General features: G+C 40.0%; 4 protein-coding genes across 5 annotated transcripts; 2 read left to right on the forward strand and 2 right to left on the reverse strand.

Annotated features, from left to right (window-relative positions):
* Nucleotides 1-25,654: 25,654 nt before the first annotated feature.
* Nucleotides 25,655-39,381, forward strand: LOC102776148 (glutathione hydrolase 5 proenzyme-like). Its single transcript, XM_006803198.3, has 12 exons — nucleotides 25,655-25,909; nucleotides 26,242-26,369; nucleotides 26,459-26,554; nucleotides 27,298-27,484; nucleotides 27,567-27,727; nucleotides 27,956-28,102; nucleotides 28,336-28,466; nucleotides 30,025-30,209; nucleotides 30,409-30,500; nucleotides 32,390-32,496; nucleotides 36,528-36,638; nucleotides 36,731-39,381. Exons 1-12 carry the CDS (start codon nucleotides 25,743-25,745, stop codon nucleotides 36,875-36,877), a joined length of 1,659 nt encoding a protein of 552 aa, XP_006803261.1. The 5' UTR covers nucleotides 25,655-25,742; the 3' UTR covers nucleotides 36,878-39,381.
* A 342-nt stretch (nucleotides 39,382-39,723) lies between these two features.
* Nucleotides 39,724-53,973, reverse strand: lrrc75ba (leucine rich repeat containing 75Ba). Its single transcript, XM_006803197.2, has 4 exons — nucleotides 53,301-53,973; nucleotides 50,398-50,526; nucleotides 49,371-49,483; nucleotides 39,724-42,056 (listed from the first exon to the last, which is right to left on the reverse strand). Exons 1-4 carry the CDS (start codon nucleotides 53,580-53,582, stop codon nucleotides 41,453-41,455), a joined length of 1,128 nt encoding a protein of 375 aa, XP_006803260.1. The 5' UTR covers nucleotides 53,583-53,973; the 3' UTR covers nucleotides 39,724-41,452.
* ggt1a (gamma-glutamyltransferase 1a) lies at nucleotides 40,884-67,412 on the forward strand. The gene is made up of 13 exons (XM_006803196.3): nucleotides 40,884-41,204; nucleotides 58,636-58,812; nucleotides 58,887-59,017; nucleotides 59,103-59,192; nucleotides 59,530-59,722; nucleotides 60,495-60,655; nucleotides 60,751-60,900; nucleotides 61,312-61,448; nucleotides 61,611-61,798; nucleotides 61,930-62,057; nucleotides 62,415-62,527; nucleotides 62,621-62,734; nucleotides 66,901-67,412. The coding sequence occupies exons 2-13, from the start codon at nucleotides 58,640-58,642 to the stop codon at nucleotides 67,045-67,047; spliced, it is 1,725 nt and encodes a 574-aa protein (XP_006803259.1). The 5' UTR covers nucleotides 40,884-41,204; nucleotides 58,636-58,639; the 3' UTR covers nucleotides 67,048-67,412.
* A 1,170-nt stretch (nucleotides 67,413-68,582) lies between these two features.
* anapc5 (anaphase promoting complex subunit 5) lies at nucleotides 68,583-80,717 on the reverse strand. 2 transcript variants are annotated; one of them, XM_087849001.1, is made up of 17 exons: nucleotides 80,173-80,717; nucleotides 79,997-80,076; nucleotides 79,101-79,210; nucleotides 78,751-78,988; nucleotides 78,591-78,657; nucleotides 77,681-77,782; nucleotides 77,390-77,580; nucleotides 77,208-77,289; nucleotides 77,021-77,113; nucleotides 76,614-76,795; nucleotides 76,222-76,357; nucleotides 76,001-76,075; nucleotides 73,838-73,959; nucleotides 73,636-73,743; nucleotides 73,252-73,399; nucleotides 72,975-73,137; nucleotides 68,583-72,867 (listed from the first exon to the last, which is right to left on the reverse strand). In XM_087849001.1, exons 1-17 carry the CDS (start codon nucleotides 80,368-80,370, stop codon nucleotides 72,644-72,646), a joined length of 2,319 nt encoding a protein of 772 aa, XP_087705127.1. In that variant the 5' UTR covers nucleotides 80,371-80,717; the 3' UTR covers nucleotides 68,583-72,643. The 2 variants fall into 2 exon arrangements, with proteins under 2 accessions (XP_087705127.1, XP_087705128.1); XM_087849002.1 differs by having other exon boundaries at nucleotides 68,584-72,864.
* Between the last annotated feature and the right edge of the window lie 28,747 nt (nucleotides 80,718-109,464).

Here is a 109,464-nt window from a genome sequence, read left to right on the forward strand (position 1 = left end):
GCAAAAAAAAAAAAAAAGTATTTCACTCCATTCATTAAAACTATGTGATGGATGTCAGTAAAACTCGGCAGCTGTGAGATCCCTCTATATTTTTACCTGTGACCTGTTTTGCATACGGCACCGGTTTTGCCAATACAAAGAAAGAAAGAAAAATAAATTGAGGCTGTTTTTTTTAAGCTTCAGTTGATGGGCAAGAGCTTGTGGTACGCTTTCTGGGGATCAAATAGGGATCTAACAGGTGGATTTAGTTGTAAATGTTTTAAATGTAATGTTACTCATCCAGGAACTTTCAAGCGCTGATTATGGATTATTTGCTTTTCCTTTTGCAGGGCATGCTGCATGCATGTAGTGTTTGAACCATAGAGAAATTCAAGTGAGACTTTAACGTGAACATACTGAAACCCAAATATACTGAAGTATTTTGTTATTATTACTTTGTTATTATTACTAATATAACATTTCCTTTAATATAACATTTCCTTTGTTTTGTAGCATTTTGTAATATTTAATCTTGATTTTTATTTGTTTATTTTGTGCTTAATTAATGATTTATTATTCCTTCTGCTGTCACAAATCAATTCTGCTGTCATAAATTTCAGGTAATTTCAGTTCATTCTGCTGATGTGTGCTCACAACAACAACAACAATAATAATAATACTAATAATAATATTATCATGTGTTTTGGGACTACGTGTAATAACGTGTCTTGTCAGATGGGATTCATCCTGCTCTCTTTTCTGACAGTTTTCTATGTCTGCCAGGCACAATGATCTAATTAAAAATAAACACATCAGTTGGCTCTTTAAAGCCCTGCCATGATCCTACATTGTCCACTGTCTGAATCAATTTAAAGTCTAGATTATGAAATATGTTGCTCTGCAGAACTATGTTTCGATCTATTTCAGATAGAACACTCACACCTGAGGATTTGGCATCTATAAAGTTACAGTGGCTGATGTGTGGGATGTTCCTTTGGGTGAGTAAAAGATGTACTTCCCTCCACCCCTCCATTCAACATCATGAAAGGTTCCTGTTAGACATGGACTGCAGTGCGTCTACTCTTTGAAATCACAAAATGATGCTTGTTAGATAATTTTGTTTTGAGCTGAGCTGTTCACATTAATGCAGCTATTGATTGTTGAATACAATGAATAAAATGTCTATTACTTGGAAAAAATGATCCTTCCCAAAATTTTACAAATTTTTTAAAGACTGAAAGCCATGACACATAGAGCACACTGTCACAAAATTAAAATTTCTTTGGATCTAAACTTATATAATCTATATACACACTAAAGGGATTGCATTTTTGCAGAAAATGTATTTTCAAAAAACATTGTGGAAAAATTTAAAATGACATCAAGTGATGATCAGCTCATCCTGATGTTTTTAAACAGAAAAAGGAATAAATAGTTTACCTAGTCCTCACAAGAAGGCAACAGAAGGGAGAATTTTATGATGTGATCCAGGATGCTGGATGTATTGCGATCACCTTTGTACATGTTTCAGGATTTAAGTAGGAGCACATCTGAGGAGGCAGACAAATAATATTAATCAGAATCAGAATACTTTATTAATCCCGAAGGAAATTAGGGTTCGAGCATCGAAGGCGTTTGGAAAGGGAAGGGGGATCAGTGTGTGCATATCAGTGTATGTGTGTGTGTGTCCAGAGTTCAGCTGAGACAGTGTCCTTCGCCCCACCAGGCTAAGTAAACAGTCTTCCAGCCAACCCAGGTGGCCTTGCATGGAATGGGGGGAACAGTCTAAACACAGTCGTTATCAGGGTGTTTTGTTCAACTCCAGCCTTGAGGCCGCAGCTGGCACCGAAGGGGTCTCCACATGAAGTGATGATGGTTTTTACTTTAGTGCGAACAACTCATATGAATTTCAAAGCTGTTCTAACAGTCCAACACTGGTCTCTCAATCTCCCGTTGGAGAGCCGTGAGCTTTCTATGATGTTATCCAAACTTACGTTCTGTGATGTTGTCATTCTTTTTGCTCAAAGAGCAGGTTCTGAGAACTCACGACCACAGTGCACTTCCCCAAGATGTGATCGAATTTGCGCTCAAAGGTCTTGTTCTGAGTATTCACGGCAGCCGTGCGTTCTCCAAGATCTTCTCCGTGCTGCACTCAATGAGCCCATTTTGAGAAACTCACGCCTCGTCCCATCATTTCAATCCCAGCGGGCAGCCTTGTGGAGGTTTAAACAGCCGGTTCCGCTTCCTTAATTCTTCGATAAGCCAGGGCCAAGCCAGCTCCAATCAGCAAGAACCCTGTTATCATGGTTCCGAATAGGTAGATATCCTCAGCAGTCAGGCTCACCCGAGCCCAGACTTCTCGTTGAGAAGAGGTGTCAATTGCATTCAGAGACCAGTTGATCAAATCCATAATTCCTCTTTTAGGTTTTAGAGAACAGACTGTGAGAGAGTGTTCCAGGGAAAAGTAAGTAAAAACACAAGACAAGGACATAAGAAGCTAAGCAGGGAAGATAAGGGCAGGAGAGGAGAAAAGTGCGACCGCCTTCGCTGAGAGCCAAAAGAGAAAAAAAAAATTAGACAAGCGACTTAGCCAGAGAAGCATCCAGCTGTGTGCCTGAGATAAAATGGTTTTATTTTACTCTTTCCATATTGTTGTATTTTCAGTACCAGTGTCTGTTTTGAGTCAAGAGCTCAACTGTTGCCAAATGCAGTGTTCTGACTGGTCGGATCAGTTTATTTAGATGAAGAAAATCAAGCTTGGTTCAAAAAATAAATGATGCCAGAGAAATAATGCGGTCGGTGTAAACATGTGAACAATTGCAAAAGTTAAAAAATAGCTCAGTCCGAAAAATATTTTGAATGCACAAAATATTGTTATGAATTTTGCATGTGTGATGTGTAAAGGCCTTGAGAATAGAATTTTTAAAAATAAAGTTGTTTAAAAGAAAGTGAAGAGCCTAACACAATTGATGAAAAATAATTATTTTATCATCGTTATGATCAATCTTTTACATTTGCCAGTAGATTAAAGAAATAAATCCTTGATCAGAGTAAATGTAGCAATACCAGAAATACCACAAAACACCAAATATAGATGGTATAAAATATTTAAAAAGTGAAGGTCCCTTCTTCAAAGAAGAATGTTATTATCTTTTTTTCTGAAAAGCTTTAGTCTGTCTGTCAGAACGTTCTGCTTTCTGAGTTCAGTGAGTCTTAGTGTATCCTCCTCATTCTTTTAAGACTAACATATATGTATCAAATTTAGATACAGTCACCTGAAGTAGGGGAAGGTATCTGTCTTTATCTCTTTTTCAGCTTTAGAGGACAGAGGATTGGACTGAACCAGTTTCAGCTGGGAGATGTGGAAGGGATGTCTTTTAGCTGGCAGCGCATCTGACAGGGTTCATGAGAGACTCTGTTTCAAATAGACCAGTAGAGCGGGGATCCAGTTTCTTAGATTATGTTCTTAATTGAGTATTTTTGGAAGACAACCAAACTTTCTGACATAGTTGGGGGCCAGGGGTCAAATGATGATCAGTTCTGTTCTGCTGTTCTGAGGAAGGTTGCCTTGGTGATCCTGTATAGCCAGCAGCAATGACGAAGGTGGCACTGGACAAACCCCCCCCCCCCCAAAAAAACAGACAGCATATTTCTGTGGACTCGGAAGCAGTGGTGGGTGATATCCTAGAGAGGCCTTGTGGTGCTGCCTAGGGGAAGCATGTGGTCCATGTGGGGCTGAAGGGAGCTCAGGAAGAGCTTTGGAAAAATAGTCAGCCATAGTGAGTATGGTGTATTACCTGCCAATGGAGGTAGGCAGGTAGACAAAATCCATTATGATGTGGAACCATGAATGCCCTGGGACGGGCTACAAAAGACCCACAGGTGGTGAATTAGAACACTTGTTCCAGAAACAACACCGTGGAAGAAGAAACGTAGGGAAGGTCTGAGAAACACTGGTATACATGGTATACAAGGACACTATGAAACAAATTCAGGTGTTATAATGCTGAATCACTGAGTTGTGTGAATGTTTCACAGAATTTCATTTTGTTCTTTTTTTTTCTAATAGTGACAAGTCTCAATTTTAGCTTGGTCCAGTCATTCAAGGGTTTTATTGTATTTCTCAGGGGAGCAGTCTCCCTCCAATATGGCCCCAGCTGTGCAGAAGACCCAGTCAAGGATGCTGGTGATTGGATTGTTTGGTGGGAGTTGGTTTACAACTGGAATGGCCTCAGTACGCTCCATGGTCATCACATAAAGTGTCATTAAGATAAATTGATGCAGACTAGTGCCCTTCTCTGTCCTCATAGCAATAATCATAGTCTTAAGTGTCTTCACCCTAATTCATCCTGCGAGCATTCCCTTGCCATTTGGAAGATTAATATGTATTCTTGCTTTTCTCTGCAAGGCACTCGTGAATCACCTTTGGTTTGGAAAGAGCCTTAAGGATGCAATTAATACTCGAGTTGTTTTTGTCAACTCTCAAAGTGACGTAAAGCTTGAACCCAAGGCTGAAAAGGTAACATTCAGTGTATTTATATGATAAAATAAGAAATACTGCTGCTTTTGTCTGAGTCTCTCTCGTCTTTGCCCTGCAGGGTGTAGTGGATGGTCTTGAAGCTCTGGGACATAAAATATCAAAATTCTACAATACAGTTAATGCTGTGGGGAAGGGGGATTGTGGCTGCACCTCTGCATGGTCTGATGAAAGGAAAAAGGGCAAAGCAGCTGGCTACTGAGTGCAAGAGTAATGTTAGTTAAAAAGCATGCCCTTTTGTTATAGAGTTCAAGGTGGGATTTAGAGTCCCCTTGTCCCAGTTCTTGGACATATGAGAGAGGGTAAAGACATCCGGCCTTTTATATTTAAAATGATGCAGAGCACTATAACAGATCTTATCTATATTTGCTTATAGTTAATCATCTTTAGTCTTAAAAATATAATTAAAATCTAAGTTTGATCAGTATGTTGAATGAGAAATGCAGTTTGAGAAAATTATTTTAATGTCCAGATTTTGTATGCATAGACATGATCCAGCTTTGACCTTTGACAGATTAGTGTCTGTGTGTGGCTGCAGGAATGTGAAAGATGAAAAAGGTGTTGCCAACTCAACATTAGACATGATTCTGATTAAAAGAAAGAGGTATTAACTGTTGAACACAGAACCATAATTCATATGTGATTTTAATGATAGTTAATTATACTTAATTGCTTATTGCAGATCAGGGTATAATCAGGTGTAAGTTTAACCAATATAATCAATAAGAAACGGCCTTTGAAGATGTGAGTGTGTGTATGTTTGAGGAAGTAAAGGAAAGGGCAGTGAGTGAGCGACACCAAGAAGCCACTAATCTGAAAGAATGTCTCACTTTTAAAAAACGAAATTGTATTGGGTTTACTGTGATCAACAAGTAGAGTTTTAAAGAGAAAACATATTTATATGTATTTGAATCAAAAGAGCATGAAAGAGGCTGCCTAAGAACATTTGGGGTGTTTTTTCTTAGTCCTTGCAATGAGTAGAAGACATGAGCTGTATCCACATGGAAGAGATAAGTGCTTCTTCAGGCCTGGATGTGCCTGTTCTTCTGTCCAATCTCTCTCCAGCCAAAGATGAAAATCACAAAATCAGCATTAGCTCAACGTAAGTTAATTAGGTGCACCACTTACAAACACAGCACAAGAAATAACAATTTAGAAACGTTTAATATACATCATAATAAACATAGACTGTTGTGTTGCATTAACCCAGCAAACTCCACAATGCAAGCTGCTGCTCAGAACATTAAATTAATTTAAACTAACAGTTTAGATCTCTATATCCTCTTCCAGAAGGGAACAGTGCATATTGTGAATACATGATATGAGTTGCGTCACACAATATGCCCCCAGCTTGTTGTATCACTCACTTTTCACAAATAGCCTATGATGAACTTTCTAGACTGGGTTCATGACTATCTTCATCACTTTAAGAAACCTCAGTTTCATTGACACTGAGATTTCCATTCCACTTTACTTGTAATCATGCAGTTGAAGGTCTGTTGTTTAGGGAGCAAAAAAAAGTTGAGTTGTACGTGTTCCTAGATCCAGGAAGCACTGGAACCTTCTGTACAAATGCACCGATGAGATATTTCAGGGCAAAAGGCCTGGTGTTCTGCTCTGCACCATGGGAAATGACGGAACAGTCAGCGTGAGAGCTTTGGATTAAGGAAGGAAGTGCCCTCAGAAACTGTCTATGTATAATGCCAAGAAATCCATGCTACACCCCTTCTTGGCCTGCCTAAATAGAAATGAAGTTAATTATCTGATATCCTGAAAACACTGTTGGTCCTGAAAAAGAGTTAACATAATTTAACATAATATAAAGTGCAAAGGTAGGTAAAACATGCAAACTGTTAACTCTAACATAATTAGTTATAAATAGACCCCCACCCCACCCCCACTATTTTCCTCTGAAATGTAGATGATTAGAATTTAGTTGTTGTTAGTTGGTGCTATATCATTAAAATTCAATGTCATCTCAGGGCATTGAATATCGATCTCTTACAGCATCCCTGAAACATGAGCAAAGGTTATTATTGTAAAGCTCAGCACAGATCATTGTCCATGTACAGTGGTGTGAAAAAGTGTCCCTTCCTATTTTTTGTGTTTGTCACACTTACATGTTTTAGTTTATCAAACAAATGTAAATATTACACAAATATAACACACGTTCAATTCAACTTGCTCGTCAGGGCCTCCACCAGAGTTTCGCTCTGCTCAGGCATAGTTCACCATCTTTCAGGTCCTACCGTCCTATATAGAAACTGTATTTCTGTATGTCCTGTTTACTTTTCAGAAAATCCAGTTTCTAAATGAAGGCGTTTATTATCAAGGGGAAAACATCCAAACCTACATGGCCCTGTGTGAAAAAGTGATTGCCCCATTAACCACACTCAACTTCTAATATACAGTATATCTGTAACACACAATCACAGCTAATTTCCCTGAGTCCAAAAACGCTGGTGCAGTTATTGTTACGGGCATGTCAGTTTTAGCAAAGCTACATCTTATAAACACTGGAGATTTATTTATAATATTATATTAAATATCAAACCCACCTCTAGGGAATCGCAAGCGAGTTTACTCTTATTGTGGGTCCCAAGCAGGATAAATTGGAGGGTTGTGTCAGACAGAACATATAATGTAAAATCTGTGCCAAATCAAACATCCATTGTGATTTCTACTTCGAGCATGAAGAAGCAGCAAAAAGTACATCTGTGTTAAATGGAGGAATCTACTGTCCATATGATCATCAAGTTGTAGGACATCATCCGTGAAGTAAGCAAATTTAAAATTTATATTTTGCATATATTAAAAAAAATAATAAAACAAGTTTCAGCATCTGATATGTTGCCCTCGTGCTTTTAATGTCCTTATACTTTTTTATAAATTAACCTTTTGTTAAAGTTTATTGTATATACATATATTCAATTAAATATGAATATTCATACAAAAAATGTCCCTTTTGTTCAGATGCTTTATATAATGAAAACATGAAAACAAGGAGCTTTTAAGCAGCGAAATTCTCTGCAGTCAAATTTTTCAGGTTTCTTTCTTTATACTTCGATATTTTACATGATTCCTGCACAGTTTTGAATTCATGACTAGTTGTTCATAACATTCATGATCGTGGCCAGTGTAGGAGGGACCGTTCCGCATGATTGCACTGCAATTACCAGGCCTCTGGATAACTTCAAGACATGTTGAGGAGGTAATTTAGCCATTAAAACCAGCTGCGTTAGATCAAGGACACATCCAACACCTGCAGGACACCAGCCCTTGAGGCCTGGCGTACCCCCACCTGTGCTAGATTATGTCGCTTCCGTGACTATTCCTTCATTTGCTGCTATATTTGCTGTAAATAAAATAAACAACAACAAAAAATTAATCAATAAATTTAAATATATATATATATATATATATATATATACTATTTTGACACAACACAGAAGACGTCCAGATATCCCAGTTTTCCAGTAGCACTTGAACGCAGCTTACCTTTGTGGATCCGTGGGGAGCTGACGGCATGAAGAATCTAGAAAATCCAAAAAGCCAAAATGTAACGTGATCAGTTCCTGTCAGGGGAAATCGTGCCTTTTAGGGACATAACGATGTGTAAGTGACCGGAAAGGAAACCACAGATATTTTAAATATGTGTATGCACAGGGAACATTTTGAATGTGATGCTAGATTTGTGAAGCTGAAATTTAAAAATTAAGCGTTTTTATTTGTTCAGGCATTGAGATACGCCTTTGTGAAATTGGCACGCTTGTGAATCTCTGCTTTGAATCTTAGAGAAGAAAGAGCCATTGCGAAGCTTAAGTACATGATACCGATCATCACATTGCTCTGCGTGCTTGTTATAATTTTGTGTGTTGTACTTTTATGGCCCGAGTGCCTGAAAGCTGCAGTGGTCGCAGACTCAAATGTTCAGAGATTGGACGGTGAGTATTTTATTTACGATTTCTTCTATTCAGTACTAACAAAGAATTCACATGACGCAGTTTTGCCCTTAACCCGCGTCTTTTTAAAAAGTTTTTATTTTTCCTCCACATCACAATATAACTACTCATACTTAACAGATATTATCGAGTATAATGTACTGTACACATGCCCATATTGTTTTATAAAGGAGAAAACTCAAAAGTGTTTTCTACAGGGTGACACAGACCTTTTTACGTGGATGTAAAGCACACCCTGCACGATTACAGCCAAAATACCAATCACGGTCATTTCTAGTCAATACTGAGATCATGATTAGAAAATATTTGTCACGTTATTCACTGATTTATTTATTTTTTAGTAGCAAAACAGTTTTTTTTCCCACTTGGATGAAAATACAAACTGCTTTTACGTCCATGCTGTGCTATTTCTGGTAATGTACAAAACTTTGCATCAAATTGATGTTGTTTGCCTCGTTTACCTACCTGCATCTCTTGGAAGAAAAATATACATACTACTACCCAGGGCTGCACAATTTTGCATAAAATGAGAATCACGATTTTTTTGCTTAGAATTGAGATCATGATTCTCTCACGATTTTCTTTTCCAATATAAATATTTATTGCACTTATTAACTGCACATCAACTTCGTAACAGTTGAGACTGAACATAAAAACAATAAATAAACATAAAAACAATAAATGTCTCACATTTTGTCGTTGCCGCAAAATGTTGTACTGCTTGTAATTCCGTCTCCACCGTTGCTCGACACTGAGTATATAGAGCAGGTAGTGCAACATTTTTAAAATAGTTGCGGGACGGCACTGTGTAGCGTTTGTCTAGGATGTTGATCATTCTCCTAAATCCCTCGTTTTGCACAGTGTTGATGGGAGCCATATCTTTGGTCAGGTGATAAGTGATAGCCTCCGTAATTTCTTTGTGCCTGCGGGAGGTCGACGGGTATAGGGAAGCGCTGTATAAGGTTCCCGTTATTAATGTTTGGGTGGTTGATGGGGACGGATTTTCTCCTGTCACTTTCTTGGCCTTTACAGCTTCGTCATATTGCACTTTATGGTAACGTTTGAGGTGGTTATACAGATTTGTAGTGTTACCTTGCGGTGCTGCTACTATGGCAAAACACAGCTTGCAAATGATATTGTTTTGACTCTCATCGCCTTCTTTGAAGGCAAAAAACTTCCACACGGAGGAATGAGAACCTTTTCTTGGAAGTAATTTTACAGTGGGCTTGTCATTCTCACCGCCATCAGGAAACGTTTTCTCCCCTCGGGCAGTTTCACGTGCTCTCCGTTGTTTTTTCCCTGCCAGATGGCTTCTGTATCACGTGGTATAAGGCTCCGCCCTTGTCATTTGTTGAGCAGGAAGCGTGAGCGCTTGTTTTCATGCAGATTATGTCCCGGATCAAAATGCGGTACAATCGTCATCTTTTTTTTCTTTCTTTTTAAATCGTTGTCATTTGGAAATGAAATCGCACATAAGTATGAATCGAGATCGCGATTTTCTAACGATTAATTGTGCAGCCCTACTACTACCACTAATAATGATAACAAACTGCACAAAACCTTAACACAGGGTTAAGTCAACGTGGCAGTGCTTTCACTTTTACATCGTGCTACATCTCTGCTAATTAAAACCTGACTGTTAAAGCGCATATTACAGGAAAATACGTCTTCCGCTCCATTCATTAAAACTGCATGATGGATGTCAGTAAAACTTGATAACTTTGAGATCGGTCTATATTTTTACCTGTTACGTTTTGCATAGAGTTCAGGTTTTGCCAATAAAAAAGCGAGAAAAATAACTTAAGATTTGTTTATTTGTTTGTTTGTTTTTTGAGCCTCAGTTGATGTGAGAGGGCTTTCTGGCAGTTAAAGATGTTGCTTTGGTCCACAGACACACCTCTTTAACTTTTATTTCTTCTTCTGCTTTCAGAACAAGCACTTCGCCTTCTGCTTTGCCAGACAGGTGGATTTAGTTGTAAATGTCTTTAAAATAGTGTTACTCATACAGGAACTTTCAAGCAGCACGGTCCAAGGAACAGCTGTGACTGGCTAATGGGGCACGTGGTCAGGCGCTGATTATGGATTATTTGCTCTGCTTTTCCTTTTGCAGGGCATGCTTTTTCCAAAAAAATAAATAAAAAAAAGCAAAAAAATAAATAAAATTCAATTTCACACCAAAATCGTGATCAAGATTCGACTGATCTTTCAGCCCTAACACAGCAGCAATAACAGTGATACCGGAGGTGATAACCGTGAGCTCTTTCAGGGACATTCTTCAGAAAGGCGGCTCTGCAGTAGATGGCGCCATTGCTGCGCTGCTGTGCAGCTACATCATTAACCGACAGAGTGCGGGCATCGGAGGCAGCGTCATATTCACTGTGATGGACAGGTATGGTAACAAGATAGCCTTTTTCTGATGCAGCACTTCAGCCGTGCCGTGGGAATAAAGTAACAATATCCCCCTTTTTTTGTCAAAGGTAAAGTGAAAATGATCAACTCCAGAGAGACTGTCCCCACAACCACGAGCCCTGACCTGCAGACATGTCCCAAAGACTATCCGGTCGTTAAGTGATGACGTGACGAATACTACTTCCGGGCCTAAAGTAGTCTGCGTTTAATATGGCTTTTGTGTTGTTAACATGTTTAATATAATGTCTTTTCTTCTATTTAATCTCAAAAAACTCCTAAAACAGTCAGTGATCACTGTTGACCTCCCTCGGCTTTTATTACCGGTTATCATTTATTTAAGCTCAGTTTTTAAAACCTTAGGATGTAACTACAGCCCAGCCCATGCAGCAGTATATGAATGACTAACCTCGTATTGTGGATGGATTATCTCAGTTGTTCTCCTGGCTGAACTTTGGTCCTTTTACAGCATCCTGCCATGCAATTACATTTGTTCCTGACCACGAGAACACTCACGTTAACTTATCGAGTGGGAAAAAAGTTAGCTTGTTTATAATATGCTAACATAGCTGTGTCACCTGCGGTCACGTAGCCCATCATTATATACCAGCTAGCCAAACTTCAGTAACCCTACAAACATCACTGCTGTTTAGTTTTCTGTCTTCATTTATGTTGGAAGTGATAACAGAGCTGTACGTTTTAATTTGTTTCCAAAACCCCGCAGTCAGGACATGCTATATTGTATTTAGATAGAAGCTAGCGAGCTAACTTCCTGCTAACTTCTAACTCCATTAAATGTCATAAATTCTGTTTTCATGGATGGCTGGATGTTAAACTCAATTGTTACACCTGGTAGAGCAGAATGCTGATCATTTTATTAAAGATGAAAGACTTTAGACAGTTTTTCAACTCTCAGTAATGCCATAGTGATCGTTTGATATATGGACCTGCAGCGGAGTTTAGGCCCAGACACGGCTAGTGACGTCAGACTTAACGACCGGATAGCTGGAAAGAAGGTGGGCTGCTTATCTGCCATAGTGCCATAAGACCTGCAATCTGTTTATATGTTTATAAACAATCTGTTTATTGTATGTAGGTCTAGTGAATCTGTGAGGTAAGAGAGGCATTTTGAGGATGCCACTGTGTTTCAGGCTCATGAAATGGGATCTTACCATAGTAACACTGCCTCCTTATTTCTTATTGTGTTGTTATTAGCACAGCAACATACCTGTGTGCACTCAAGCAAACATTTTCATATTTCAGCAGCAGTCTCTAAACAGTCCTGGCTCTTCGTAATTTTCATGTCATGATGCTCCATATGTTTCCAGTTTGTCGAAGCACCCAGACTCACCCAGCACCCAACTACATATGACTCCTTTTTGCACGCCAGAGCTTTAACCTGCTTTAACTTTGTGCTTTATTAGTTCCTCCTGCTGTTACAAATCTATTCTGCTGTCATAAATTTCAGGTAATCCTGCTCCTGTGTGCTCACATTAGAATTTATGCTTAATTTGTGTTACTGCAGTTTTGTCTGTTTGTAAAAGTATTTAGCCACTGAAAGCTCTTTTTTGCACTTGATCTGGCTCTCGTCTCATCATACATTCCACCCAGTCAGCTATCTCCCTGTGAAGAGAAAAAACTCCTCCCTACTTACACCAGAATCTATGCCCTATCCATCGTGTCCAGTAATTTTCCGCTACAGGCTTGTGATATATGGGTGTGGCATTTTCTTTTAACACTCTTCTTTATATGATCCTACAGAACATGAATGTGTAATAAAAGATAAAACATAAATGAACTATTCAAAAATAAAACATAAATGAGGTATTCCTAACAGTTCACACACGTCTCTGTGGCTGGCTGATGGACCAACAACAGATTAGCCCACAGACTGGTTGTATCACATATTTTTCCACATTGCTTCCTTCAGAGAACATTTGATAACAGATGGTCTCTGAAAGGGTTAGGGTTGGCGTCATAAGCAAATGCTTCAGCCAATACCTTTTGATTAGCCTTGTCTCATGCTTTCTTGCTTTGTGGTAATCTTTATTCTGTCTTCACTGAAATATTTGAATGCTAATCAATCAAATCAAATCAAATCAAGAAAGAAGATGGACAATTTAGAGTTAGGAGTAAAGCAATGGCAATTGCTATCACCACAGGTCTGTACCTTTTATAAAGCACAGCTTGTACCAGAAGATATGCAGTTACTTTTGTAGCATGGCGCCATTTGCCAGAGTGAGAGCAGAGATCATAAATAAGATTTTAGTCAGGTAAGCAGGATAAGGAACAACAGTTGAAGGAATATTGACAAGGATTGTTGAGGGTATGTGGGAGTTTGCCTAACCAGTCAGTTGAAGGATAAAAATAATCTCTTAATTTTGTATTGAATGGAATTTTTTGTGATTGAATTGGATATTTGAAGATCTCTCGTGGATGCTGTTGCTACTCAATAATATTCTAAACATATAAACACATTAGAATACCAGTATTATGAGCTTCCTCTCTTTTGGTAATTAAGCAAACTTGAACTCATCTGCATTAGAAATGTTGCTTCACTGCAAGAAGGTCCTGAGTTCAATTCCACCATCAGGCCGAGGTCTTTCTGTGTGGAGTTTGCATGTTCTCCCTGTGTTTGCGTGTGTTCTCTCCGGGTACTCCAGCTTCTTCCCACAGTCCAAAGTCATGCAATTAGTGGGAATGGGTTAATTGGAAACTCTAAATTGCCCATAGGTGTGAATGTGAGTGCGAGTGTGAATGGTTGTTTGTGTCTATGTGTTAGCCCTGCGACAGATTTGTCGAGGTTGTATGCTGCGTCTCGCCCTAAGACAGCTGGGATAGGCTCCATCTCCCCTAGCATTGCAGCTCACAGCTTTGAGCTTTGACCATCCACTTGTTCCAATTACACACTCGTTCTGGTAACTTCACCCCTTCATATTATAATAAATAATAAATCCGTATTTCCCGGACTACAAAGCGCACCTGAATATTAGCTGCACAAGCTAAAATCAGGGGAAAATCCTGTTTTGTACATACATTAGCCGCACCTGACTAAAAGCCGCAGGTGTTTCAATGTTGACTCATCATATGTAAGAGAATATGCACAAAGGGAATTGTCAGGAAAGAGATGGCTGTTTGGAGACATCACTTTTATTAATATTTTGAAAAACAAGTTATGGGTACATATTTGCATAACTTTTTAGGTATATGTACAAGTAGCGGTAATTACAAGTACTAAACATGTACTGTGTTTCATAAATGAGTAACAAATGTAGTACATAACAATAACCTACAGCACACCAGAAAAATAGATTCGGCCTACCTTTTAGGCTCAGGTGCAGTGACACGGCTTTAACAAGAAGAAAGGTCAGTCATTCACCACCATCTTCCTGCGCACTAAAACCACCAAAGTCCTCTCCAGTGTCAGATGCGAACAGGCTCAGGATGGCTTCGTCATCCACTCTCAGCTTCTTTCCTTCGTTGTCACTTTCAAAACCAAACAAATCCTCGTTATCAGTGTCAGAGTTGAACACCCTCTGAAGGGCCGTGGCGGTGTCCTCCTCTCCATCATGCAGCAGTCCAGCCCTTCGAAATCCGTTGGTGATCATGGATGCTCTCACACTTTTCCACGCTGTCAGATTCCACCGGTGGAGTTGAGCATAACTTGTTTTTCGCAAGTTTATCGCCGCTCGTCATCCACGCCTCCCGCTGAACGCGTAGCGCTACTTTGAAGTTTGTTTTTCGCGCTACTTGTACGGCACTATGTTGCCTGGCGGATGGACATGGTGTCTGCTGTGAAAACATGGTGTCATATTGTCAAAGACACTAATGTCAGCGTCAGTGTGGTCGGATTCTTGGTGCACCACTGTGCTCTAAGTCCTTGTGAATTCTCCTACGCACCTTTCTTTGACCTCTTTAATTGAAGTCAAGTTTATTCAGTTTTAAGACATCTTAAAATTTTTGAAGACAGCCAGACCTTCATCATTTGTATAAACAAATGATGAAGGTCTGGCTGTCTTTTGCATTGGGAGAAGCACTTCTAAATCTGCGTGTGAAACATTTGTATGGATGATTCAAGCACAACTTTGTGCATCCACACTGTTTTCTGTTTTCTTTTGGGTTTTCTCATCATTCACAGAGATTCATGGAGACTTTATAGACTGTTGTTTTTTTTTCATGCCACTGAAAGCCTTTGTTGTATTCCTCAGGGGAGTGGCCTCCCTCCAATATGGCTCCATCTGTGCTGAAGTGTAAGTCAAGGACACTGGTGATTGTGATCATGCTCTGGTGGGAGCATGATCACACCGGCAGTGGCCTCGGTAAACATAGTGCCATCGAGACAAATTAATTCAGACTGATGCCCCTCTTTGTTATAGCTTGCATCATGATCAAAAGCGTCTTCACCCTAATCCATCCTATAATCATCACTTTGTCATCTCAAAGATTGACATTTACTTTTCTATTTCTCTCCAAGGTGATCATGAACCACCTTTGGTTTGGAAAGAGCCTTAAGGAGGCAATTGATTGTTTATGTTAACTCTAAAGGTGAAGTAAAGTTTGAATCCAAGACTAAAAAGGTAAAGTCAGTAATTTATATAATAAAATGTTAAATTCTGCAGCTTTTGTTCCATCTGAGTCTTTTTTCCTCTTTGCCTTGTAGGATGTAGTTGATGCTCTTGAAGCTAAAGGACATCAAATATTAAAATTTTACAATGTCGTTAACTCTGTGGCGAAGGAGAGCAGTGGCTGTATCTCTGCGTGGTCTGATGAAAGGGAAAAAAGGCAAAGCAGCTGGTTACTGAGACCAAGAGTCAGTGATGTTACATATACAGCACGGCTTTAAGGTTAAAGGCACTCCTGCAGCCAAGAAACCACAAAGTAAAACAGTTTTCTGATTCTCAGTAAAGATGATCAAGAAGAAACAGCTCATCTGTGACTGCATCTGATCTCTTTTCACTGTTCTGTTCAGATAAATTGTGCACATTCTGACTCTTTGCTGCCATTTCTCACAGGTTAATGGTGAGCTCAGTAAAGATCACTGTCCATGTTTATTTTTCCAGCTATATACATCTGTGACTTAATCGTACACTTATGTTTTATTTGTGTGTCTGAAATAAATTTTTATACTGAAAACATAATGTGCCCATCAGATTATTTAAATCCCAAATTTCATTAAAAGCAGTGCAAAGACAGTGTTGTAAAAACCATGCAGTGTTATTACACCAATGCATTGTCTGTTGTTGTTATCTTAAACATTAATATCTGCATCAAATTTCACAATCAAGATTCCTTATTTAAATCTTAACATTGTTTTCCAGAAAGTTATTTGTTTATGTAAAGCTGAAAAACAAAAACACATGTAGAATAGATTCTTAAACAGCTTTCATGTTAGAAAGCTTTTTAAGAATCCACCAGCAGGAGGCGACTCTGACCGTTAAAATATTCATTTGTAAAAAGTCTATTAGAAAAACGGTTAGACTTCCTGCTCCATTCCACCAGTAAACACATTGCTTAATTTGTAAAATTTGCCCTCATGACTCCCAATAAAGTAGGGTACACTTTAGGCAGCCTTAAGTTATTTACCAGTTGATTTGTGGTTTTTTAAAAAAACAGTTAACCTCGATGTCAGACCAACCTTTTTAACATATCTGAGAGCCTCTCTATCCTCCCTCTCAGTTCGCGTCTGTTTCACACCTTGCGATTGCATAGTCCCAGTAACAGCATCCCGATGACCGATGATCCCGATCCTCGTTGTCTCAAAGTTTGTCTCCCACCGATTTCTGAGGCAAAAGAGAAAAGTGAATTCATAGTGGTAAACTTTGTTTTCTTTGAAAGCAAAAGACTGGCCCTTTTTTTTTCTTGACTGAGGAATAATGACCAAAAGTTTGCTTAAGACAATGAGAACAGTTTATATCTGTTTGACACTTTATGACTTCCGGCTGGGCTAATCAAGGTTTCTTAAGCCCTCGTTACAACCTAGATGTTATTGTGAATCAAACTAAAACAAGTTAATGCACTTGAGTGCAATTTTGAATATTTAACGATCTCAATCTTTGTAATATATAAAGTCAAATCATAACAAAGAATTAACAAGATGTAACAGTCAAAATGCTCAGTTTCAGACTTGATAAATAAAACTTTAGTGTCTATGTTCATCTTTTATATACAGTATAAATGAAACTCACAATTATAGAGTCCAACATCACTGGTGCAGTTGTTGTTACAAGTGTGTCAGCATCAGCAAAGCGAGATCTCACACACTGTGAGAGCCAAACAGAAAGATCAGCTCATTTTTTTTGTCTGAAAACACTGAGCCAAATACTGATCTTTTTTATTTTAGTTATTAACTAAAATTAATTGGTTAATTTTAATTCTAAATTGCCCATTGGTGTGAATCGTTGTCTGTCTCTCTGTGTTAGCCATGCATCGGATTGGCAAGTTTCTTGTCCAGGATGTACCCTGCCTCTCTCCAAATAAACATAAACAGAAGGATGGATATTAAGATTTTGTGCTCCATTAGTTTTTCCTGCTATTGTGTATATATTTTTGTATTATGTATGTATATAATTGTCATAAATCAGTGTGTAATTCTACTGCTGCGCTCAGCTTAAAAATTTGTAGGGCAAGCAGGTCAGGGAGCAACAGTTTCCTGACTGTACTTTATAGTTGCTTTGCATGTTATAGTGAAAGGAAGTGATAACCCGGACTCCAGCTGGATATGTTTGTTTTGTAACTGTTGATGTTGTATAAAAATACATTTTAAACATTTTTGTACATCTTCCTTGTTTTATTATGGGACTATATCCAAGCTGCCTTTTATGAAGTACAAGAGCCAAACGGGTTACTTCAGATTCATAATATTTCTCTGCTCGTGTCACAAAAACGTACACAGTTTTTTTGTGCAGCCAGTGATGACTGGGAAGTTCTTCATGATCAAACACAGTGGTATGAGCCAAAGTCTAAATATTTAAGGAGCTTTGTGGAGTAAGTGCAGCGTTACTGGCAAGGTAGATGCTAACTGTAAAGTAGCCAGCTCATAACACTTGTGTTGACATTAAGGATGGAATGACTACCAAAGAGCTTTAGGACAAAAGAGTGAGGGCGGCTCCAGAGCCATGCAGTCAGAGCCTGGAGATTTTCGCCAAAGAAGTAGGCTGGATGTGACAGAGCTCAGAACGGAATAGCAGACCTCATCAGCAGAATGCTAAAGCTAGCAACCAGTTCAGAAATGTTCAGAGTAGTGTTATTGATATTCAAGATCTGTCAAATGTCAGGCAGCAAAACTGAGATACAGAACATCCAATGGAGCAACAGAGAAAAGCTGGGAAATGGGACATCAGAAATACAGGAACACATCTATACAAATATCTAATACACGTTGGTTGTGAGAAAAGAGTCGGAAATAACACAAACTCTGCTCAGCTTAGCCAGCAATAATTAAACCCAAAAGAAGAAGGAGAAGAACCAATTGATAAAGATGGACAAACTAATGGACAAACTAAAGTAAAAAGCTGAAAAGTTCCTGATAGAAACTCTGGAAAAAAGCTTTCCTGAGGAAATTTCCATGATGGAGACTTGTAAAGATGGTAGCATAATATGATGCAAAATGCATTAAAACAGGTTATAGGTAGTCTTTGACTGCACAGCCACATATCAAAGCACTTCCCTGATTTCACAGCTGTGGCAGGGAAAGACCTAACTAACTCCCTCATTGAAGGAACATCTCAAGTCCTGTAGAAGCAACAGCATGCTTAGATTTTTGTGATAGCTACAGAGAGATCTATCAAGAACTGAAAGAATACAAGTTGCTCGTTAGCTTATTTTGTGCAACTGCATCACCGAGCTGCACAAGCTACATGCTGCAAAACTGTGCTGAGGACTGCCAGACACGGATCACCTCACAGGCAACAAAACATGTAAAGTGTAAAGCAGGCAGTGGAGATAAGTCAACACAGAATCACAAAACTAGAATCTGAGTGGTCATAGAAGCTGGACAATGTGATTATCAAGAAGTATAGGAAACTAGTAAGTGTATATTCATAATTTGAATGACCTGTTGTTGATTTAAATTCTCAGATTAAAATTGCATACTCATGCCATAAAAGGAAGAAAGTCAAGAGTTTAAGAATGCAAGAAATCGATTAGACTTCAAGGCTTCACTTCCTGTTCTGCCACTTTAGGTGACATGGCAGAGGTATAGATCATGCTCTTCAGTCAAGGGAAGCAGTTCTGTGGAAAAAATGCTGAAAGTAATGTGGTTATCAAGAGGTAGCCTTCTATATCAGTTGTTGCCAGTCATGCATGCAGTCAGATATGCAAGAGAAGGCAAAACACACTCCATTCTTAGACAAAAACTTCTCTAATTTTCATATCTGCACACGAGGAGCTTGGCAAGATTCACCTCTTATCAAAAGTATGACAGCAGTGCTGGACATATGCTGCTGTCAGGAAAGTTCTGTTACAATCTAAACCATGTGGACATCATAATGGAAACATTGAAAGTCAGATTGTGGTGAGCTATGGGATGGAAGGATTCATACCTGATGAGGCACCATTCACCGAAAAGGGAGGAGCAGGTTGCAGTGCAGGCTTTGGATAATGTAGAGATCTGAGTTATCTTGGTGTCAAAAGGCATCACATGGTTACTCAAAGCCCCAGCTGCTTTGCAGAGTAGTATGAAAGCTAAAGATACTGTAATCACACAAAGTGCTCAGTTTCACTGTGAAAGAGCAAACGATTGATGAGGAGGTCCTGCACACACTGATGTGTGAAGTTAAGCGATTATCAACAGCCAACCCATCTCAAGAGGCCTTAAACCCAAACTATGTGCTGCTAATGAAGGCCAAAACTCTGCTTCCCCCTGGATTATTTGACAAGAATGATATTTATAACCCAGGTGTAGCTTGCTCTAAGTCCAGTACTTGGCACACTTGTTTTGAAGACCCATAATTAAGGATAATCTAGCAGATATTTCATTGATATGACAGATATTGGATGTTTCACAATCAGAATCAGTAGTGTAGAAACAGAAATATTAGTGGCTAAATATCAAGATAAATATAGAGATATAAGTAAAGATGTGACCATAAATATACATAAATAAAAAGACAAGTATGTGTACAAATATATATCATGGTGTACAAAAGTGACAGAGTGCAGTGCTGTGTGATTAATCCTGTTCCACATGTGTCGACCTGACCCAAGTGGAAGGAAGGAACGACCTCCTGTAACGTTCCCTCAGACAGCGAGGTTGAAGGAACCTGTTGCTCAAACTGCTCTTCAGATTGCCCAGTGTGTTATGGAGGCAAAGGAAAAATTGGTTCATATAGGTTGTTTTCAAAAAACCAAAGGAAACACCTTGGTGCTGAAGAAACTTGTGGAAAAAGAGGTGAGTCGGATTGTTGAGGAGTACTTGGTGAGGGCTAGTTCTTTTAGGTTCAGCAGCTAACAAAATGGTGTATCGGTCAGGATACAGGAAGGAGGACAACAGGCTTCCACTTTGCTGGATTGTCACCGCCAGCTGTTTTATTGCCACCTAGATGCTCAGTGTTGCCAGCAGTCTGTAGTAACAAACAAGTTGCCATGAGTATATAAATATATACAGCAACAGCTTCACTAAGATAAACATAAAGAATGAAATGAAATAAACCAACACATCCTTCTGAATATACACATAACACAACATATATGATTTGGAATATGCTAATCTTACATCTCTTGCTACAAACACAGAAAGGACACAATTAAAAACAGTGAGAATGTCAACATAGCCGAAACGTCCACTCTAACTGTAAACAAGGGGACTTTGGCGCCATCGTGTGGCCTAATAAAATTACTACATAAAAAAAAACACGCTGCTATAACGCGGTAGAAAGTAACTAAAGCCGCGGCAAACATCAGGATTGGAAAATAAACATATTTAAGGAAACTTACTTCCAGTCATGAACTTAACACTCGGAGCATCACCGTGAAGGATGGGAACCAGGAACACAGCTTACGAGGTAAACAGAACTAACACGGAAAACATTCCCCCCTTCTGGATTAGCAGCACGGTACCCTAAACTTCTGCCTACGTCATTTCCTATGGCTCCACCCCACACACACCCCATTCTCTTGCCGGTCGTGCGATTGAATATTGCAGCGGACCACACAGCAAGAACGAACCATGGCTGTTGTGTGTGCCTTCGCTCCTTTTTCGCTTGCGCTTTGTTTAGACCCCCAAAATGGCGGATCGGGCCAAAATCCTTTCCACGCCCACCCCCGTGACATCACGCTCCAGAACATAGACATAAAATCCCAGAGCCTTTTATACACAGATAGTGAATGAATCAGGTATTTTCCGTGTGAATTAAAACATAATTTCAATGCCTGAGCACTTTACTCAGATGTAAATGGTCTGTATTTGTATAGCGCTTTACTAGTCCCTAAGGACCCCAAAGCGCTTTACACATCCAGTCATCCACCCATTCACACACTGGTGATGGCAAGCTACATTGTAGCCACACCCACCCTGGGGCGCACTGACAGAGGCGAGGCTGCCAAACACTGGCGCCACCGGGCCCTCTGACCACCACCAGTAGGCAACGGGTGAAGTGTCTTGCCCAAGAACACAAGGAACGAGACTGTCCAAGCCGGGGCTCGAACCGGCATCCTTCCGATTACAAGGCGAACTTCCAACTCTTGAGCCACGATCGCCCCATCTACTCAGATGTGTCAGAGTAGACAAAAATGGATCTTTAATAGATTCTTGTTTGGCAGAGGAGAAACAAAAACCTAAGGAAGGAAAGTGATGACAAAGAAAACCACTCTTCTGGGGTCCGTTCTTCGTACCTCGCTAAGTAAGTTAGCTGGATTTGATTGTTGACAATTTCGCGTGATCTTGGATCGTTCGGTTCTCCGAAGCTCATCCGGGACTTGCTGTCATAGCAACAGATCCGTAAGCGTAAACCTGCTTGGGAGCAGGCTTACTTTATGTAAACAGGATTAGATCGCGGTCACTCAGGTATGTCCGCTTCATTTATATGAAAGCAACAGCGATATTTTTCCACTGTTTTTCCATAAATAAATATTATCAATGTAACTAAAGATAATGCAGTATTTGATTCTTTTATTGATTTCATACAGATACATACAGGTCATTTCCTAAAAAAAGGGAAATGTACTATTAATCATTCTATTTCATGTATTTGATTATTTCAGATGTAATTCATATTTTAGAGTAGTAATAGTAAATTACTTCGTGTAATCAAGATGAGAGACCACGGCTATAAAAGCGAAGGTGGATTTGGGAAGTCTGTCGCAGCCATGTCCTGTCCGTTTGTACGCGAGCAACCCATTGCGGAAGGTGCAAGATTGATAAGGAGAGCATTCAACCCTAGGGCCAGCTCCTCTGCCGGGGTGTGACGAGGGGGTGCAGGACCACCACCTGTCTTTTTTTGCTCTGCCCTTTTCTTGGTTGCTGTTATAAACCAACAAACAGATTATTTCAGGGTCTCTTTTCAAGAGACTAAAAGCAATATAAGTGATAAATATTACCATTCTGTAGAATATTCTTATATTTCACTTTTACTTGTTCCCATGTTCTAGTGGGTCCTGTTGTGGCTCTAATGTGAAAGAGGATATAATGTAATATAATATAATATGATATAATATAATATGATATGATATAATGTAATATAATATAATAAATTATTTACGAGTTTAATTTGTCAGCAACTTTCTGCCAGCCCTCTCTCCTTGCTTTTGCAGCCTTTGCAGTGTTCCCTTGCGTTTTAATTAAACTCTGAAACTCCTGAAATCCCTCAATCAAGAGTTCTTGCTCTGCTGCCAAAAAATACTGAGCGCGCTCCTTCGACATTTTCGCCGACCAATCAAAGGGTTGCCGATCAATGTTTTTACTATCGATGCGTAGCCCCTTTTAAGCCACCCAGTGATCTCACATTACTTCATCCAGTTGTACTAATCGTCAACAACAGGTGTGTTTGGAGAACCGGAATAGCGAGCTCAAAGTTGGCGCAATGATTTGATCTTGGATGTGTCATTTGATCTTGGATGTAGTAAGCGAGGTACGAAGAACGGACCCCTGGTCCATGTGGGGCTTCTATTGAGGTTCTGAAACTGCAGAAATGTGACACGGTACAGGAAGGCCACCACTTTGTTTACTGCATTGTATTTACAATATTCTTTGGTGGTGATGGTGGGAGGGAGATGCATGTTTAATGAACCACAAGGTCTTTCAATGAGGCATTGAAGAGTCAACTGCTCCCACTGATCACACATATCATAAAGATGTAACATCAAATGGAGTTATTGCGTGTAACATAACTGAATGCTTTTCATCTTTCATCAGTTCAAATAAATCGATACATTTTTCTTATTACTTTTTTTTTAAATGCTTGTGTTTCGACTCATTTCAGTCAAAGTTGGCTGACTTGATTTTTAAGGAAGAGGTGGTCTCATTTAATGAGCGTGCATCAATGAACTCTGAATGGCCCACTGATTCCAGAAAGAAACTTACTGGCCTAAAATGCTCTTCAGTTGTCAAATGCAAGTTTGCTTTAGAAAACAACATAATTATCTGTTATCAACAGATCTGTCTGAATAGTCTCAGGTATGTGGCCAACATGAGAGATAGGTAAGGGAAATAGGGAATGCTCACAGTTGATGTGTTAATTATAGAAGAGTCATGTAACTTATGCTTCAGTTTCTACTAGACTGGTGCACACTCTGTGGGAGATGGTTCCTCTGAATCCGTGTCGGTGAACTACCGACTGTGTGTTTTTTTCTCCCTTTCACTGTGTGGGTGCTAAAGTGCTACAGTCATACAGGAACCAAGCCTGGGGCTAATAAATGTACAGAGCTGACTGGAACCAAGAACCATCGAATAAATTCATTAAAAGATCCAACTGGTGGATTCACTGTCTATGATGGACAGGCTTCAGATAACACTGATGTAAATACTGCCAACTTTACTAGAAGCCCACCCGGCCTGTAGCAAAGAAAGGAATGTCCAATACTATTTCTATGTGTACCTTTCAAAGTAAAAGACGAGGAATGTTAACGGTAAAGTTAATTTACATTAAAGTCAGTAACAAGCAGTACTCTCTTTAATCTTGATAAAAGTATATTTCACATACTTAAGTTCAAGTTGGAGGGTGTAGAAGAGACAAAATACAGATTGGTCCAGATCACAGTGGAAGAGGTCGTCAGGATGGGACAAGTTTTGTAATTATGTCCTAAACTGTCCCTAAACTTTTTTTTAAGAAAAGCTTTCTTCATAGCCACACTCCAACCTTTATGTATAAAATTATGTCCACTGATACACGCACACACACACAGCTGAATTCCACTGATACACTGTGGGTGTAAGTCAAACTGAACTGTACCAGAAATCATGGTAACCAGCGTGACTGAGGAGGACACTGAGCAGATGGGCCTATGCAGACTTTGGGAAGTACTTTGAGCCACTTTAAAACTAAGAGCTTGCACAGGTAGTTTTAACACATGAGCCTACTTGAAAATTGCAAAACAAATGCAGATGTGTTGAAGATAGTCAACTGCCAACAGTTTCCAAATTTGCCATGGGCGATTACTTTACCTTGAAGGTAATATTGACTTATATCCATTTTTTGTCTCATAATCTCTTCACTGAGCTGGGAGGTCCTTCTCATGGTTCGCCCATCGCCTGCGGTTTGAGAGTTTGGTAGTGCTGTGCAATACAATACATTGGTATTGATCTGAAACCAAGTAAATACAGGGCCACTATTGCCAATACCAATACTAATAGGGATACTTTTAACTTATAAAGGAGTTTGATTCAGTGTTTCGTGATGAATCAGCATGACTTTGCAAATTCTTTTGTAAACACATTTTAGTGATGATGAAATCATTTTTACTTTCCAGAGCACATCTGTCAGCTTTATCATATTTTTGAAGCTTGCAATGAGATCCAAAAGAAGGTTATTTTGGAGATCTGGAGTATGTCTATAATATATGTTCCTGTCGTTAAAACAAAAGCTGGACACCGTACAATCATTCTGGGCTCCACCACAGGGAAATCTACAGCCGTGCACTCTCCTTTCTAAACGAGTCTCACTTGTAGAACAAGCACAACAACATATAGGAACATGATATGACACTGTTACCTGCGACTTCTTCCTGAATATCATTGTGACAGGCCCTGGCTGGTTTATGTAAAAGGCAGACATTTGCTTAAACACTTGTGAAGATATCACACAAAAAGCAGCTTCCAGACTAAAAGAAGAACCCCTCCTCCCATGAAACCTCATATTCTTGACGATTTAAGCTGTAATGTTTTTGTGCATCTCCAGCAAATCCCAAAATGCTGCACTATTTTTTTTAATAAATGGACTGGTTCTTATATAGCGCTTTTCTACTCTTTCTGAGCACTCAAAGCGCTGTACACAACTTGTACATTTACCCATTCAGACCCATTCGCACAAGCACATTTTTCTAAGTGCTTTCTAAGTAACATTCACACACATTCATACTCCGATGGATGCATCGGAGAGCAATTTGGGGTTAGTATCTTGCCCAAGGATATTTGACATGCAGACTGGGGAAGCCAGGGATCGAACCACCAACCTTCCGATCAGTAGATGACCTGCTCTACCACCTGAGCTACAGCACGTTTTATCGAGCTACTCGACTCTATCAACTCTGTGATTTCTCTGCGCAAAGTTCTGAGACTGGATCAGCAGCTGGTTTCTTTCCTGTCCTCCTCTCCGCGCGCTTATCGCGGTGGGTGGAGCCAGGCACGTCTCAATTTATTCATCAGGTTGTAAAATTTTAGAGAAGTAGTCGGTCAGATGAAGTGGTGACACAGAGAAACAACAGCCATGGCGAGGTCTAAGGCGAGAGTGTACACTTGTTGCGCACTGATACTACTCTGCTTGGTTGCTATAATTGTGTGTATTGCTGTACTTGCGAGACGCAAATGCCCTACTGGCACTTTCTCGAAAGCTGCAGTGGCCGCAGACTCAGGGAGATGTTCAGAGATCGGACGGTGAGTGACATTTGAAACTTTTCAACCAAATTGCTCTCTTTACTATGTTCCAACTAATGCAAAATATGCTGTTTTTTTTGAACCAAAGTTTGGCAAACACTAAAACATTTTGGGGATCTTAACCTGGATAATCATCATCACGGAAGTGGAGGATTATGGTGTTTCTCTATTTGCGATTACATAACCATGTAACATTTCATAAGAGAGGAAATTGGAGGTGATTTGCAAAACAGCGGTCTATGCAAAACATAAACATTTCCCTACTTTTAAGGCGCACTCGACAACGAAAATAGGAACGCAAAGTGATGAAGGACATTCTTCTGTTCATTTAGGGACATTCTTCAGAAAGGCGGCTCGCCAGTAGATGGCGCCATTGCTGCGCTGCTGTGCACCTCAATCATGAATCCACAGAGTGCTGGTATCGGAGGGGGGTCCATATTCACAATTATGGACGTCTCTGGTAACAAGACACCCTCACTCCCCTTATTCTAATGCAGCGCTTCAGGCCTGTCGGGAAGAATCAAGTTATAATGTCTCATCTTTTCAAAGGTAAAGTGAAAATCATCAATTCCAGAGAGACCGCCCCTGCAAACTTGAACCCTGACCTGCTTAAGTCATGTAACAGCACTATTCAAGTAAAAAAAGGTAGGCTGCTTTTCTTTTATAAGACTTCTGCATCAGTTTTTTATTCCTCTGCGTCTTTTGTAGGCTGTCTTTCTTGTTTTAATCTTTCCATGTGTCATGCCTAATTACCGGCTTGAGAAGCTCCACATTGAGTAATGAATTTACAAGCTCAGGGCTCAAAGTTTAAAGACTTCTGTTTGGTGGTTTGTCATGACATAAGCAGCAGATCCTGTCAGACCATTCTGCAGATATATTTTCTTTGACAGGGATGACTTCAAGTAGCTGTGGTTACATACCCAAGGCACTGCAAGATCACACGTGCTGGAACAGCAAAGTGATTAATCTTCTATTCAGTTTAGTGTAAATGTAGGCGGACATAAATGGAAAGTAAAGTATGTAAATGATATTGTGTAAACATTATTAAACCAGGAAAACTGTAGACATGTAAAAACAAATAGTCAAATAGAAGCATGGGGTGGCTGTAGCTCAGGTAGTAGAGCGGGTCACTTACTAACCGGAAGGTTGTTTCGATCCCAGTCTGCTCCAGTCTGCATGCCAAATATGCTCTGATGCATCCATCGAGAAGCTCGACGGATGCATGTTAGTTAGATAGCACTAAAAACCTAGCAAAGTGATTGGGTGAATGAACAAGTTGTATAAAGCGCTTTGAGTGCTCAGATAGAGTAGAGAAGCACTACATATGGATGATAAAGGAGTTACAGTAAACTCAAAACATGAGTAAATGTATGTGTTACTGTGATCAGATAGCAGATGGATTGGGGTTCCTGGGGAAATTCGAGGTTATGCAGAGGCACACCGGCTTTATGGGAAGTTGCCGTGGGCTGACCTCTTTCAGCCGACCATCAAACTGGCCAGGGAAGGATTCCCTCTTCCTTACGTCCAAAGTCTATACCTCCCAACCATCAATACAAGCAGCACCCAGTCACTGCGGTATGAAATATGTCGACAATGTGAGTTCAAAAATATGAGGAGCAAGCAATTAATGTTTTATCTCCCTGTCTTTGTCTTTTAGGAAACTATATTCAGACGAGAACGGAAACCTTCCTAAAGCCGGTGATACTGTGAAATTTGAGAAACTGGCTGACACTTTGGAGATGATCGCAAACGAGGGACCAGATGTGTTTTACAGCGGAACAATAGCGAAGGATTTAATCAGTGACATACAGAAAGAAGGTATTGTCAGACAGGTTTTATCCTGCTCTCTTTTCTGACCATTTTCTATGTCTGCCAGGCACAATGATCTAATTACAAACGAACAAATCAATTGGCTCTGTGAATCTCTGCCATTATCCCTCATAGGCTACACTGTGGGCTGTCTGGATCCATTAAAAGTTTTGATTATGAGATGCACTGTCTTCAGTTGTGCTTAGCAGAACCATTTGTTTCAATGTTTTTGCTCAGGAGGAACACTCACACTGCGGGACTTGGCCTCATATAAAGTTACGGTGACTGATGCGTGGGCTGTTCCTTTGGGAGAGTACCAGATGTACTTCCCTCCGCCCCCTGCCGGAGGAATCATCCTCAGCCTCATCCTTAACATCATGAAAGGTTCCTGTTAGACACTGACTGCAGAGATTCTGATCATCTATACTTTGAATACACGAAGTGATGCTTTTGGATCATTTTATTTTTTAGCTGAGCTATTCAAATTATTGCATTTATTGGTTGTTGCATATGGTGTTTTTTGCATGGAAGAAACAGGTCCTATTAAATGTTTACAAGTGTGATACAGTGAGAATATATTTTTGAATAAAAGAAATAATAATTGTTTATATTTTCAGGATATAAAATGAACTCAGAACTTAAGACGACTGATGAAAAAATATTATATTATCATCGTTATATTGAAGCTTTCAAATTTTCCAATGGATTAAAGAAACATATCCGAGATCCAAAGTTCCACTCAGATAAAGTAAGTATCTGAAAATACCACCAAGAAGATTCAGGCATTAGGTTTCTCCAACAAGTACAAATTCATGTTTTACCAAAACTAATTTCACTCAATAACAGGCAAATCAGTTTATAACTTTTATGTAATGTGTGTGTGTTTTGTTTTTTTTTGTTTTTTTCTGGATGTTTGGTTGATATTCTGTCTCTGTTAAAACAAAAGTACCATAAATTAGAGACATTTCTTTGTAAACTTACAAATTAAACAGGGGATCAAGTAATTATTCCCCCTTCACTGTACAGTAATGTGAAAAAGAACTTGCAGGACCTTTGCTGTACAGTCTTGTAGAAAACTAAGTACACCCCATGATTCAGTGGTGTGTTGAACCACTTTTAGCAACACTATCTTAAAACAATCATTTTCTATACGGCTTTATCAGTCTCTCACATTACTGTGAAGGAATCTGGCCCTCTCTAGGGTCTGGATCATGACTGAACATTTGCAAAACTGAACGTTTGCATAAAAATGTCTGCCTTTTACATGCTTCACAAGGTGCCAAAGCCCAAACCGTCCCTCCTCCACTACTGTGCTTGACAGTTCGTTATGAGGTGTTTGTGATGATATGCTGTGTTTGGTTTTGGTCAGTTCTGGTGTTGGTGATGTTCCATGAACCCAAAGTCAGTTTCAGTAACTGAGGAACACACCAACAAAGCCTCTGCCTTTGACTGTCGTCCAATTAATGCTGAACCAAACGCCTACATACAGCCTCACCTCTGGAAGCAGAAAATGTAGCGGTCTGTTGTGGTGAAGAGAGATCTGAGTGTGAAAGCAAAACTGTCTATTTACTGCTCAGTCTATAGATTCCTACTCTCACCTATGATCACAAGCTCTGGGTAGTGAGAAAGGAAGAGATACAGGCAGTGAAAATGAGCTTCCTCTGAAGGGTGACTGTGCTTAGCCTCTGAGTTAGGATGAGGAGCTCAGGAGGGGCTCAGAGTACAGCCACTACTCCTCAAGTTGAGGTGGTTTGGAGAAGAGGCCTTCTTCTGTCAACCCTTCTAAACAAGCTATTAGTGTTAGTCTTTCCTCGCTGTACTGTGAGTTTAGAGGTTTTCTCTAGTTTATATCAATTTCCTTGAGCAAGGCACACTTTGACTTTAGGGTAAATTTACAGCAATTTCCAGTCGTGGCAAGATTGTAGCTTTGTGTTAACGCAATGGAACACTCTAGACTAGCAAACGTCTTCTTTTATACATGTATGTGTGCTCACTCTTACATCTGATCAAGTGCATTTGATTAACAGCATCTGGCTGCTACTTACCCTCTTAATTCTTATGGAAGCAGTAAGGGTGTACTTAGTTTTTCACATTACTGCATAGAGTGCTTTCCCCCGTAAATCTGCATTTTCATTTCAACATGATAATTCTGACAGGCGGTGTAATGTTTGAAATAAGTAACAAATAAGAGTTCTAAAAGCAGATGAGCTCAAATCCCTTTTAGATTTGTTCTAATTTGTTGTTTGTCTTGATATTCTTGTATTTTCTCTAATGCGTTTGTTTTTTGCCATCTGTACTTCTAACAGATGGCAAAGAATTTCACAGAGGGTAGCTTTGCAGACAACATACGGATCTTGATCAGCAGCGACAAGACTCACGATCTCCAGTATTACGGCATCACTCCGTATCTGGAGAGCATGGGTACCACACATGTGTCTGTGCTGACCGAAGATGGATCCGCTGTGTCTGTCACCAGCAGCATCAACCACATGTCAGTGTCTGGATGAATCTGTTTCACTGTTAGGAAGCAGCTATCAAAAATGTGTCTTCCTTTGAAACTGAAAGATTAAAAAGGTTTAAGAGATTATTTTTAGAAGCTGCTTTGTACAATGGCTGTACTGCAGAATGAGTTTGTATTGTCTGCGTCACAGGGTGTAGATCTAGTTGATTTAATGTTGTTTTCTTTACAGATTTGGCTCCAAAGTCTTCTCTCCAAGTACTGGAATCATCCTCAACAACCAGTTGCATGACTTCTGTAGAAGAGCTGAAAGTATCTCTACAGGTAAAGGATCGGCACGATCCATTTTACATTTAATATTTATGAAACTCAAGCAATCACGGGAGAGCATTGGGCAGAGGAGGTGGCACAGTGAGGATTCTTTCAATGGCTTTTTACTAATGGTACAAAGAGTTTATTTTTTAGTGGTAACTGTTATTTTCCCTTTCAGCAGTGGGATTAATGAAACACTGCCTCATTGTTAGACAAATCTTGTGAGACCAGTTTTAAACTGGAGCAACGGGTGACTCAGGAGCTTGATACAAAAAACCCTCCAAAACGTTATCCTACCTTACGTCAAGATAAACAAGATAAACTATGTGTAAACACATCTTGTTGTGACCTATTATTATCTCACAGTTCTGAAATCATTTTCCTGACACAACATATTTTTCTTTTATGTAATTATGTCAAAGATTCAGATGAGGCTGCCGTAACTTTAAGACACATATTCCTCAAAATCAGGTAATGTCAGTGCCAGCCAGCTGCTCATCTAGGTCACTGGGACAGTTTGGGGCCCAAAAGAGAGACTTCACACTTATGATGTAGTTACATAAATACAGAGAAATTTCCACAGTTCCAAAACAATTAGGAAGGTTGCAACTTACTATAATGATTATAGCATATTTATGTATATATGTCTGTATGTACCCTTTCACCTCCTTAACCGGTGGACTAATCTGAACAAAACTTTGCACAAACATCGTCACACATACAGCGATTATTAATATTATTAATACAGCAATTTTTATGTTTTTTTTTTCCATCATCCCTCTGCAAATGCGACTTTACGTTCTCAGTTTTTTTTGTTTCACATGTCATGTTCAGTGTACCCCACCTATACCTAACTTAAAGGTGACCAACATTTGCATCTGTGTATTGATTAAGTCACCACTAAAATACAGAATGGTGTTTTTGCTAGTAATTGTAATAGAGATTTAGCCAACTTCAAATAGTCTACATACCAAGCTGTCCAAGGTTAGAAATAATCTGTTTACTTAGCGGCACATTTTATGTGTTTGTGGTTGGGCATTTGAATAAATCATTTTCTATTTGGATATTATTATTGGTCCAGACATATTCGAAATTTCTTTCTATATTTCTGTACAAACACGTGTGAGTACTTAGCTACACTGGCACTTTTCTGTCGATATATCATATGTTGATGTAATTGAGGTATTTATATACCTGATAAAAATGCATATTTAATATTAGCATGTTAGGTTGTGAGCATGTTGGCATTTTAGCATTTAGCTAAAATTAGCATGCTATTGTTAGCTAAATGCTAAAAGCTCTTCTGTACCAAAGCAGGGGTTCATGGCTATGGCTGTACTGCACTTCAGCTAAAACCTCCCTCAATAAAATGCAGCAGTGCTTACAGGCACTTACAAAAGATAGCTTGAATCTATGTGATGGAGGGACAAAATCCCGTGTAACTACAAATTCCTTGCAAAAATTCTAGAGCTAGTTAATATGAAGCTTAAGCACCTTTTACACCTTTAGGAGCTGTGGATATCTTTCAGTTTTTCAAATTAGAAGAAATTTATCATTTCCAGACAGTGTTTTTTATTGAGTCTCAATATGGAGAGTGTCCTTTGTACTAAGAGAGACTAACTATTTATAGATATCCACTTAATTAGTGTTGCCTGCTGAAGTATTAGGCTGAACTTTAGAATATTTTTTGCACAGAAATAGTTCTGTGAACATTTCCATCAGTGTCTGATGTCAGATGCTGAACAAAAGTAAACGGCACATGTCAGGGTTGAATAAATGCCCTTCACCCTCTACTTCACATCATTCAGAAGCAATCATTTTGTGATCATTTTTCTCCTAACAGTGATGAGTGTGGATTGTAGTTCTGTGCTGTCACTCAAGGCTTTTGTTGTATTTCTCAGGAGAGCAGCCTCCCTCCTCTATGGCTCCAGTTCTGCTGAAGTCTCAGTCGAAGACACTGGTGATTGGATCGACTGGTGGGAATATGATCACTACTGGAATGGCCTCGGTATGTGTCCAGGAGATAAAATGATGCAAACCCTCTTTGGTGTTAGAGTAAACATTGTAGTCAGAGGCATTTTCACCCTAATCCATTCATTAATTATTATTATTATCATAATTCACGTCGGCAGTAATGACACCCGGTTACGCCAATCGGAGGTCACTAAAATCAATATTGAATCGGTTGTAACTTTGCCAAAACAATGTCGGACTCTGTAGTTTTCTCTGGTCCCCTCCCCAATCAGACCAGGAGTGACATGTTTAGCCGCATGTTCTCCTTAAATTGCTGGCTGTCTGAGTGGTGTCCCAGAAACGATGTGGGCTTCATAGATAATTGGCAAACCTTCTGGAGGAAACCTGGTCTTGTTAGGAGAGATGGCATCCATCCCACTTTGGATGGAGCAGCTCTCATTTCTAGAAATATGGACAAATTTATTAAACCCCTCAAAACATGACTATCCAGAGTTGGGACCAGGAAGCAGAGTTGCAGTCTTACACGCCTCTCTGCAGCTTCTCTCCTCCTGCTACCCCCCCAAAAACCCATCTCCATAGAGACTGTGTCTGCTTCCAAAAAGACAAAAAACAAACTAAAAACCAGCAACAAACAACTTAAACATTTACAAAGAAAGAACAATACAGTATCCACATCTGAACCAAAGAGTAAAACAGTGAAATGTGGATTATTAAATATTAGGTCTCTCTCCTCCAAGTCTCTGTTAGTACATGACTTAATAATTGATCAACAAATTGATTTACTCTGCCTTACAGAAACCTGGTTGCAGCAGGATGATTATGTTAGTTTAAATGAATCAACACCCCCGAGTCATTCTAACTACCAGAAATCTCGAAGCACAGGTCGAGGGGGCGGTGTGGCAACAATTTTTCACACCAGTCTATTAATTAATGAAAGACCAAGACAGATTTTTAATTCATTTGAAAGCCTGATGCTTAACATTATCCACCCCAGCTGTGAAACTCAGAAACCAGTCTTACTTGTTATCATCTATCGTCCACCTGGGCCTTACACAGAGTTTCTGTCTGATTTCTCAGACTTTATATCTAATTTAGTTCTGAGCTCAGATAAAATAATTATTATGGGTGATTTTAACATCCATGTTGATGCTAAAAATGACAGCCTCAACATGGCATTTAATCTGTTGTTAGACTCAATTGGTTTCTCTCAAAATGTAAAAGAACCCACCCACCACTTTAATCACACTCTAGATCTTGTTTTAACATATGGCATAGAAACTGAACATTTAACAGTGTTTCCTGAAAACCCTCTCCTGTCTGATCATTTCTTGATAACATTTACATTTACAATAATTGATTATGCAGCAGTGGAGAGTAGACTTTATCAAAGTAGATGTCTTTCTGAAAGCGCTGTAACTAAGTTTAAGAATATAATCCAGCCACTGTTATCATCGTCAATGCCCTGTACCAACATAGAGCAGAGCAGCTATCTGAACGCTACCCCAACAGAGGTCGATTATCTTGTTAATAATTTCACCTCCTCACTACGTACGACTCTGGATACTGTAGCTCCAGTGAAAACTAAGGTCTCTAATCAGAAGTACCTGACCCCGTGGTATAATTCTCAAACACGTACCCTAAAGCAGATGACTCGTAATCTGGAGAGGAAATGGCGTGTCACAAATTTAGAGGATCATCATTTAGCCTGGAGAAATAGTTTGTTGCTTTATAAGAAAGCCCTCCGCAAAGCCAGAACAGCTTACTACTCATCACTGATTGAAGAAAATAAGAACAACCCCAGGTTTCTCTTCAGCACTGTAGCCAGGCTGACAAAAAGTCAGAGCTCTTTTGAGCCAACCATCCCTTTAACGTTAACTAGTGATGACTTCATGAACTTCTTCACAAATAAAATTTTTATCATTAGAGAAAAAATTACCAATAATCATCCCACAGATGTAATATTATCTACAGCTACTCTTAGTTCCATTGATGTTAAGTTAGACTCTTTTTCTCCAATCGATCTTTCTGAGTTAACTTCAATAATTACTTCCTCCAAACCATCAACGTGTCTTTTAGACCCCATTCCTACAAAACTGCTCAAAGAAGTCCTGCCGTTGATTAATTCTTCGATCTTATATATGATCAACCTATCTCTAATAATCGGCTATGTACCACAGGCCTTCAAGGTGGCTGCAGTTAAACCTTTACTCAAAAAGCCATCTCTAGACCCAGCAGTCTTAGCTAATTATACGCCAATCTCCAACCTTCCTTTCATATCAAAAATTCTTGAAAGAGTAGTTGTCAAACAGCTAACAGATCATCTGCAGAGGAATGGTTTATTTGAAGAGTTTCAGTCAGGTTTCAGAGTTCATCACAGCACAGAAACAGCTTTAGTGAAGGTTACAAATGATCTTCTTATGGCCTCTGACAGTGGACTCATCTCTGTGCTTGTCCTTCTTGACCTTAGTGCAGCATTCGATACTGTTGACCATAATATCCTATTAGAGCGATTAGAACATGCTGTAGGTATTACAGGTATTGCACTGCAGTGGTTTGTATCATATCTATCTAATAGACTCCAGTTTGTGCATGTAAATGGAGAGTCCTCTTCACACACTGAGGTTAATTATGGAGTTCCACAGGGTTCAGTGCTAGGACCAATTCTGTTTACATTATACATGCTTCCCCTAGGCAGCATCATTAGAAGACATAGCATACATTTTCACTGCTATGCAGATGACACCCAGCTCTATCTGTCCATGAAGCCAGATAACACACACCAATTAGTTAAACTGCAGGAATGTCTTAAAGACATAAAGACTTGGATGGCCACTAACTTTCTGCTTCTTAACTCAGATAAAACTGAGGTCATTGTACTCGGCGCTGAAAAGCTTAGAAATATGGTATCTAACCAGATTCTTACTCTGGATGGCATTACCTTGGCCTCCAGTAACACTGTGAGGAACCTTGGAGTCATTTTTGACCAGGATATGTCCTTCAACGCACATATTAAACAAATATGTAAGACTGCGTTCTTCCATTTGCGCAACATCTCTAAAATTAGAAATATCCTGTCTCAGAGTGACGCTGAAAAACTAGTTCATGCATTTATTACTTCCAGGCTGGACTACTGCAATTCATTATTATCAGGATGTCCTAAAAAACTCACTGAAAAGCCTTCAGCTAATCCAAAATGCTGCAGCAAGAGTACTGACAGGGACTAGAAAGAGAGAGCATATTTCTCCTGTTTTGGCTTCCCTTCATTGGCTTCCTGTTAAATCCAGAATTGAATTCAAAATCCTGCTCCTCACATACAAGGTCTTAAATAATCAGGCCCCATCTTATCTTAATGACCTTGTAGTACCATATTACCCTATTAGAGCACTTCGCTCTCGCTCTGCAGGCCTACTTGTTGTTCCTAGAGTATTTAAAAGTAGAATGGGAGGGAGAGCCTTCAGTTTTCAGGCCCCTCTTCTGTGGAACCAGCTTCCAGTTTGGATTCAGGAGACAGACACTATCTCTACTTTTAAGATTAGGCTTAAAACTTTCCTTTTTGCTAAAGCATATAGTTAGGGCTGGACCAGGTGACCCTGAATCCTCCCTTAGTTATGCTGCAATAGACGTAGGCTGCCGGGGGATTCCCATGATGCATTGAGTTTTTCCTTTCCAGTCACCTTTCTCACTCACTATGTGTTAATAGACCTCTCTGTATTGAATCATATCTGTTATTAATCTCTGTCTCTCTTCCACAGCATGTCTTTTATCCTGTCTTCCTTCTCTCACCCCAACCGGTCGCAGCAGATGGCCGCCCCTCCCTGAGCCTGGTTCTGCCGGAGGTTTCTTCCTGTTAAAAGGGAGTTTTTCCTTCCCACTGTCGCCAAAGTGCTTGCTCATAGGGGGTCATATGATTGTTGGGCTTTTCTCTGTATCTATGAAGCGCCTTGAGGCGACATTTGTTGTGATTTGGCGCTATATAAATAAAATTGAATTGAATTGAATTGAATTGAATTAATCATTACTTTCCCATCTGAAAGACTGCAATGTATTCTACTATTTCTCTTCAAGGCACTCATAAACCACCTTTGGTTTGGAAAGAGCCTTAAGGACGCAATTAATATTCCAGTTGTTTATGTCGACTCTGAAAATGCAGTAAAGTTTGAACCCAACTTTGAAAAGGTACGTGTAAATATTCAGTGTATTTAAATGATAGCACAATAAGAAATTCTGCTTTTGTTCTATCGGAATCTCTTCTCCTCTTTGTACTTCAGGATGTAATTGAGGCTCTTAAGAAAAAGGGACACAATCATCAACCAGCAACACGTTTCTACAATGTAGTTAACGCTGTGGAAAAGGAGGACAGCTGTATCTCTGCATGGTCTGATGAAAGGAAAAAAGGCAAAGCAGCTGGTTACTGAGGCCAAAAGCCAGGGATGTTAGTTTAATAGCATAGCTTTAAGGTTATACCAATTCGTGCAGCCACAAAACCACAAAATCTGTAGCAGATGGTGTCTGTCCTGCTGGAAAATCATTGAACAAGATGCTGATTATCTGTCTTCTTCAGCTGAGTACCTACAGAAGCATGTAGCAGTTGAACTCGTGGCCTCTAGACACAACTGACTCTAACAGTAACATGATGGATTTTGCTGCACAAGAAGAGGCAACAGCCTTATCTGTGACTGTGCCTGACCCCCCCCCCCTTTCACTCTTCTGCTTATTTGTACACATTTTACCATCTGGTACTTCTGCCATTTCTCTCTTTTCTGGCATTTCTTTCAGGTTTTCTGTTGTAAAAGCAACAGATACATATGTAAGGTACATGATACTACACTCGTGTTTCAGGCATGTGCATAACAAAACTGAGTTTAATGATAAAATAATTCAATGTTCAAATCATAAAGCCAAAAGAGTACAAAGAAAACAAATACATCATAAAAACTGAAAAAATGTTATTATATTTTATAAATTATTGGGGATATATTGATATTGAATTTCATTATCTAAATTTTTATCAGCCAATTTAAGATAATAGTTGGTCTGATATTTAAGAGCCAAATCTTTCTCTTAAATGTTGATGTAAGTCCAGAATTTCACAATCATGCAGATATTCAAAAAATATTCTTTGTTTGATGCCAAAATTTTGGACATGGCACCAAAAGACTGAATAAAAAAAAACAATCATTCACATAGACTGCAGATAAAAGAAGTGAAAGAAGCACATAATTACTTAAACCTGCGTTCTTTCTAAGCATTGGGCCAGCTAGAGACAGTTGTATAGAAATCTGTGGGAAAACGGCTCGATTGTGGTGGATTTATAGGCTCAGTTCTTGCTTTTAAGTCTTATAGATTACATGTTTTGTAAACTATGCTTCACATGATTGTTCAGATGGATGAAACAAAAAAATGGTGACAGGCACATTAGAAATAGAACACTACAAAGTAGTGGGTAACTTCACAGTGCCCGTGTCCCACTTGTATATTCAGGCTTTGTAAAACTCACAATTACAACTAAATAGGCTAAACCACCAACACTGGTGCGATTGTCATTGTCAGCTTCACAAAATCTAGATGTAACAGACTATAGAGATTAATTCATAATGTTGTCTTAAATTGAGATATTCGTCCATTTGGTCGCAGGGTGTGTGGCATCATTTGTGAAGTCATTCAATTTAACCTACTAGGACATGGTGTCCACATCAGTGGACATCACATTTTGGTTTGTCTAGACCAAAATACTAAATTTTGCTCTACAAGGGCCTGATATCCACTTACGAGGACATTATACTGCCACTGTTCTATCGAAATTTAAATAGAATGTCCTCTTATGTGGATCTCATTTTTCTCAGAAACAAAAATCAGGAAAAAAAAAATCTTTTTTTTACATTCATCAGGTCCCAAAAAGCCCAAATAGCAAAGAGAAATTAAAAATGCACGCCATGAAAGAGTTTAGATCTTAGGAAGTTAAAATTCTTTAAAAAAAATGAAATACTAAATATTTTTTGCTTCTTTGGACTTTAGTTTTTTTTTCTTTTGGATCAGAGGTTCTTATGTCTGACATATAAATAGCTGTTCATGCATAGCATTTTTACCTTTTGCACATGAGCTGCTTTGTCACTGTTTATTTTATGTACATATATCAAATGAAAATTTTGCATTTGTGCAAAACATATTCCCTGTGTGTATAATAGTAATGGATACATCTTCAAAGTTGCTCATTTTTATAATAAATGGTTGAATGGTCAGTACTTGAAATTTTACCTTAAAATGTTATAGATGCATTGAAAATCTGGTTTCTATTTTTTTTTATAAAACCAAAATGATTAAAAAATGAATACACAGTTGAAAATAAAGTAAACAAAAGGAAAAAATAAATTCTGGTCGCAGTCGATGTTTGACAGCCGGGCAGTAATGGCTTTTTTGTGGATGTACCAATGTGCCCTTCTGCTGTTGGTCTCTCCCTCCAACCTGAGGTCACTGTTATTGATGTGTGCTCTGTAAATCCATTCCCCTGCACCGTAATGTAGTCTGTGCAGCCTGTCTATATTGTTTCTCATAGATCAGTTTGAAATTTTTTGTGGGGGACATTGTAGCAGTTGGAACAAAATAATATGATCAAACATTGACTCATATATTCAGCAGAGACGTTTGCTGAGCGAAAGTTTGACGCACTTTCCAGTGAACACCTACAGCACACAATCAATCACAGCAACACAGATAAAATGTTATTTTACTCCTAATACAGGAAAATAAATCAATCCTGAAGGGAAAAGGTCAGATGATAAGATCCTGGTGAATTTTAGGGTGGGCTGCTTTGCCCCGTCACATGGTATTTGGACCTCGGGGGGTGTGACAGTCACACTGTGCCCTGACCTTATAGGAGCCACCTGCTGCAAATGTCACATTACCATGTCTGGCAGCAGGAACAAAAGGTTGCCAGGAGAGGATCATGGGTAGGGCCTCATGCGATGACCACCCTGCTTTTCCCTGGCAAACAGTGGCAGTTCAGGCATTTCCCTGACAGCTCACAGCAGCGCAGATGATCCGCTGGCTGGGAAACAAGCACGACATTCCAATAACCAATCCCAAACAGCACGGGTTGAGCTGATTTCTTTGATTGCCCTATTTGCAGTCTAATCTGCATAAATAAATAAATCTTCCTTTTGGGGGTCAGGTGCAGGCTCTTCTGGTGACCCAGATGTTCCAGCTGTTCGGTGTGTACTTTGACTGTTAAAATAAAACCCAACATCTGCTCTTAGTTTGAATTGGTTCATTTATTGGCAGTCAGTGTTGGGCATGAGACAGATACACAAAGGCTACAACAAGGAAGAGTTTGACATTGACACATGAAAACAAACTACAAACCAGGTGGACAGCCTTCTCCATTACTCCCAGTAAACATTCGACATGGAAAGAGGTGTCCGCTCTGACTGTGAACTACATTCACTGATCTATTTTCTGTTTTATTGCGTTGTCCCATCGGCCGCTTCCCTTTTTTCTCTATTGCTCAAGCTAACAGCGGGTCGCAGGGCTCAGTTTCATAGTCGTTATTGTAACTACTGAGTTGGACAAGTGACAAAACACCGAAACAATAACACAAATCATTACAGCAACAATCGGACAAATTACGGATACACACATATAACACACAGCAAACATTTATTATATATCTAGTGATGATTTTTTAATGATTGCTTCAACAATCAGGAGCCATCATTTCCCCGTCTGCAGGTATACTTTCAGCTGTCTGCTTCACTGCTTATAATCGATGTACACAGAGGCTATGCTATGGTGAAACTGAAATACATTAAAAAAACTGCCTTAAAGTGCATCGCAGTGTTTCGGTCAGTCTAACTTAAACATCATGTGCTACTACAAGCAGACTAGAACCAATAGATAACAGTCATGGCTGATTAGAAAACACAGGACCACTAAAGTACAGCATCAATAAATGGGAACGACAACATATCTGTAGAGACACACGGCAGTAGGAAAGGGCAGCTTGGACACTGCTCTGACTTAGTGGCCCGCATGAACAGCTGGCTGTGGTGTCACAAATGCACTGAAACACACAGTGGGGATGAGCACAACATCTCAATAATCACATAGAGAAGGGAATAAGAGCATTCGGGCGAGTACAAAAACAATCAGTGACAGCTATCCATTGTTTGGTCCTACCTGTTGTCTTCTAAGATTGCTTTGTTCACCGAAAAGTGCACAAAAATAGCCTGTGGAAACACAACAGAGCCATGTTTTGTGTCCTCATTTACAACTACACAAGGGTGTGCGTGGGTATTCACAAGTGGACATTTGGAAAGGGGGGGAAAACGCAAAAAGTCGACCTAGCAGTTTTGCCGGGCGTCACGTGATGGGTCGTCGGCTGTATAGTCTGTTGAACTTGTGTCATAGCTTTTGTTGAGAGATTAACAGAGAACACACAATGTGGAGCTAGGCCCTGCCTGCCAGAGATAGACTCAGTCCTGGTAGAGAAACCCGGAGGGACCCACTGTTTCCAAACTGGCTCGAGTTCCTCTTCAGCTACCGCCGGGATGCTGCTCCTCCATCTGAGCAACTGATCTCAAACCTCCTCAAGATTGGCTTCTCAGCTGCCACTGTCACAGAGAGAAAGAGAGAGAGAGAAAGAGAGACAGCAAGCGAGAAAGAGAGAGAGCACTGGTTTGTTAATCCTTCCAGCCCCCCCTCCAATGAAACCGCACCTCGTTCCCAAGAGCACCATCCACCAACACAGTAAGTCATGGCCGCTGCGGCTGTCGCTTCATTGTCACTATCTTGTGTAGGTTAACTCAGAGATGGTTAGGAATAGCTTGGTAGCTGTGTCGGGACAAGAAGTTCACAATGTGGGCACTGGTCTCCCTCATGTCTTGAGGGGTAACTGGGCTCGTGGTGTGAGGGCAAGAAGGCGAAGGAAGTAGCGGAGTGCTGTGGGACGACGTTTCAACCACAGTTGAAAGAACCTCGGAGACAAAACGACCCCATCACCTCTCACAGTAGTGAAGGGTAAAGTCTTTGGAGAGCTGCTTCTCCCCTAACCCCCAGGGCTCCAGCTCAAATTTGTCCCCCACATCATCCTCATCATCTTCCCCATCTTCATCTTCCTCCTCGTCCTCATAGTGGCTGGGCTCTTCAATGGATGTCTCCAGGTGGTAGGAGTAGGGCTGACCCTCGGTGTACTCGTAGATAGTCGGCAGGCTGCTCTTTAGGCTGCAGCGCCGGCGCAATGCGACTAGCAGAGGCTGAGGCATGGTGAAAATGTCCATGTTGTTCCCTAGGTCGATCCAGGCCAGGCTGGCGAATTTCTTGGGGTCTTTGAGCATTTCGGTGAGGTCTTTGAGTATAGCCAGGGTGAGGCGGTTGCCATTGAGGGCTAAGGTGCTGAGTTTGGGCAGCGAGGCGAGGAAAGGCAAGAGAAACCTCAAATTTTCGTCAACAAGTTCGGTGAAGCTGATGTCTACAGCCACCACACTGTCTCTGTTGTTTTGGAGGTAGAAGGCGACTTGACGGACGTCCCGGGTCGAGAGGGGAATACCAGACAAGTCGACGGAGTCGCTGGACATTTTTTTCTGTAGGGTTGTCTTGAGACTGTTGGGAATATGAAGAGAAGAGAGTGGTATTACTTAGATGTCTCTTGCACATACACAGACAGAAATTGCTTTTGGCTGGAGGATGAAATGATCTTTGAATGATTCCCCGATTGATGAACAGAACAAAGCAGTAGTTTTATGCTGTGTTTCCTGAGCTGTATAAAGGAGGGGGGTAACTGGTCCAGCTTGAGCAGAAGGCTGGTACAGAGACTTCAGCATGGGGATTTGCTAGTGTAAACAGAAGAGTCAAAACATCCGAGCGAACCAGCAGCTTGAGCTTAAAGCTCTGTGGGCCAGAAGCACGGGGCTCCTTATAGTGCAGGGTCACAACCGTTTCCCCCTGCAGAAATAAATTATGAAGTGCTTTGGAGGAACTAATCTGAATAAATCTGGCCATTTCAGTTATGGGGAGGCTAAAGAAAGACATGACTTTGCCTCTTTTCTTTTGTTGGTCAGCGACGTGCCACCTGATAACAGATTTTGGTGCAATTGAGCAAAGGAGTATGGAATCACACAAAACGTCCCCAGTTTGCTACACATAACAGAATCTTCTCATGAGCTGTGGCTGACATGTTGTGTATGAATGTCTGTAACACATCATGATTAGGCCACAAAACATATGCCGCAGGAATGCAGCAATGAATAATGCGTCATTAATTCACACTGCTCGCCATTAATAAATTATCACGTCAGAATGACTATTCATTTAACACTTAATAACACTTAAGACTAACACTTAATAAATTACAAGCTAAATATGATCTCACCCATTAAGTAACCTGTATCATAATAACTGTGATTCTATTACAGAAAAGTGCTTTTTTGTTTGTTTGTTGTAGACAGCAGCTTTTGACAAGCCTCTTTGAGAAGAACATGCAACGTGAGTTTGAAGTAGCCAAAAACATTTAGCAGGTGATGAATAATGTCACAGATAAACGATCATGAACTCATAAAGGAAAACTTGATATCAATCTTGTTTTTGGCTTCTGACTGTGGCTTGTCAGCATTACTCAGTATTGTATCTGTGGATCAGTGGTTCATGCAGCAACATGTAGATGTACACCTACCAGCCAGGTTTCTCAAAGCACCTTATGTATGAGGACTTTCATAAAGGTCGACTGAGCGCAGTGGAAAACTGCAGTGAGTTTTGTGGCATAGAAATGAGTGCATTAACTCTGATACTGACAGACATTAATTGTTGGCAGATTGGTTTAATTTGCTCACATGAACATACACTGATCTGACTACAGTGACTTTACAACACCTGCTATAAACAAGGCAGACAAACATTGTTTAAGCTCAGCAGATGCTTTAACACGATTATAGCATGTTTGAAAAGTTCAGTCCCTCTGCTTGATTTTTCTGTCTCTAAAGGGGATTTCTGAGTTGAAATTAAATCAGAGAAGCTTTAAATGATTACTTTTCTGCCCAGGATTTCTATCTGTTTCAGTGCATACTCGGTATAACCCCTGGAATATCTTCAAAATCCTTTCAGGACATTGCATAATGAAAGCACGATTTGAAGCCGAATCTAAATATAGGCGATATTATGATCCCTTTCTGCAGCTAGCATTCGTGCCGAAAACATTTCTGAATTACTTGCACGCTCCTTTGCCCCTTTGTTTGCAGTCGCTTACATTTACAAGCTCCCGACTCCTCACTCACCTCCTCACCCCAGCCCTAGAGGAGGCAGTGTGTTTAACTTGAGCTGTTACTGAAGTGGCCTCCAAGCTGATTTGGTGTCAGAGTGAATTAAAGCATTCCCAGCGCCCTTGCGACTTACTGTGACATGCACCTGTCACTTGTTATGCACCCAAGTGGGGTTTTTTTGTGGTGCTGAAAATGGATGTGCCCTCAGCAGCATGCACAGCTCCTTTTTTTTAAAAGCAGGTGATGGGCTGATGATCAAATAACTTGTGAAAACCCCCCAAAGATCTGCAGATATCACCAGGATTTAAAAAGAAGTTTTAATCAGGTGCAGAGGACAAGAAATATGCCAAGCATGCTGCACTTCTATCAGACTCTTGTGAGCCAGAGTTCTTTCTCTCTCTTCTGTCTCTCGCAGCCTTTTTTACATGACAGAAACCTCATTTTAACCAGAGGCACAAAGGTCCTAATGGCCGTGGCAGAGGCTTTGCTCCAGGTGTGAATAGGTTTTGATCACACAGCTCCTTCCTTTTCAGACAGGCTTTTGAGCCCAGTCTGCACAAAAAAAGTATGTCTGAGGCATACACACTGGAAGCTTCTTTCATCCTGCGTCAAGATCTGATACCAGAAAACATGAGCGCTACTGATAACTTTGAGTAGATGGTTTTTCTTGTGGATTTTACATCCTCAAAAACATGAATATCAGGGCTCAGTGTAAATTAAGAAACAGTGCAGAGGTATGATGCTGGATATCTGTGGCTAAGTAGATGCCCAAAGAAATAATAATGGACACTGAATCCAGTAAGGACTTTAATAACAATGCATATTCACAAACAAGCAACCTAATAAACACCCTTTACATAGTTAAGAAATCAATTAACTTTACATTGTGGTGCCATATATTAAGTATTCCCACCAAGAGTGCACCGCTTGTCTCTATGTGTGGCTCATCAGTCTCCAAGTGTCAGCGATTTAATGCAACGAGGCCGCGTCCTAATTCAGTAAGCAGAAATCAAATTGCTGTTGGGATTTAATAAAGTAAATATTCATTCTAAAGCTTGCTGAGTAGAAGTGAGATTATATATATATTTTTTTAAAATTAAGAAACAGTTTTTTCTAAACGTGCAGTTCAGTTTCCTCCTCATCTCCCCTCTGGGCTGTTATTGCATTACTCACGCCATTTTGTCTTTTTTGTCAAGTCATTTATGTTCAAACTTTTCTCTATTATTCCTCTCAGTCCTCTGGTGGGTAAAGCCCATCTGCACGAGATGAGCAGTCTCGTCACATCTGCTCCCTGATGTCACGTATATTTTCCACTGCATGCTCATCATAAAGACGTACAGATGAGGTCGGCGTGCACTACAGATAGAAATCACACGCACATAATCCCTCTCAGCACTGCATTGTCCTTCATGCTGCAGGGTATTCAACCTCACACTTCACAATCCGTATCACTAAAGGCAGTTCCCTCCCATGCACCAATCAGCCGCAACATTAAAGCCACTGACAGGGAAAGTGGATAACTCTGAATAGCTTGTTGCAGTGTAATGGACTGCTGTGAAATCCTGGATCCTGGCGTTTATGTGGACATTATTTTGACATATACTGCCTACCTAACATCCCTGCAGACTTGGCTGACATCCGTCCGTACAAGCCCCAAGCAAGTACTTGAGGGAACTTGTGGTGCTTTTGAGGATCCTTTAATGACCATACAACACAGATTAAGCCTAAAAACTATATGATAGTTCAGGTTATTCTGTTTCTGAGTGTTAGGTGAGAGAACAAAAGCAAATTATTAAGTCACGTAAAGCTTATGGGAAAGAAAAACACTTCTGTAAAAGTCAAAAAAGAGAAAAGGTCACAAAAAGTGTCTGCAAATTTTATACTGACATGAATTTAGCCTTAAGGTGAGAGCACTTCAGTAGCGTATCTGGGTCACTGCATCCATCAAGCCCATTTTTTTTCATTGCACTTGGAAAAAAAAACAAGGAAAGTTTTCTAGCCAATCCTAAATAAACTAATTAGATTAGATTGAGATTAATGGGATTACTGAGTTTCAGATATTAATTCAGTGTGGCATTTCAGTCACACAAGTGTGTACAGTACTTAGAGGACTGCGTGTGCCGCACTAATGCTAGATAATGAAGGGATGAACAGTCCCGTGGCATTAAAAAGGACTGAGCTGTTTCTGTTTCCTCTGAGTGGAGAGAAACCCCACAGAAGTGGATTTGTTGCTTTTTTTAAATTTTATTTCTTGCACAGAGGAGCCAGGCTGTCTGCAGCTGAACAAAGATGGAAGAGAAAGGGAATATAAATCCACTCTAAATTTGTATTTGTGACACACTTTCTTTGGTTTATTTGCTCTGTAAATGTAGAACAATAAAACCTTATTTGACAAAGGATAGACTTGGAATTTTTACAAAAATGCTCTTATGGTTGTGTGATAGTTATAAAGTTACAGCCAAGAACACAAGCAGCGGCCTAGCTGCACCTCTGAAGTTCACTTTTTTAAAAACAAAATATGATGTTTTTGTTTAATTATTGACAAAAAACACGGTTCTAATGTTTTATTACACTCAAAGTTGATAGACTGTTTATAAAAGATGGACATAGTAACAAGTTTGTCTCCTACTGATTTCTGTTGCCTTAGGTTTAGCACTCGACTTCGGACAAGAGAGTGATATTGTAGAGGTGCCAGCTTAAGCCACGGACTGTATATGAAAGATGGACATAGCTACTGTGAAAAAGCCGAGGGTTTTTCGCCTACGTCATCTGTGTGTTTAAAATCAGATGTAAGCAAGCGGCAGATTTGACTGAGAAGCCAAGAGACACTGGATAGTTATAGGCTAGCAACTTAATAATCACACATATCCTGCTTTAACCTTCTTTTTGACTCTAATGTGGAACATGATTTACATGATAAACATTAGATTATAATTATAATCAAGAAGACTTATAACTAGTAAGAACCAGGGAGTCAAAAGGTAATTTTTCCTTAGACATCTCTACAGCTGCACTCAAAAAAATCCGTTGTTGAATGAACACAATTTAATCATGGCATCTTTTTCACATGACTTAACCAAGTACAATAACCCATTTTTGACCATGTCAAACCAACACAATTGGCATTTGGTGGTTTAATGTAATCAGATTACGTTGGATCAACGTAGTATACTTGCATTGACTTGAAGTGATTTAAATAAGTATGTAGAGTGAAATTTGTTTTAATTCATTCTACACAAGTTAAAAACTTTAGGAAAACACAATGAAATCTTGTTGTTTGAACAACTACTTTGTTAATCAAGGCAATTGCTGCTAGTCTTGCTTAATGAACCAATATGGGGGTTGATGATTTCATAGAGACAAACAACCATTTGCTCTTACATTCATGGGTAACTTAGAATCACCAATTAACCTAACTCTAATAACACACTGCAAACCAGCCAGATGTGGATTTGAACCCAGGCCCTTCTTGCTGTGAGGCAACAGCACTAACCATCACACCACAAAGCTGTCAAGCCAGGCTTAACAAAACTAGGAAAGCTATGATTAGAAGGCTTGATACAGAATTCTCTGTACATTTTTGTCCTTGACAGGTTAAACCACAATAAATAGCAATAGCACATACATGGTGAGGGTATAGTTGTCTGGCTCTTAAAACTCCAGTGATTTTTCTGCAGTTTGACATCTAATGTGATCTTGTGAATTTTGTGAGTCCAGGCAACTAACCACTCTTACTGGATTGTATCATGTCATCTCAACAAGAACAATTTAAGTCCTACCTCAAAGCACACTGTGCGCTGTCGATCTTACGTGCTGCACAATAATGTTTAATATTTAGTATTTACTGTTATATTCCCATATATCATCGTGATGTTGTTTATTCTATTGCTCTCGTTTTCTTCTGCTTGTTTTCTTTTTTCATTCTCAACAGGTGAAATTAATAAAAAAAAACAAAAAGAACAAATTAAGTTGCTGAATTTCATAATTTAATTACGTTCACCATAGAAACATGCAATTATTTAGTTCAAATTACAAGTTTGAATCTTGTACATGTAACAACCACCCAATTTTTTTTTTTTTGAGTGTGGACTTCTTTTAGTAACAAGAGGAGTCGCCTCCTGCTGACCTTTAGAAAGAATGCAGGTTTAGCCAATGTTTTTGTATTGGCTAAACCTTGGCTAAATTTTTTTTGAGGGGGTGGTGGGGTTGGGGGGTTGGTTCTTTTTACAGTTTATAGCCAACGATGACTAGTCGGCTTGGATAGCATGGCACATATAATTTGTAACTTTGTTTATGCAATAGTGTCAAAAATGAAAAAGAGTGGCTATGGAGGCTAAGTCACTTTTTACTTTATATCTCAGAGAAAAAATTAATTATATGGTTTGATTTTTGTGAGCTTCACAGATGCTAGCAGATGTCCTAAATATATCTAACAAAGTCAATCTTTGTGCCTAATTTTAGTAGTTATTCCAGGCTAAGCTAATTGCTAAGCTAAACTGCTAGCAGAGTTCCCAAGAGGCAATGCAAGTTACTCTAAATGACCTTATAAATATTTGAATCAGAAATAAAATGATGAGTTAAGCTCTTAACTGGGAAAAGTAGGCTATCTCCAAAAACTTAAGTTTGGGAGGTGAACTTTCTTTTCACAGTCAGCAGCAGACTGGACCTGTCTCATCTCTTTCTAGCCTTGACAGGTATTTGTTCATGAACACAACAGCAGGCGAAGCTGTCAGAGCTCACAACACCTGCTGTATTAATATTCTGTTTTAGGGTGGATTTCTTGTTTTAATGATTCATGTTGCTCCTGCTGTCTCAGCCAGTGTCACACCGTCTAACTGCAGGTTTATGAAGCCAACAACAAGACTAAGTGAAAAAGAGCATTTAGCTATCGGAATTTAGCGACTGTATGATTCCACACATTTTCAGAGAAACTGTCAGTTTCAGTAAAGTCGTGTTTTTTTCCTCTTCCGAGCTGAAATAAATGTCCGTGAGGACAACAAAGCCCTGCCTGTGCAGCTGAACAGTGAAATGTCTGATCTACATAAGCTTTTCTTCCAGTTTTTGCGTGTCACCTCTGAATGACTCGCAATAAACCCGTCTGATCTCGCTGAGCTCACATCGTCTCGTTTTCAGCCCTCAGATTGTTTTCATCTCTTTAAAATGAATCCATTATTTGCAGTGTGTAGTCAGATGTAGAATAAGCAATTACACGAGATACAATTATGATAGGCTTTTTCTGTTCATGAATAGGATTACCAAGTAACACCTAGACACACAAAAAGCCTATTTGTGTGCAACCTAATTCTCTATTCATCATTTGCACATCAAAAGCAATGCACTTTTTCATGAAAATAGCTACAATTACATTTTAGCACAACCCTCCCAGCTTTTTTTGGCATACAGATGGACACATTTGCTGCCACTTTTGAAGAGCGAAACGCCAGTAGCGATGCAAATCCACTGCCAGTCCTCTCAGATATGATTGACAGCTGTGGTTATTCTTAACGTTTCTATCAGGTCAGCCCGTGGCCAGCTCCGTCGTATTTCAGTGTCGGGTACAAAGATGAAAATCTCTACTGCTCGACATGGAGCCGAGCCCTGTTCTGTTGTGTGTGTGGCGGCTGACTTATTACAGACTGAATGTCTGGACAGAAGGGCTTACCAGGCCTGGGATTTCCGTCTGGACATGCTCTGCCTCAACCACTTTGAGTGTGGGGTCAGGTGATAGATCAGCTGTCTGCAAATCTTATCAGAAGACTTTATGGTGTCTGCATCCTGTAGACGAGGACAGAAAGAGTGCTGATAAAGGAACACAGAGCATGAGAGTAATAGTACTAAGGCAGCAGCTTTTTCTACCTGTGGAAGTAAAAGAGAAAAACAGTTCTTTGCAGCTCTTTATATCTCTCAAGGTTTTAAATCCTGCCAAGTTTCCTCTTTTTTTTTTTTTTTTACACTTATCAACCTTTAGCTCCACCATATTTCACCTGAACAGAAAAAATTATGGTTTATTATTATTCTTGAAGCCTTGAGCTACTCCTGAACAAAACACAATTTAACTGACTTGCTGGAGCAAGAAAATCTAATCACATGCAGCATGCACTGGGAAGCAAAACACAGGAAGTAGTAAGCAGAGGTGAGATACAGCAGCTACTGATAAACCCAGATAATTTCAATGTATTAATCATGCTGTGGCTCCTGGTGACCACTGTCTACATAATAATAATAATAATAATAATAATAATAATAATAATAATAATTCAGTTTTCATCTTTGATTTTTCAGACAGGCTGAATTACACATTCCCATCTGTATATAAAATTCAACCTTATTCTGTTTCAAGGTCCTATTTTGATTTATTCAATTTTGCTGGCACTGTCAGGTCACTCCGGCTTTATGAGTTTCAGGTATGAAAAATTTAACAAACTGCATTAAGCGGTTTTCCAGGATTCTTACTGAGCAGCTATTTCTAGCTCCTCGAGAGTAACATGTGTCGGCGGAATTTCTTTCGAGCATCTGTCTGTAGGAATGTCAATAACATCCTCGGATGAGATTTTCTTAAGAAGACAGCGATTCACAAAAGGAATTCATAAGGGAAATGTTCTTAGGAGAAAGCTTTCCTTTGCAGAGTGCTAACACCAAGCTTGTCAGGGAAACACAAAAACACACAGAAAAAAGGAAAGAAACCTGACCTTCTTAGGACACTGCATCTCTCGAGCCAGGCTGAGCAGCAGCTCGTGTGAAATGGGATCCACTAGATTGAGGAAGGCAGCATTTTTGTACAAGATGTCGTTGAGCGATGTGCCTTCTAAACCCAGATCCTACCAGAGAAGACAAGATAACAAAAAAGAATCACAAACCCAGCAAGATGCAGTTGCAGAAATACACAATTAGGGGTCTAAGAATATAGATTTAGACCGACAAACAGGTCCCTACTGTGTCAAGGGCATCGTGACTCCTAATGGAAAGATAAAAGAAGCGTTTTGTTTTAAATATTCATTAAAGAAGACGGGCTGCGTTTTCATCTACAGTAGCAAAGTGAAATGTAGGTGGGGGGAGTCACTGGGGAGAGGCTGTGTTTGGACATATCACCCCTCGGTGGCACTTATCCACAGGGCATATCTTGACATGCCATAGTGCTTACTGTTTGCAGAAAGCAACCCATGCCTGACTCTCTCTGACCTCATGTTAATACCTCAGATCAAACCTCTGATTTCTACATGCTCTACTTTCATTGGTTGTTTAAAACTTGGGGAAAAAACAACTCAACCCAACAACTTTCAAATGCATTTAATATCTCAGTGCACATGCATCTATTTTTCCTCATTTATAATTCTCTTCTTGCCGTGGCACTGCAATATGTTAGAGTTTGAATACATTTAATTTGTGCTGCACGTAAATACATCTGCAAAGAGGTCAGAACTGACAGCTGTCGTGGCAGCTTGCACGCAGTTATGATGAATCCGAGAGGATCTGCAGTGAAAAAAAGAAATCAAACCAACTAAAAAGAGGAGACGTCAGATGACCTTTCGAGAGTGATGAGACAAGCAGCAGTCAGCGGTGCTGCTGTGCGCGCTGAACCATACCAGCTCGCCTTCATCCACATGTCCATCCTCAAGGTCCTAATGAGCCAATCTATGATGGCGAGCACTTGTGCAGCCCATGCAAGTTTAATGAGAAAAGAAAGTCTTTGAGACACTACATACGGTACGCACACACCTGCGCGCATGCACACACATTCAGACACATCCGCTTTTTTTCCTTCCTTAAACACAATCTGCATTGATTGTAAAAGACAGTTGGAGTGGGAGGCTTGCAGCTCCACATTCCTGGCAGTCCTTTTAACAAGGGTGGCAGTAAACACAGACTGAACCCAAAGCACGGGAGAAGCTGCTTTTGCTCTTCTAAGAAAGACTTCTAAGAAAGAGAAGGTGTAAAAATATCTCCCTTCAGTGTTCATGCCTGATCAACTGTCACGTGCGAGTGTGAAACCAAGCCATGGATCTGTCCTCATATCTGCAACGAAGCTCAGATCTCTTTCCTATCTGCGGCAGAGCTCGCTGTTACACACCAATTAAATCTGCAGCTAATTCTGAGAACAGAATCTCGCCAATATCTGCTGCAAACGCTGCAAGAAAAAAAAAAGATAAAGTGAGGATCATTTAATAAAAGTAGACCTCATTTAGGGGAAAGTGAGCCTCCCGTCCCCTGTGATGTGGCTGTCATGGAGCCTGGCCAGGCCAGTTTATCTCCTTGGCTTGATTAAGGAGGTTCCACTCTCTCCTGTGTCAAGGCTTCAGAGTAATTAACACCAGACTGGTCAACAGCTAAAAGACAGAGGAAAGCCCTAAGGGCAAGCAAACAAATTAGATCACTTAGAATATTGCTGTATCTTTGATGTGTCCACATATCCTTTCATGCGTGTTTTACACATTTGCCAAAGCAGGCGAGAAGAGGCTTTAAAGAAGCCCTTTGATTAAGATCCTGTATGGTGGAGTGTAGGACATTTGAGGTCATGTGTACAAAACTCATCCTACTTAATTTTGCAAAAACTACATCAAATCATCGGACTGAGTGTGTTCTTAGCTTGATGATGATGCATTTTAGAGGTAATTGATTTAGTTTCCTCAATTCATTTTAAAATGACAAAAATACCAAATCTTCACATGACTATAGGCACACACACACACACACACACTAGAATATTTACAAAAATAAATAAATAAGGAAAGCAATGACAGTGGCCTAGATTTTCATTTCTTTAGGTAAGAGTTAATAAAACCTTTTGAAGTGGAATAATATTTTGTATTGGTGAACACAAGACTTCAGGGCTCTCATTGTTGCTGCTGGAGCACAGGCCATTACAGTGAGAGAGAGAGACATTAAGAGTGGGGAGTGATGGAGGTGCTAGGTCGCTCTAATGGGCACATTAGAACAGCCTAAGGAAAAGGTGAAACTCTGGCTTTAGAAGGGAAGGGAAACAAGGACAAATGCAGACAGGGATGGAGATTTATTTGTGCTCTGCATTTCAGGAAATATCCAGAACCATCAGGAGAAAATCAAATTTGAGGTAATGCAATGACACAGTGTGGAGTTTGAACATTTCCTCATTCGGTGGGTAGGTAATCCTATCAAATCTAATGTCAACACTGAGCACGTTTAGCCACAGTGAGAGAGAGAGTGGTGAGTCACGTGCTGTGACTGCCAATGAAACACTGTGTCACAGGTACAGTGCTCTGCCAGTGGCCTACTTTCCATAAAAAACAAATGCTTCAGGAGGAAGCGGCCAAAAGAGTGAGCCCACACACGCGTGTAGTAACCGCAAAGGGAAATGAACGAATAAGGTGGGCTTAGGTCAGAGGTCAGAGGCCGTTACAGAAAATGCAGGAGAACACTACAGTGCACCTGTGCCACCGCTACATTTTGGATATGCATGCAAAAGACTCACTCACGCACGTACACAGTCCCTCATCGCTCTCTGTGAGATGGGAAAACAATGCATGCCCGCATCAGCACCACAGCAGGCTTTAGGGCAGCGCTGCTGTTGGCAAACAACGTCCGACTTCACCATGCCCTGCGCAGGTTCCTTCCTTACCTTCCTCAGTAATTTGAGCACGTCGGTCGCCTGGTCTATCCTGCGGTCACGGAGCAGCTTCTGGATCTCTTTGATCCACGCCACTCTCCTCGTGTACGGGCTGTGGTTAGTCCTTCGCAGCATTCCAGGCAGTTTGTCTGATTTGAGCATCAGCGCAAACAGAAAGTCCCCGCCGCCCCGACCTCCCCTCTCGCTCTCTCCGGCGCTGTTCAGGAGCTTGCGTCGCCTTTTGGAGAAATTCTCGTTGTCCAAGCTGCTCTGCCTGCTCAGTCTGGAGCCCATGGTGTTGTTTGTCGGCTTGTTTCTTTCTCTTTTTTTTTGACACAGTCAGACAGCACCACTACCAAAAGGACAATCCCATGATGAGCTCCAGTTGCCCGTTTCCAGCAGATGCTCCTAAGTGGATGGTAGAGAAACCCCCCCCCCAAAAAAACAACAGCGTCGTGTTGTCTGGCTCTGCGACTGGCTGTCAGATGGCTGGGGATCCGGTGCAGAGCCACATAATATCCTAGAACGCTCTAAACGATCATCGTTGCCTCGTGCACCCGTCACGCGTTAGTATATCTCGCTTTGTTTTTCTCCTCCGTCGCTGCCACCGTGCGCTACGTGCGCCAAGCTCAGATGATGATGATGATGCTTCGGCTGCTTCATCCTCCGGTCGTGTCTGCTTTTACGCTGCTGTTTAGATTTGTGCAACGTGGAGAGTCCGACCAATCGCAGCATCTGGTGCCTGCTGCGCGTCTCTCCTCCCAGCCATAAACCCCCCTCAGCCCTCTCCCTCTCCTCCCCGTGCAGCTGCACAAAGGGGAATCAAATTATAAGAATATTCAGCACGTGAGACCAATGTAAGCAAAAGAATCGTTGAAAGAAAGGGATTTTTAAAAAAAAATGCTCTGAATGTGCCACTTTCAGTTTGATTTTTTTTTTCTCTTAGGGGGGTCTTCGGTTTATCCTCCAGAAGACCTGAAAGTTTGTCTTTTAGCTCCAGCTTCTCAAGTACGTGCTTCGCCATGGGCCCCGGTATAAATCTGAAATTTCTCTTTTGGCAGTCTTGTTGTTGTTCAGCCTTTGCATGAGCTGTCAGCTCCTGTTTGCATCAATCACAGCTTCACTAAGTCACAGAATTCACTGAAAAATATCCACATCCCGTCTTTTTGTCACATTGCCATCTCTCTTTATTTATTTCCACGGAGGTCGGTGAATGGGGGGCCCCTGAGGTGCAGCCAGCGACATAATAGACAGCTCTCAGTTATTTCAGCCCCCATCCACACCTATTCTATTTGTAGCCCAGCTTCCATCATTGTGGCTTTAAGGACTTTGAGCCTGACTTGACCTTATTTGCTGGCATGATTCAGGCTCAGTCTTGTTTAGTGGAGAGCACAGCGCTGTGATCTGTTCTCTAATAATTATTTTCCCCTGCTGTGGACCGGCCCAGCTGCATATTTTTTTAGAGGTTGTAATTATGATTGACCGGTGCCCTTAATTTAATGCAGCATCCTCACGGCACTGACTTGTTTTGTCAGATCCTTGACTCTCGGAGCAATGCTGGTAAAGCGACCCAATTGAACAGCTTGCTCTAAATGAACTGGTCATTCTGCTTTCCTGTTTCAGGTTTGCAAAGCTTTTGTGACAAGAGAATTAAATCTGCACCTAGAAACAGTTAATGAACATTAAAAAAAAAAGATTCTCAACCCAGTGGCCAACTTTTGGTGGGGTCTGGTGATGATTAAGGTGCACCGCTTTTACAGATTCTGTTTGATTTACATATCGCAGGGAGCACTACTCTGTCAGCTTTATTATATCCTGTGTGATTGCAGCTTCACAGTGGCAGCGGGGTTATCGCTCTTAGAGCTGAACAGAAGGGGTTTGAAAGAGACTCACATTTAACAGGCAGAGAGGGTCTAATGGGACAAATTTAGTGAGTACACATACATACATTTTTATTACTATTTTAAAGCTCTTCTAAGCTTTGCATCAACCCATTATCTACAATATAGGGAATTCTCTTATTGTAATATTCAGTATTTGTTGTTCTTTTCTGTCTTGACAAGCCAAAGCACGTTAATCTATAACTGTTCTAGCTGAAGATGTTTATGAACTGCAGGTTAATTGATATCAACATGATGTAGCACGACAAATGAAATAGTAAAAAAAACAAAAAAACAAAAAACAGGTCATGGTCAAAATAGCAAAGAAATCACACAGCCCAAGAGGATAACAGTGAAACAGTGATGTCATTTGCTTGCCCCCAAGCAGCTTAGTGGTTAGGATGCTGACTCTGAGTAGCAACCATTTTTCTGGGGTTGGCAAAACTGAGCTTTTGTTCTGCTGTTGAATCCGTGTAGGCTCAATAGTAATGTTCTATTGTGGCCGTTTACTACTGTCACATCTAATTATATTATGATGACTCATATATAATAAGCAATTTCTTCTTCTTCTGGCCTCTTCTCCTATAGATCACCACAGTGAACATTAGCCTTCATCACACCCTATCCCCAGCATCGTCCTCTGTCACACCAACCCTCTGCATGTCCTTCATTTCTTAGTGGTCTCTCTCTTTTCCTCTTGCCTGACAGCTCCATCTCGGACACACTTTGTCCAATATATTCACTATCCCTCCTTTGCACAAGTTCAAGCCATCTCAGCCTTGCCTCTCTGACTTTATCTCCAAGCTGCTCAGCCTGAGCTCTCTCTGATATTCTAATCCCATCCATTTTCGTCACACCCCAAAAAATCTTCAGCATCTTCAGCTTTGCCTTCTCTCTTTTTGTCAGTGCCACTGTCTCCAAACCAAACATCATAGCACGTCTCACTACCATCTTGTATAGTTTCCCTTTCATGCTTGCTGCTGTTCCTCTGTCACATATCACCCCTGTCACTAATCTCCACCCTATCTCTACTCTCATCTTCTCCTCTCTTGTGCTTTGGATGGTTGAACCCAGGTATTTAAACTCATCCACCTTCATAACCCTTACTCCTTGTAGCTTCACTGTTACACTTGTCTCCCTCACATTCACACAAATGTATTGTTTCTTGCTTCTGCTGACCTTCGTTCCTCTTCTCTCCAGAGTATACCTCCACGTCTCCAGGCTCTCTTGCACCTGTTCCCTGCTCTTACTACAGATCACAAAGTTGTCTGCAAACATCACAGTCCATTTAGACTCCTGCCTGACCTCATCTGTCAGCCTGCCCATCAGCACTCCAAACAAGAAAGGTCTTAGAGTCAATTCTTGATAAAATCTCACTCCCACCTTTCAGTCTTGTTGCACACCTCACCCTACGATCCCTGTCCTCATACATATATCCAAAAACAGCTGCTGTAGAAAAAATGTAACTCCAGTTCTCTTAATTTGTGCACATACCACTGATCAGGTTTCACTGTTGTTGTGCGGGCCTATTAAAGTAGTGGCTGTGGCCTTCAGTTTTCCCACTCCACCTAGCAGCAATACCGTCACTTCAAATTGCACCCCTTGGCCTATAACTCACAAAATCAGTCAAAAATCCCCCCAACACTGCACACTGTTAAATTTGACCCGTTCATGTATAACCTACACTGTGAGAGGTTGCAAACAAAAAAAGACTGGGTGGCCTCTGTTCTCCCTCATTTGTACAGTGCTGCTATGACAGAAGCAGCTTAGCTACCAACTCCTGATTGCAGCACACATCCCAGAACCTGTCTGTGGCGTCCCTATCATTAAAAGGAGCGCAGCCGGCCATAAAAACACATTACATCACCTTTCTGCTCTCCATGTTTCTGCAGGCTGCGTTTCACCTGTCGCAGAGGAACAACAGCAGCGTGTGATCAGATCTGCTGCTGCGTATACAGGAATAAACAAGCCTCCCTCTTTATTGTACGAAAAACAACTGGAGGGAAACATGGTGGGTAGTGTGAGTGCACCGCTCCCATCAAAGTCAAAACAAAACCTATAAGCCTCTAAGCTGACGGATAAAAATATGAAAAGAGCTCCAGCTAATATTTCACACAACAACTCCGGTGCAGTGACAGTGCTGTTCGCATTAAAACTGAAGGAAGCAAGGCCTCTGTGATCTGTAACTAAACAGAAATGTAATTGCTCTCTTCTGCTATAAATCAGCTCTGCCTGCTGAACAAACTCCCCTCTCTTGGGGTGGCTCTGAACATGGGAGATCCAGAACAGGATATAGTAATTAGATTTAGAGACAATCATAGCAGCAGCAGCAGCAGCAGACCACAGGCTCCTTTGACAGCACTTTATCAGTGTGGCCCAGCAACAGGAGTGCACGCTGGATTAGCCGAGGTACCACAGAAGGGTATTTGCTGTTCTGCAGCTACCGTCACCGATGCTGCCAGCTTGGACTTGTGCTCCCGGGCGAAGGCGAAGGCATCTTAATCGGTCTGAGGACGCCTGCAGAAAAAGCCAAATAGAATGTGACACGGTTACTGAGCATGGCAACGCTGCCGGCCGAGCCAATCACACAGAGCCCCGAGTCAGAGCTGAATGCTGCTTGCATCTGTAAACAGATCACTCTCACCTTCACTTTGGCAAACCTGGCAGATTGATATCCGAGTGAAATGGAAGGTTATAGAGCACCAGAAAGACAAACTTGAGAGCTTCACTCCAAAGTGATCAATGATGCGAAGAGCAGTTGTTGTTTGGAGAGAGAAATATGATGGAAATAATAGATTGCAGCACCCAAATTCAGATTTTTTTTTAAAGAATTGAATGTGGATGTCTGCAAATGTGTTTTTTTTCTGTCAGAATTTTGAACCTTATTGTTTTTCTTCCAACATCCCCAAGAGCTAACACACACACAGTAGGCACTCCAGAAAGCTTTGATGGTGATTGCTTTCCACCTCTCATCTTCCTCTATGCTTTTTTTCTCTCTCTATATATATATACACATTTCTTTTTCTTCTTCTTACTAAAAAAAACAAAAAAAACCCAGCATTGCTCATATGAAAGGACTGCTCATCAGAATCACAGTGTGACACCCGAGCGAAGTCACACCTTCAAACCAAGATGACACAGCACACATCAGCGGAGACTTTAGTTAGTTATATAAAACACACTGTCATTACTGCTAAGGCTCAGTAAGAGTCAGGTCATTCCTTCTGTTCTGTCCAGCATTTCCAATGAGTCTGTGAAACAAACAAACCAAAGGTGAGTGAAATAAAAATGTGGTGTTCTTTTTGCTTCAGATTGTTAAACATATGTAAATGTTTGGTTCCCAATTAAAAAATAATGATAGGCGATGTCTGGAGGAGAAGACTGTTGCTTCTGAGCTGAAGAACCCGGTGTCTTTCCGAGGTGTGCTGATTTCCCCGTGCCCCCCCCCCCCCCCCCCTTCCCGGCAGAGAAATGGTTGGGAAGTCCCTGATTGCTGGTCTGGTGGTCCTTCTGGTGGCTGCAGTGAGCCTGTTCCTGGGGGTGTTCATGGGTTTGGGGAAGAAAAACACACCTCCCACTTCAGACCACTTCTACTCAAAGGCCGCCGTGGCTGCTGATGCTGGAAAGTGCTCGGAAGTGGGGAGGTAAGACGACATATAGCAGATGCCGTGCTCTTCTGTGCACGTCTTAGCTGTTAAGTGTATTCTCTTGTTTCCAGGGACATTCTGAGGAAAAACGGCTCTGCTGTGGATGCTTCCATCGCTGCCTTGCTGTGTGTTGGCCTTTTGAACGCTCACAGCATGGGCATCGGAGGAGGGCTCTTCTTTGTCATCTATAACGCTTCCACAGGTGAGCGTGCCTCATTAGTTAGAAATTGCCAGCACAGACAATCGAGGAGACACTGATCAATCAGTCCTCGTTTTCTGCTCAACAGGAAAGGTGGAAACCATCGATGCGAGGGAGACTGCACCCATGAACGCCACTGAGGACATGTTTGGCAACAACACTAAGCTTTCTCGCACAGGTAGCACCCTGCTGTGCTCTGCTGGAGTATTTCCTGGGTGCTGATTGGCCAAATGTAGACCAGATTTCATTTAATTCTCTAAGGTTGTTGATGCTACCCAAGATCAAATAGGGATTTAGAGTCCATCGACCTCTTGTCAGATGTTCGCACATTCTTAACAACCTTATTACACCTTCCTTTGCCTCCATTTAAAAGCTCTGGGACGAGAACACTTTATCGATAGATATCTCACACTATCTTGATGTCTCTTAGCACGGTGGTCCCTCACTCAGAGAAGGGGTAGAAAGAGAGAGCTTGTGAAATTCAAATCAGTGGTACTACTGTTTCTGCGTGACAGGTGGACTGTCCATAGCCATTCCGGGAGAGATCCGCGGTTATGAGATGGCACACAAAAGGCATGGCCGGCTGCCATGGAAGGAGCTGTTTGAGCCAAGCATTGCCTTGGCTCGTGACGGATTTCCGATTGGAAAAGCCCTGGCTCATGCAATCTTAAAAAGCAAGGATTCCATTCAAGGAGATGCCAACATGTGGTGAGGGTGATATTCTCATATCTGAATACTTAATAATACACTGTAAACCGAAAGAAATAGATATTTGGGGAAATGTGTTCACTTTAACTATGAGTTAGAGGAGAAAATACTATGCTTATGCCAGCATGTATTAAGCTACAGCCAGTAGCCTAATACATGTTGTAGTAGATATTCTTGGCTTATTAGACTATTCTTAGCTTAGTTCAGCATCAAACCAGAAACAGGGGAAAACAGTTGTCTGAATCTGCTGCTGCTGGAGGTAAAGCAACCCACCCAGCAGCATATCTAATGATAAATGCCTCATCATTACCCCAGACTCTGAGCCAAATAAATGGCTGACCATGTTTATTTCACTGAAATAAAAACAGTCTTCCTAGAGTCTACTATTTATATACTATATACTATTCTCTACTTTAGAGAATACAAGAATAAGAAGATGGAAATGAGCATAGCAGGTGTGCTTTAGCAGAAATGACAGAGGTACCAAAATCTAAATGAATCAAAATGTTAGATGGAAATAAAATATCTATAATAACTGTGCTCCATGTCAAACTGTGGCTTTATATATATATATATTTTTAAAAAAAACCAATTGTGAAAATTATTCAGATATTACTCAGTGGCATCTGTGTTTCATTTCTACACCCTTATCCTGCTCTGATAATTGGGTGCATTGCTGTTTACCACAGCGGTTCTTTTTAAAGGTTTCAATTTCTACTTACAATGGCTTTAATATTCTTTAATACATGTTTTCTTTTCTTCCCTCTCTCAGCGAGGTCTTTTGTGATTCTCAGAAAAACATCCTGAAGGAGAATGATATTGTTAGATTCCCAAAGCTGGCTGAAACATACCAAAGAATAGCAGAAGAGGGGCCTGATGTGTTTTATAACGGGACGATGGCACAGAACATTGTTGAGGACATCCAGGCGGCAGGTGCTCTGCTGTATCCTCATCCGCTGTTGTCTTCAGATGCTTCAGTTGTTACTCCTCCTATTGAATTCACAACGACACTTCTGTACTGGTTCCAGGTGGTATCATCACCCTGGAAGATTTGTTGGAGTACCAGCCCGTGCTGAACGAGAACCCTCTAAAGCTGAACGTCGGGGAATACACCATACATGTCCCAGATGCCCCCTCCAGTGGCCCTGTGCTGGCACTCATACTCAACATAGTGGATGGTGAGCAGCCTGGCTGAGTGTTTGTGCAGCCATGCAGAAGAGAGGATGTCAGGTTTCCCCAGGTCGTCTCTAGAATGTTTCTCTCCCTTCTTTGGAAGCAGAAAACTGAGCTGCTGCTTAGTTCTGCCTGCCAAATTTAATTTACCATCAACACTCCATCTGTTCAGGCAGAGAATCATTAAGCCATGCTTCATAATAAAAGTGGCATCATTCATTTAAATTGAGCACTGAATGTGTTCATATATGAAGTTGGAGGGGTGCGTGCCCGCACATTTATTCTATTTGTATTGCAGTTTTTAATAACATGCCATTGACTTTTAGCACAATAACAGAGAAGATCAGATCAGGCCAGTAAATTGTCATCTAACTGTCATTCGCTCCAGATGTATTTTTCCTGTGGATATATTGCAGGGTTCAACTTCTCAGACACGAGCGTCTCTACAGCAGAGAAGAAAACTCTGACGTACCATCGCATTGTAGAGGCTTTTCGTTTTGCTTACGCCAAGAGGAGCAGATTGGGGGACCCTCGGTATCTCAACATTACTGATGTAAGGGCTCCAGCTATAATCCTCTTCATTCTTTTTTTGAGCATTTACGGCATAATTTTTCTCACTGTGGCCATAAAATTGTCTCCTGGAAACTCTTTAACTCTTAAACAGTCTGAAATGCCTGTTTTCTCCTCTTTAACTGACTTGTTTTGCTCCTTTCAGCTAATCCAAAACATGACCTCAGACTACTTTGCTGATGGCATAAGGAGCAAAATTACAGATGACACGACCCACCCAGACAGCTACTATGAGCCCGAGTATTTTGTTCCAGACAACCACGGGACAGCTCATCTGTCAGTCATTGCTGAGGATGGCAGTGCTGTGGCAGCAACGAGCACCATCAATCTATAGTGAGTTTCTCTGACAAGGCTGACATCAAGTCAGTAAATGTGCCTCTCAAAAGCCATGCATGTAAATGAACTGTCTTCCCTACAATGTAGCGCACTGAGTGAAGGTTTAAAAAATGGCTTTATTTCCCCAGCTTTGGTTCAAAAGTCATGTCTCGATCTACTGGGATCATTTTTAATGATGAAATGGATGACTTCAGCTCTCCATACATGACCAATGGGTTTGGAATCCCCCCTTCACCCAACAACTTCATTCAACCAGGTGTGACTGAATTGAGTTATCACACTAGTACTTCTCTAATCCCCTGTGGGGCAGTGACCTTTAGTCAGTGTTGATGGATATCAATGTTTGCTAAATTAAGCCTCATGTTTTTCAAAGATAGATGGTGTTACTAGATTCTTCCTCTGGTTAGGATGATTCAGAGGAGGGCCTTTTACTCATCCTCAGTTTTGCTGCCGTACAATAAGCTAATCGCCTCTCTCACTCTGTGGGTCACCGGCTTGTTGTAGCATCTCAAATAGACTATGATGTGATTGAGCTGAGTTGTTGACATTCAGCATGACTTTGCTAAAACTATCAGGCAGTCAAATCCACCTTCTTTTTACAATCTGTTTCTAGGCAAAAGGCCGCTGTCTTCCATGTGTCCTACTATCATATTTGACAAAGAAAACCAAGTGAAGATGGTTGTAGGAGCATCCGGGGGCACAAAAATCACCACAGCCACAGCATTAGTAAGTCTAATTCATTCAAATGCATCACCCTCATGTTGACTTGGGAATGTGAAACCTCACATACATGTTGTCATTTTTCTTACCTAAAAACAGGTCATCCTCAACTCCTTGTTTTTCAACTATGACCTAAAGAAAGCCGTGACAGAGCCACGACTTCACAATCAGCTTAATCCAAATATGACAGTAGTGGAGCAGGGCTTTGAAAAGGTGGGTCACACAGACAGCAACATAGCTTAGCAGTATTACAGTTGTATCATAAGCAAAGAATGTGCATGTATGAATGTACTATGCATGTGACCATTAGTGTACTATGACTATAAAAATTGCTGTGAAAACAGGATCAAGCACAAAAGTACAAAAATATGTGTGACAACGAGGATCCAACGACAGCAGAGTTGCAGTTTTTAAACCTCTTTTATTGACCACTTTTCCAAGGAGCAGCTTTCCAGCTGTCCTGCTTCTGTAGCACACACAGCCTCCTGAACAACATCTTTAACAGGGGACGCATGATTAGGTGATGAGGTCAGGTGTGTGAGTCAGCCTCCCTGAACCCACTGCTCCACCCCTCCCCTGCAGCTGAGCCACAAACCACACCCCGCCGCAATGTTTATGCATATTTTGGAGAATGAATTTGCTGTGCACATACTTAGATTGTATATTGTTTACAATAGTTGTTTATTGTTTTAGAGTGCAGCATTTTGCTACTTAGCTGAGTGTAGTGGAAAAGAATGTAGTATAGTATAAGTATATAGTATGTAGTAAAAGTATAGTATAAAAGAATGAATCTTTGACTTGAAAAACAAAGTTCAAAACAAAAGGGTCACTAGAGCTATAACAAATCCTCCTCATGCTAGAACGTGTGTACTGATTTTCACGACACTTCTTTAAAAAGTTTTTTTTAGCCTTAAAAGAGTGAAAACAATTCATTTCAATTACATTTATCGAATCCTTTTTAAATAAAGAACCAACAAACAAAAACAGCCTCCTCAAGGTGCTTTATATTGTAAGGTAAAGATCCCACAATGATACAGAAAAACTCCCAATAATCTGACAACCCTCTATGACCAATCACGTGGCGACAGCTGGATAAAAAATCTGCCTTTTAACAGGAAGAAACATGCAGGAGAGCCAGACTCAGGGAGGAACAACCATCTGCTATGACCGGTTTGGGGTGAGGGGAGCAAGGCTGGGCAAAAGACACACTATGAAAGAGAGCCAGTAGATTAATAACAACTAATGATTAGAAGTGAGTGAACAAGAAACCCTCCATTCATTGTGGGAAGCCCTCAGCAGCCTAGGCCTATTACAGCATAACTATAAGCTTTATCAAAATGGAAAGTTTTAAGCCTAATCTTAGAAGTACAGAAGTTTTCTGTTTCATGAATCCAAACTCAGAGCTGGTTCCACTGAAGCTCACCCTGAGACAGGATGTTATGATATCACAAATGTTGCTGAAATGCAATAAAGCAGCCCTACGCTAAACTGCCAATAGTATTTACTCCCCCATCCAAATAATTAAATTCCAGTTCCAATCATTTTCATGGTCACAGGTATATAAAACGGAGCTCCTAGGCATGTAGACTTCTTCAACAAGCATTTGTGAAAGAATGGGTGGTTCTCAGGAAGTCACTGAATTTCAGTGTGGTACCATTATAAGATGTTTCCTGTGCAACAAGTCCAGTTGTAAAATTTCCTTGCTACTAAATATTCCACAGTTAATTGTTAGTGGTATTATAACACAGTGAAGTGACTGGGAGCAACAGGAGCTCAGCCACAAAGAAGTAGGTCACATAAAACCACAGAGCAGGATCACCGGATGCACAAAGTGCATAGAGGTTGCGAACTTTCTGCAGAGTCAGTTGCTACAGACCTCTAGACTTCATGTGACCTTTAGATTAGCTCAAGAACAGTGTGTAGAGAGCTTCATGAAATGGGTTAACATGGCCGAGCAGCTGCATCCAAGCCTTACATCACCAAATGCAAGGCAAAGTGTTGAATGCAGTGATATAAAGCATGCCAACACTGGACTCTAGAGCAGTGAAGAAGTGTTCTCTGGAGTGATGAATCATGCTTCTCTGTTTGGCAAGCTGATGGATGAGTATGGGTTTGACTTTTGCCAGGAGAACAGTACTTCCTGGAAACAGTTTAGGGATAGCCCCTTCCTGATCCTGCATGACTGTACACCAGTGCATGGGTCCATAAAGACATGCATGCACAAGTTTGATATGGAAGAACTTAACTGACCTGCACAGAGTCCTGACATTGATGTATTTGTTTAATATATGCCCTGAAGGACTTATCCTGCTCAAAAATTATTCCAAAATTCCTCCCAGTGTAATTAGAGGCTAAAATAATACCACTCATTGTATCTGGTTAGAGACCACGTTTCTAAGATTTTTAGGGCCAAGTAACAATACAATACAATACAGCTTTATTTGTATAGCACATTTAAAAGACCAGTGGTACACCAAAGTGCTTTACAATAAAAACAGGAAAATTAAGACAATAAATAAAAGACTATTAACAAAGTACCACATATGTCATCAGGTTAAGGGCACAATTAGTAACAAGTAACAACAGTTTTATCTGAATTTAGCACCAGATGTCATCCAGACCTTTAGGTCTCTATGATATTCCTTCAATGTGGTGTGTCGCATTTGCCTTCATGGATAGATAAAGCTGGGTATCATGTGCATAGCAAGGATAATGTATGCAATGCCTTCTCATAATGTTACAAAATGGAAGCCTATATGATGTAAACAGAATTGATCCCAGCACAGAACCTTGTGGAACACCAAAATTAACACTGGTGTCTAAGGAGGAATCCCTCCCTACCTACAGCACACTATAATCTCTGTAATAAAATATTATGGTCATCAGTATCAAATGCTGCATTGAAGTCAAGCAGGACAAGAGTCCACTGTCACAGGCAATAAAAGGATCCTTGGTACAGAAGCTAGCACTCTTTGTGTACTGTGACGAGCAGGTGACACTTGCCAGCACATGCAGCCCATTAACAGAGACAGACTGATCATATCTGAGATTGAAGCATTAATTAACGGTAAGACTTCTTTGAGCAGTCTTAATGGGTCCTAATAGACAGGTCGATGATTTTTAGGAAGTACTTATTGAAATTAACTCAGAAAGATCAGAGTCCTTTTTAAAAAACAAGAACAAATAGAGCAACAAACTCGTTGTTAATCAGATGCCATTTCTCTGCCAGTTACGTGCTTTAAATTGTGCATTTGTGAGTTACACCAGGGAGTCAAGCGCTTGTGATTTGATGCTTTCCTTTTTTTTTTTTTTAGAGGAACGCTGTGAGGATGTTACACTTATAAGAAAATAATCAACCACTGTGGGAGCAAAGTTTGGGTAGCTGCTCTGTACTGTGTTGGCACACGGTGCTGAAGATATTAAACTTAGTTACGGCAGTTTTAGAAAGACATCTACTGTAATGAAATGTTTTCCCCACTGTGTAATTCCACATTGTAAATTTACATGTATTAAGAAATGATCAGACAAAAGAGGGCTTTCAGGGAATACAGTCAAATGTCCAGTTTCTGTGCCACATGTCAGAATAAGATCAAAAGTATGGTTAAAGAGTGAGTGGTCTCATTAACATTTTGAGAGAATAGATTAAATGCCGTGTTGAGGCAGTCATTTTTACAGTCTACATGGATGTTAAAATCACCCACTACAATTGAACTGACAAAACCAAACAATTGAACCAAAACAGATAAAAACACTGGCAAATCGGGTAGAATGGATGGGGAGATGGATGAAATTTAACAAAAAATGAAAATGTTTTTTTAATTTTTTTATTAGAGTGTAGGTTAGGAGTCAGGTTTTCAAATGAATTAAAACTCTGTCTCCATTTTTGGTTGATTAAGAAGCTAGAGTGAAAGATTGTTGCTACTCCTCTGTTCCCACCTCAGAGGATTCTGACCGTTAAGATGACTCGGGCATGAAAGTGTTTGATTTTTTATTTCCTTCTTTCTGTGAGGCCTTCAGTCTCCCTAAATTGGCAATTGGTCATCAGACCTTGCACTGAAAGAAAAGCCATAGCATCACCAGAGTCACAAGGATTCATCCTCTGGACACATTGGAGGTCTACACATTTTTAGACATCCCTTTAGCAGGGTTAAAAACACATAGCAATGAGATTTGATAATAAGGAAAGGGAATCAAGTGTTTCTTTATATAGTCCTTATCTCATTTTAAGTTTTAGATTTATGCACATTGACTTTTACACATGTGCCAGCAGCCAGGAAGGTAAAAAAAAAATTCCACATGTGTGCTATGCATTACAAAGCCAAAACTCCTGCACAAGACTATTTCTCTATGTTTTTGTATGTGTGGTGGAACTATGCCAGAGTGTCCTGGAGGGTCTGGTCCAGAAGAACCATGTAACGCAGCTGCTAAGGACTCCAGACTCGGTGGTCCAGGCTGTGGTGCGGCAGGGAGAGCGTCTCTGTGCAGAGTCTGACCCCAGGAAAGGAGGCTATCCTGCGGGATACTGAGCATTGCTGCAATTTCTTCTCAGCTCCCCTCAGCGGGACAGTCTCCTCAAAGACACTCGGACAGAATCACAATGAGACTGTGTCTGCACTGAAGACTTAAGCATTATTTAAGCTACGGAGACACAGCCACTGCGCCTTCTCTGAGATTAATTTAATCAAACATGGAAATTAACTCCACTTCAATACCTCTTTTACTCAATTATTTAACATCACTTCATTTCTTTTTTTTGGCATTAATTTTGTGTTCTGAAGTAAAATGAGAGGTTGTATCTAGTTTGACTCTTGTATCATCACTACTGGATACTGGTCAGGGTTGTATTTGAGAACTGAAGCAGAAACCATTTGAACATTCATTTCAGTTCATGTATGACACATCATTATTATAAACATCCAAATATAAACCAACGCTGGGAATGTCATATTAAGAAATGTTCATAGGTTTCAACAACAAGTTGGAGGTTGTCTGCGAGGTAATATAATTTCTTTTGTAAGGAAAAACCCTTGTTAATACCTGGACAGTTTGTTTGGAAAAGGAGGGTTTGTTTATGTGAAACTGGTAAGGGAAAATAAAGAAGCATGAGTTAAAAAAACAACAACAACAACAAAAAAAACAAACAGCTGCAAGCAGGTATACCATGAAGACATCTCAGGTTGTTTGCCTGTTTTACTCAAATGTCTGCCTACATCTTTCTCCTGACGTAAGCTGATCCTGAAATGGACACTATCCAAAAGGAAACTGGCCGTGTTGTTTTCTACCGTGACACTATCACTTCTGAATTGTAAATGTTTAATATCGAGTAGAGGTTAAGTCGATGTATAGTGTATCCTGAAAAATACATTTGCAGATATATTTTTCTAAACATGCATTGTTCATATGCCATGTTTGTTGCCATGCTTGTTATTAAACATTTTGAACAAAGATGTTATATTTTACCACAGAAGCTGTGCTATTTCTGAACCGGGATATTTGGCAAGAAATCTGAGGTTAGTGAGAGTTTGTTTTCCAGAGCTTGGATTCAATGTCAGAATGACCCAAAATTCAATGTTACTCAGATTATGTCTGTCTGCATACCAGCGCTATCATCAATTCTTTTTCATTTTTAACCTCCTAAGACCCGAACTCAGTGTAATGTCCTCGTAAGTGGATATCAGGCCCTTGCAGAGAAAATTTAAGTATTTTGTGGACATCACCCAAAATGTGATGTCCACATATGTGGATGGATGGATGGAGGTTAATAAATCAATTTAAAAAAACAAACAACAACAACCATCAATATCCAGACCTGAAGAAAACTACTATAAGCACACAGAGCTATAATGTTGTTTTTTAGCTAAATACCAGTCATACTGACCTGTTAATGTGAGCGAGATAGAATGTTTACGCTTCTCTTGGTGCATTATACTAATATAATAACATCTGCCTGTGAAGTAGTCAGACTCGAACGTCAAGGAAGGTGGTAGGGAAGCAGACTATGCAGACATTTCAGGTTTCCAAGGTGAGCAATTTATTTACAGTGAACTTAATTTAATGTAACTTAACAAAACTTCCCCCCCAAAATAAACTCTATTAACAAACCTCAACACAACATGGCTCTGGTAACACAACATGGCTCTGGTAACACAACATGGCTCTGGTAACACAACATGGCTCTGGTAACACAACATGGCTCTGGTAACACAACATGGCTCTGGTAACACAACATGGCTCTGGTAACACAACATGGCTCTGGTAACACAACATGGCTCTGGTAACACAGCTCACCTCCCCTCTCTCCTGCATCTGGTAGACACTGGCTTTAAATAGGGCCATCAATTTCCCTCCAATTGCCCAGCCAGTACCACTCACTCAACTGAGGGATCTAAAACTCTACACAGATTATCTAAAAACACAAAACCTCTACACACTTCTAATATGCACATTTACACAACTAAATGGCAGTATTAACAAAAGGAAAAACATTAAACAAATCCCTTTAAACCTTAACACAAACAAAAGGAAGCATCTCTATGGAAAAAGAAACCCCTCCACCTGGTTTGACCTGATGTCATATGTGACATCATCAGGACTTTAAAATGAGGAAATGCCAGGCGGGCGTTTCCCCACACCTGACCCTCACTGAAAAGACAAACAAAGTAAGTATGAACAAATGACTTAATCTGTAACATAATAAAATATAAAGAAACATGTAACTGAGTATTTGTCTTAATTTGCAGAATGTTTGATTGGCCGGCAACAGAACGCTTACACAAACAAACCCGGGATAGTGAGTGAAGCAATGTTACTTGACAAATAGCAAATCATAGCAAATACATAGAAACAGAATAATGTGTACAATGTGCAAAAAAAAAAAAAAGGTAAACACATATGGGACAAATGGAGAGCATTGCAACTGCTCCTCCACTTTGTCACACTGCCAAAAACAAACAACAATTACAGCTGAGCCTCATGGAAATGTCAGTAGTTACAGAGGTTACAAACAAATTCAAGTACTTTGCCTAAGTTAAGAGGATCTCTGGAGTTACTGAACCATCGTAATTAGAAAAATTTGTTTTAATGCCAAATGTTGGAAAGATTATTAGTAGTTGTTAACAAATTTTACTATGAAGCTCACGGTGAAACAAGAATGACTGTGATGGCAACAAATATCTGCACCAAACTTCCAGCTGCTCAGACTTTTCAGTCTGAAATTCTGGACTAACTGAACAGCTGTTTTTAAAGTCATTCATTACAGCAGCCTAATAAACCATAGACTCAATATAAAAGACTGACACTATGTTGTCACCCATTCGTTTTGGAGAGAGCCTCAGTGTTGGTGTTGTTAGCCCAATTTGGTGGGGGAGAATTTACCATATGAGCACAAATGGGTGTATGTTATTAGCTAGCGCTAGCAAACTTGGCTAGCAAGCTGCATCCACAGATTCTAATGGTGCATTCAAACCAAATGCGAAGCAACATTCTTTCAAAATGCAAACTCTGTGTAACAAGATGTTTTGATGTGAGATTGTGTGCAAGTGAAAATATTTCCGCTACAGCAAAAAGTTTGCTTAACACTGTGTTGCAACAATCCATCAGTTGGGATCCATCAGAGTCACGAAGAGTCTTCTGATGTTATTGATAATAAGAAAAGCAGGTAGAACTATAAGGTTCAATTTATCTTTCAGATGGACAAAATAACAAAACAAAACAAAACACAAATAGCTAGGAGAATTTGCTCAGGCTCCTAGCAAATGCAGTTATGGTATAATTTGAAACGCCTATGTGGCCTCATTGCCCAGTTATTGCATATTCAGGCCACACACCTGCCTGGTAAGCAAACAACAATACCCCAGCCTTATATGGCTGAGGAGTAAAAGAAAAGGACTTGGAGAAAAGTGAGTGAAATAACAGGACGGTAACAGTAAGGTTTCAGTAGCTTGATTCCAATTATCAGCTGTACTCTGTCTCACCCTGTGTCCTGTGAGGGGTGAATATTTGAGGGTTTCCAACATGATGAAATACTAGTAGACAATGGGAAATTTCACTTTGCATCTGGTGTGATTAACAGCACAAGAGACCTGGTAAAATTTGGAATATCCTTCACAAACTTCTTGTATTGGTCTTTATATAGAAGCGGGAAGCAATGAAGTGAAAATACATTGTTACTGTACTGAAGTACAATCTTCAGGGATTTGTACTTTACCTCAGTTATTTTTTCTATATATTTTTTTATTTCCACACTTCTTTGACTTGCTAGAAACCAACTAAAAACCGATGGGACAGTTGTGCTAAGACATTAAATGTCAATTGCATTATGGCTGTAGACTAATGACAACATCAGCCTTCAGATTTTGACTCCCTTTTGTCCTGACTTTAGCAATGAAATTTTGTCTCCCACTGGGAATAACGTCTCCCAAGGTAATGGTGCAATCTTGAAAACAGGAAAAAAAAAAGGAAGCATTTTTGTTTTCGAGACAGCTTTCCATAATGGATGCTGGACCTGGAGTAACCTTGCAACCTGTATCAGCCACTCTGCATCTGCCTTCTTTAACGCCCTTCTTGGGGAGGCAAACAAGTCAAAGCAAGAGAGTCACGGAAACTGCAAGTAAGACAAGTATGAATCTTAGACAGGCATTCACAAGATGGAAAGCACTCAGGGACTTGACAGGGCTCAAAAGCAACATTCAGTTAGATTATTTCCACTAGATCAGTAAGAAGCAAAACCTGCCAACTTATTAGCCTTATACAGAGTGGGGGAGGGGTGCAGGGACTGCTTCTATTGCCGTTTTATATATAGCAGCTACACAAACTATGAATAGATACATTTTATACAATACACTATTAACTTGTTTACTTTAATCAGTGGAACACACACAATGAACAAAGACTAAAGGCTTAGTGGATCGGTCAGACACTTATTTCTTCCCTGTGTGGCTTTTAAGGCAAAGGACTGAAAATAACTCAAGGAGAAATGGCATCATTTTCTTATAAACAAGTTTTTTTTAGGGTCTATTAGCGTTACTTTTGTGAAATTTATCTTTATTCTTGGAGACAGCTCCGCTCTGACCGGGTAAAAAAAGCATGCACTGAAATCCACATGCTACAAATCTCTATGATAACACAAACTGTCACTTTTTAAATTGAGGAACTGCTCCATGAAGTCTACTCAGTGACACTTGCAATTATGCTAAACATGTAAATACATGTATTTTATGGCTCTGTGCCAATTACCACAGCACTGTGGGATTTGCATAGACAACAAGGCTGCCTCTACTAGAAATCTGTTTATCAACAGAAGTACAGGAAGACAAACACGCCACTTAAACTCTTTCAACCGGAATTTTTGGGGTTCGAGCACAACAACTGAGAACTTGAGCGTGAGCATATTCCTCCTGCAGGTGTTTCCTATGACTACTTTTGCCAGACCAAATGTAAATTAACCAAGATGAAGCCAATTATTTTCCTTAAGGAAGCACATGACATAATGAATGTATTACGCATCAGGCAGAACACATTAAATCAACATAACTGCTGCAAACAATTCAGAAAAATGTGGCATTTATATACACAGTATCTGTGTTGATATGATTTCCTAATATGGCCTTTGGCTTCATCAGTATTCCTCCTGCAAAATCGGGATCATCCACACTAGTGAATGCATTAATCTTGTCGCCAACTCTGATATTACCCTCATTCATCAAAACGCAGCGGGTGCATCAGGACGCCACGAGTCGGCTTTTGATCTAAACTTTTGACTTTTCTTTTTTTAAACCTACACAGGTGCGTGACATGTACTTCTGTCAGACTAACTTGCTATGGTGGAAGGCATTAAAGCACATGTTATATTTAGGACCATCATTCAAATTCGCATACATCTGTAAGTAAAGACACAATGGATACATTCTTCTTGTACTGGAAACTCATTTTAATTCATGGCTGCTGTCATGTTACATTTTTAGTTATCATCCTGTTACTCCGTGCAAAAGGTTTCACAAACACCTCTCTTTCAACACAGCCACAAATAAAATGTTTTAGTCTAGAAAACAGGACAGAGCCTCGGCACCATCTAGTGGTGCAGTGATTCAGTTCAGTTTTTGTTGATGGGGCAGTGGGAGCAGTTTAGAGCCGCATGGAGACCGGCGGTGCTGGCGATTGCAGCTCCTGGTCCAACAGCCGGAAGAGCATGGCACTTTTGTTGCTCTCCAAGATTTGTCCCAGAGAGCGGTGGAGTTGAGCCTGCAGATAATGCACGTCCCGCAGCCGCTCCTTACAGTTCAGCTGGGAGAAATAGGCGACGGCCTCGTTTAGCGTGTCGAGAGCCGAAGCTGCTAAACGCAAATCTGCTGGGACATAAACAGCAGTATGCAAATGTAGATGAAAACCGTGCAGCATTATGAGCAGAGGACCAGTATATGTGGTGAGGTGGTGTGTCAGGGGAGCAAACTGTTACCTGCTTGCCCTTGTCTGTTTGGCTTGAACCCAGCCACTGCCATCTGACAGCGGGCTGCCAGCAGCATGGCACGACCTTTGTCCATGACTGCTCTGTGGGCCAGAATAGGCTCAATGGCTTCATGCAGCACATTCAGAGCTTGCTCAGGAACCCCCAACATCAGCTGCAGAAACGAGAGACAACAAATGCAATAAATAAACCATGTGGGGGATTTTTGCATAAACGCAAGCTGATATTTGCACAGCTAAGTGAAGTCTCTTTTAATGCTGCAGCTGACCTGAGTGAAGGCCAGGTGAAGGATGGTTTCCGAGGCCAGTGACTGGAGGTGGTGCTGTCTAGCCAGAGCCAAGGCCTGCAGGAGGACAGGAAGAGCTGTGGAGAAGCCAGATGACTCCCAGTGGAGCTCAGCAGTGGACAGCATCACTCTGAAAGAGACAAAATGACTTTGTGTGATCTCTGAAGCATAAAGGCCAAATTACATTTATGTTGGGATCTTTATATCTTACAGGAGAACAGTTAAGACTTGCAAGGGTGATGTATAGTTTGAACTTAATTCCTTTTAAACAAGTTTGATTGGACAAATAAAAATAAATGATAGTAGAATAAGTGCATTTACTCAAATTGAGTGGAGCCGTAACGGTATGAGAAAACCGGGTCCTACCTGATGACCATCTCTGTACACTTAGTCTTCTCACAGCGAGCCTGCAGCTGCTGTAAGATGTGGTATGCTTCAGTGCTGCGGTTGAGAGCCTTCAGAACTTGAGCTTTCCTGTCACAGAGCACACAGCTATTGTGCAGCTCAAATAAAAAGTGTATAGGGCAGCAAATGCTATAAGAAGGCCTGCAGATTCACTTTGAGTTACCTGTAAAGACCCTCTGTCTGATTTAACGCAGCGATAGCTGTGACTAGAGGCTCTGCCAAGTGATATTTCCCTTCGTTCATATGTCTCTCAAACTGGATTTTCAGATCACACAGCATCCAGAGCTGCATTTGGGACACAGAAAAGTAATTTTATTACAGTGAAATTATACCATGAATTACAGAATAAATGAACTCTGTAATGTTTGTTTTACTAATTCTACACGGCTCAAGAAAGATTAAGTAAAACACTTGATCATTAGACTACAACATATAGTTAAACTTTGGGGATCAATCTGTCCAGTTAGGAAGCACACACCTTTGTGAATTCATTTCACCTGCTTTGGTGCAAATGAAAGAGGACTAGAGAGGAAACAATAAGACAACCTCCAAAAAGTGAATGATGGGCAAACACCAATGAATGGGAACTGGCAGGTCTGCTACTGGCACCCAGTTCTGTTCACAGATGAGATGAGGTTCACACCGAGTAATGTGTCAGACATGGAAAAGTCTGAAACACTGTGGTAAATGTTTCGATGCCTACAACATAATCTGAGAAGATAACAGGATAACAGTAACAGACAAGTCAGTTCCTGTTTACTCCGGCAAATACCAACTGAGCTGCATCGTTCTGGGCTGTGAGCACAAAGGACGTCAGGCCCTCAATCTACCCTCATGAAGTCCATTTGTGTCTGGTTAGAAACATGTGTGATAGCCCATGGAAGATCATTCTGTAGGGCTTCTTTTGTTCCACCTTGCTTTAAGAAATGGACATTGGTCCTGCTGCTGGGCTCATGCCTTTCTACCGCCCTGATCTCCACTGCACTCCTAAACTCTGCAAATTGGGTTGCACCATCCTGGAGGAGCTAGACTACTTTTGCAACCTGAATGGACTGCGGGTATTGTGCCATGCTACTAACAGTGACAAGAAAAACAAAGCAAAACTATGGTGGGGAAAAAAAAAAAGAAAAAAAAAAAAATCACACAAGAGGGAGAAAGAGAAAGCAATGGCCTGGGGCCACAACCGGCTAAACCATTCCCTTTTTGGGAATTCTTGCCTTTCCACTGCACCTGTTGCCACTTTCATTTTTACCAAAGCAGGTAAAGCGGGTTTGCACTGCTTTATTCTTCTTAACTGGACACACTGAAACCCCTGACGTATAAATAATTTGTGTTATACTGATGATTATTAGGTGTTACTTTAATATTTTGGTAGTGTATTACATTTAAGTCAAAACAACGTGTACAATTATAACTACAGCATATTCTGTTTTCCACAGAGAGACAGCCAACTGTTGTTACAGCAGGAGAACTACATCAGTAAACACGACCAGAGCTTATTTCCCAACTGTTTTAATTAACAATTCTGAAAGTGACACACATGGTAATTAGTTTGCTATTTGACACAAGGAAGCAAAATATAATTATCACGGGAAAACAATCCTCCACATGAACTACTGCTAAAAATCAGAGTAACTACATCTGCCTCTCCGCTTTAGGCTAGACTCAAATTATTAATGCGGGTTGGTAAAGTTCATCCAACTTTAAATCTCATATTTAATGGTAAAGCTGAGAAGCTGAAAGAACATAATCATTTCCCTTTTTTGTTTCCAAAGCACAGACTACATAAAAAAAGATGGAGGTAGTCACCATAACACCATCATAAACCAGACGTGACAAGTGACTGAGAAATCAAAGAACACTGCAGGCACCTAACACGAGGAAGCCCACCCTAAAGCATACTCAGCTTTATCACCCTCTCTTACACTAAAGGGGATAAACTGCAAGGAAATCTCATTATATTCAGAAAGACTTGAAACTGGCATTCTATAAACAAACCATGATAGTGTTTACTGAAGTCACAGATCAAGTGAGCCAAAGAGATATTTTCCCCACAAATATAAATACAATCCCGTGGGCTCATTTGAAAGAATACAGGCATTTTTCTGCCCATGTCCACCTTTCACGTACAACCTTTTGTGTACAAAGTAGCGAGTAAACTCTGTGATACGTGTCAGTTATTTTCGAGAATATAAAAATATCTAACAAGGCTTTGGAACAAGTTTTTCTGGGTCTGAAAACTTAAAACTCTTATTTTTCAACTTTGTCCTCTTTGTAGTTACTGCGCTGATACGCTGAGAAGCACAGTGTGTTTCAGAAAATGTACCTTGGCATGCTGTGTGTGAGGAGGAAACTGTTCTTTCAGATGCTGAATAATCTCTGAAACGACACCGTACAGGCCCTGCAACACAAGCAGAGTTAGATGGGATCGTGAGTTGAACTACAGCCAAGAACACGAAAGCAGACCAGGTCAATTTTTCTTTAATGTCTAAGATACGCAATAGCAGGGCAGACAGCAGGCAGACTAGATGAAATCAAACGCGTTACCTGCTCAGCGTGTAGCTCGGCCAGGTGACAGAGGACCACAGCGAAGCCCTCTGTGTTGTTCTGCTGGACCCCGAAGTTAACTGGCTCAAGACTGCTCATGTTGAGAAGCAGCTGGGCCTGCTGCAGAGACATCGTGCTGCAGGAGACACAGGAGGCCGCGTTAATTACTTACAAAAAAAACAAAACATGTTTTTCTGCACTTGAAAAGTCGAACTTGTGTGAGAGATGTCTGGCTGTCCAAAATATTAATCCATGCGTACAACATCAGGCATTTCAGCCACTTCACTGATTTGATTTCATATGAATGGTTAAGAAGCTGCAGTGTTAGTATGCAGTCAAAAGTGAGCAGAAGTGGCAACTGTGTGTTACGGTGGCAGAGTGAAGAGCCTGACCTCTTTCCATACATCCTCCATATGGAAGTCGTCTGAGCCAGGCTGATCTCGATCAGCTCCGACAGACTGTGCTTCCAGTGAAGAATGTCTGTGTCCTTCAGGGCATCCATCAGCTTGTGTGCCGTTTTACCCTGTGTTGCCCCCTGCTGGACCAATGACTGAATGCCCAGAGATGCCAAATACTGTAAATGGAGAGGATTAATAACATTTTAAAATCTAATAATAAGTCAATTTCAGTGAGTAAATATAATATTTTGCTGCTCGTACGTTATCCAATTATTTTCTGCATAGCATTCTCTAAGAAATTTACATGCTTATGAAAATTGGGCCAAAGAAATTTACAAATAATAAAGATCCAAACCACTTTAATAGAGGAATTCATATGTGACACCTCATGTTGCACTCACTGGCAGGCAGAAATGGGCAGCCATTTTTACTGAATCCTCGGTTAGCACAGTGCTGTCAGAACCCTTCATCTGTTCCAGTGTGTAGAGCCAACTCTGATGGAGGAGAGCGTGTTAGATTCAGACGTAATTAACAATCCATCATGGCACAACCACTGAAGTGAAGATAATGAAGTGGGAACTGTTGTACCAGACAGTGCTGCAAGCACACATGATCATTGGACTCCTGGGCAATCCGGATAGCCTCCTGTAGAGCCAGATCAGCCTGTTGACTAACAGGAGAGAAAAAGGAAAACATCTTTGTTTTTTTATTCTTTTCTATGGAACTTGTCCACGTACTTGGACTCCTCCAACTCCTCCATTAGTACTCACTAATGGCCAAAGCGACAGTGCAAGCTTGCCAAGTTAAGAGCAGCGTAGCGGAGACTTCGACCATAGCCCTCGTCCCCATTGCTCTTTCCGTCATTTCCAGACAAGATGAGTCGATCAAAATAATGCAAGAGACTGTGGGCTGACAGGAAGATGTCCTGGACTCTCATGCTGTTCAAGTAGTTCAGATAATGCTGAGGAGCAAGAGAGAGAAAAGAGAGCTAATGAAGGAGACACTGACCCGCTGACTGATCTGTTTATATAGTAAGGAAAAGTTAAGGAGATGAACTTTACCGCTTCAGCAAAGTCAGGATTAAACTTCAGCATGTTGTTGAGCTCTTCCTGCAGAGCAGCAGGCTTTAGAGCTTTATTCTCATCATTCTTGAGTAGGTATGCCTGCAGAAAGAAGTTTAAACATGGTGTCTGTAAATACTATAACTGAATTTTTAAAATGTATTTATTGCATTAAATTTGTTGATATGAAGACTCTAAAGCTGTATACACATTGGTAGCAGATTGCAGCGATGATGAGACCACAGAAAGTGAACGATGCTTGACGACTTAAAGTAATCGTGGTTGAAAAATATGCTGGTAAAGTGAAGTGGGTGGGGCCCACAATAAACTCTTCTCACCTACCAGACGACTACCTATGACAGTGAAGAATACTGTTGATTGATATATGACCTGCTAGCAAATACATTAAAGCGTCACCTATGCAACTGGAACTTGGACTGTGTGCAAGTAACCAGCAATCATCTTCAAGGAGATGTGCAAATAGCTTCCAGTATGTACACAGGTTTAGAGTCCCACCTTAAAGTGGACATGAAACACTGCATGTCTTAACTAATTTACACCATGGAGCCCTGCTCTAAAAAACTATCATAGCTTTAACTTTGTTTTTAAGAGCATGCTTAGCGCCATCTAGTGCCAGTGCAGAACATGACATCACTGGCTTGGTTGGTTGCTGCTAAGAGATTTAGATTAGTTTATGCTAGCTACAAACATAAATCAGCAAATCAACACATCCGAGCATGACTAACAGGTGGATTTTCCTGTTTCAGCCAAACAAAAAAAGTAACTTTCAACAGTTATTTCTCAAATTTGGCTTCACAGACAGAGCTAAATCTAATGCAGTTTTTAGAGTAGGGCTTAATTTAGTGTTAATACATGTAGTGTTTCATGGCCACTTATAATCAACACTCACCTGTCTAGCAAGAAAGTACTCTGCTTGTTTTTGTGAGAGGGGACCTCTGCTTGGAGTATTGTCACTTCTGCAACACAAATTAGGAGGTGACACCAATCAAAAACAACAATGGCAAAATATTTCAGGGCACAGCTGAAACACTGGTGCATATTTCACTCACCGAAGCTCTGACTCGTGCAGTGGAGTGTCCAGCTCCTCCTTGTCCACTCTGTCACCTACAGTATCCTCAATGCTGGTCAGGTCCATCTCCGAGTCGTCTGCGACCAAGGCCGGCACCTGGCCGTCCATAGGCTTGGCATAGTGACTGTGGTAGTAGTGCTGCAGGGATTTGTACAGCTTGTAAACCTGACTGAAAGAAAGCTTGTTGTAGGCCAGAAGCATGTGTCGCATAAAAAGACCTGAAAAGGGGTGAAAATATTGTTTAATACAATACTTTTCAATTTTAACAATTCTCAAATCAGACTTCCACTGAGTTATAATCAGGACTGCAATAAGGTGCAAATTACTCACCTACTACACTGGTTTTGTAAGCTTCGGTATCAAAAGCTGTGAATGGAGTAGGAAGAGTAGAAAAGAAGTACTCCATGTCTTTCAGCTCTCCATCTGCCATTTCGTGGAGCCTTTAAAGGAGAAAAAACACAGTGATCGACTACAACATCAACATTTAAACTTTATTGTGTTTTAATATTACACCAAGGGAAGTGAAATCTAAGGCCTAGGGACCAGAATTTAAATGGCAAAGACTCCAGTCCAGCCCAATGGATGGCTTTGGAATATGTGAAAGAGGGCACAAATTTGGGACTTTTAACTGTATTTTATAAGTTTTATAGCTTTTCCTACTGATAAAAAACCTCAGCAATGGCCTTTCATATTAAACCAAAAGTAATGATATAACAGATAAAGAGAAAAAAAATCCTGTTTATTTCATTATCCACTTTTGAATATTTTCTTTCTTTCTTTTGTATTTCCTACAATGAGCCACAATAAAAATGATTTTTTTCTATGGCTTAACAAATCCTCTCTTTTGTATATTTACAAGACCATCTGGTCAATGAGCTACCAGGCCTTATTCTTCCACTTTACACATTTATTTCTTACAATTAAAGCCAACAGAATTGTGCTTACAGATTTCTTTTAATTTAATAGAACATTCCTAAATCATGTAGAAAAATTGAGCGCTACTGCTAAAATTGCTCTTCTTTCCTTATAGTGAGATATATCGGGGATAAAAATTCCGTTAAACTTCTTTACACTGCCCACTTAGATCAAAATTAGCTAATATATGGCCAAGACTACAAATTGAGTTGGACACTGGCGTGTAGATTTTTCCATGTGAACTTAAAGCATCGTCATTTTTCTTTCACAAATGGTAGAATGAAATCAAATGGGATAAGATCGATTTCTACCTCAGTTTGACAGCATATGCAGTCTGTGGACAACACTCCTCCACAGTCTTGAGGAACTGGCCGAGAGTCAGGTCTGGACCCTGGTAGATCAGAGTGAGCCAAGGTAAACAATGCTTCAACAACAAGGTGGATAGGTTCTAGGGTAGTTTTAGTTTCCGACATTCATAAAAACCAACCTGCTGTAGAGGGAGGATGAGCTTGTTAAGTCGCCTTCTCTCTGGCAGTGTTATCTTGGAGGCAGTCATTTCATACAGCAACGCTAACACGGAGATTTTATACGGAGTCACCCAGTCTTTAATGCCAAACACGTTAGCATGGACGACCCCGTTCGTCATCATGGGATTAAAATACAAACTTTCGTGCACACTCGCCATCTTCAAAGCGTTCACATCGATTCTGACGTGCGCTCGGTCAGCATTTAACAGAGGAATTTTAACGACAGTCGGCAGCTGCACATCACAGCGGCGGTGACTAGCTAGTTAGCCAGCAACCGGGCGTACTGAGTTAATGTAATGCTAGCTAAGTCGTTTGAAAAGTAAAAATACATCAGAGCCTATGCACGGCTAGCCTGCAGATGTACTCTTTTAAATGGCAACACGCAGATGTTTTAACTTATGAGTAAATTTGGCGTATTTTAAACGTGTTAAAAATATTTTCCCTCTCAGCTTTCAAACCGTCCTCCTTCTGTCGCCTTAAAAATACGTCATAGAAACTGCATTTTTTTTTTTTTTTTTTACATAAAACTTTATTTTCATGTTTCAAGGAAGGCTATGGCGGCAGTGACAAAACGGGAAATAATGGCGTTAAAGGAACAACTCTAAGCACAGACAACAATACGCATACGCGCATACGTGCCGTTTGATTTTTGTAGCTATTCTCGTAACTGTAGCCTGAAGGACATCTTCGCTTTCACAGTCGTCACCTGAAGGGATCATTATGACACTACACTGCCCCCTGTGGTAACAATATGCATCTTTTCCCATATGTTATAGGGCATAGGTGTCAAACTCTGGCCCGCGGGCCGAATTTGGCCCGCAGCCTAATTACATTTGCCCCGCGAAGCCATACCAAATTATTATTAGAGCTGGCCTACTGGTATTATACAGCTAATATATATATTGTTTAGTATTAAGCTTTGCTCGTTCCATATTCAGTTTTTCAGCAAAATTTGTTTGAGTCCATAAGAAGAGATTCATTCTTAAATCTGGAGGAAGATTTTTTTTTCCAATAAATATTAACGTTAGCCCGCGACCTTGTTCCAGTTTTGAATTTTGGCCCACTGTGTATTTGAGTTTGACACCCCTGTTATAGGGTCTTGGTAGTTGAATTCGGATCCCCGGGGCTAAGAAAAACTTTTCAAAGTGAAATATGGAATATTATAGTATTTTAAATTTTAATAAGTCTTGGGAATTCTGCCAAAGGCGACAGGAGTGACTACACACAAAAACACAAAGAAGTCAAATTCAAATAGGGGAGGTGTGTGACATATACTGCTTTACCGTTAAAGAGGATACATTATGTCAGATACTTTCTCTGTACATTAAAAAAAAAAACATATTAAATTTAGTCACTGATTTCCAGTCTGACTATAGTACTGTGCAAAAATGAGTCAGCCCTCATTTGTTTATATTTGGCTAGCAAGGAGCCAGACTTTCGTGTAATTCTTTAAAGCTTTTTCTTTGGACATTGGTTGGTTTTTCACTCATTTTCAGTTCAGTTCAGTAACCATTTCCAGAGGAATATGTGTTTGTTTTTCTATGTTTGTTTTGTTTGCTTGGTAAGCCACTGAACTATAAAGCATTTAAGCATAAAAATGGCATCTAAATTAAGGGATGAACCTGTGTTGTGTCTACACTGGGGTGACGATATTTGAGTTCCAAAAAAGAGGACACTTGGCCCAGTCATGAAGAACTTTGATAATACTGTTTGCCTAAAGAAAACGTTAACATATTTAAACGATGCCTTCTTTGTGCAGTTAATGAATGGTGAAATAAAAAATGTCATATAGGCTTTTATAAGTCAACAAGTGCATAAAAAGAGGACAGTTGGTTGCCCTAGTCTACACTTAACGGACATCTTAGCAAATAACAAATTTTAAATTGTATCTTTAAGCACTTTGTTACTCGCAGCCTGTCGCAAAAACACATCATTGTTTCCATTTCTTTAGTTTATGAAAAATGCCAAAGTTTGCACAAAAGAGAAATTTTGCACCAACTAGGTGATTTCCAATGATCTATTAGCTGAAAACTAGGCATATCTCAGCGTGCTTTGCAGTGTGTTCTTGTAAGTGGAGGAAAAAAAGTGGCAGGCTTAAATACCTATACAACAGAAGAACAATATTTTAAAGTCATGTCCTTAAGAAATAGGAAAAAATCCAGCATAGACCCGACACAAGAACCAAGCTTCACAAAAGCTGGACACACTGCAAGCACAGTAAAAAAGGTTTATATAGAAAAACACAGAATGAAATGCTGTCAGTCATGGATTGGCCTCCCCAGAGACCAAAGCTCAACTAAAGCTATGTGAGATCGTCTTGACAGGGAACCGAACAGAAGGGCAGCCAACATTCAAAGAAGAGCTTTGAATGTCCTTTAAGAAGCCTGGAGAACTATTCTTGAAGACTACTTAAAGAAATGGTAAGAAAGCTTTCCTTAGAGAGTCCAGACTGTGTTGAAGAATAAAGGTGACACTGACTTTCAATCTTGTAAGAATTAAACTTTGTGTTTGCCTCGTATACTGTATTTGTATTTACATGTTGCAAATAAATTGTATTTACCATTTTCCTTCCAAAATATAAAAACAATGAGGACTGTCTTTTACATAGTACTATATGTCAGATTTATAATTCTATGCCTTTATGAAATAGGATGAAATCAGATAACACAGCTGTCCTGATATGTACGCAAAATGCAGCACAATTTGGTTCTGATTAGCTGAGAAGCAGCAGGTGGCACTTGTCAGCACATTTAACCATTTGGTGTCAGTGGTGGTACAATGTCATTATTTGCAGATAGTAGCATATGTGTATCTAAAATTCACTATAACTATTACAGCGCCTAATGTAAGCGGATTTAAAATGCAGCAGAGTAACCTGTTCTCAAATAATTACATTACATGTCTTATTTGGCAGATGGCTATGACAGTCCTGGGAACACTGGAGCAGGCTCTTGGCCCCAGAGCTGTGCTAAAGAGGGCTTTGTCTGTTTCTTCACACATCCTCCAGCAATATGTTGGTCATCTGGTGTTGGAGTGAACCTTAGCTCGAATATAACCAGTTTTTCAGCTAAGTGGTGAGTGAAAGTTTAAAAAATGACTTTCCTGATTTTGTTACTGGGCCACGTTTATGTCGGTAAATCCCAAAGTGCCATTTAACTTTGCTGTTTTTAACATTATGCATCAAACTCTGGAGTTCTTACTGGCTATGAAAATCCTATTCTTTTACTAACTGCGTATTTTAGTCGAGAGATTTAAGCATTTATAATTTACATTGATCAGCAGTAAAAGAAATAGCATCTTTGTCACTGTCTAGCTAATGAAAGATTAATATGACAGGCAGCGCTGACTGAATGGAAGCTGTACAAATCCAGACCTGCAGCAGAAACACTGCTGTTAAATTTGTTTTATTTGTTTAATTTATGTCAAAGGAAGCACATTTGGTAGAGCTGTGAACAGGCTGTGTGAGAAAAGAAAACTGGGAGGGAAAGAAGATTAACATGAATAATGAAAATACAAGAGAAAAAAAAGACACATATCTATATATTGGGCTACCTCTTCCAGAAGAGGGCACTAATGGTCTACCAGTTTATGCAGACTGGTTTAAAAATTCTTTTCATCAGGAACTACCATGAGAAGGGGAGAAAGACAGTAGAGGGAATGTGCCCCTTTTTTTACACTCCACCCCACCCTCCCATGTCTCAGTGTCACGATCCCGTTGAGACGAAGTCAGTAGAAAGACAATAACACCTGTCAGAGTTGATATTATTGAAAAGCTTAAATAAATTTGCTATGAATGCCTGTGTCAATACATGAGTCATTGTAAGCAAACCTCACCAACTGCATGACTGCACATTTTGTGGGATTTGATATTCAGGAAGAGCGCAAACAAACTTGTGTCGTGTCTTCTCTCTTCTGGGCTGGAGAATCCGCCATTAACTTTTGGGTTTTCTGAGCAATAGCTGAAAAATCTGTGAGGTATTGGAAAAGCTTATATTAAAAGAGCAATGCAGTCAGAACAATTACCTGGAGCAAAACACACCTCCTGTCAGTGAGTATTATTGATCTGAATTCATGGTAGTTCATTTGAAAGTTTATCTATAAAGTTTGTTGTACTAACCTTAGGAAACCAACAGATCTAATTAAAACACCTTTTAAAGTGGCAAAACTTTTTTCATATGATAAATCTAAAGCTAAGTAGCCAGTTAGCGCAAATACAAATAAAAACAAGTAAATAAAATTCTGTCTTCAAGACTCACAAATTAACCTACTCATCTCATTGCTTTAGTACATGAAAAAAGAGTAAATGCTTACAAATTCAGTTTTAGTGGTATCCATAGGCTTAGTTAGCATAAACAGGCTAAGCTAAGCTTTGCTAACTGGCTACTGTCTCTGCACACAACACACACGAGTCATTTGACTAAAACTGAAGCCTTGAGAGAAAGTTTAATAAGGTATAAATTTTATTCATTTTCAAGAACATCATGTTCTCTCATCAAGTGGCATACGCAGCTACATGTGCTGAGTACACATTACAGTAGAGCAACTGGTGTCTTCGCAGCCAGTTTCTAACTAGTTTGTGAGATATTGCGATGTAAACAACACCAATCCAGAAAATTACAGGCATAACTCCTGAGCCAAGGTTTGGCTCACTGGTCCATATGCTTGGGATGCCTCACTAGAAAAATATAACTAAAAAGATAACTAACCTTCAATTTCTTTTTCAAAATAGCCAAAATAGTCAAAGAATCCAAGATACCTGTGGAGTTAGTCCATTTTTGAGACTCACTAGTCCGTGGGTCATGAGAGTTGTAGTTTCCTTGTTAGGCCATTAAGCAGACACTAAGCACATGTTGCTTCAGATGTTTTCCAGGAATAAAATTCTAAGAATTTCCTGCAGTTCTTTTAGCTTTACTAAAAGGGTTTGTTTTTTTCTGACAGAGCTTCCTTTTTATTGCGATGAAATGATTCCTTCTCCCCAGCTTTAAAAACAGCTCTTACCTTTTCCATGTTGGGTACTGAACTTAAATGCTTGCATTAGGCTGGATTTATTCAGCCGGAGCACATTCAGTGTTGTTATAGTGTTCCTCAAATCTTTATGGCATGCTGACTATATTTAAAAGCCTTACATAACAGCAAGTGATTAAAATGTAGCAATACTAGACAGAGATTCAATTGGGGTGGAATCAACATGGCGTGGCTTTATTAACAAAAAATCCTGGAACTCAGACAGATTACATTACACTATTTCATTAGAATCTGGTTTATGTCACTAAACTGGTATGCAAATGTAATTTATAGAAGAATCTTGATGATCAGATAACTGTTCGTTTCATTTCATTGTATAAACCCTTATCAGAAGGGTGGGATGCTGGTGATTGCAGCTGTGTTTCTTCAGTCTGCTGTGAGAGTGGTATTAAGGTTTCACAGTAAACAATCTTCCTAGAATGTCAAACTATACCACCAAAATCTTTATTTAACCTCATGAAAGAAAGCCATTAATCGACAGCCCGCCGTCAGTATTATAGACAAGCTCGGCAGCATGAAAAGCTAATCTGATGAAAAACTTGATATTAGCTCGCAAATACTATCAGACAAAAGATCTCTTTAATGTTATATGCAGCTATGCTCTGAGCCGTTCGTTGCCTTTATGTAGAAATTCTATGGCAGAAGCTATACTGAGAAGCTTTGAGTATAAAGTTAGTTTTATGCTATCTCTCGTGGCTGAAAAACATCATTTAAATCACAACAACACAGAGCAGGATGTTACTTTTGCTGTCATTTTTTCCCCCTCTTCATTAATGCAAGTCATTTCTGATGACATGTCATCTATAACAGAGCCACTGCACTGTATTCCATTTTCACCTTCCTCCATTTTCCTCAGGATGCTAAAAAGAAAGTCACCAAGACTGCCGTGCCCCACGGGCAATCTGGTGCTAGCTTTGAACATGGCCTTAATTAACATATTGAACTGCTCTGTTTTCAAAAGGTCATATCGTGTCTGCTCTTCACCATTTAAGGATTTTGCATAACATATTCTCACATGAAGTTGCTCGTTGTCTCTGTTTTTTTTTTTTTTGATGGCATGCTGTGGCTTTTCCTCCTTGTAAGAACCTGTGTAACCTCGAGCCTTAGCAGGCTTTCATGCCATAACACCTTTAAATCGCTTTGCTATCAAAACAAGCCGCTGCTTTTGTGCAATTGGTAAGCGTGTGGAATAGATTAGCAAGCTAAACTTATTGTGCCTTGTGTGAGAAATGACAGACCTCTGTGTACACTGACCCTGACTCAGCTTCCTGCTGCTTACTCAGTGTCTCTAAATGGATTAAGTTGTCAGTTGGACAGCCCATCTGAGATTTTTAATATCCAGCCTGAGGTATATCAAGCAACCGTCTGCCAAATGGCATCAGAGGGATTTACTTCGATTTTATTGCAAGTTTTTCTCTCTCCCTTTTCTCATCTAAGACATGGTCATGCCCTCTATGATTTCTTGAGGGTGTTTGACTTGTACATTAATAACACACTGAGGAGATTGAATAAAAATATATTCCACGAACACTCAGTGAATATTAGGTTTTATCACTTCTACTTATAGCATATGGGAAATCTCAGAAATTAAAACCATTGGTGTATCTATTACTTTCTTTCCTCATTTTTACACCTTTGCAGATTTCCTTTAGATTGTGTCATTTCCACACAAAAAAAATCTGATATGAATGAAAGAAAAAATATGGGAGAAACTTGATGGTTTAATGGATCTGGGAAGAGACACAAAACTTACCTGAATCTTACTGACCTACAGTGAGAGGGCACTCGGCTCACTGGACCGTAAGTGACACCCAGCTCTCCATGTATGCAATAACCACCTATTTCAGCCTCTTTGCAGGGATTTACTTTCTTTGAATGGACCTTGAGCGCTTCCTTGACTTCCTTTGTCCGTGGTACTAAAGTACTGTCCATAGTGCTGAAATATAGGCTTGAAAGGCAGAGTGAAGTCTGCAGCAGTGCATTTGGTCCTGTTTCATCACGTCAGGTATCCACAGGGAGAGACATGTCAGTTGTTTGTGTGTGTTTGTGGATTTCCTTCTCCGGAAAATGTGTTTGGTTTTCTGAGCCTGTTTTGTTTGTCCTCGTTTGTGTATCTGTGTGTGTGTGTGTGTGTGTGTGTGTGGGTGCTTTCATACCACGAAAATATCTTGTAACAGTTGCCACTGTTCGTGACTGAGCTATAAACTTAGATGGCTGACTGAAATCTACTGAAAGTTCAGACATTTTTAAGCAGGAAAAAAAAACTAATTGCTTTGCATTGACCAGTTAGTTGTGACTTGATTTTTTTTCAGACCTTTCAAATCAAGTTAAAACATCCACACATCGTTAAACCCTATTTGATCAGGACAGCGGGGTTTTGAGTATTGGCTTTTGAAGCATAAATATATAAACCTATTTACAGCTGGGATGTTCTCATTTTTACAGGGATTCTGTTGTGGTTTACTTAGAAGACTCAGTTGGATGAGCTGGAGAAAAGTTCAAAAAACGATTTCAGTGAAGATCTGCATGATTACACAACAGGTAAGTATTTGCAGTTAGTTCATGTATTCAGTTTAGGGAATGTTAAATTCAAAAATTCCAATAAAGGGAAGTCAAGATTTCTTCAAATCCACCTTCCTGTATGTTTGAATGCGACTTCCACAGGCTTGAGCACAAGTGAGCTTTCTTTAGCAAGCTGACACACTGAGAGGGAATTTGCATCAAATGAGGACAGAGGAGGTAAGTAGGCAGGTAAGGTTAGCAGACGTGCTGCAAACCATTTATGAGCTAAGAGGCTTGTGCAATACTACTGCACTGTGTAGTTCAACAGTCTAGCAATGAATGGAGAGGAGAGCGAGGTTTAAATACTGCAGGTGAATGACAAATGAGACACAGGTGCGGCAGCAGGCATCCTGGACAGCGACGCCCACTTCTGGGAGCGCAGTCAACCACACTCATGATAGAGAGAGAAAAATAGAACAAGTAGAGGAGAGAAACAGAGATGGTGGATTCACCATGTCATTTTTTTGTCACTGGTGTTTGCTAAATCTTTATAAATTCTATCAGTTTCTCACAGTTACCTTGAAAGAACAAAAAAGTGATTTTTGGCTGCTCCTTTATTCACATGGGGTTGCCACAGCGGGTAGCTCTGCATGTCTGATTTGGCAGATTTTTACACAGGGTGACACCCCAAAGGGATTTGTGTCTACTCCTAGCATCGAACTGGGGATGTTTCACTTGTTAGGCAAACGTGTAAACCACAGCATAAGCAATTTGGCACCGATTATACTGAAAAAATGACAGTTGATGAGGCTTTTCCTGTTTTCAACGCAATACTATAAACTCTGATTGACAAAAATATAACACAAGGAATATGAACTGCAAATACTGTTTTTTCACATAGCATAAAATATACTAATTAAAGTTCTGTAAGTGCAAAACAAAAATAAATGAAAAGAAAATCTCACCCAGAGACACACTCCGGGGCCTGATCAATCCTGGCAGGGCCTCCTTGGTTGAGGGTGTCTAGTGATAATGGCCGAAACACCCGATGAATCCAAGGTCAACTACTGACAATGTGTCCCAAATTTTAATATGATAATCTAGATCAGATCTCTAATCGCTAAACCTGACCAAGGAAGGAAAAAAAATGGCGCATTAGCTTGGGGAAAAGACCGAAAGTCTGGGCTGCCTTTCCTCATTACAGCCATCCCTCAAGACTTTCTAAATTTGAAGCAATGGTCTAAGGAGCTTGGAAAGAAAAGCGTCTGGACTTCTTTAAGTAGCTCAAAGACGTTTTACCTCTCATCCGAGGACGTTTCTTCAGTTCTAGGGTTTTCTTGGATAAGTGGTGAAACGCCTTCAAGCTACTTAAAGAAGTCCAGACACTTTTCTTTCCAGGTTCCTTAGAATACGATGACCTGGATGACTGAGAACCTTCACAGACATTTGAAGCAATGCATTATCAGGGATTGTAACATCTAGTTCTTTTACTGAATCACGTAGTTAGTTTATAACAAAGGTAGAACAGACACAACAAAGGTAAACAAGACTAAGAGGGTATTAATGATAAACATGAGCATATTATGGTAAATCATAATACATCAGGTAGGGTAAATAAATAGACATTTAAAATAGCCTTTTAACGACTTTCTATAAATTTACAGCCTATATCATTTGTTTTACTTTCTTTCACCATTTACCATTTAAGAAGTTACAAAGAAAAAAGAAAAAGTTTATCAAGGACAAGTTAAAAAGTGTGGTAGCTGGTTGATATGTAGTATGTAGAAATGAGAGAGTTATCCCTACCCATTAAAAATAATCAAAACCACAGTTTAAACCAGTTTGAGTTGAAATTCATGACTTGTCACAGTTGCCTACTATATATACGTGTGTGTGTGTGTGTGTTTTCTGAAGGTTACCAAGTAACTGGATTTAGATAAATGGACTAATGACCAGAGTGGGGACTGGGTAGGTGGGTAAAGACTGGGCATACTGGTGTAGTGTGGGGAAAAGAATAATTAAAAAGAATAAGCAGATGTTAGGCGAGATATACATTGGTGTGAAAAAGTGTTTGTGTACTACGGTGCTGTTACTAGGTTACATCAAGGGTAGAAGACATCAATTTATATTCAGGGCTTCATTCATGCTGATTAGATTCACTCATACAAGTCTACCTTTTATACGAGCTTTATAATATCCAGGGTGTGGAAATTAGAAATACAGTGGTGTGAAGAAGTGTTTGCCCCTTCCTGATTTTTTTTTTATTCTTTTGTATGTTTGTCACACTTAAATGTTTCAGATCATTAAACAAATTTTAAATATTAGACAAAGATAACACAAGTAAACAAAAATTCAGTTAAAGGTGTTTATTATTAAGGGAAAAAAAAGTTGTAGCATAAATTAACTGTGTTGTATCACATCTTTGGAAAGCTGAGTTCAATTTCGCCCAGGCCTGATTACTGCCAAACACGTTCATCTGTGAGTGACTCTAATCAGCATCACCTTATAAATAAATCGACGTCTTCTACCCTTGATGTAACATAGTAACAGTCCCTAGATGTATTCAGTCAAGCACAGTGCGTCACTGTAAACTTTGCCACACTACTGCAAACTAAATCTAGTTTGAAATTTACATCTGCACCATGAACACATCACAGGTGTGAGGAAAAAAAGTATGTAATGATGGCGTAAGCAGGCTGCGGGGTGTCTTATTTTCTTATTTTTAACAAGTATCTCCGTGTGGATACTGGAAGCAATACCAGGCTCAGAACAGGAAAAATTAACTCATTCAGCAGTAATATGCCTTAACCTGCTTATCAAATTTAATTACACATTAACTGAAAGTGCCAGATCGCTGCTCCAGGAGGATTCTGGCCCTCTTTAACCCCCGATGATAACACATTTTTATCATAGTGCAAAGCCAAATATTTTCCAGGGACTTTCTTTCATAAAGTTCATAAAGTACGAATATGTTGAGTTTTGATTGTTCTTAGCTTCTAATGATGGTTAAAGACCAAGGCAAGACCTTTTTCATATTTATCTGCTCTTTCAAAGGATAAAAGCCTACAAAACAGCCTATTTCTACATTTCAAGTATTCGTAGAAGTTTCTGGAAATGAGTCATGAGACAAAATGCGGGAAAATCATTGGAAGCATAACTGCTATTTGGAGTAGTCTACTTTGTTTTAATTCACTGTGAATCTTTCTTGCATGAAATACCTCAAGGACACCTTTATCCAGCTCCCACCCACAGATCTGCTCTCTCCCTGTCTCACAATACTCAAGGTAATTTATATAATACATTGCAAAACCATTTATCATTTTTAAGAGGAGACAGGAACAAGGCAGCAACATCAAAGGGCTACAAGATGTTTCGTGGTAATAAAATAACTTTGAGTCAGATTAGTATCTCCTGTCTTGCAATTTTAAAAGCAGTAGGAGAAGTAAACACAAGGCATTCTTATATGCAACCATATCAGCTCAGGCACTGATGCTAATCTCTTTCAGGAATGTGAAAGTCAAGCGATTCGAGCTTTGTCAAGATTCTCACAGCTGGACTTCAGCTCAGTCTTTATTTTGATTTGAAATGACAGAATGACACTCATAGCATTCATGTACTTTGCTTTACATTTAAAATCGAAGCTTTTTTTCCTAAACAAGCATTTAACCAGATAAACACTGTACTCCACTGAAGCATCTAAAAAACAGAAACAGGCAAATAAAAAACAGCCTACATTAGTAAATCATAAGAAACATATACAAAATTATGATCTTGAGTGGGCTTTTAATACAGTTAACTGCAAAGCGACTTTTATTATTTGCAAGATACCTTTAATAAAATGCTCTAAAAAAGAGCAACACCACATCTTCTTCAATTCATGGTTCAATTCAATTCACAAGGGGCCCCTCTAACCAGTTCATCACCATTATGTTATAAGAATAAATTAAAATATAAGAATAAATTAAATTAAAAATCAGAAGTTCAGATAATCTGAATATTGTACTGTCTACTGTCACTGCAAACCTTGCCCGTTTCCACTGCTGCTTTTTGAAGTCTGTCAACCCTTTGGGGCTCCCCACTGGTCTGGGCCCCAAGCAATTGCCTGGTGGCAAGTGGCACCTCTGGGTACAACACATCTTTGATAAAAAGTCTTTCTGTCAATAAGAAAACCATAAAAGGTAAGGCAGGGTTATATAAAGGGTAATAAAAAACATAAAAAGCTTTTTATCTATCTGTGTGTTTGTCTGTATGTGTGACTGGCAAGACAGTAGTTTATGTAAGGTCAGGCTGTCAGAAGAAAAATAAATAAATAAAAACACTGAGAGTAATGCTCTATGAAATTTTGTAAGGATGATCTCCTTGCTGGTGAAAAAAAACATGATGGAAAAACTGTAGCTATCAACAATGTTTATCTCGTCTTTATACACATTTTCACACATTACTGCCATCCTAGACTAACACTGTCTGATTTTGTAAGAATGCAGATGTCCACGCAGCTGAATCAAACATTAAATGATCTTCAAACTCTTCAAACTGCCAGCTTCCGAATGCAAGTTTTTCTTATGCTCAACAGCACCCATGTATGAATAGCGTAGGTAATTTTTCAGTGAATTCACAGCGTGCGAACGGGCATTATTTGCACTGCCACCTGCACACTCTACCCAGGCGACACACTAAACCAAACAGATTATTTCCAGCGGTGAAAAGTGTCGTGTGCTACAGATAAAAACTTTGGAGTATTTCCCGGCTTGAGTCTTCCAACATCATCGTGTTCATCTGTGAAATGACTTATGTCAAGATAACATACTGTCTCACCTGTCCAGTCTCCAGGATGACCCGCTGGATTTCATTAAGGATTGTCCAACAACCGTGAAAGTGTCAACGAATAATTGATGTCATGGGATGGGGGTTACTGAAGCCATATATCATCTGATCTCAACCAACTTCCCTTTTTTATTACAGTGCATAATGGGCTGTTAAGCAGCAGCACACGAATTAAGACTGCAGAAATGCTTACTGTATTTGTAATCGATGTTCTTAAATACACTTAAAGATTAGGAGTCATTTTTAAATGGCATATTACCACAATTTTTATGAATTAAGAAGTAGATACATTGTCCTTTTAGATAATCACTATGGTTCAGTTTTTTCCTACATCAGTTTTTTCTGCGACTCCTTAGGTAAATTGCCTACTCAGTCACAACATATATGTAAAGCAGCTGTTTATACTTCGAAATGCCATCCACGGTTGCAGTCCTCCGGTGCAAGGTCTTTTTCTGCTGTGCCAGCATCCCTGAGACTGCCATTAAATGGAGCTGAGCTGCTGGAAATTATCTCCTCCTTCTGCTGATGAACTAATTGTACTCTTATTCTGTAATAACACCATTAAAATGTAATACACTTGGGATCATTACTTCACATTTGATATAGTTGGCTGTTGCAGGACAATGGAACAAAACAAGTGCTTCAGTTACAACAGTGTTTACGCTGCAGATGAAATCCACTTCTGAATTTAGGAAAACTGCCAGTGCAACGAGGGACTATAAAGGGAGCTGCGTTTTTCTTCCTTCATTGTTAAAAATTGTTCTCCATGGGCGCTCTAAATAATGAGATTAAATAAATGGAGAAAACTCAAGCATTTTAGTGTAGACCTGCAGATAAGCATTAGTCTGGGGTTCCTGCAGGGAAAAAAAGGCACACCCAGAAGTGAATGATACAGCGCTGTCATCTCAGGCTTTGATGAAAGATCTTTAATTTTCTTGTCTTCTAATGGGAATTCTCAGTGTCAGTGAAGCCCTCTTTTTAATTCCTGTTTTTTGATTCAACATTTCATCTGTTCAGGCCCAGAATAATGAAATGTTTTTTTATCTTAATTCAAATTTGCACTCATCGATTTAGCTTGTTCTGTATATATAACTGGCTATTTTGGCTAGCAGAGCCTATCATTGCACACCTACTCATCTCTCCAAGGACTTACGCTTATACAGCTAGAGACAAGTAAATGTGTTAACGTGGCTAACTGGTAGCTATTCTGTAAAAGTTGAAAAATAAAAGAGGAACTCAGCAAAAGTAACTGAGCAAACTTTATTTTCTTTCCAAAGCTGGCCAGATACCCTGCCATCAAGGGCATTCACTGACTTCCAAGGTCTTTGAACAAAGCTCAGCAAGACAAGACTACAGGGATTGTAGTTGTTATACAGTCCCAGAATTTTTATAGTGTCACTTTACCGACAATAGCAACGGGGAAGGGTCCTTGTCAACCCTAATGAATTCAGAAGTGAAAAGACTTTGGTTTTGACTTTACATAATTAGGCAAGATGCAATAACGCACCAACCTTGGAGCAATGCACCTGGATAACAAGTGATCAAACAGCCCGAGCCCTCCATCCTCACTTAAAGGGCCTCAGTTACGACAGCTCGCCGTTGAAACAGGCAGCTACCTTAAAGCTCAAACTAATTAACTCTTTCAGACATTGTTATGTACTCCCTCTTTGACACTTTGCAAGAGTGTGCGTGCTGATAAATGCCGTGCATCAACGTGGATCTATTTTGCGAGATTGGAACCCCGTTCACATATGTAATGTTACTGTGAGGTGAGGTTTTCTAACATTTTGGATTTAAAGTGGATAGAATTACAGATTTTTAAACGAGCTCAGCTCAGCTATCCTGAGCATTCAGCAGTTTATTCATTATCAGTTTTTCAATACTTTTTTAGTTGTCTAAATCTTTATATATTTGTTTTAACTATTTATCTAGGGATTCTATTAATTTGACTGTTTCACTAATTTATCCATTATCTTTGCTGGGATTTTTTTGTTTTGTTTTTTTACTAAATCATCTAGAGCCAAATATTTGTTCTTTAAAGCTTAGTGTTTCAACATTTGCACATTTTATTTTGGGGGTGGCGGATACTCGTCTGTATTTTGTAAGGTTTAGCGCTGTGTGGCCCCTTAGATTAACAGATGTGCTGGTACAAACAGTTATGTTAAAAATAAAGTTTCTACAAGACTCTCACATCATTGTGGAGGAATTTTGGCCAACTCTTCTGTACTTTTACGATGTTACTTAACTGGATTGAGATTTGCTGACATTTGTTTATGAACAACATGATGGACTCTGCAGGCCTAATTGAAACACCTCGATTCTTTTCTTTTTTAGCTATTCTGCTGTAGATTTGCTGCTGTGCTTGGGATCATTGGCCTGTCACATGACTGGCTGACAGACAAATCACATTTCATATTTGACTCAAATATCTTTTGCATGCAGAGCAGTTCATGGTCAACCCAGTGACTGCAAGGTGCTCAGGTCCCAAGTCGTCACCCCTCCATCAGGTGGTATGAAGTGTTTTTGTTGATATAAAAAAATTCTGACAAATAATGTGCACAGACTGTCCGAGAAGTCTGTGTTACAGTTTTGTTGAGCAAAGTTCTAGTATTTACTTAGTCAGTTTCTTGATGCTAAGTAGTTGTCACAATCCTGGGTCATTTGACCCACCCAGCATTTTAAATTTTAATATATTTTGATGTTTATGGTTTATGTTGAAGTTCATTAGGTGATCTAAGTTCATTTTTATTATGCCTAGGTTGCCGTTATAGTTCATTGTTTGTTAGATTCCCTTCTGTCTTCAACCCCTGTGTTTAAGTCTCTCTCACCCTTCATGTGTTTCAAGTCTGCATGTCCTATGTTGTCAAGCTTGTGGTGTTTCTGCATCTCATTATGTGTCCTGTTTTATTTTGAAAAGGTCTGGTGTCCAATGTTCATTCCAGTCAGCTGTTTCCCCATGTGTTTCCACTTGCCCTGATCACCTCCTGTGTCCATTTAGTTTGTGTTTTTCATTCATTCCTCATCCGATCATCTGCTGTCCTGCCATGTTCTCAGGTGTTCGTGCCAACTTGTCACGTTTAATGTTTTTCATGCCAGATCTTTATGTTCGTGTTCAGAGTTTCTTATGTTTATCCTTAGTTCACCCAGTTTAGATTAGTTTTGCCTTTGCCCCTTGTTTGGCATGTTTAAAACCAGCCTTTAATAAACTGCTCGCTTTCAGTTAATATGAAGTTTGCTTCCACGCTTTGTTTGTCTGCACTTGGGTCCACCTCCTCACTCCACACAGTCTGCTTCAGCCAGACTGTGACAGTAGCAGGTTTCTGCGTCTGCATTTCAGCCAGAAAGGTTACAAATGCAGCTTGGTAAGCAGCTGGTAGTTTAGAAGGCTACCTTTAAGTTTAAATCTGGTCGCTTCTGGCTACTGAAAATCTAGATGGCAACAGCCAAAGAGGTAAAGTCACAAACCAATGGGTGATAGTGCTGTGGCAGCATACATGTTTTATGTACCGTCTGGTGAGTTTTAAAATTTTTCTAGTTAGATTAGAAGAACTTGCTCAGTATAGGTTAAATTTAAGTGATGCATAGCCTCTAAATCTGAAAATGCAGACATGCCAGTGGGGTTCTTAACTCCACTGATGACAAAAGGAAGTCAGATTGTGCAGAAGAAAATAACTCCACAGCTCATTTGATTTATGACTGAATAAATAGTTTCCTAAAGAGTTTATGGTGTGCTCGTTTCATACATATCAAATACTGTGTTGTGTTCATTTGGTAAACTTTGCTTCCATTTAGAATAAAATCAAGAATAAAAGAAGGTTTTTGTTGTTTTTTTTTAAACTGTGACTGGCAACATATAGCCACTACAGTATGAGTGTGCAGTGTCCATCTGTTTCTCAGTCAGTTCCAGCCTCACACTATACATCACATCTGGTTTCAATAAACTAAGACGGCAACAGACAAACTGTCGAAGCTTTAGAACAGGACTTCACAACCCACTGAGTGATGTTTCATGTACATTCTGTGGATTTTGGCCTCAAGGGTATTTGTTCTGGAGCAAAATACCCCTTTTCAATAATTAGTGCTTCAAACAAAGTTAAGTGCTCTGCTCAGAGCTGTCTGTCGCTTGTGTATGTTCAAGTAATGTTGCAGCAAATCCCGAGGCTACTTGGAGTAATTGCAGCTCAAAATGTATAAATTTGCATGATTAATTTTAAAGAACATCTTTCTCTGAATTACTTTCTGCATACAATAAATAGAACATTGCAAAGTTTAAAGGGACAAAACATAAAGACCCTTCTGATTCAAATATAATTTGGGTGCAATTTATTTAGAGGCCCTTATCAGTTAAATTATGCTGTTTTCTGTTTAGGGAATCCAGGTGCAATCACTGAAGGGGGTGGAAGTGAATCTGTTTCCTAATTTATTTATGTAAACTTGGCCTCTCTCCAGTTGCAGCAGATGATTTCATTTGTCTGAGCAGAGTGCCTGATATAATAGGATTACAATCTGGCTGTTGGAAAATTGTCTGTGGACCTCTATGTTTCTGAAGTTTTAAGCAAGTCTATTAGCCCGCGATGGCATCCTCCTGTTTTTTGTTTTTTTTTTATTAATTTATTCATCAGCTTTATCTGGCATTAAAGAACACAATAAATCATGCAAGTTAAGCTATTAGTATGAGTCACGGGCGAGTGTAAGGTCAGGGATGATCCTGATCAGCGCCTGCTGTTTGGAGCCGGCCAGTTGGCATAGGTCAGAAAAAAGCAGCTGACTGCTGTGTCAGGAAATTAGACTAATGAAGCTAATAAAACTGAAAACAGTACATTTGCAGGACCATAAGCCCACGTGGCGACCTTAAAAACTTTTCTTATTATACACAGCCTCATTCACATTCTGCACAGTCAACTGACACGTAATCAATATCAAATACTAAATACTGGATGTGTAAGAAAGTAAAGACTACATTCACAATGTTTTCCTTTTTAAATCAGTTGAACTCTAGTGTAACTGATGCCTGCAAGCACAAAACATGCTGGAGCTTTAGCATAAATAAAAACAGAGAGTTATGAAGGAGATATTAATCCTTTCTCTGAAGCTAAGAAGGGTCAGGCTTGGTTAGTACTTGCACTGGAAACCATCTGGGAATACCAAGTGTTCCAAGTGTATGCCCCATCTTGATTTAAAGACCTCATAGTATCACCCCAATAGACCACTTCAGTCTCAGACCACTGGCTTACCTGCGGTAGGTAGGTTACTTAAAAGTAGATGAGGGGACAGAGCCTTCAGCTTTCAGGCCCTCTCCTGTGGAACCAGCCTTCAGTTTGGATTCAGGAGTCAGACGGCATCTCTAATATTAAGATTAGGCTTAAAACTTTCCTTTTTGATCAAGCTTATAGTCAGGTCTTCTTCAGATCAGGTTGTTCTGCTGTAAGTTTCTTCCTGTAATAAGGGAGTTTTCCCTTCCCCTTGTCACCGAGCGCCTGACTGTCATCTGATTGTTGGTGTTTTTGTTTGTATTACTCTAGGGTCTTTATTTTACAATATAAAGTGCCTTCAAGCGACTGTTGTGATTTGATGTCTTATAAATAAAACTGAATTGAACTGCTGCTTTTAAAAGGAATGCAAGGAGTGGCAATTGTTTGTTTAATTTTTAAAGCCTTTCACTTGCTGATAATTTAGGGCAATGTTTCCTCCTTCACGTTCTCTACCTCGATGTACAATATTAGCACCATTTCTTCTTGTTACTGTTCACCATTACCAGCGAAACCAACTTGAAATTAGGTTCAGCAGAGAAAGCCTAATCAGAGGCACAAACTCGGGTCTCTGAGGCCTGTTCAGATGAAGGGTTCTCTGGGGATATTTGGCAGCTCCAGGAGGTGAAATTAAGTGAACACCAGAGACACACCTACACAAGACATCACACACTACAGAATTACTATAAGCCTCGGTCGCTAAATATATTATGTTCAAATGCATTCAACTGTTTCAGACACTGGATTTTAGTATATTGAGCGTAGTGTATTGCTGCCAGGATAAAAAGCAGAGGGTGGCATATTCTAATTTTATACAGCCCTCACCCCCCCTAACTCTGTAAGATTTATGTGGAACATTTGATTTATTTATTTATTTTGTACTGTATTTATTTAGTATTGTACTGCTCTGACTGCATCACTGGGGTAAGACTGATGTTTAATGTGCTATGACTTATAATAACAATTGCATTTTATTCTTAAAGATTTACTTGCTTTTTGCTGTTTGTCAAGAAATTCTTGTCTGGATGCTTATTCATCTTGATTTCATTTTCAAGCATTAAAAAAAGAAAGAAAGAAAAGAAAGTAAGCAATTCTAAATAGAGCGTTTCAGCTATTCTGCCTCCAGTGCACACAGCAAAGCAGAATGCCAAAGAATCCTTGAACAAATACTCAAGTCAAAGAGTATCTGGAAGGATCTGGCATATACCTTTATGTTAAAATTAAGTACTCCTGTCGTCATGTGTCACACTGCACAAGCTGTGCATGACTGAGTGCACAGAGTTCCTGAGGAGACAGGGATCTGCATTTTACTCCCCAGGCTACCGTATCTGAACCACAAGCTCAAATGCTCGAGCAGGGTAAGACCCGAGGAACAACAAAGGTGAAAACATCCTGCGGGCACGAGATATGACACGATAGATAGAACGCAAACAGAAATGAGGTGCAAACAGAGAAAACCAGCTTGTAAGCGCTCGTCTTTAAATAGACTAGAGGGCTTGTTTTCTATTTTCTGTTTTGATGCCATTTGAACAAACAACCCACCACAAAGGTTTGTGCTGCTTCATCGCAAGCACAGAGACAGATCCTGGATGACACGGCAAATCAATCCATCGGCGATTAGCGCCAGTGACGCAAAGAAGCTGCAATTTGTTCTTGGACTTTGGACCTGAACACCTACACACAGGCTAAGCGTGGCTCCTCTCCCTCGCGTGGTGTTTCTAAGAGCCCACTGAGAGCTCCCCGAGCACTACTTCATCTAGGAGGATGTCAAACATAATGTTGACAGTTAATGTGGTCATTTGGTGCATGGCTGGCAGTGATGGCTTTTCAATTAATACAGCCCAAATGGCAAAAATGCTCAATTAGCTTTAATGTATTCTGCTTTCTGATGAATGCCGTGCAAGCCGATGAGACGGAAATAATTCATCAGCCGCATTTTACCTTTAATGACTTAAAGTCGCGATGTTCAGCAGTGCTGGAAGAACTTTAAAAAAAGAGAGGGAGAGAATTATGAGTCAACCTAAGCCTTGGACGCGATATTGACTGCTTTCTGTACCACTTATTGCCCCTCTCTGGGCAACACCAAGCTAGATTGAACAACATGTGGGCAAAGGCGGTTAAATGAAAAGTGGAACTCAAGCTGCTCACACACACACACAAACTTCTAATACCCACACAGACAAGAGGAACAGATGTAAACATACTGGTAAATATCAAACACTGACAGCCTTCAGAAGCCATGTGAGACTGCGAGCCCCCAGAGTGTTGACTACAATCGGATGGCACATGTTGCTCGTGCTGTATGGAGTTGCTGCTATTCTTCGGTCTTTCATCATGTCGGCGTTTAATGTGTGTGGCAAGTGCCACAAAGATTTTTGTTTGAGAATGTCACAGGCCACAGTTGTTTCGCTGTTGTGAACAGACTGACATGTTTTCCCTCTCTGAATATGAAATCCTCGGCCTTGGCCAAAACGCAGCAGCCAGGCAAGTGCGGTCCCTATAAGGCTCGAGCTGGGTAATCCTCAAACTGCTTTTGAGACCAGTCTGCACGTCTGCCAATCTTGAGTGGAGTTCGGCAGTGCTAACAGGATTGCTTTGGAAACACGATATTTATTTTAGAGCTCAAAAGCAGGACAGCTACACTTCATGTACTGCTGCTTCAGGGTGATGTATTGCAGATGCCGAGTTGACTCCCTTCTCTCCCCCCCTCTCTAACATGTCTACCGAGTTCTTCTCGGAAGCAGAAATAATTCAATCAAATCAGAGAAACTCTCCTTCAGCGTTAGTTCCAGATGTTTGTCTGGATTCACACTGACAGTTTGTGTGTATGCGTGAATGCCTAGATGTGTGGATTTTGTGCGCCAGTCCATGAGACTTATCTGCCAGTGCAGTTGAGCAAAGGCAAACAGCAGGTGTGAGATTATGGTTTGCTCTTATTTTGAGGTGAGCAGATGTGGCGCTATTAAAGCCTTACCAGATACAAAAGCTGCTCTTTTGTATCGTTCATATCATCCATCATACATTGGACTCCTTCATGAAACCAGGCACCATGGGTGAGGGCTTTGGATAGTCTAACATGTAAGATGATATTTAAGGAATTTTTTTATAAAGCATCTTAAAGCATATCTAAAGGAAAGAGCAATGTCTAATTTAAACAACAGTCCATTAGCAAATGTGCTTAAAAGCATTAAGTCACTGGTAGACAGCACATAGATGTGCAAGACTGAATAAACTTGAATTCTCCATTTTTTCTTTTTAAAGCTAATGCAGTGCTTTCAGTGCCTTCAAAGTAAGTACAAAAGTTGTTTAGGTGCAGTACTAACACTGACAGTTTTTATTAGATTTCCCGATGTCTAAAAGGGAGAGAACTTTCCACTGGGAATTTTGTATTATGAATTTACTTACTTTGGAGTTTTTTTCCCCCTGTACAGCAAGCTTTTATATAGCATCACAATAAAACTCAAGGTTTAAAATGTGAAGTGATATATAAAGCACTCTGCAAAGATCTCCAGTTGCACCCAGTGCAGAGATTTATTGAAGCATGTGCAAATATACATGTAATTACAGTATTTGAGGTGAAAACAGAGTGTACACAGTTTTACAGAGCTTGCAAATCAATATTTGGTATGACCACCTTTATTCTTCAGGACAGCCTAAACTCTCTTAGGCAGGAGATTTCTTCTTATTTCTTTGAGTAGTCTTGAGGAGTAGTTCTCCAGGTTTTTTCGAGGACATTTCAAAGCTCTTCTTTGGATGTTGGCTGCCTTTTGTTCTGTTCTCTGTCAAGATGATCCCACACTGCCGATTCTTAATTGATAGTGTTTCACTGTGTGTTTTTCTGTATAGGTATGCTTTTACAGCAATGACGGTGTTTTGGGGATCACTGTCATGATGAAAAATCTAGTTCATAATTCCACCAATGTTGACAAGATCCCCAACACCGTTCGCTGAAATGCACTCCCAAACCATGACAGAGCCTCTACCTACCAGAGCCTGTTTTACATATTTATTTCAATTCAAATTAGATGGCGCCAAATCAGATTTTCCTCAACATGCTTTATATTGTTAGGTAAGGACCATGCTAAATTACAAACAAGACCCCTACAATCAGTCGCCTCATTATGAGTAAGCCACAGTGGGAAAGAAAAACTTTTACAAATCTGTTAACAACTTTTAGCAGGCAAAAAAACTCTCTGCTTTCTTTGTGCAGTATCTCTAAAATTAGAAATATCCTGTCTCAAAGTGACGCTGAAAAACTAGTTCATGCATTTATTACTTCTAGGCTGGACTACTGTAATTCATTAATATCAGGATGTCCTAAAAACTCCCCGAACAACCTTCAGTTAATTCAAAATGCTGCAGCAAGAGTACTGACAGGGACTAGAAAGAGAGAGCAGATTTTTCCTATATTGACTTCCCTTCATTGGCTTCCTGTTAAATCCAGGATTGAATTCAAAATACTGCTTTTCACCCAGAAGGTCTTGAATAATCAGGCCCCATCTTAGCTTAATGACCTTATAGTACCATATTACCCTATTAGAGCACTTCGCTCTCGTACTTACTTGTTGTTCGTAGAATATTTAAAAGTAGAATGGGAGGGAGAGTGCTTCAGTTTTCAGGCCCCTCTTCTGTGGAACCAGCTTCCAGTTTGGATTTGGAAGACAGACACTATCTCTACTTTTAAGATTAGGCTTAAAACTTTCTTTTCTGCTAAAGCATATAGTTAGGGCTGAATCAGGTCACCCTGAATCCTCCTAAGTTATGCTGCAATAGGTGTAGGCTGCTGAGGAGTCGTCCCCCCCCCCCCCCCCCCCATGATGCATTGAGTATCTCTTCTTCAGTCACCTTTCTCACTCACTATGTGTTAATAGACCTCTCTGCACTGAATCATATTGTTTTTAATCTTTTATTCTGTCTTCCTTCTCTCACACCAACTGGTTGCAGTAGCTGGCCGCCCCTCCCTGAGCCTGGTTCTGCCAGAGGGTTTCTTCCTGTTAAGGAGTTTTTCCTTTCCACTGTTGCCCAAGTGCTTGCTCATAGGGGGTCATATGATTTGGGGTTTTTCTCTGTATGTATTATTGTAGGGTCAACCTTAGAATATAAAATGCCACGAGGCGACTATTGTTGGGATTTGGGGCTGTTTAAATAAAACTGAATTGAATGGAACTGTTTTACCTATCCATCCATCCATCCATGCACCTGATAGATATATTGATAGATTATAGATTAGCTTATTATAGATTAGCTAATGTGCTTTTAATTGTTTGTCCACTTGTCATCTAGTCGAAATCTGCATTTAAAAATTGTAAATTGTAATTAAATCTTAATTATGAGATATTGTGCCAGACATATTAAAAAGCTTCTCATTAATATGATATAGTATCTCAAAATAGAGTCTAATTTGTAATTATGAGGCAGTAAGTCATTATTATAAGATGCACACATAATTGTTGGAAGACAGAGAACTATAATTTTGAGATTTAGTGTATGCTTAATGTTATTTATGTTGTTAACTATGCAATAGTAACACTGATGAGACACCAGGTCAGAATGATAAGAATCCAGTTATTATGACATATACTTCATTTTTTTTAAATGGCGCCTACAGGCTTCCACATACGGCAAATATAGGTCCAATATTCACTTTGTCACCTTAGTCCTTAAGTCAGTGTGCGGCTCTTAGGTAGAAAATTCTCAATATGTTTCACCACCTGTTTCCTAACTTTGCCCATTAGGTCACATGTTAAAGTGTTTTGCAGAGCTGAGTGGGACTGCAGAGTCTTTATTCTCTTATGAGTAAAGGAAACATTTCACTTTATTTCTTTCTCTAAAAATTTCTAATCCATATACATGCCTAACCTTTTATAAAACAAATGATAAAAAAGAACGCGTCTTGATGATTAAAAATTTAACTGTGAGTCGTTATTTTCCACTTTCTGTTGTTAGAGATGCTGTTAATGTGACCATACCTTTGCAGCCGTAAGCTGCAGAAAAGGCTCATTGGTGCTCAGAGACTGATATTCTCTGTGCCGCACAGGCAACGAGCAGCTCGCAGAGGTCTGTGCTCAATGTTCTGGTCATTAGTTCAAGACCATTGACTTGATAATCTCACCTGGGAAGGACAGGTAATGATTCCTATCGGTGCAATTATAGCTACCCCCACAAACAGCTATTCGTTGCTGTCATGTACATAACGGTTCAGTATCTCTGACCTCAGGAAGTAAGTGGTGATGCCCGACATCAGGCACAGACCTTTGTTAAAACTAAAAACAAACTGGCCACATAACATTGAATCATGTCATTTAAACTGATGGATTCAAACATGTATTTAAACAGCACTTATAGACACATCGTGTCCTGCTCTGTTTACTGTTTCTCATAACTGGACTTACTGATCTTTTTAAATGTTACAACTTCTGTATTTCTGATTTCTGAACATTATAATAGGTTGGTTTGTGATGTTACAAAATCCATAAATGTAATTATGTTTTTATTCATTAGTGTAAATTCCCCTCTGTTCAGTGTCAAAGTATCTCATCATGACAACAAGAGTCTCATTTATATTCCATTGGCCACCTTAGGTACACCTGTTCAGCTGCTCATTAGTCCTAATATCTAATCAGCCAATCACATGGAAGCAACTCTGCCCATTTAGGCATTGAAGACAACCTGCTGAGGTTCAAACTGAGCATCAGAATGGGGAAGGAAGGTGATTTAAGTGACTCTGAATGTGGCATGGTTAATGGTGCCAGATGGGCTAGTCTGAGTATTTTAGAAACTGCTGGTGTACTTTCACAGAGGGACGTAAACAGACACGTACAGGCTGAAAGTGCATTTTTGATGGTTTTTAAATGTTAGGAAATGTTTAACATGTAGATTTGACTAGAAGAGCAACATATCAAAGTGAATTTATATTTTCTTCTTCTGGTTTTTTTCAAAGCCCATTTTTTCTATTGATTTATGTAAATGGACACAATTTTCATATTTTGTGTATCCCACATGGACAAAAATGGCTACAAACAGGTGTTAAAGTAGGCATGATCCAGCACTTTCAGTTATTGAGCAATTAAATCTGATAGTTTCTTGTCAAATGAGTACGATTTTTGTGTGTTGCAGCTTTCATGCCGTCACTGACATCTCACAGCCCACTTATACCTTCAGCACATCCTTTTCTCCCTTCTCTTCTTTGTGATGTGTTCATGGTGCAGATCTAAATAAAGCTGCAGTCATAGTACTTAAGCATCTAGCTAGCACTACAGAAGAAGAGGGAGAGTTTTTTTTCCTCCACACAGTAGTTTATATTTAAGGTAGTGATGCTGATTAGATTCACTCACCTTTTAGACTTTTAGACACCTGCTTAGATCTTGTTGAATTCAGCTTGCTAAATCCAGAAATAGCAGTGTATATTGAAGTAGCATCACAGGTCAGCTGATCACAGCCTGTACACAAAGAAAAATCTACTGGAGCTCAAAAAGCGAGTTATTATATTACTTATCATTGTTTCCCCCAAACTGCACGAGACCTACTCCTTAAATATATTTACAATTATTTGAGCCAGAAATTTCTAAATTGGATTAATCCCCCCATAACTCCTGTTTCCACTGATTCAGTGCAATTGTGTAATTATGTGTAATTTAGCATATCTCGGCATTTTCTCCCTGTTTCCCCTCAGCCACACTTACACTGAGACCATTTCTGATGAGGCTTTGGCAAACAGTAACTAGCTAACTTAGGCTTCAGAGTCTCCCAGGTCCTGTGTCAGGTCTTTGCTGAGTTTTTTCCCTCCTATTCCTTAAGAACACGATTTTCAGATAGTGTTGACCTGCTGTACATAATTTTTAGGCCTGTCACTTTTTCTTTTGTCATCCACTTCTCCACCTGTCAGGCTATTTTTCTATCCATGTTTTTTATGACCAGCTGCTAGAATCAACGTACCTAAAGATACAGTTTAAAATTGGTTCATTGCTAAGTTGTCTGTTATGTGTAGGCACAATATCGGTTCATGCTTTGAGTCAGGTACTGTGCCCTTTTTAGGCTTGAAGTAAGATTCAGTTTTAAGTGGCTTAACAAAGAAAAAATATTCCTTGGAAAAAGCAGCCGGTTTCCAGAATTATTTTTTAAAGACCATTTAGAAAAAATTACTGAAAAGTCTGGCTCGTTGAAGCAAAAAAAACAAAACAAAGAAATTAGGGGTTGCTCAAGTCTTTTGAACAGTGTGGTACGTGTGAACATGCATAACAAAACTGCTACCCTGCAAGTTACTTCACTTCTGAGCTTACCATACTTTTACTTTTTTTTGTTTGTTTTCCTCCCCAAAATACAATTACAAAGACATCCAGGATAGTACTGTGACATTTCACAGGTAAGTGCTGGTGTTTTTCTCAACCCACTGAAAGGTCACGTCTAGTGATAAAGGAAATCAGCACAGTGTAAGGCAATATTCTGGGATGAAATACATCAAAACAAACAGAAAAAAGAAGAGGAGAAAAAGCAATCTGTTTTGCGACTTCTGGGAGAAAAAAAATTACATTTCTATATGTGGCAGTTTAGCGACTGGTTGATTTACACTTAAACACATCTCCATAACCCATTATAGTCCTAAAAATGCCTCGGTATCACATTAACACACAAACAAATATTTAATTTTGTTAAATAATTCTCCTGGATACAACAAATGATACTGAACTTAACCTGTGACTTAAAATGTAACCTCCCTACCATGCTAGACAAGGTGGCACACGCTTTTCCAACACGACTCAACCTTTAGAGTTTCAAAAATTGACTCTTGCTCACTTCAGTGCCCTACATTTCTCACCTTTCAAATGGAATGTTTCGGATTTGATTGATTTCCAACTTGATCTATCTTTGCACCTGCACTCAACCACCTCCATCAACTTGGCAGAAATGCAACTAGAGAGCTATTGATTTTTGTACCCCTGAAATCACTTAGAAGAGGATACTCACTTTGCTCTCACTGTACCAAAATAATTTTATCTCTCCAAAATGGTTTCCTATATTCGCAATTTCACCAACCCATTTAATTCAAGCGAACATTACCGCGAGAGGAAATTGAACATGGGCTTGCTGCGGCCAATTCAATGAAACCGTAAGCTATAGAGGCTGCATTTACACTGTGTGAAGGTACTGTGCAACCCACTGAGATCAGTGACACATTTGAAGTATAGTTGGTATTACAGTTTCACCGAGCATTCATAAAACAACTAAACACAGTTTTAAGTGAGAACACTCCACAATTGTGTAAAAACACTAGCTCGAACCAAATACATCAGCTAAGACTTAGAAGTGTATTTTTGAAGGAAAGCAGTCGAATAATCAACGTATTTGCTCTTTAATAGCCACTTTTGCAGCGACTTAAAAGAAAAAAAAAAAAGCCCTGCTCCTCCATGACACTCCATGAGTGTCATCCACAGCTCTGCTCTTTGTGTCAATGTCACCTTTCGTGTCACAGCTTCATGGAAAGCTGCCCGATGATGAGCTGCCAGGTATTAAGCATTTTTAATCTCACTTAATCTCCCCTGAGTTTCATCCAACCTTCCACTTTCAAGGAGTTAAAACTTTATGATTTGTGATTCACGTTTACGATTCCCCACTTTCCTTCCTTCTCTGTTCCCTCCTTGTCCCTAAGGTTACATCAAGTGTGCATTTTCCTATATTTTATTTATGTCTGCTGTGGCGTAGAAGTGCATGACCTTATCTAAAGCATTCTCATTTACTGAAATTTACATCTCGTGCATCACGTCATCAACGTGGATTAGCAGTAATTTAGATTGAGAATAATCCCATCTTGAAGAAAAATGCAATAATCTGTTTTTTCATTACTGGCTGTTTTCTGTGATGCACTGTGGCCAAATTTGTCACCCTAAGGCTTGAACGCAGAACTGTAGTCACAGTAGCCAAACGCATAAACTGCACAGTCCAAACGGATTTAATTTTACAGAGCTACGTTTAGTCTACACTAGGCTGATCCTGTTATCCCCTGCACTAAAACAGAGCTGTATATTCAAGGCCATGTGCAAAACACATGAAACATAAACACACTCAGCCCGACTGGGAAAACATAGGGCCCTTTAACCAGCTGAAGAGGGTGGCCTATGAAGCCTGTAAATCAAATCATTTGTTCATTTTCAGTCCAAATGGGCTGTAATTAAGTAAATGGATTCTAAAAGAAATGAAACTGTTCAGCAAACACAGACCGGAGCAGAGAGCGTGGCCTATTTTCTGCACAGCAATGCTGATTCTTCCTTTACTCTGCATCCGTCTTTCTCTTTATTCTGCTTTCCTTACTTCCAACCCCTATAACGTACACCCAGGGAGAGGCCGCACAAGCCTGCGTGGCACCAGTTGGAGATTAATGTATATTGCCCATAGGTCAACTGAGTCTCGGATGCAATTGAGAAAGTGGATATGATGCTGGCAGGGAGGCACAGCTTGAAGCCGTTCTTTAGATGAGTGAAAAATGTCACAGAAAAGGTGACTTATTGCACACAGGTTATGACAGAAACATAGTGGAGATGGGTTTGCATGGTATCTGAATATAGGCTCCAAGTAATTCAAATTTCATTTTATTTTTACATTTGATGCTTGAGAAAATGGATAAAGGAACCGCGGGAAGCACAAATACATTTTCTTTCATATTTTTCAAATTAACTAAAGCATTTCCAATAAACAAACATAACCAAAATAGATTTCCTTGTCTTGTTTGTGCCGCATAAAGTAGAGGGAAATTGGTCCAGTGTTCCTCTGCTCTGAAGTAAGGCAAGCTATTTGAATTCCTGCTGTGCATAATTATGATGGATGTGCATAGGTCTGGTTGGCGGTGGAGGCGGAGGCAGTGAATCTGTGCGTGTTTGAGGAGTAGTAGTTGTCCGTGTATCCTGGTAGCTGATGAGCTGTTACTCAGGGTAGACCGACAAGCGCAGAGAATGTGTGGGTAATCTCTGGAGCTGACAGGTGTGAGAGGTTCTGTGGTGTGTAGGAACATTTTAATAGATGATACAATGTAACAGGACTTGAGAAGGACTGACAGCCTTGATTTCTTCCTCTGATAGCAAAGAATGCAGGTTTCCATTGTTTAAAAAGAGTTCATTTTATATTTCAAATAAGAAAATATGTAGTGTTACCCAGTATACGTTTTTTTTAAGTGTATGCTTGTGAGAGGAACACATTGGTTTAACAGCCACCTGAGCAAACATAGCATTTCACAGTTACTGGGTTTGTTATGGACACACATTGGTAATCCTTGAGATTTTCTGACATCTTTGATGCTGATTCGTGCAGTGTTTATGAACTGCACATCCACAGATCTCTTCTTCAGGCACTACAAAAGGCTCATGCTGACAATACATATACATGCACACATAATTTTGATTTAATTCTGTGTTATTTTTAATTGATCGCAAGTCTAACCCAAAACCCAGGAACAAGCTGTTTTCAAAACCAAATCTGAACCATGTGCTGAGTCTAAACAGGTTTTGAATAATTGAGAAGTTGCAAATTTAAATTTATAAACTGTCCAGCGTAGAAAACAAACAGAATTATTAGCCTACCTCATAAAAAATGTTTCTCAAGTGCTGCTAAAAAGAGCAAGGAATTGTTAACACAGCTTTCCCAAAAACCCTAGCTTTGTTTTGG

This window comes from Neolamprologus brichardi, chromosome 12 (assembly GCF_056152115.1).
Source record: "Neolamprologus brichardi isolate AB-2024 chromosome 12, ASM5615211v1, whole genome shotgun sequence".
NCBI classification, from domain to species: domain Eukaryota; kingdom Metazoa; phylum Chordata; class Actinopteri; order Cichliformes; family Cichlidae; genus Neolamprologus; species Neolamprologus brichardi.

Excerpts from the sequence above, each read along its gene's own strand:
- ggt1a (XM_006803196.3), top strand. The coding sequence starts at position 58,640 with ATGGTTGGGAAGTCCCTGATTGCTGGTCTGGTGGTCCTTCTGGTGGCT. Across the intron at positions 59,193-59,529 it reads CACTAAGCTTTCTCGCACAG|GTGGACTGTCCATAGCCATT; the intron begins GTAGCACCCTGC and ends TCTGCGTGACAG. Across the intron at positions 61,799-61,929 it reads ACGAGCACCATCAATCTATA|CTTTGGTTCAAAAGTCATGT; the intron begins GTGAGTTTCTCT and ends TTATTTCCCCAG.
- LOC102776148 (XM_006803198.3), top strand. The coding sequence starts at position 25,743 with ATGGCGAGGTCTAAGGCGAGAGTGTACACTTGTTGCGCACTGATACTA. Across the intron at positions 27,728-27,955 it reads CAGTGACATACAGAAAGAAG|GAGGAACACTCACACTGCGG; the intron begins GTATTGTCAGAC and ends GTTTTTGCTCAG. Across the intron at positions 28,103-28,335 it reads CATCCTTAACATCATGAAAG|GATATAAAATGAACTCAGAA; the intron begins GTTCCTGTTAGA and ends TTATATTTTCAG.
- lrrc75ba (XM_006803197.2), bottom strand. The coding sequence starts at position 53,582 with ATGGGCTCCAGACTGAGCAGGCAGAGCAGCTTGGACAACGAGAATTTC. Across the intron at positions 50,527-53,300 it reads TGCTCAAATTACTGAGGAAG|GATCTGGGTTTAGAAGGCAC; the intron begins GTAAGGAAGGAA and ends CTTCTCTGGTAG. Across the intron at positions 49,484-50,397 it reads AGATGCAGTGTCCTAAGAAG|GATGCAGACACCATAAAGTC; the intron begins GTCAGGTTTCTT and ends CCTCGTCTACAG.
- anapc5 (XM_087849001.1), bottom strand. The coding sequence starts at position 80,370 with ATGGCGAGTGTGCACGAAAGTTTGTATTTTAATCCCATGATGACGAAC. Across the intron at positions 77,783-78,590 it reads AGTACTTTCTTGCTAGACAG|GCATACCTACTCAAGAATGA; the intron begins GTGAGTGTTGAT and ends TTCTTTCTGCAG. Across the intron at positions 76,796-77,020 it reads CTGCCCATTTCTGCCTGCCA|TATTTGGCATCTCTGGGCAT; the intron begins GTGAGTGCAACA and ends CTCCATTTACAG.